The sequence below is a fragment of the Balaenoptera physalus genome (genome assembly GCF_965194825.1).
Source record: "Balaenoptera physalus genome assembly, chromosome: 13".
Lineage (NCBI taxonomy): Eukaryota > Metazoa > Chordata > Mammalia > Artiodactyla > Balaenopteridae > Balaenoptera > Balaenoptera physalus.
In genome coordinates, this window is record NC_138892.1 from 89,875,549 (window position 1) to 90,019,727 (window position 144,179).

Below are 144,179 nucleotides of genomic sequence, written 5' to 3' on the forward strand. Positions count from 1 at the left end.
CCAAAATGCAGATCAATTCTGTGATTCTCCACTTAATACCTTCCAGTATTTCCTAACATCCACGAGAAAAAAATCCTAAATGCAGACCACCAAGCTCTTCCCAACACAATTCCTGCTTTCTAGTCTTATCCACTACAGTGTCCTCAACGTACACACTCCGCTCCAGCCATGCCAGGCTGCTTGCTATTCCCAAAAAGGCCACTGAATGTGTCACACTCCCTTGCCTTGGCACAGATTGTTATTCCTGTCTGAAAACCCATTTTTATGCCTGGTTAACTCCTAATCTTGGTTTGTCTTAACTTAGACACTGAATTAAGACTCAGACCTAACACAGCTGACCTCACTTCACGCCTGAGTGTTCCCATAGCACCTTAACGCTATTACACTTAACTTATTGTGTTGAGATGATGTGTTTACAGGTCTATCTACAGCCCTGCCTCTAGCCCCCTTAGACTCAAATGGAAGACAACTGGAACTGTGCTGTACTTATTTAAGCTTTCCCAGAACTTAGCACAGTGGCCCGCAAGGCGTGGGTATGCAATAAAGATTGGCTGCCTTCTCCTCTGCAGCTATTTGTGGAAATCTGATCTCCAAAGTATAGAGTGGGTGGCCAGAGCTTTAATGAAGAAAAGAGATACCATTTGGGGCTGATTGGGTTGGGTATTTTTTAATGATACTTAGCCAGTGTTAGCAAGGATTCTCTCTTAAACTTCAGCGAGGAAGTACAAATGTGTTCAAGTCTTGCAGAAGTAAATACAACAAAATATATCAAACATATGTATATCATTAAACCCAGAATTCCACGTGTAGGAAGTGAAATTGACAATATGCACAAAAATCTTGATACAAGAATATTTGTCACTTGACAATATGCACAAAAATCTTGATACAAGAATATTTGTCACAGCAGTATTGATACAGTCTAAAAAAAAATCTGGGAACCCAAAATGTCCAGAATAGGAGCTTTAAAAAGCAAACTGTGGTATAACCATATGATGGAATTCTAGGCAGTCACTAAAAATTATATAACATGAATTTAAAGTTATTCTCTTGAAAAGCAAAAAACAAACGCTGGTTATAAAACAACTGTGGCCAACTTAATAGTGCATGCATGTGTGTGTGTGTGTGTGTGTGAGTGTGTGCACACGTGCATGCATGTGTTTGTTTCTATCATGGACTAATGCAATAGACTTATGTACATACATACACTTATACACAAACATAAGATACCCATGCATAGTGAAAGTTTGGGAAATATGTATAACCAAAATGAAAATAGGTTTATAAATAATGTAATTGTTGGCTCCTCTGTACTTTCTTTTCTTTTCCCCTGTATTTTATTTTATTTATTTATCTTTTAACATCCTTATTGGAGTATAATTGCTTTACAATGGTGTGTTAGTTTCTGTTGTATAACAAAGTGAACCAGCTATACATATTTCTCTGTACTTTCTGATTTTTCTCCAGTGAACAGGTATTGCCTTTAAAATAATAAGGGGAAAAATAAAGGTTTTGTTTTTTTTTTAAGAAAAGATGAAGAAGAAAGGAAAGGCGGTGGAGTCCCTGAGGCCATCAAGAGAGAACCTAGGAAGCTGGCCTGAATCTAAAAGAGCATCTGAATCTTAATAACACAAAGACCAATGGAGTTTCACAGAAGGTTAAGCCAATTGGTCATATGTGCCTTAGTGTCAAGTACTCAGATCAATATGTACTTGAGGTCAGTGTCAGTGAATGGAAATGATTTAAAGAGGAGGGAGCTAGAAAGAGGAGGTGATATCTGTCAATATTATGGGTCAGACTATTCACATAACCCTTCTTTCCTTGGTTGCCCCAGCTCACCCCTTCACTCGCCTCCATCCTTACTACAGGGACTTGGAGAATACTAGAAACTTCCTTTATTCGTGGAGAACAGGAGGGATATCTGTGGAAGTAGTGCACAAAGAATATCTAGGCCAAGTGTCTGCCCAGACTATCTGGATCTTCTTCACCAGACTTGGGCATCCCTCCCCTAACCCAGAGCTCAGTGGACAGAGCTTAGTGCTTGGAAATTTATTAAGTTTAGGTTTCATCAAAAATTTCATACTGTCTGATTTACAAAGAAAACCAATAGGGAAAATCTCCTGTCTCACTAGAATGGATATCAAATATTCATTTTGAAAATTCTTTTGTTCTGACAAAAAACCCCCACTAAAATCATACTAGATGAAAGAGGGAGTTGAAGGTTGTGATGGTTAATTTTATGTGTCAACCTGATTGTGTCAAGGGATACCTCGCTAGCTGGTTAAACATTATTTCTGGGGGTGTCTATGAGGGTGTTTCCAGAAGAGATTAGCATTTGGACTGGTGGACTGAGTAAACCAGATGGCCCACCCCAACGTGGATTGGCATCATCCAACCTATTGAGGGAGGCGAAGGAAGGGAAGCTGTGCTCTCAGCTTGACTGTTTGAGCTGGACCATCAATCTTTTCCTGCCCTCAGTGCTCCTGGTTCTCAGGCCTTCGGACCCAGGCTGGAAACTACACCATTGACTCTCCAGCTCTCAGTACTTTGAACTACACCATCGGCTTTCCTGGGTCTCCAGCTTGCAGACAGCAGACCATGGGACTTCTCAGCCATATGTATATATATACATCTCCTATTGGTTCTGTTTCTCTAGAGAAATCTAACTAATAGAAATATGTAGAAGTAGAGATAGCAAGAATACACTAATTTTAAAGAACTTTTTGGCTGTGAAGTCGAGAGAGAAGGGTGGAGGTGAAGAGAGGTATGCATTGTTATTTTGTTTGCTTTAAGGCAAGAAGAGATTTTTGTATTCTCATGTCTCATGAGGAAAGCTATTAGAGGGGAAATATTGAACATAAAGGAGAGGACACAGAGGGAGGCCCTGGGATTGAATGAGATAGAGAGCATCAGAGCATCTCTACTTCTGAGGTTGCAGAAAAGTAAGTTATGGGGATGCATAATATTTGAAGTTTTGAAGATGTAGTGTGGTGGGACTTCTTATTTGATTCTTTGTGAAATTAGAGGCAAGATCAACTGCTAGAGGGAAAGGAGTGTACAGGGGGTGGAATAGTGGTTTTAGGAGCATGATATATTTTTGGATAATGTTTTCTTGGAAAAGATACTTCATCACAGGTGGTGTTCTCTGGGAAGCAGACACTGGGACAGAGTTGGGGGTACAAAGGATCATTAGAAAGTAACCTGTGAAAGAGGAATTATGCCGTACCAGAAGCTCAGGGTTGTTCTCTATTGTTGGACATTCAGAGGAAGCAGATCCGATTTGGTAGGTAGGAATTCATGCTATTAAGCTCATACATCATAGCCTTCTTCACTGTTAATGTGGTCACATCATTTATGTGCCCATCGTGCTAGCCCTAGCGTGGCCACTGATATAGGCTGGCAACATCAAATGGCCAAGCCATTTTGACTACTTATTTGTTTAGTGCCTCTCCCATGGTGGATTCTATCTGGGGCATGGTTAATGTAAGAATGATCTTTACACATCATGTCCACTCCCATATATTCATCCATATGTCTCTTAGATCTTGTCACCAGTTTCCCGATCTTTTTTCCTTCTATCTCTGACCAGCTTGTCACTGCCGTTAGTCCTCATACAGTGTAACTTCCTTCCACACAAGGTGGATAGCCTAGTGTACCACCCACTGGGAATATTTTCCTTCACTGCAGTTTTTTCAAGACCACCCTGAGTGGAGCAGTAATTCAGCTGCTGCCCACATCAAGCTTACATCTACAAAACAAGCCAAACCGTCTATCAACCAAGCTGAGGATTTTCCGCCTTCCTTCAGGTGGTCCTACAGGCCCTCCCATGTGACCATAGGTGTGAACTGGATGCGGGGCAGTGGTGCAAATATGATGGATAGTGTAGGGGGTGGGTTATCTGCACATTCATTCTGCTTGAATCTTTTGGTCCTGCTCATACTTGGTCCAGATGTATTATTTCCAACCTATAATGGACTACCACTGAGCCCACCTGACTTTATAACCTGGTATGACCAACAGGATCCAGATCATGATGGCCATTTTAAGACACATGGTTACTTGGGGTCCCATGTTCAACTGTTCCATCTCTACTGGGGACCAGTAGCACACTAACAGCTATTTTTCAAAAGGCAATTAATTCTCTGCTGCAGAAGGCAAGACTTTACTCCCAAACCTCAAGGGGCCAGTTTGTGATTCTTCCACTGGGAGAAACTCATTGAATCTTTCTCTACCATTGACATCTCCAACACTGTAAGGTCTATGAAACCATACAGCCCAAGTGGCCGAGCTACTTACACCAAAGGCTCCATTTATTGCAGAGGTTACCAGTTCTAAGCCCCACTTGAATCTGGCAGCCTCCCATATCACTCACTATATGGGAGGAAGCAGTATTCTTAGGCGTGGAATGTGGTGCCTCTGGAATCCAAACAGACCTATTACGCATTGTGATTCCTTCTTCGTAGTCAAAAATGCACAATGTAGCATTTTCTCATTTCCTTTGGAGGGGACATCATACCATATTCTGACCACTGGACTCCTAGAAACTTTACTTAAGAGGTAGATCTATGAATCGTCTTAGGGCTTATCATGTATGTGTTTTACCAAGGCCTCCAGCACGCTAGCTACCCCCGACCCCGTTTATCTTGCCTCATCAGCAGAATGTCATTGCTGTAATGGATCAATATGATGTTCCAGGGGATGTCCAGATGGTCTAGATCTATTCGGACTATATTATGTCAGAGAATGAGAAAGTTAAACATTTCCTGGAATAAAATTACAAATATATATTGTTTTTCCTTCCGTGTAAATGAATACTCTCTCTGATCCCGGCATGGCTTAAGTGTGATTCATGTCAATCAGAGGCAACAAAGGACATCAGTCAGAAGTATCCATTTGCATCACAGAGCAATGGTCTTGAAAGCCCTCAAAGAAGAGAGGTGCAATGCAGTCACCCTGGGAGAACTGCCCAAGCCTAAGGAGTGCAGTAACCACCCTGGGTACCAGCAGAAGAAGGGCATGCAGAGTAAAGGATGCTAAAAACCACGCTCGCTGCCCTTGGGTGCTGTAGACCAGAGCCAGTACCATGGTCAAAACATACAGTAGAGAATCAATGCATGGGCCTACAGGTGGTTCAATCCCAGGAGTCAGCAGTAGACCATTGGTAACCCAGAACCCTAAACTCATTCTGGTCATACGTGAGTAAGAGTCATTTCAAAAGCAGCACATCAGAACTCTTCAGGCAGTGGTCTTGAATGACCCATTGATGTGCTGTAGCTGGCTGATAGCAGCTCATGAGAGCCAACTGTTAGCATCTCTTCCCAACTCCGCAATCAATGACATCATGTTAGTAGCCTGAAATTGGCCACGGTGAGAGTTTTTATACCATGGGAACAGGCAAACACTTCAGGGCTTTCTTGTGTGATAGCTGGTTGTTAAAGTGCTCTTAAAGGCCAAGCTACGTTGGAGACTGAAACTGTAGGAGCATCAACTAGCAAAATTGTGCCCCCCAGCAGGGCCAGCTCCAGAGGCAAGAGTGGGTGAGGCATATGGTTGGATATATCAAAGCCTAAGGATTGGTTAGACAATGATGGGAGAAAAACAGAGGTGGCCAGTAGGTGAGGATGCTGGTAGGAGGGCCTGAGGTGACACACCAGAGTCCAGGCTAGATAACAATGACAGGCCAGAAGAGGGATGTTTGGACAGAAAAGGAAGAGGTCCAAGTTCTGGAGGTTTTAATGAAGGAAGAGAAAAAGTAAGGTGGAAGAAAATGAAAATGAAAAAAGTTAGATGAATAGGAAAGTGTAGCCAAAGATTGGTATAACAGTTTTATATTTCTGTGGTGCATTTTCAGATGACGACCTAGGCACAGACTATGATCAACCAGATAGGACGCTGATATGAAATGGAAATGTTAAAATTTGAAGAGGGTAAAGAACTTCCAGCCTGGGTTGCTGGAGGGACCTTCTCAGGTACAGCTAAGCTGTCCGTGGTGATGACAGCAGTGGGGATGAGACAGGGCTGTGACTGAGACCCCAAAGCCCCTCGTGAGCAAGGAGGCCTGACCCGAAGAATAGAAAATGACAGTAAGAAGAACAAGTTGAGTATGGCATAGTTTGTGAACTTCACATTAGGCAAGTGTTTGCTGGAAAGAAACAGTAGTGGAAGGCTAAGAAAAAATCTACGGTGCTCCGGGCCCTAGACACACGGATTAAAGAAAGTGCGAGCAGCCTCTGCTCTGGGGACTCTAAGTGGTATCCTCAGGAGAGAAGCTGTTCTCAGTTCAGGCGAAGAAGAAAATACCTTGTGAAACAGTTCATGTTTTTATACGCTCTTTCCTTAAACCCCACCCCCTAACACACCCACACATACTACCTACTTGCCTTCCCTACTTACAACAGAAAAACCCTAAGATAGTCTGCGTTCCTGCCATCTGTTATCAGTCAGCTTGGGCTGCCATAACAAAACACCGGACTAAGTGCCTTAAACAATATTTATTCTCTCACAGTTCTAGAGGCTGGACATCCTTGATCAAGGTGCCAGTTGATTAGGTTTCTAATAAGAACTCTCTTCCTAGGTTGTAAACGCTGTGTGCTCACAAGCCCTTGCCTCAGCGCGTGAGCGCTTGAAGAGAGAGAGCAAGCTCTCTAGTGTCTCTTCTTATATGGACAGTAATCCTATCGGATCGGGGCCCCAGCCTTAAGAATTCATTTAACCTGAATTACTTCCTTAGAGGCCCCATTTCCATGCTGGGGGTTAGGACTTCAACATATTAATTTGGGGGAACACATTCAGCCCACAAAACCATCCAAAAGCCAGGCAAAAATGACCCTTATTTGGCAAGAACCTACATAATATTTCAGAGATAAAAGACTCAAAGAAGTGAAACTCAAAGCCTGAGACCTCCAAAGACAAGGTGCCTCCCTGCAGTAGCCAGTGTTCAGATAAGGTGAAGCTACCAGGAGAGTCAGCCCACGTACCAGCTGCGTGACTCAGCAGTTTAAGGAGGGGGCACAGCAAAGGAAGGGCAGGGATGTGCCAAAGTGCAGAAGAGTCCCAATTTCTATATGAATCTTTTCAAAAGTATTTTGGTTACTGTATTCTAGCATTTTAGAACTAGAAGGGACTCTAGCGGTAATCTTATTTAATCTGCTCATTTTACAAATGAGAAAATGAAGCCCACAAGGCTCCTGGTCATTCCTGGGAGTTCCTGCCACCCGAACAGGAGGATCTTTCTACTATGGTGACACTTTACCTCTAGTTTCTGGCTGTCTCCAAAAAGATGTTCTGAGTTGACAAGGAAAAAGAACAGAAACTAAACTCCACTCAACCTATACAAAGACTGGTGCTATTAGCAACCCCCTCTAAGCTTTCATTTTTTTTATTGCAAAAGATAAATGAGCTGCTGTTGACAACACAGTATCAGGTAACATGAAGACAAAGGAAAAGAACGCTGCTCCTCTAACCTAGGAAGGAAACTCACTGGCAAATGTAGCCAAGGGGTTACTTTTCTTTCTTGTTGATTTTTCTTTTTAGACCATTTCAAAGCTGGAACTCAGAAATCTTTTTTAGCAGGATTGCTTTAAGTTGTTAGGGATGTCATGAAGACAGCCTTTTACAAGGCACCTACACAGCCTTCTGCTTCCATGTGAAAAAAAAAAAGAATAACTGCAAGAAGCACAATAAAATTTTAAATTCTTTTCAAAGTGTTACAAAGAGGAAAAAAGAGAACAGTTTGAGTTAGATTTGTAAAATGTGGTGAGATTAAAAAGGCAATCCTTTATCAACTAATTACTAAATATATATAGTTTTTAATAAAAGGGACTAAATCATTTTCAACTATTAAGATTCACAATACAGAGACCTCCCTGGTGGCGCAGTGGTTAAGAATCCCCTGCCAGTGCAGGGGACACGGGTTCAATCCCTGGTCCCGGAAGATCCCACATGGCACGGAGCAACTAACCCCCTGTGCCACAACTCCTGAAGCCCGCGCGCCTAGAGCCCGTGCTCCACCACAAGAGAAGCCACCGCAAGAAGCCCGCGCACTGCAACGAAGAGTAGCCCCCGCTCGCCACAACTAGAGAAAGCTCGCACACAGCAACAAAGACCCAACGCAGCCAAATAACTAAATATTTATTAAAAAAAAAAAAAGATTCACAATACAAAGAGTTGAGAAAACCAGTGAGAGAAATTGCAGTAGAAACCAGAATGTTTGATTCATAATCTTGTGTTGAATTAAAATAGTACAGTAAAAATACCTGATATGTCAGAGTAGTTTTAGGTTGATTCCTCTTTTGTGATATTCTGGTTGGGTTAAGGGAGCACAGGAGATAGTCCAATGCAACTGCCAAATCTTCAGTAAAAAGTAGATTGTTGCCTGCATAACAAGTTATTAATGATGGCCACTTTAAAAAATAAAGTTCTGGTATAAATCAATCATGTTTGGCTTGGGTTTTATTGACACTTATGCAATATTATGAGAAAAACAATTACAGATTCTGACTGAAACTCATCTAGAGAGAAAAAAATCTTTCACTGCTTGTTTTAATGTTATGGACACACATTTTAAAAAATATACACTGGTTGAGGGGGCTTGAAAAGCTGCTGGGATGCTAGATTCTAAGAACACTGAATTCTGGTCATCTCCAGGAAATCAACAACAGTTAACAAAATATCCACAAACTTTTCCAAATTTGGGCTCAACTAAATTAACATCAAGCCATGCAGAAGTATATGTAAAAAAGTAGAATGGATTTCTAACTTCCAAAGTAGTGAAGTACAGCTTCCCTAATGAAATCACTTTTCAGGTATCACACCAACTCAGGAAAAGTTATTCTGGATAGCCATTTCCAAGGCTCATCTCTCTCCAAGATCAAATACTGCCTTTTGATTTCGTTTTTTGCTCGATTGGAAATATTTCCTAATTATTCAATACTTTGATTCATTCATTTAACAAACATAAAGTGAAGTCCCATTACATAACTAGCACTAGGTAAGGTTATGATACCATAAAGATAAATAAAGCTCATGTTGTGAAGGCTCATAAAGTATACCTGGGGAGGCAAAGTTATAGCCAGACAATTATGGATAAGTTCACTGATAAGAGGTGTTCCTGGGCACTGCAGTGAAGCAGAGGGAAGGGCCAGAAGGGACAGCAGCGCAAACACGGAGATGGCTTTCTGGAAGCGATACTTCCAAAGTAGTTGGCACAAAGTTTTTAAAAGCTTTAACAAAGTCAAGAATTAACCTGGTCAAGAGGATAAGAAGCATGGAAAAAAGCAGAGAGTTCTGAACAAGATTGACATGTCCCAGAACTATAAGTAGATGGGTGTAGCTCTATCTGAAAGTGTAAGGCAGTAGGTGAGAAGAATCTGAAGCTGAAGAGAAGAGCTGAGACCAAACCAAGGCAGGGAAGTCTTCTGTGCTTGGAGAGCCATTTTCAACAGTGAAATCATCAACAAAAAGCACAAAAATGGGAAAAATGTGGTACTAAATACATAATGAAAAGAACATTTACAGTATGAGAGCTAAAACAAACGGCAGAACCTCAGCTTGTTCAACCTCAGCTGGGAATTCACGTGTCAAGGGACTCAAATTTTTCACCACTCTGCACAGGCACAAGTCCACAAATGACCACAAAAGTGCCCCCAAAATTGACTTTGGAGTTATAAGTAAATTTTAGCAGGTAGGCGAATTCACAAATATGGAATCCATGGATAATGAAGATAAACTGTGTGTGTACTCACACATAAATATATACATGTATAACACCACACACTGACAATAGAGAATATGCCTTCTTCAAGAACACAGATTAACAGTGCCCAAAGTGAATCATATATTAGGTCAAAACATCAATAATTACCATAAAGTAGAAATAACAACACTCTCTGATCACAATGGAATAAATCAAGATATTAAGAACAAAACCAAAATTAAAAAGGTTCTTCCACCTAGAAATTAAACAACTTGGGTAAAAAGGAAAATATATACAAATAACACAATTTCTGAATATTAATTAAAACACTGCAAGTTAGAATATATGGTTTTTGTTGAAGGTGGTAATTAGAGAAAATTTCAGGACCTTTAACATCTATGCCAATTTACAGTATTAGTTAAATTCCCAACTGAAAAAGCTACATTAGAGAGGTTCCACATTGAATGATGGAGGAATATCTCCTATTGGACCAAAGTTCTCACAGATAACTATAAAATTGGGATATAAAACTACCTAAAAGCACTAGGAAGCAATCAATAGCAAAAGAAACCAGATCAGAATTTACATTTAGAAAAAGAGAATGGCACTGAGTTTCCCATTTTATTAACCTGAGGGCAAGCCACAAGTCAGAGGTTTGTGGGGCACCTAAAACTCAAAAAACCTGCAGTCTTTACTTGAAGAGCCAGAGGACAAAGTTCAAAGCAACCGCAACAGCTGGAAAGTATGGAAAGAAATTCCGAGAAAGACCCAGAGATGACACTAAAATCTGCATACAGACCGACCAAATCTCTGGCTGACTTCTAAACTACACAGGTGTGGGGCACATTCCAAGCAGCCCAACTAAATCTAAAAAAACAAAACAAAACAAAAACTGATCAAAAATTTTAGCTGCTGTCCACCAAGGAGAGCCAGAGTTTGAGTACAGCCAAGTTACATGCCTGCTAAAACAAACAAAATCAATACTTTTCAGAGGATCATAACAGAATCAAGAGTCTCTACAACATATCAATCACAAGTCCAGGAAACAAATCAAAATTACTAGGCATACAAAGAAACAGGAAGATACGAACCATACTCAAAAGAAACCAAATCAACAGATGGTCCCTGGGATGATCTATTGTTGAAATTCGTGGACAAGGATTTTAAAGCAACTATGCTCAAGGATGCAAAGACTATACTTATATTGAACAAATAGAAAATTTAAAGAAAAATAGAAACTCTAAAAAACAATGAAATGGAAATTATAGAACTGAAAATAATATCCAAAATTTAAAAAGTCACTGAATGGACATAACAGCAGTTTGGAAATTAGAAGGGAGGAAAGAAGTCTACGAAGTATGAAGACAGATCAACAGAATAATCCAATCTGGAAAACAGAGAAAACAGACATTGGAAAAATAATGAACAGAGCATTAGTGACCTGCTGAACAACTTCAGTCTAACTATGTGTAATTAGGGACCCAGAAAGGGAAGAATGAGTCTGAATATAATACTTGAAGAAATAATGGCTGAAACTTCCCCAATTTGGTAAAAGACATAAACTTACAGATTCAAAACGGTCAAAATTCAAGCAGAATCATAAATACAAAGGAAATCACATCTAAATACATCATAATCAAATTGCTAAAAACCAATTAAACACAGGTCTTGCAAGCAGCCAAAAAACAAACAAAAACCCCAAAACACCACACTACAGAGGACATTCATTTGAATGATCACCAACTCATCAGAGGTCAAAACAGTGTTCTTAGGAAATACAAGTATTGAAATATTAAGGGGTAAAGAAGATTTATGTGTGTAAATTGCTCAAGTAATTCACAAAAAGAAATGGAGAGAAAATGGTAAAGCAAAGGAAGTAAAATATTACTGGGGGAATCTGGAAGAGGATATATGGGAGTGCATTGAAGCATTCTTCTGACTTTTCTAGTATTTCCTAATTCTGTCAACTGATGGAATTTAGAAGCAGTAACTCTCAACAATGAACAATTAAGGCACCCAGGCCTTAATTTCTAAATATTCTCTTAAAAAAAAAAAAAAAAGTCAGGGATCCGTGAAGAAATAGCTGAATTGAGGGTTGGTGCAGGGAAAGTACAAACCTAGCCTGGAACACCTTATGTTGCCAGAAAAGGAAGTGCTCTAAAAATGAGGTGGGCAATGTTGAAAGAATACAGCAGCCAACTTGAAGGAGCTCTCAATCACCAAGCTGGAACAAACTGAGCGACAGAATGACTGTAATAGAATTATAGCCCACAGAATATCCTTGTGTCCTTACTGGTTGGATAAATAAATAAAGGTAAATAATAAAGGTACAGCTCTTCCTTACAGTAAAATTCCAATTTATGAATGTAGAAGGAAAGAGAGAAATAGAAAATCAACATCATGCAAACATCACAATATTGTTGCAGGAAAAAACTGCCAATGGATGCTAAAATTAATAGCAAAGAAACCGCACAACTTCCAAGTATCCTCTTCCACAAGCTAATTACCAATTAAAAGTAAAACGTGGGGAGAGAAACCTGGCAGACACTCCAATTAAGTAACTAAGGTTAAAACCACTAGTAACAAAAAACAAACAAACAAAAAAACCACTAGTAACATATGTATTAACATCTTACACCTCATATGATACACTGAAAAGGGCCTATTTCTATGGTAGTCTTGACAAAAATACATATCTATATTATCAGAGTAAGGAAATAGGAAAAACAAATATGAAATGGTAGAGGCAAGGAAGAACTCTGGAAAGCTGAATCAGAAATTGGAGGTGTCAGTATGGACTCAATTTCTAAAACATACATGAATATGAGCATGTGTGCATGTGCGCGCGCACACACACACACACACACACACACACACACGTGCATGCGCACGTGCGTTCCCTTGCTCTGCCAGCTAAAAGGGCCTAAGATCAGTGATATCGCAGGAGCAATGAGCATCCCTAGTTCTCAGATCTGAATTTCTAAATACTAACCCCCCCAAAGGGAACCAGGCTCCTTGGAGAAAATGCCTGATTCCAGGGGTCAGGAAGGGAAGTACAAAATTAGTTACCACAGGGAAAACAACTATACAGTGACGACATAGAACAATACTTTGACCAGGTGATCAAAATTAACATCAACATCGATTTCCTCAGATGTGATACTCTAACAAGGACAAATCACTTCTGTAGTATTTTGGCTGGGATACATAACCTCAATCTAATCATTAGAAAACACCAGACAAACCCAAATTGGAAGGCATTCTAAAACAACACACAAACACACACACACTGCTGACTATTTTCATTATGGAAAATTGATCTTCATGATAAACATTATCTGAAGGTAGAAATCATATCTTATCTTTGTATCTCCACCATCTATTACACTACCTGAAAATTAGAAACTGAGCTTAACAAACATTAGTTGAATGGATAGTCCCTGCCTAGACTGTAAGATGCTAAATCCCAAACAGTGTCTTTATTCCTGCTTCCAGCCCCAAGCACAGTGAAAACACAAAGTATAGTGGCTAGAATAATGAATTTTTAAACTAGGTAGACAAAATTTGTTCATAATTTATACAATATTCTACATTCTCATCTCAACCAAATTTTCAAAAGTAAACTTTTTTCAAAACTTTTAAACACTGTATTAAAAAACCAGAGATTAGAAATTTAAAGACTCCAAATATACAAATAGTTATACACGAACATTTAAAAGCTTTTTCTACAATAGGAAAACCACAAAAGTAAGTTGAAGTAACAAGATTTATGGATACAAGCAGTTAGAACTCAACTTTATTGTTACAACCAATTTTTATTTACAGAATATAAATCTCTTCAAAAAGATACATTCCTTCATTTAATCAATGTTGTAAAAGGCCTTATTGAACAGAAATAAAGCCTAAACATCACTTATATTTAAACAGAAATACAGATTCATTAAAAGTTTATGAACACATAGCAAAAATGCATTTTTATTTAAGCAGTTACATGAATGAGGCTGTTTTTAATTTTCTTCACTGGTAACCCCATTTTAACCAGAGAACAAATTTTACTTAAATTAACAGTAGTAAAAATGTAAAAATTAAATTTTAAACATGAAAAGAAGCAACAAAAAACAGGAAGTATCTTCATTACCAAACAGATTAACAAGTTCCCAGACACTCAGATACTTTCTGAGGCATATCAAAACACCTACATCAAACGTTGCATTCATTTGAGAGGTATCAATACATTTTCAGTGCTGAGACTATTTGTAGCACTTACAGTATTTACAGAGCAGCATTATACTACTATGGTTCACATTTGAGAAACATAAATTTAACCTTTATGCCACAATTTCCCAATTCAACATACAGCTAATGCAATGACAATTATTCATTTTGTTTTTTTCTTCTGAAACTGATAAGGACATTGTCATTTAACAACATGGAATAATGCCAGGTCTTCTTTCTTAAAATAATGGTATATTTTAAAATCCAAATAATTCAAATCATGGAAACTTCACCCAGCTATACAAAGGCTCCTAAATACAGTAGAGTTTAAAAGTTTCCTTTTTGCAGATTCTACCAATTTATAATGACTTTAGTACATGTAAGTAACAGGAAACTTCTTCAGATTGTTGCACAATAAAAATTACAGGGTGTCACTACATAATTTAAGTAGCAGCACAGCACAACCATGCAAGCGCTCTCATTTCCTCCACTGCTTTTGGGGGGTCTTTTCCAGTTCACAGGAGCTAGTTTACACGGATACCATCAGGTCTTAATCTCTCTGTTAAAGTTCCTTTTGAAATTTAACTAATGGAACAATTCAAATCAGCCAGCTTTTTCTTACCCTTCACTAACTCGTTCAAATATAACATGTAATGTTTTCAATTTGTATAAACACCTTGTGTTTTGTTAAAATGATTAATGGTATTAATACCATTAATGGGCAAGGTGTAGACAAAAATATGCCTACATTTAGGGATTAAGAGTATTTTACAGAGCATTTTTTCATAACTAGAAAGCCATAGGATGCGTAATGAACACAGATTTTATTTTAACTTGCTGTTTGATAACATCAGTAGCATAGTAAGTGCATTAAGTATAGGAAAGAAGAGAAAGCAGATTTCAGGACAGAAACCTACTAAAAACTTGAATTCTGAATGCCTCAAAGTCAAAAGGGTACTTTCTATAAGCACTGTATTATTTTTTCTATTCAAATAGTTTAAATCTGTCCATTTCAAATTATGATCCAGAAAGGAAAAATTTAGTGTTAAAAACTGTTCAGAAAAGTCTAATTCATTGTGTAATATATCTTATTAATTTCAGTTTTCAAGTATTCAAGTAATGCAAACTCAAGCATTTTCTTTTATAGCAATACATTTACGGACTAAACCTCAAAGATGGGGAAAAATTCATTTAAAATAATCGTTACACTTTTCTGTCTGAAGACATCAAACCCAAGACATAACACTGTAATCTCACAAGTGGTATGTAGCAGAAAAAAGGTGGTTCCATATAACTAATGTCTTTCGTTAAAAAAAGAAACAAAAACAAAACAGATTGCCTTAATATGTAACTAAGTTTCCAGTCAAAGACATTCTAAAAATCTAATGAAGAAAATTCAGAGCAAATCAATTTTGAAATAAAGATAAAGCTGCTTTACCACATACTTATAATTCACTTTCCTTTGTGCATAAAAAACTACTAGCATTTGCCTTTTGTGTAAAGTAGTGCAAGTTGCTGCCAATAACAAAACTCTCCTCCTAGCATAAAGCATTGTTAACTTTGTCTATCAACTGAATGACTGACTAATATTAAAAGCTTAAGTCTATATCACTTTGGAATGTAGTATAAAATGCTTATTAAAAGCAATTTAAAGCAGAAAATCAAACTGATAGTTTTCTCATTTACATTATGAAGGAATTCAAAAATGGTACAGAAAGCTTTGTGTAATGTAAAAAAGAAATATCTATATAACTTTAAAAGTGGAGGTTTTTAACTTTTAATTGAGAGTGTTTGGGGGGAATTTTTCCTTTAAATCTGGAAGGTTTCATAATAAATATATTTATGAAGTTAAATACTTTTAGTTCAGCAAAAATGGAATTAGCAGTCATTAAAAGAACACATACCTCTTCTGTGTTTTACAATCCCATAATGAACAGCTTTATACTTAGAGAAGCCAACTGAGACATGCTTAAGTTGAACTAGGAGCTATTACTTATCATCTCCCTTGTATATGTGGGACTTAAGATTCACACTGAGATATATAAAAACTCAGGTTTTTTTTGTAGAAAAAGGTTAACAGCATTGAAAACAGAAAAGGATAACACTTCAGTCTGCAATCATAAAATTATATTTTTAATTTGCTTTAGCTTAGAATCATGACTCAAATAATGGAATTCTAACAATGTATTAATTTACTGCTTGCAGGAATCTAACCTCCAAAAACTAGTGGTCAACTAAAGATTGAAAAAAAGTCATATTAGGCACTGAGAGGCTAAATAAATAAGTACTGACATTAACAAAAACTGACAAACCCTATTTCCAGTTCCTCTTGTTACCCCACTGTGCAGCCCGATTTGTTGGCTATTTCCAGTCTAAAACCAAAGAGCTGGATCATTACCTTACAGAAAAATGTCTGCAAAAGGGAAAAGAATGCAAAACAATACACAATCTCATATGCAACATACAACTCACACTAATTTACAAATTTTTATTTACACTGTTTTATATACATTCCAGGCAGACCTAGTTGATGAGTTTTGTGCTCATATTGATCTCAAATGATCATGTATGTGAACAGTATGATTTACTACCACATCTCTTTAATTCCCAGAAAGTGGTGGTAGCATGGGGTCAGGAGGGAAAAAAATCAAGTATTACTGGTCAGGTAAGATCATACAAGTATGTACGGAACAAAGGGAAAACAAATTGTGGAATTTCGCTTGCTAAAGCATCCAGGCCACTATGGTCTATTGACTAACAGTGAGTATACATGAATGCCACTTCTCTAACAACCATTTTCATATTTACAAAATGAGCTTACTATCAGTTGAGTTATTAGGTAAGGCATTCAAGTTCCTTAGCTTAACATAAAAAGGCAAAAGACATCTCAGCAAGCCACAGGACAAAGTTTAGAGGGATGTTTTCCCTTTAGACTCCCTTAAATGGTCAATTAAAAGGGAAGCAAATTTTGAACCCTATTATTAGGCTGAAGCATGATCCCAAAAACCTGTACAGGAAGTGGGAACATCATAATACCCAAAATCTAGCCTAAAAGTGGGGGAAATACCTTATTTTGTTCCCAAGATTCATTGCCTAGGGCTAAAGTGAGAGCCTTTATTCCCCTCTACATTCACTTCTATATGAATCTCTCTGAACCACTTACAAGAGTATCACAGCTAGCAGCTATGCACAATCTACCAGCAATGGCTCAGTGAATCTCTATTCAAAATAGTTTGAAGAATATGGAGTAAGGTAGAAAAATGATCTTCTCTCTTCCCACAGTTCTCCAAGATATATTTGCACTTTTAAGAAGTCAGAAAGCAAAAAAATCAAGAGTACTACATATTCTTCATTGTTCTAAGAAAATGTTCCAGCCCCAGATGAAAATTCCATGAAAAACAATTTTTCAAGTTCACTCTAACATTATATAAAAAGCTATTCATTGTTTAATTGGTTCCTTTCATTTAGTTAATTAGGTAAAATTCTATTGATCCTACAGTAATATGGTTTATAAAAACAGAAGTGAACATTTGTAACATTGGGGAGGTAGAAAACAAATCTTGATCTAATACTGTTATATAGACACAAAACAGATTTTAAGATTCTATTCATGTAACTAGAATTTACCATTTTAAATGGCCTGTAAGTGTTTCTACTTACTTTATTAGCTTTAAACATCTTGAGATAATCCAAGTATTTTAAAGCACTTATCTGAGAATACAAGTCACTTGGAATAATACATCAGACTCCCCAGAAGATTTCTCAGAGGATAAATTTGTAGTTGCATATTCTGAATATGCAGATCCATTAAGCCAACTTTGTACATGGGCACTTATGTGACCAAAGTGCAAAGCTTGTCAGACTAATTTTCTAAGCAAAGTTAACCATGACTGATCAACTCTACACAGCAGTCTTCAAAACTGGATGCTTGCTTATCTATCCCAAAGATCTAAGTTCCTTCCAAATAATAACTGCCGTCCTCTCGCTCTCAAACAGACAAAAACAAACAAACAAAATCAAAAGAAATCAAACCAAACAGAAGCCCTCCTACCATGAGTATTTTTGCTTAATTCACATTGTTATATCAGATTTTAAGTGTACAAGATCTATGTTCTAAATGTTCCTTATTTAATTCTTTTAACCACCTCAACTTATTTCTCTGAAACTATTGATACATTTATCAAGTAATCATTTGCTATCATTCTAAAGACATGGAGCCATACTAAAACATTAAAACCACAGTGTAAGGAATGAATCTGAAGAAGTAAAAAAGAATTAATCTAAATGACATTTTCTTGTTCCCAAGTATGATAAGCATTCTGTCTTTGTTTCAAAAATTAGCAATTGCTGTACTAGCTACTATTTAATAACAGACAAAATATACAACATCTCAATAAGTAAAACAAAATTTTGGTTAGAAACAATTTGATATAGTAAAATTTTAAAAACAAACTGTAACTTAAATGACCATATATAGTATATGAAAACATTATTTAATACAGATTTTGGTAACATAAAAATCATATATCTATTCCAGGATTATATGGTAAATATTAATATTTATACTGCCAGACTATATAGCAAGAGGGGAATTTAATTCTAAGATGTCCCCCCCCCCAAAAAATGCTTTTCAATACTCCAGAAAGATGTACCACTAGCATAGACAGTGAATGTACTTCAATCTCCTAAACAGATATTTTTCTATGAACATCTTAAGTTATCTAAACCAGTGTCTGGCATTCCAAGAGTAAATGATTCATTTAACTAACAGTGTGTCAAAATAAAAAGGTTACACTAAACACCTAAAATGTTTACTAAAATTAATCTTAATAAAGTAAAACTTAAAAAAATTTTCTCTGGAAAATTTTCGTTGCTTACACTCAACAAACAGATGAAACAGATGAAAACAGTCACAGAATCCATGTTAAATTTATAATAAATAATTCACATATAACATAGATTAAATTACCAAAGGATTAAACTGACATCTTTATACCTTTTTGCTGATTTAACAAACTTCTTACCCACCACATACTGAGAGCAGTAGGTGTATTTCTTGACATCATTCAGACTTTTTAAAAAATAAATTGGTTGTTTAGAAGCATAATTTGTAAAGCAAGATAACCAAATTAAAATAATTTTAACATATATTGGCTTTTTGGAATTTCTTAAAATATCCACAAGCATTGTTCAGCTACTTAAGAATAATTAAATGTCTTCTTTACTCAGGCACCTTTAATGCAGTAACCTCAGGCTTCATTTTAAAGTATTGGTTAAAACGAACAATTGCATACCTATTGAGAAAAGAGAGTAACAACATAATTAGAGCTAAAAACCTTAATCCTTCGTTTATTTCCACCCACCCTTTCTAAACTGATTTTTTTTTTAAGTTTTTAAATTTTCAAGGGACATATTTTTAGTTTATTGCACCACCTACTGGACACTTTTCTAATACTGAGATCATTTAACAGATTATACCAGATTTCCTTGCAGACCAACTATTAAATGTATGCAACCTCTGCAGCATTTGACTAAAAATAATAACTACAATGTCCCCTATAAATTCTACATGTAAATCCCAAAAGAGTAGAGACAAATGTAATGCATACAGTAAAATTAAACTTACCCAAGGAAATCAAACTCAATAGTGGAGTATTTGGCTTGAATCAAAGCCCACAATCCCCAAAAGAAATGTGAAGCCTAAGAAAAGGGAAGAAAAATCAAGAATTATGACAATGCATTTCTTTGTAAAACAAATATTAAATTGTAAGTTTTCTCCTTTTTCATCAACTCCATGAACAATACTTTCTTGATGCTTCTTTACCACAAAGTGTCTAAAACACAGGTAATACTGAAGTGTACAGTTATCTGGATGGCTATAGACCACTTCTGTCCACAAAAGAGGTTATAATAAATTATAATCACTAAAAAAGAAATAGAGCCCAGTTCCTGTACCATGCTTTGTGTGGGCAAAATTGTTTTTGTGTGGTCATCAGCACTGATACATGTTGTTAGCTAAGTGTTTTTAATGGGTCATAATCGCTAACAGGATTTCCTATAAAATACATTAAAAAAGGACTTTGTTTCTTAAAATATATACAAAAAGGAAAATCCAAATCTCAAAAACAAAACATATACTGAAACCTGAAGATGTTCAGGGGGTGACAAATTTCTGAAATCAATTTTTATTGACCCAACAATTCTGCGCAATCAACGATGATATAAAGTTACACAACTTGACTTATGCTGTAGAAAAATGAGTCGTAGGACTTAAAGAGTAAACAGATGACTGCATAATTAGGAGTTGCACAATAATTTTGTATGTGTGCTTTACAATCTATTTTCATTTAAACACGATATTTTAAGATTCTGAGGGAGGAACCAAGATAGCGGAGTAGAAGGACGAGCTCTCACTCCCTCTTATGAGAACACCAGAATCACAACTAGCTGCTGGACAATCATCGACAGGAAGACACAGTAACTCACCAAAAAAGATACCCCATATCCAAAGACAAAGGAGAAGCCACAATGAGACGGTAGGAGGGGCGCAATTACAGTAAAATCAAATCCCATAACTGCTGGGTGGGTGACTCACAAACTGGAGAACACTTATAACACAGGAGTCCACCCACTGGAGTGAAGGTTCTGAGCCCCACGTCAGGCTTCCCAACCTGAGAGTCTGGCAACGGGAGGAGGAATTCTTAGAGAATCAGACTTTAGAAGGCTAGAGGGATTTGATTGCAGGACTTCGACAGGACTGGGGGAAACAGAGACTCCACTCTTGGAGGGCACACACAAAGTAGTGTGCGCATCGGGACCCAGGGGAAGGAGCAGTGACCCCATAGGAGACTGAACCAGACCTACCTGCTAGTGTTGGAGGGTCTCCTGCAGAGGTGGGGTGTGTCTCTGTTTCACCGAGGGGATGGGGACACTGGCAGCAGAAGTTCTGGGAAGTACTCCTTGGCGTGAACCCTCCCAGAGTCTGTCATTAGCCCCACCAAAGAGCTCAGGTAGGCTCCAGTGTTGGGTTGCCTCAGGCCAAACAACCAACAGGGAGGGAATCCGGCCCCACCCATCAGCAGTCAAGTGGATTAAAGTTGTACTGAGCTCGGCCCACCAGAGCAAGAGTCAGCTCTACCCACCACCAGTCGCTCCCATCAGGAAACTTACACAAGCCTCTCAGATAGCCTCATCCACCAGAGGGCAGACAGCAGAAGCAAGAAGAACTACAATCCTGCAGCCTGTGGAACAAAAACCACATTCACAGAAAGACAGACAAGATGAAAAGGCACAGGGCTATGTACCAGACGAAGGAACAAGATAAAACCCCAGAAAAACAACTAAATGAAGTGGAGATAGGCAACCTTCCAGAAAAAGAATTCAGAATAATGACAGTGAAGATGATCCAGGACCTCGGAAAAAGAATGGAGGCAAAGATCGAGAAGATGCAAGAAGTGTTTAACAAAGACCTAGAAGAATTAAAGAACAAACAAACAAAGATGAACAATACAACAACTGAAATGAAAACTACACTAGAAGGAATCAATAGCAGAATAACTGAGGCAGAAGAACGGATAAGTGACCTGGAAGACAGAATGGTGGAATTCACTGCTGCAGAACAGAATAAAGGAAAAAGAATGAAAAGAAATGAAGACAGCCTAAGAGACCCCTGGGACAACATTAAACACAACGTTTGCATTATAGGGGTCCCAGAAGGAGAAGAGAGAAAGGACCCAACAAAATATTTGAACAGATTATAGTCGAAAACTTCCCTAACATGGGAAAAGAAATAGCCACCCAAGACCAGGAAGCGCAGCGAGTCCCATATAGGATAAACCCAAGTAGAAACACGCCAAGACACATAGTAATCAATTTAGCAAAAATTAAAGACAAAGAAAAATTATTGAAAGCAGCAAAGGAAAAACGACAAATAACATACAAGGGAACTCCCATAACGTTACAGCTGATTTCTCAGCAGAAACTCTACAAGCCAGAAAGGAGTGGCATGATATACTTAAAGTGAGGAAAGGGAAGAACCTACAATCAAGATTACTCTACCTGGCAAGGATCTCATTCAGATTCGACAGAGAAATCAAAAGTTTTACAGACAAGCAAAGGCTAAGAGAATTCAGCACCACCAAACCAGCTCTACAACAAATGCTAAAGGAACTTCTCTAAGTGGGAAACACAAGAAAAGAAAAGGACCTACAAAAACAAACCCAAGGGCTTCCCTGGTGGCGCAGTGGTTGAGAGTCTGCCTGCCAATGCAGGGGACGCGGGTTCGAGCCCTGGTCTGGGAAGACCCCACATGCCACGGAGCAACTAAGCCCGTAAGCCACAATTGCTGAGCCCGCGCGTCTGGAGCTTGTGCTCCGCAACAAGAGAGGCCGCGATAGTGAGAGGCCCACGCACCGCGATGAAGAGTGGCCCCCACTTGCCGTAACTAGAGAAAGCCCTCGCACAGAAACGAAGACACAACACAGCCATAAATAAATAAATGAATGGATCATCACATTAAAAAAAAAAAAATTTAAAACAGAAACCAAAAAACAAAAAACAAAAAAAAAAACAAACCCAAAACGATTAAGAAAATGGCCACAGGAACATATATATCGATAATTACCTTAAACGTGAATGGATTAAATGCTCCAACCAAAAGACACAGGCTTGCTGAATGGACACAAAAACAAGACCCATATATATGCTGTCTACAAGAGACCCACTTCAAACCTAGGGACACATTCAGACTGAAAGTGAGGGCATGGAAAAAGATATTCCATGCAAATGGAAATCAAAAGAAAGCTGGAGAAGCAATTCTCATATCAGACAAAATAGACATTAAAACAAAGACTATTACAACAGGCAAAGAAGGAAACTACATAATGATCAAGGGATCAATCCAAGGAGAAGATATAACAATTATAACTATATATGCACCCAACAAAGGAGCACCTCAATACATAAGGCAACTGCTCACAGCTATAAAAGAGGAAATCGACAGTAACACAATAATAGTGGGGGACTTTAACACCTCACTTACACCAATGCCCAGATCATCCAAAATGAAAATGAATAAGGAAACAGAAGCTTTAAATGACAGAATAGACCAGATAGATTTAACTGATATTTATAGGACACTCCATCCAAAAACAGCAGATTACACTTTCTTCTCAAGTGCACATGGAACATTCTCCAGGATAGATCACATCTTGGGTCTCAAATCAAGCCTCAGTAAATTTAAGAAAATTGAAATCACATCAAGCATCTTTTCTGACCACAACGGTATGAGATTAGAAATCAATTACAGGGAAAAAAACGTAAAAAACACAAACACATGGAGGCTAAACAATACGTTACTAAATAACCAAGAGATCACTGAAGAAATCAAAGAGGAAATCAAAAAATACCTAGAGACAAATGACAATGAAAACACGATGATCCAAAACCTATGGGATGCAGCAAAAGCAGTTCTAAGAGGGAAGTTTATAGCTATACAATCCTACCTCAAGAAACAAGAAAAACCTCAAGTAAACAATCTAACCTTACACCTAAAGGAACTAGAGAAAGAAGAACAAACAAAACCCGACGGTAGCAGAAGGAAAGAAATCATACGGATCAGAGCAGAAATAAATGAAATGCAAACAAAGAAAACAACAGCAAAGATCAATACAACTAAAAGCTGGTTCTTTGAGAAGATAAACCAAATTGATAAACCATTAGCCAGATTCAACAAGAAAAAGAGGGAGAGGACTCAAATCAATAAAATTAGAAATGAAAAAGGAGGGCTTCCCTGGTGGCGCAGTAGTTGGGAATCCGCCTGCCAATGCAGGGGACACGGGTTCGAGCCCTGGTCTGGGACGATCCCACATGCCGCGGAGTAACTGGCCCCGTGAGCCACAACTACTGAGGCTTCACGTCTGGAGCCTGTGTTCCACAACAAGAGAGGCCGCGATAGTGAGAGGCCCGCGCACCACGATGAACAGTGGCCCCCCTCTTGCCGCAACTAGAGAAAGCCCTCACGCAGAAACGAAGACCCAACACAGCCAAAAATCAATCAATCAATCAATTAATTTTTAAAAAAGTGTTTTAACATAGATTAAAAACCATGTAAAAAAAAAAAGAAATGAAAAAGGAGAAGTTACAACAGACACTGCAGAAATACAAAGCATCCTAAGAGACTACTACAAGCAACTCTATGCCAATAAAATGGACGTGTAAGAAATGGACAAATTCTTACAAAGGTATAACCTTCCAAGACTGAACCAGGAAGAAATAGAAAATATGAACAGACCAATCACAAGTAATGAAATTGACACTGTGATTAAAAATCTTCCAACAAAGTCCAGGACCAGATGGCTTCACAGGTGAATTCTATCAAACATTTAGAGAAGAGCTAACACCCAGCCTTCTCAAACTCTTCCAAAAAATTACAGAGGATGGAACACTCCCAAACTCATTCTATGAGGCCACCAACACCCTGATACCAAAACCAGACAAGGATACTACACAAAAAGAAAATTACAGACCAATATCACTGATGAATATAGATGCAAAAATCCTCGACAAAATACTAGCAAACAGAATCCAACAACACATTAAAAGGATCATACACCATGATCAAGTGGAATTTATCCCAGCGATGCAAGGATTCTTCAATATACGCAAATCAATCAATGTGATACACCATATTAAGAAACTGAAGAATAAAAACGATATGATCATCTCAGTAGATGCAGAAAAAGCTTTTGGCAAAATTCAACACCCATTTATGATAAAAACTCTCCAGAAAGTGGGCATAGAGGGAACCTATCTCAACATAATCAAGGCCATATACGACAAACCCACAGCAAACATCATTCTCAATGGTGAAAAACTGAAAGCATTTCCTCTAAGATCAGGAACAAGGCAAGGATGTCCACTCTCACCACTATTATTCAACAGAGTTTTGGAAGTCCTAGCCTCGGCAATCAGAGACGAAAAAGAAAGAAAAGGAATACAAATTGGAAAAGAAGAAGTAAAACTGTCACTGTTTGCAGATGACACGATACTATACATAGAGAATCCTAAAGATGCCACCAGAAAACTACTAGAGCTAATCAATGAATTTGGTAAAGTTGCAGGATACAAAATTAATGCACAGAAATCTCTTGCATTCCTATACACTAATGATGAAAAATCTGAAAGAGAAATTAAGGAAACACTCCCATTTACCATTGCAACAAAAAGAATAAAATACCTAGGAATAAACCCACCTAGGGAGACAAAAGACCTCTTTGCAGAAAACTATAAGACACTGATGAAAGAAATTAAAGATGATACCAACAGATGGAGAGATATACCATGTTCTTGGATTGGAAGAATCAATATTGTGAAAATGACTATACTACCCAAAGCAATCTACAGATTCAATGCAATCCCTATCAAATTACCAATGGCATTTTTTACGGAACTAGAACAAATCATCTTAAGATTTGTATGGAGACACAAAAGACCCCGAATAGCCAAAGCAGTCTTGAGGGAAAAAAACGGAGCCGGAGGAATCAGGTTCCCTGACTTCAGACTATACTACAAAGCTACAGTAATCAAGACAATATGGTACTGGTACAAAAACAGAAACATAGATCAATGGAACAAGATAGAAAGCCCAGAGGTAAACCCATGCACCTATGGTCAACTAATCTATGACAAAGGAACCAAGGATATGCAATTGAGAAAAGACAGTCTCTTCAATAAGTGGTGCTGGGAAAGCTGGACAGCTACATGTAAAAGAATGAAATTAGAATACTCCCTAACAAAAGACACAAAAATAAACTCAAAATGGATTAGAGACCTAAATGTAAGACTGGACACTATAAAACTCTTAGAGGAAAACATAGGAAGAACACTCTTTGATATAAATCACAGAAAGATCTCTTTTGATCCAACTCCTAAAGTAATGGAAATAAAAACAAAAATAAACAAATGCGACCTAATGAAACTTCAAAGCTTTTGCACAGCAAAGGAAACCATAAACAAGACGAAAAGACAACCCTCAGAATGGGAGAAAATATTTGCAAAGGAATCAACAGACAAAGGATTAATCTCCAAAATATATAAACAGCTCATGCAGCTCCATATTAAAAAAACAAACAACCCAATCCAAAAATGGGCAGAAGACCTAAATAGACATTTCTCCAGAGAAGACATACAGATGGCCAAGAAGCACATGAAAAGCTGCTCAACAGCACTATTAGAGAAATGCAAATCAAAACTACAAAGAGGTATCACCTCATACCAGTTAGAATGGGTTTCAACAGAAAATCTACAAACAACAAATGCTGGGGAGGGTACGGAGAAAAGGGAACCCTCTTGCACTGTTGGTGGGAATGTAAACTGATACAGCCACTATGGAGAACAGTATGGAGGTTCCTTAAAAAACTAAAAATAGAATTACCATATATATGATCCAGCAATCCCACTACTGGGCATATACCCAGAGAAAATCACAATTCAAAAAGACACATGCACCCCAATGTTCATTGCAGCACTATTTACAGTAGCCAGGTCATGAAGCAACCTAAATGCCCATCGACAGGCGAATGGATAAAGAAGATGTGGTACATATATACAATGGAATATTACTCAGCCATAAAAAGGAACGAAATTGGGTCATCTGTTGAGACGTGGATGGATCTAGAGACTGTCATACAGAGTGAGGTAAGACAGAAAGAGAAAAACAAATATTGTATATTAACGCATATACATGGAACCTAGAAAAATGGTACAGATGAACCGGTTTTCAGGGCAGAAATTGAGACACAGCTGTAGAGAATAAACGTATGGACACCAAGGGGGGAAAGCGGCGGGTAGTGGGGGTGGTGGTGTGATGAACTGGGCGATTGGGATTGACATACATACACTGATGTGGATAAAATTGATGACTATTAAGAACCTGCTGTATAAAAAAATAAATTAAATAAAATTAAAAAAAAAAAGAAGCATACTCACAGATAAAAAGAACAAACTAGTGGTTACCACTTGTGGGGGTGGGCAATATAGGGGTGGGGGAAAAAAGGGTTATCATGGGGTTATATGAAGTCACGTGTGTGATACTTTTAGAAATTGTAAAGCACTATAAAATTTTTTAAATCTTTCATTCAATAAAAAATTATTACAATAAAAAAAATTGGCAGTGTTCTGGTCAGTTCAGTAAAGCTACACAGAAAAGATTGCCAAGCATATGCTGGCTCCTAGTTTTTATGCCTTCTGTGGTTCAGATGCATTTCTTTCATTCTGATTACTTAGGAATACTTATCTCCAGCTTGCTTTTTCCCATTAGTTTCTGTCTACTTTACTGTCTTCAATTTATCTTGTTTAATGACAGATTTTTAAAGCACTTGGTACTTTACTTTTTTAGTCATCATTCTTTTTATATCCCTACTTATTACATCTTATTAGAAAACATATTTTGTTCTGTGTTTCAGTTTTTTCTGCTACATATTTATGAGCCTTCCAATTGGCTTTCTCTTTGAAAGCATTAAACAGAATATTGGTATAAATTATATTGTACATACAAGCAAAAATAAAATAGTTGCATGTGTACTTTTTTAACACTTACATAGATTGATATTTAGCTTACATTTATCTCTACCTATGCATTTTTAGATTAGCTATAATCCACATCCAAATATTTAGACCATCTGTTCTCATATCTTGAAAATGGATTGATCTATATTTTTCCCTACTGGAATCCTACCTTACTATATATCCAGCTTTAATTTTCATATCTTTCTATAGTGGTCAGATTCTACTAAGTTTTACCATTGCACTGTACTCCTTAGCTTTTCTAGGCTGGGACTACACAACACTGCATTAAACAGAGTTAAATATTTGATAATCTAAAAAAAAAAAAAAGTTTCTGATAACACTAAGACTTTACTTCCCAAGAAATACTCTATTCTAACTAGAAATACTATAACTAGAAAAAAATTACTAGGTGTGTGGCTGTAAGCAACTTAATTAACCCCTCTGTACATTTGTTCCCTCATCTGTAAAATGCAAGTGAGATATTATAATTTATAATAAGATACAGACATTTGATCTTCATTCACTGTTCCTGGCTCATAGCTCCTTGGACTTTCCTAAGCATAGAGCAACTGGGAGCATCTTTTGTTATAATATTTGGTCTTTTGTCATTGGTTCCTGAAATAGTTCCACAGCCATAAATGTGAAAGGAATGTCTTTGTTATTCTTAACAAGCCCCTTTCAACCACATGTTAATGAGGTGTCTTTTAGAAAGCCCCTAAACTTGAGGGCTGGTTGCCAGGGAAACTAACCATGTGATTAGAAGGTTGGAACTTTCGGCCCCACCACCTCCAGACTTCCAGGGAGGGAAGAGGGACTGAAAACTGAGATGGCCAATGATTTAATCAATCTTGCTTTGGTAATGAAGCGTCCACTAAAACCTAAAAGGAAGGGGTTTGGAGAGCTTCCATATTTCGTGAACCAGAACCTACGCACATGCTGGGAGGGTGGTACACCTGAAACTCCACAGGAACGTAAGTTCCTACACCCAGGACACTTCCAGACCTCACAGTACTGTACCTCTTCATCCAACTGTTCTTCTGTATCCTTATAATATCCTTTATGATAAACTGGTAAACAAATGTAAACGTTTCTCTGAGTTCTGTGAGCCACTCTAGCAAATTAATAGGCCCCAAGGAGGGAGTTGTGGAAGCCTCCCATTTAAAGCCAGTGGACTTGTGAGTGGCATCTAAAGGGGTGAGGGGGCAGTCTTGTGGGACTGAACCTTTAACCTATGGAATCTGACACTATCTCCAGGTGGATAGTGTCAGACCTGAGTTAAATTTGTAGGACACCCAATCACTGCCTGCTGAGAACTAGAGAACTGATTGGTGTGTGGAAAAAAAACCACATCGGAGCAGCTGGCATACAACAAACATTCAATAAAATGTTAATTATTATAATTATATGAAACCAAAATGACAAAAATGATGGAAGATTTTTTTAAATGGTCTTCTTTCTGTCTAAGGCAGTGTCTCAGGTATTGAAAAGTGATTTATGAGATGAGATGCCTTCCTTCTTTTGAAAGTCTCAATCAGTGGTTCTCAAAGTGGTCCATGAATCCATGGAAGATTCTGAGGCCCAAAACTATTTTCATAATAATACTAATATGTTACTTGTCTTTTCGACTATGTTTACATTTGCAATGATGAAAACGCAATACTGGGTGAAGCTCCTGGTACCTTAACATAAGTCAAGGTAGTGGTACCAAACTGAATTAGTATAGTAGTCTTATTCTTCACCACCACCACACACTCACAGTACAAATCCAGTCTCACTAAAGAATGTCCTTTAATAGTTAAAGTCCTTTAACTATTAATTTTATTAAATCTCCACCCTTGAGTACATGATATTCTGATATTCTGTGGGATGATACAGGAAGTACAGATAAAGCATGGCTGATGCATACCCAAAGCATGAAGGCTGTCTCAAGGAAAACCACATATGACTGAGTTGTGAGCTAAATTCGCACATTTTTAATGGAACATCATTTTTACTTGAAGAACAACTGACATATGAACTAGAGTTATTAGACTTGGGTATTTGGCAGACATTTCTCAAATATAAAAAAGAGAACTTGTCATTTCAATGAGAATAACTGACAGTATTTGTTGCCAATAACAGACTTTGACTATTCAAACTAAAATTAGAACTTTGGAAAATTTGTATTCAACTCTGTGAGCTTATCAGCTTCTCAATAAAGTACCTAAAACTTTTCTGATACTGGTGGTGATATCAATAAATGTGATTTTTAAAATATCATATAATGAGATGTATCAACTTTTAGAAGTTCTATACAGCTCAATAAATCCATATTTTCCAAATGACTAATGAATGACATTCAAATTACAAAATCACGCATTGATAAAAGAACTATTCAAAGTGCAAGATAAACTAATGGAGATTAATGTAATAGAATACAGAAGTTAACTTATGTGTTCAGACTGAACATTACAGTTAACCTTTAAGAAACTATCACTTGCTGAGTTTTGGTGAAGCATCAAAAAAGAATATCCACAATTCTCTGAAAAGGCAAAATACTCCTCTATTCCAACAACCCTATGTGTGTGAAACAGGACTATCTTCATATACTTCAACCGAAACCATACATTGTAAGAGATGAAATGCAGAAGCAAATATGAGAATACAGCTTTTGTTATGCCAGACATTACAGAGGTTTATAAAAGTATAAAAAATTATGTCATCCTTCTCACTGAAGTGTTTTTTGATTTGGAAAATAGCTATTTTTCATTTTTAAAATGCTGTTTATGTTAATATGAGCTTTTTAAAAAAATATGTATTTAATAAATATTTTGAATTTGTTTTAATTTCCAAGATGGTAAATACTGATAATTAAACCATATAAACAAAATCTCGTAGAGGTCTTCAAAAAAGTTTTGGAAGCGTAAAATAAGGTACTGAGACCAAAAAGTTTGAGAACCATTAGTCTTAATCACCTCAGCATATTCTGATGATATAAAAATCATCTGCAAATGGTATCATAATCTCTACCTATTAGGTGGGTTCTGTAGTAGAAAAGACTAAAATCAGGGGACATTCTACACCTAAAAATAACATCAAAACAGCTCTCCCCACCATTTCAAGCAGTGCTGGCAAATGTATTTCTCAGTTTTTATTCATATAGTAATGTAAAATAACTAAATGATTCTATACTAGAGAAGCATTATACATAAAACTTCACTTTTTTGGTAGGTAACACCTTTTATAGGGTGAAAAATTAAAATTTTATATGTAACATTAGACTCATAAACGGATAAAAGGGGAAGTGAGGAAATAGCCCATTTGTCATTTTGCATTCCCAAAAATGGCAAAGAGAGAATATTTAAGTACAAATAATATAATAATCTGTGATTCTATGATTTACTAATTCTACTTCTCTCAGATTTGGAAGTTATGGCTATGTAAGTCTCTCTATCAAAGGGTATTTTAATTCCTAGGCTACCCACACCTGTTGCAAAGAAAAATTAAAAGCTTTATATGGTGAACAAATAACTAAATGAATCCTCAAACTGTTTCCTGAAAACCTCAATATAACTTTAATATTTTACTTAGAAAGAAACTGAAGTCTGCCAACAATGTGTCTAAAAACTCCTCAAAGCTTAAAAAAACCCCTGTATTCCCTATTTGGTTTTGTAATGCAAATACCTACTTTTGTTTGTCATCTCCGCAACATTAATTAATTATAGTAAACAATTAATTAGAAGTGAAATCTTTTAATATTGAGAAGTCTGATCATACCATTTACCAAACATTTATTTATTTAGAACATTACCAAACATTTACCAAACAATAAACATTTACCAAACATTATTTATTTAGAACAGCTACACCTCGATCTTATTCAAACCTCTTTTCTTCCCTTATCAAAACAGCTTTATAACTTATGTATGTGCTGTCTTCTTCATGACAAGTGATTAAGGAAAGAGGAGGAAACAGTATTTAAGACACATCCATAAGGAACAAGAGGAACTTGCCGGAGAATACAGGGAAAAGGGCATTCTAGGTAGAAAGGAATAATATATACAAAAGCATATAGGCTTAAAAACACCCTGGAGTGTTTAGAAAACAAGATGACTCTGCCAGAGAGGAGGTGGGAGGTGAGAAATTTAGTGGGAAATAAGACAATTTGTAGATGCTATCATTTGGATTTCATTCTGTTAAGTCATGGGGAGTCATAAAGTAGGAAAGTGACACAATCAGATTCATAAATTAGATTCTAGTTATTAGAAAGAGCGCTTTTAAAATATACAGTGTGAATTACAGACAGAAAAAACCTGGACATAGGTGAGAGACAAAGGCCTTAATCAAAGGTCATGCAATTAAGGAGAAAGGTTTGGAATTGACAGAATTTGAGAATAGAACCGGAAAAGAGAAAAAATGTGAGAAGAAGAGGAACACATGAAAAAAAATTCTTTCCTGGTTTCAGAATACAGCAACAGAATGGACAGCATTTTAATTAAGTCAAGACAGTACAATAAAGAATAAAGAATGGGACAGAGGATAGGATGCAGAAAATAAAATTCAAGTTTGGACACCTTGTGGTCAAATACTAATGGGACCCTGGATAGATACAGTCAGTACTGATCTGGAGCCTGTCAGTGGGATCATTAACAGAAAGGGCAATAAAAGCCATGGGACTAGATCACCCAATAAAAGTATATAAAGTGGGGAACTCTCCAGTAGTCCAGTGGTTAGGACTCCGTGTTCTCACTGCCGAGGGCCTGGGTTCAATCCCTGGTCAGGGAACTAAGATCCCACAAGCCGTGTGGCATGGCCAAAAATAAAAAAAGTACATAAAGTACATAAAATGAAAGGAGGGAGGCCCCAAATCCGAATATTAGGAAACACTAGCGTGTAAGAGGGTTGGAGGAAGAGTAAGAAGAAAGAGGAGCCAGAGAAGGAGACAAGCAGGAGGGCACAAAAGAGGAAAACCAAGGAAGAATGGGACCACAAAAATTAACGAAAAAAAAATTGGAATCAATGGAAAATAATGTCAAATGCTATGGACAGATCAAGTAAGATAAAGACTGAAGAGTTTTAACTGGATTTAGCAATTATGTCATTATTGTTAAGGAAACCCTATATTCTCTACTTTAAGATCATGCTTAAATAGAATAAATAGAAACAGCAGGCATCCTAGGACGAACTGGAGAGCATGTCATTAATTTAACCAACAGTTCTACTCAAAATAGACATCAGAACAGCAGGTAAAGAAGCCACCTTTCAGCACACCTCTTACTTAAGATGTATTCTGTATGGCTCTGGGGGAATGCTGCTCTTAAGACTATGGAAACAGTACACCTGTGAGCCACCAATAGGGTCTTTTTTGTGAAGACTACATAGCAAATATTCCCCATGTCAACTGCAGAGAATTATATTAAAACTAAAAAGAAGTAGTAGCTAAAATAACTTCAACCCAGTATTCAATTTAATTGTCTCAACACCTTAGCTGAAAGCTCATTCTAATGGCATCACGTCATTCTCAAAAGGTAATTTAAATGAACTAAAATTTGAAAGCGTAAATGCATTTAGAGTAAAGAGAAGTGGGTCTTGAAAATAATAAAGCATTACAATATCAAAGATGCAGGAAATAACTGCTTATCAAAAGAAGGTCAGTAAGACAAAATACTGGTGGTTATGAAAACATAATTCTACTAGTCCTTCCAATCTACTTTTATCGTGTTAACATGATATGTTAACATGTTCACATGTGATGATTAAATGTATTGTGGAAAAACCTTACTACCCATAAGTCTGTCCTTGATTATGTTTTTCATAACATAAAGAAAGAGAATTAGATATTAAAAAAAACTACTTCACACATTAATCCTAACTCTAACTAGAATCCATTCATTAAACAAATAATTTCACTGAGCACTTAACCATGTGGCTAGGCATTGTTGTTCTAGGGGCTGGGGATATAGCAGTGAATGAAACAAAATTTTTGTCCTCAAAAGCATTACAGTGGGGGAATTTTAAACAATCTCATTTTGTCATTATTTTAAACAAATAAGTTCACAAAACTCAAAATGGGGAACTGTTTAAAAAATGATGAAAATTTTTAGTTTTTAACATTATATCAAGAATCTTTCATTAATTGTTTAAATTTAAACTTACCAATGCAAACTGATTGACTTGAATGAAGAGTATTTCTACTTCCTTTTCAGTAACTTCAGACCCAAAACCCTTATATTCTTTGTAGGCTTCAAGGTAAGAACGCAGCCACTGGTCCTGCAGTTCTCTGTCTGGATAAAGACTATAGTCTACATCACTCACACCTAAAATAGAAAAGAAAGTACACTGAGATTTTTAAGAACATATTACACATCTTCTGCAAACTTTAATAATCCCTACCATCTACATATGTTTTCAGAAAAAAATTATTAAATGTTTCCATTTTGGGCTGAAATACTAGATATTATTAAGTAAATAGCATTTATTAGAATAATAAACCAATCATAATATATTCCAAATTAAATTCTAACGCACAGTACAGTTGATCACTATAATCAATTCTCATTGCCTCAGTTTTTCCTCAAAGTATGAAGCTTGCTTGAACCACCTGCATCAGAAGCCACAAATCTTCGATTTTAATAAGTACCTCAGGGGATTCTTATGAGATTCTTATGCACACTAATATCTAGAGCATTTCCTAGAACTGTGGCTCTAAAGCTTCTTTAACCATTTCTCACAGAGTAAGAAATACATTTTTATATTGAAACCTTATACACACACCTGATACTAAATTTCACAGAACAATATTTACCCTAACTACACCTTCCAATTCTGATACATTCTATTTCTTTTCCGTTCCTTGCTTTAATTACCCCACATATCTGATCTCATGATGTATAGTTTGAAAAATACTAATCTAGTTCATAGTATTTTGCCTAGCCTTCAAGGTTCTTCCTAAGTTGATCCAAACTTACTTCTCTGGTCTTATGACACTCTATTCTCCTTCATGGATTTTATATCCTACAGAAATAGGTATACTCATCTTGAAGATTTCTTCCTTCTTCCTGCAGTGGCCTCTCTTTCTCTTCTATCTGCACATCCAAACTCTACCTAACTTTTTCAATTTTTTTCTACACAAAATCATATTAAGATCACTCTTCTGTATCCACAGCAGTGACTATCCATATTACTAACATGGTGATATCTCATTATATGCACAACTGCTTTCCCTTCCTATAGATATTTATGTACAACATGTATGTGGGGATATGGCATGTATAGAGGCTTGGTGGAGGGAAATAACTGAAAACATGTAAACTAAAACTTTCTCCCACCTCTCTTTACCCAGTCTGATAACTTAGAAGTATATGAAAATACATGAATACGTAAATATATAAAAATACAAATTCAGCAATGAAAAGTTCCTGCTAGGTATAAACCATCCAGGGGAATTCCCTAATCTTCACTATTTTAGAGCATTTCATGTTTCTAAATATAGCCATAAAATGTATTTTAAATTAATTATACTTACATTAAAAAAACTTAAACTTTTATCTTTGATGGTAATAAAAGATTATTTTCAGGGGTAAAAATGACCAGGTTTTCAATTATTCATAGCCAATGAAAAAAAAAAAAAATTCTTGAGCTCTTTAGTTAAACAACATTCCAAAAGCCCAAGGACACAATAGAAACAGCAAAGGCTTTTAAATGATTAAAAAGTTGGTTTCAAATCTTAGTTCTTCGCATTTTACTGTGACCTTGGTGAGTTACTTTACTCATTTGTAAACTGGGAATATTACCCAACTTGTTGTGTAGAAAAAATCAGATGAGATGAGATTTACGAAGCAACTATGTCAATTCTTAACAAAAGTCACACACAAAAAAGCCACAATCATTATTTTCCTTAAGAAATTAAGGAAGAGGTCATCACCTCTTTCCTCCAATAATAAAGAAAAACCAAAAAGGTCAGGAAGAAAATAAAAATTGTTGCTCCTACCCCCAGTTGATCTTCTTTAAAGAAAAGGAAAAACAATTCGAAAAGCACCCTTTCAAAATTATATATGCTACTCCATTAGAGGAACATGTTCCTCTAGATTTTACCTGCAAATTCATTGAAATGATTTCCAATATCATATGCCAGGTAGTTGTATCCAGAATATTCATAATCAATGAACTGTACATCACCTATGTGAGACACAAAAACAGAGACATAAGAAATCACATATAGGATCAGAAAATCCCTATGCTATTTATAATTAAATAGCTTCCAATATTTTGTCTCATTGTACGTGCTTGGTTACATGCACTTCTGAGACAATACAGGGTAAGGCTGTGAATTTTATGGCAATGAGCTTTACAAAATTCAAATTATTTATGTGCGTCAACAGCTTCTTTGTGAACATTAATGTCCACTACACTAAAGAAAAGTCAAAATACAGTCATTCTCCAAGTTCAAACAAAAGCAAAATATGTCTTTAACCACATGGGGGCATCAGTTACTTAAAAATTCAAGTTTAGTTAGAAATGAAAACTATCTTTGGAAACTTAATATCTATGCAACTTTAACAAAAAATTAATCTATGATACTCCAACAGTGAATTGACAAGCTAATCTATATACGGAAATAAAATACAGACTTTCAAAGACTTGAATTCTGAGAACCCTGCACTTACGTTATAACACTTGCTGATCAGTGTAACAACATGCCTAATTTAAGAAGTTAGTTGCTATCAAACTCTTACATATTCCTGGAATGCTACATAATTAATGTTTCCAATAGCATATTTGAGCAGCCTTAAGGTGGTTGTTTTATCATTTAAAAAGAGCAAAGGTATAGTTGCTTTTAAATATTTTTTTAATTTGAGAAATTTTTACATAAACTAAAGAGATTCTTATTCTAAATTAGTGCTAAATATAGATACAGGTATGTGTATTTCATTATAATTCTCCAAAGACTATCCTGTTCCGCCTGTCCAAGGGACAAACTCCTGCTTAAGAATACTTCATTTTCGAGTACTGAGTATTAGAGAGGGTTTGACTCAACAGAGATATAGGTCCTATTTTTTAAAAGACGAGAAAAAGAGAGAGAGAAAGAGAGACAGAGAGAAACATTAGAAAAAAAAAAAAATCAAAATGGGTCACTGTCTACATCAAGGGATCACAAACTCAAAGGCTAACAGGGCTCAACAGTTAAAACAGATACATGAACAGAGATGGCTGTAAGAATAGTTTCTAAGCTGCTGATATTGAGAAAATGCAGAGCATATGTCTAGTTACATTATCTTTTAAAACATCAAGCTGAGGTAACAAAACAAACTTCTGGTTTATACACACTGGCTTTTCCCAGATAAAAGAGCTTTTGGACTGTCATGTGTCATACAGATTTATATGTTTAATCTGGGGATGTATGTTGATCATATTCAAACTCAGAAAAAGAGAATTATATGACGAAAAATGTAATGGCAAGTGGAGTATTTTAGACAAAAGCAAAAAAATTTAATGTAATTGTATTTAATATTTAATTCAAAATTTTTATAATAGTCAAGTCTAGAGTAAAATAAGTGAGATCATCAAAGTATAAAAGCCCAGTTACCAAAATCTATATGCATATTGACAAAATAATATAAGGTTTTTAAAAGTTGGTGACTACATAAACCACTGCAACTCAACCAGTTTAAATTCCTGAATTCACAAAAACTATTCCACAGAAAGTCTTAAAGTTAACCAAATCACTTCACTAAACTGCAGAATGGGAAGACAGAACAAGCTTTAACCAAATCACTTTACTAATAAGCTCCAAAATGAAAAGTCAGAACATATTTTAAAATTTTTTTCTAGGTACCCTTGGGAATGAGAGAGTAAAGACCACCATCATGACGAAATACTGTGCAGCCATGATAAAAATTTCATTTTCAAAAATTATTAAATGACCAGGAGAATTACAAATGTTATATGAAAAAAGACACAAAATAGTAAACACAGTGATCCAAATTATTAAAATATTATGCCTGAAGAGAGGAAAAAAGAAAAAAAAAACATAATGCACAGGGGGAAAAAGATGAATGGAAATAAAACCAAAACAAAATGTTTCTACTAGTTTCATTTCAGATGGTAGACAAGTGACCTTTTTTCCTTTCTTCTTTGCAATAAACATTACTTTTAGGAGGAAAAAAAAATGACAGTTTAAAAAGATTAAGATGAATAAGAGACTAAACACGATTTGGGAAATACCTAACCACCCAGCCTTCAAGAAATCAGGATTCCAGAGGATTTACTAAGTTGTATTACTGAGCCAACCAAACAGTTTTAATAAACAATGTTTTAAATTGCAGCTGTTGATTGCTTTAGCTCTTTTAAACACAAATTCTTGTAGAGCTCATATTAACGGTTACATGCCAATAAAAATACACAGCCCAGTCCTGAAGCTTACTTTTGCCACATAAACAAAAGCTTCAATTTCAATTTTCAAAATTATATTTAGAATTTGGCAAACATAAATAAAATGGCAGGTAAAACATGCCTGCTTATAAATACAATTTAAATAAAGCATAGATCATTTTAACAAAAGTTAAAATCTGTTTCAGTATGAAAATTTTAGCAATGACTTTTTGTAGTAGCATTAATTCATTAAAACTAGCCTTTATTTTTAAATGCTATGTTGAGTTTATAAATAATGAAATTTTAAAAATAAGAAAATGAAGCTAACAAGATACAGATGAGGCTGTTACCAGGCTCCGTGCATGTGAACAAGTGATGCGATAAACCTCCAGTCAGTGCGTTTAAGAAGCACGGGTGCGCCGCCACATGGCAGCAACAATGGCATACCTAATCTGTAGCAGATGAAGAAAATTTGGCAAACTCACATTTTACAAGACACAAAGCTTAAAAGGAAAAAAAATTTTTTTTAATCTGCATTAACTATTCTTTTCAAACAACTGCAAACAAAGTGGAACTCAACCTTAAATTTAATCTTCTGCAACAAAGTAAAATTAAAGAGGCCTGCTTCCCTTATTTCGGGTGCCAGAAAAATCAAATTACTGGAAAATGCTTTCCTACCAAAAAAATGCACTGAACATTTTTCTTCTACAAATTTAACTTCTGAATTCTAAAATTTCCAATTATTTAGAGGAACATCCACATCACTATTAATAATTAATAGCTCATATGGCATGACTATCTTGTTAATTCTTTAAGATATGAATTTTTAATTGGGGATTCAAGGGTGGAAAGAAAATGAGAATACTCCCGAAAACTTTACGCAAAATTTTATATAGGCAGATTCTGAGGGGATTCTCAATTTTCCAGATTCTCAAGGGATCCTTGACCTCTAAAAAGTAAAGCATTGCTTTAAGAGCTAAGACTATATTTTATCTGTATATAATTAGCACACTCACTAGCACACAATGGGTAAAGCATAAGATTACTGAATAAAACTATAATCTGAATTTTCAAAAGCTACATTTTTCTTTTTTTGTTTCGTACGCAGTAATGAAATCCACACTCTACTGAGTTAAATTGTTCAAATCTCAGGACAGTTTAAACAATATTTAAAGTACTTTAAAACCAAAAAAATTAGCTTATTAACTAAGGCTATATAATTCACATGATACATTCATTTGGACTCCTTTTATGTATTGTTGTTACGGAGAAAAGGATAAAGATGAAAAGCAAAATAACCAATATGAGAAACTGAAAATGTTTCCAACTCACTCTACTTGCTCTACAGTGTTATGTAAGGCAGAAAGAGAACAAGAGAGAAAAAGTAACCATGATTACACTAATGTTGGCAAAATGCTCTCTATTACACAGAAAAAGGAAGTATTCTGTTCTGGGAAACTTTCGCTTCATCCCTTACTCTAGCGTCCAGTAACTTTACCCTGGACGTGTACACCTTCACCACACAGCACTCATCATTCTGAATGTAAACTTCTGTATTGTGATCTGACTTGCCCACTACATGGCACATGGCTTCCTGGAGAGGCTGTAGGTCCCTTCCACTTCTCCTTATGCAATCCACAGAGCAAATCCTAGCACACAGGAAGTATTCAAATGCTAGTGAAATAAATGGAGGTTTTGCAGAAAATGCTCAGACACAATGATAACACGTTTAAATGGCAGCGGGGGAGAAGCATGAAATACTGAGGAACAAAATATGGCATTTCTGACATTCTTATTCCAGTATATGATTGAACATACAGTGGCACTGAATGTATGAGTAAAGAAAAAACACTGAACTAGTAACTATTTTAGGTAGCTCTTCCTTGATAGTTCAGGTTTTTACAGTGCATTTAAAGTTTTTTATTACCTGATTTAGGGTTATTTTATTTTATACTAAATAGTGATCCAGACTACAAGTTAAAACAAGGTTAAGATTATCCTTCATAAAAATTCCACCCTGGAAAATATAGGTTAGCAAATAAAAAAATAAATTTAAATTTTAAAATAAAACAAAAAACTCTTGTTAAAATATCAATAAAATAACCACAACCATATCAATGCCTTTTCATGAATAATAATAAAGTGGATAAGATTTAGAGTCAATCAAGTGACTAAGAATGGTGACTCACCCATTTTCTATTTATATCGTTTTATTTAAAACTCTAAAGAAAAACCTGGCTTACTCTGTAATTCCCAGAAAAGCTTCCTTTTTCTTCCACTCATTTGTATTTCCTTAAATAGCTGTAAATCAGCTTCTTGCATTTGCTGACAGAGAAAATAATCAATGGCAGCCATTTTAAGTAACATATTAGGTCTTCAAGTGAGCTTTTTATGAAGCTTTTATGAATGGGGGAAAAGGAGAAACAAAACAGCCACCAATAAACATTCTGACAGAGCACCAAGACATGAGACAACAAACTCAAAAGCTTTAGCAATTACTTCTAACATGTGAGCAGTTAAAGGATTAGCTGAAATTAAAATATTAGATTTGAAGTCAGTCAATAAGCAATACTGAAATTTGTTCTACTTAGTATAAATTCTTTTTAATTAATTGCTGATTAATTTAAAAGATGACTGATATAAGTCTTATCTTACAATTCTGGAGCGAGAACCACTGCTTTTGGTTTTACTATTATATAACAAATTCTATCATCATATCATTAAGTATACTTTTCTTACCTTTTTAAGATGTCATTTCACTGAAGCCAAGGAATGGGCTGCTGTCTTACCAACCACCTAATTCCTGGCACTGACTAACTTTTCAAAAATCTTGGCAGCTACCATCAGCTTCAGAAAGGAAGCTTACTCTTCTCCCATATTCCTGAGTCCTGTCAACTGACATGATGAAAACAAGTAGAAGCAGTATTTCTTCTGTGATGCCTACCAGTTCTGTAACATTCGCAGGTGAAAATGCCTATAAACTGCAGAGTGCTCACGGTCTGTGTGTGTGTATATATGAGTACGTATATACACATATACATATATACACTTTTAAACTTTAAATTAATCACTCAAGTTATAGTTAAGATAGAATCTGTAAATTGCACTTAAAGATAATCTGAATTGTCATCGCATACCAATGAGTCATAAATCCTCTGGCTTATACTGATAGTAACCATTTTCACTTTTTCAGAATCAGATACATTTTGTATAATGCTTCTCCTATAATCATGATACAGGGGTTGGCAAACAATGTGTTCTCAAGCCAAATCCAGCCCAGTGCCTGTTTCTGTAGACAAAGTTTCATTGGAACACAGCCACACATATTGGTTCATGAATTATATGAACAGTATATGGCTGTGTTTGTGCCACAACACAGATCTGAATAGTGGAAACAGAGACTATAACATGGGACGAAAAGTCTAAAGTATGTACTACATAGCCCCTTACAGAAAATGTTTGCCAACTCCTATCATGGTATAATAGCTGCAACGGAGAGCTGCTAAGCACCTAGTCTGGTGCTATTTACATTATATGCATCATCTAAAATCTTTCCAGGAACCATCTGAAGTAGATTTCATCTCCTAAGTTTCAAATAAAGCAAATAAAAGTTCTGGACTATCAACAGTATAAGCACTTCCTAGAAATCTGTTAAACATGCAGAGTCCTAAGTCCATCAATAGAAATTCTTGTTCAGATGGTCTTGGATGGAGCCCAGAAACCTACATTTTCCCCAAGTACCCTAGGTGATTCTGGTGCAGATAGTAAAGGATCAAATATAAACACTTAATGAAGAGATAAAATGACTTGTCTAATACCACCTACTTCCATATGTGATTAAGCAGGGATGTGAACACTAGTGTGCTTGGTTCCAAAATGTATATTCTTTTTGACTTCTCTTTTAAGTTACTTAAGAGTTTGATTACTCTTTTAAGAGTAATATATCTGCTTGTAAGAGTTACTTAGAGATTTTTAATCTAGTTACAACATATAAAAATCGAATTTACTACGTTTGAAAAGTACATGCAGAGACTTCAAGATGATCCAATATAAATTCATGAAGTTTAACTAAAATTTGTACTTCCAAGAAATTAAGGGTCTGAAACACACTATAGAGAGATACTGAGCTTGATGATGCAAAGGCTAGTCCCGTGGCTTTCATCTTGTTATTTTTATATATATCATAGGTGGATACAAAATGGTGAAGTCCTGACCTCAAATCACATGAATGATTTAACAAGTGATAACAAATCAAACACATCTGTGAACATAATATATAGCTTAATCATTTATTCTTTGTAGAAACCATTTTAATTTGAAAAGACTTAACACTTGGCTTTTAGATGCTATAACAAAGTAACAAGTTCAGGTAAAGAACTTTGCAGTGCACATTTCTAATTTTCATGATCCTCCTTGATATTGCAATTATAAGTACTAATACTATGCTACAGCTCAAATATATATATTTTCTGCTTATTAAACTTACTAAATTTACATAATTTACCTTGTATAAAGTATGAGGCATTGCTACTTCTCCTTGTAACTAAAGACAAATATGTCATAGTCACATTACTTCAAAACCATTAGCTCCTAATTTGAAACAGAGTAAGATAATAATAAAAAGAACAAGCTTCTTGCCACATGGTCATGAGTTTCAGATTTTACCTGAACAACATTCCAACCATGTTTTCTTAATGCTTATGTAGCAACTAATCACATAGGAATTGATTTTTTTAATGGATGCCACAAAGTCCAAAGTAGCCCTCCTAACGGACAGTATAAAGCCATTGGTAAGAAAAAAAGAACAGAATATCACCACAACTAACATACAAACATAACCACAAAGACAAGAAGAAACAAATGGTACATAACAGACTTCTATGAAGAAGGGCAAACTCTAAAAACTCTATCAACATATTTACACTTGTTGAACTGTGAGTTTTATTCTTCTGTGTAGGGAAGAAAACTTAGACACAAAAGTATGATTTAGGTAACTCGTGGTAAAGTAAACAATGACAACCTTGAACTCTTAAAGCCAGACGGAAGCATAACTATTTTATTTGAAAATATGAGAACTTTTCATATCACCAATCAGTAGTTTAGATAGGCAACTGGTTAAATAAAAAAAGCAAAAATTAATTTTTTTACCTAAGACATAGTAATCTGATTTTTTTGGTCCCTTATGTTTTAGATTATAAACAAGTTTGTTCAGTGAAATGAATATTCAAAAGAAACTTATAAAATAAAAATATGAAAAGTTAAAATTATATTCCAAAGGAAATAACAGATTCTCTTGATTAACTTGCAGTTAAAAATAAAGCTGAGTGTCCACTTCAAATGTAAGATGAAGACCCTCACTTGAAATTCCATTATATAAAATAATGTTATTAGATCTTGCACTGAACTTAAAAGCTAATATACATCACTTTAATGCATAACTAATACTCTAGTCTCACAAATGGCATTGAGATTTGGTTACTAGTATATAATGTAGTACATATATACTATGACAATTATATATAATAAATGGATAATAATAAATTAAAGGGCACTGTCAAGTACTTAATGTTTTGGGGTACACCTGAAGTTTTCAAAAAACGATTCCACACAGACTTCAAGACATTCAAAATAAAGATGTTAGCTCAGAAAATTTTTTAAAAATAGAATCTCTAATCAGATTAAAGCATCAAATATAAAAGGTACTTAAGTATGTTTTTGAAAATATGTGCTTCAGTCTACCACCCTTGACAGTGTTCTTTGGTTAGTTTTCTTCAAATTAAAGTCAGTTACAAATATTAAAAGCTTTTGCATTAGAACAGTCTCAGCTTACAATCTGATAAGAATGGTCATAAATAGTATTTAACATAATATGACCACTTAATCAGAATTCATTGGCTTCAATATCTTCACAACAGCACACTTTTAATTCAAAATAATCTTCCAAGTATGATACCTATCTTCAAAATTGGTTTCCTACAAAATGCAATAGCTTCAAAGTTTCAAACAGACTTTTTGAATTAATACTAATCTTTCAACCAAAATTGCGTTTTAAAAATGTCAATGTAGTACTGAAGGGCACCTACCGTTTTAGCAACCAAACCTCAAACCACTTTATCCAATAATATAATACAACCAAGTGTTTCTTAACTATAAAAACATAGAGAATTTGAATACAGCAAGATAGGAACAATCCCAAAAAACAATTCACCAAAAAGTTCACTGACCATCTCAAAAAATGTTAAAAACAATTTACTAAAGTGTCTTGATTATTACTTTAGTAGATAAAATTTCAGCAACTATAAATAAAATTTCCTCCATCTGTGGCTCTCTCCTTAGCATCAAAATATCTAACAAATCAGTATAATAAACAGGTAATGGGAAACCTGGAGACATATTTGCTTCTAATACTGCTGTCCCCCCTAACACTCAAAAAATTTCTATATTTATAAAACAGTGCAATGTCAGCTGGTTTTTCAATAACCCCCATTACAAGCAGGTGCATTTTCAAACCATTAACTACCAAATATTTACAATTAAATTCATAAACAAAGTAATTTTATCATTTTTCATTTAAAACTCTAACAGAAAAACCAAAAACTGTTTCTAATAAACCAATTCTAAGAAACATATTTTATACAACTATGCAGAGAATATATATTCCTAATTTAGCACAGTTACTGTGACTTTGTAACCAAAAGAAAATGTTGAAGACTGCACACGTTTTTAACCCTTGCGTTTGAATTAAATTTATTGACACAAAGATCAAAGGATTGTTAAGAACATGAAGAAAAAAACTTTACTCACTGCTAAAGTCAAACACCTACCTTGTTTCTCATTGTAGATTATATTCTTACACAACAGATCATTATGGCAAAGCACAACAGGTGAGCCCAGGTTAGAAAGAATCTTCTTCATCCAAGTCATTTCTTCCTGAAGAATCTGAGAGCTTGGGATATCACTTAGGAACCTTTCAGTTTTTTAAAAAAAAAAGAGTTATATCTTATTTATATTAATGGCAACATTTTTTAAAGTTTCATTAAGGAATAAAATCTTCTTTTCTTTTCTTTTTGGTCATATAGAACTTATTTTTTTCCTTCTAGTTTTATTAAGATATAATTGATACACACAGCACTGTGTAAGTTTAAGGTGTACAGCATGATTTGACTTACATACATCATGGAATGATTACTATGATAAGGTTAATGAGCCGCCATCATCTCACAAAGATACAAAATAAAAAGAAAAAAACTATTTTTTTCTTGTAATGAGAACTCATGATTTACTCTCTTAACAACTTTCATATATAATGTAGAGCAGTGTTAATTTATCATGTTTTATATTACATCCCTAAGTACTTATTTATTTTGTAACTAGAAGTTTGAACCTTTTGCCTACTTTCATCCAATTCCCCCTTCCCCATACCCCACCTCTGGTAACCACAGATCTGATCTCTTTTTCTCTGAGTTTTGTTTGTTTTTGAAATATAAATGACCTGCAGCACTATGTTACTTCCTGGTGCATGACACAGTAATTCTGTATTTCTATACATACCAAAGAAAATCTATTTTTAATAAGTTCTTTCCATTTAAATGCACAGACTTCTGAATTAAAACAAGCCAATTATTCTAAAGATTAGAATAAAGAAAAACCATTAAAAAGAACTTAAACATGAATAAAAAGAAACAGAGCAACAGTTAAAATGCAGGGCAGAAAAGTAAAAAATGTATCAGTACAAAATGGGATGAGGGAATAATATATATATCTAACAGCTAACAATTACTAACACTATTCTAAATGTCTTATATTTATCTCCATTTTATAGATGGGGGAAACCAAGACACAAAGAGTTTAATAAAAAGAAGTTTAAGTATATTATTTAAAATTACAAAGATAGTCCATTAAAGAACTAAAACATCTATTTCAAGCTTGGAAGGGTGAATATAGTACAAATCAGCTAAAGTCACATTTGAAAGTCAATAGATATTATCTACTATTGATAAATCAACTCATTATTTTATGATAATCATACAATCGTTAATCATATAAAATTATGATACTATCATATGGTAACCACATCATAGAATACTCATCTTTACAGAGAACTGCCTCAGTAGTCAGGCTGGGAAGGGTGAGAGTTGGTACGGCAAGAAGGATTAGTGATCATGGCTTTTTATCCTACACTCTTTTCTGTACTATTTATTGTGCTGTATTTGTAATAATTTGATAAAAATACAATGGAACAAAAATAGGGTGCTACTACTAATTCCTCAATAGCACCACCATCAGGCTTACAAAATAAGTTCTCTTCATTCTTTCTCTATATCATCTCTCAAATTACCCCTTACATTTCCATTTTATAACACAAAAAGGATTCTGTATCACTGAGTTTACTTTAATGAATTTGCCTATGGCAATAATAGGATTTCAAAGGATTATTAACATAATTACAATCATATACAGACAAAAAGGAATGGAAGAAAATATGAAACATATTTTTAATATTTTAACTGTTTTTAATGTTTTAGTTGTATATTTTCTGTTGGGGCAAGGTTCTTTCATTATTTTCCACACTGCCTCTCCAGCTTTACCCAAGTATCACTAACCTCAAGCATTTGAAGTAACCTTCTCTGAATAATAATAATAATAATAATTTTTAAAATAGCAGCTAACATTTATTTAGCACTTATATGGCCAAGCACGGTTCTAAGAAATTTGTATATGCCAACTCAATTAATCCTCACAGTACCCCTAAAAGGTAAATATACTACCTTTGTTATTTCTGTTTTATGGAAGAAGAAATAGGTAATCTGTCCAAGGTTACACAGCAGAACTGAGATTTGATCCCAGGCAGTCTGGCTCCAGTCTTGTACTCTTAATCCATACAGCACCATACTGCCTCTCAACTCTGCACCACTGCCATCTACTTATTTTAAAGTGATTTTTCCCAAAATTTTTCAATAAAATAGCTATTTCAAAAGAGAATTTTTTTTGTTTTTTATGTTATCACTTTCTGAATGTCCAGTACACCGGACAAACTTCCAGGTGTCTGCCTATCTCAGTTAAAGGGGTATAATATCCCTATCCATTCAAAGTTTGACAAACTACATGTAAATAAAGCACACACAGAGTGAGTCAAACTAATCTTTGAAATAATCAAGCTCAAAAGAATATAGCTATTTTCCACTAATGAATTATAAAAAATTAAAAGAAACGAGAAAAAAAAATCCACAGGTCCTGCTTACCTCCATTGTTCTTAAAACAAAGACTTCCTGAATACAAAAGCTGAAATCTTCATGTACGCTTTAGGTATAAAGACAAAATAAAATTTCCAATTTTGGTACTAGTATTAATCACACTATGTAAAAACACGTTGGGTGTAGTTTCTGAGGCCCGTGCCCCCGAGTATTTCAGAAGGTCCTAGCAGGACTGTGCTCTGGGTGTTTGTCCAGAGCGGCTGAGATGGTGGAGGAGGAGGAGGAGGAGGACTCTGAGCTCACCTGCTCCCACTGGCGCATCAAAATTACAAATACCTACAGAGCTACTTACTCGTGATGAGAAAGACCAGAAGACTGGCACAAAAGATTCTTTAAAGGTATAAAGAAGAAGCCACGGGCTTCCCTGGTGGTGCAGTGGTTGAGAATCTGCCTGCCAATGCAGGGGACACGGGTTCGAGCCCTGGTCTGGGAAGATCCCACATGCCGCGGAGCAGCTGGGCCCGTGAGCCACAATTACTGAGCCTGCGCGTCTGGAGCCTGTGCTCCGCAACAAGAGAGGCCGCGACAGTGAGAGGCCCGCGCACCGCGATGAAGAGTGGCCCCCGCTTGCCGCAACTAGAGAAAGCCCTCGCACAGAAACGAAGACCCAACACAGCCAAAAATAAAAAATAAAAAAATAAATAAAGAAGAAGCCACAAGAAGACGAGCAGAAGGGGCAGAGACGCAGCACAGTCAAGACCCATACCCCTGGGTGGGCGACCCACAAATGGGAGGATAATTACAATTGCAGAGGTTCTCCACAGGAGAGAGGACAAGCCCCACAGCAGGATCCCTAGCCTGGGGACTCCTGCACTGGGAAGACATTTGGCTTTTTAAGGGCACACTTTCAGGAGAACTAGAGGGCTGTGGGAAACAGAGACTCCACTCTTAAAGGGCATATACAAAATCTCACACACTCTGGCATCCAGGTCAGAAGCAGTAATTTGAAAGGAGCCTGAGTCAGACCCACTCGTTGATCTTCAAGAGCCTCCTGGAGAGGCAGGAGGCAAATGGAGCCCACCCTTGACTAAGAGACACTGGCCGCAGCCATTTGGGGGAGCTCATTCTACCAGGAGGACACTCGCCCTGGTAAGTGCCATTTTGGAATCCTCCCTCTAGCTTACTGGCACCAGGACCCAGGCCCGCCCTGGCAGGCCAAGTTTTAGGACCCCTTGGGCCCCTCAGGCAGCATCCAGGGATCTTGCCCCACCCACCAGCAAGCTGACACCAACTTCCAGGACATGCTGGACACCAAAGCCAGCTGTGCCAGGAACCAGCTCTGCCCACTGGGGGTCTAATACCAACTCTGGGGAACCCCAGGGCCCTGCAGCCAGAAACGCTGGGACCTGGCTCCACCCAGCAGCAGACCAGCACTAGGCCCAGGACCCTCTGGGATCTGGGCCCTTTCCATCAGCAGGCCAACACTACATCCGGGACCTCTGGTCCCACAACCTGCCCTCCAGACCCAGTTCTGCCCACCAGAAGGCCAGCACTAGCCCCCTTGACCCTGCTGCACGTTGTACATGAAAGTTGTTAAGAGAGTAAATCCTAAGGGTTCTCATCACAAGGAAAAATAATTTTTTCTACGTCTTTATTTATGATGGATGCTCACTAAACTTACTGCAGTAATCACTTCATAATGCATATAAGTCAAATCGTTATGCTGTACACAGACTTACACAGTGCTGTATGTCAATTATATCTCAATAAAACTGGAAAAAAAAAACATGTTTATACACTTTGGATTCTCAATACTGATTTACACATTTTTCTATATAGGAAATGAAATACCTTAGTCACTCTGAACCTGAAGTCCTACAAAAGCTGAGACTCCAGTAAATGAATTTTCAACCTCATGAGACTTAAATAGTCACAGGAAACTAAAACCCAAACTTTTTCACACTCCAATATTACTACACTGTCCCAGTATAGATCTCTAGGCCCCTTCAAAACAGGCTTCCTTTGGACAGAAGGAATTTTTTTAAAAAGGTCTCTATTGTCAACTCACACTACGAAAAATATACCCATTCATAGTAATCTTTATATTATGTTTACTGCCAAATAAACATTCCATATTTGTTTCTTGGCTCACCACTTCCCCACTTTTAGAGGGGATGATTATTTTTCTTCTTTTTTTTTTTTTTGAGTCAGCTGTGGGAAGGGAAGGAAATTTCTGTAGTGCCTTCTGAGAGCCAAATGAGTTAATGCTTATTTTACTTAAATGCAAAGAGATAAACCAAACCAGATTTTATACACAGAAACCTTACAGTTATCTTTGAAACCCTATATATGAGCAAAGCAATGTAAAACATAATTTAAAATGTAAAAGTAATTTTACCTTTTATTAATGTCTTCATCTGCAAATCCTGTGGGAATGAGAGAGAAATATTTTCCCATCTTTAGCCATAGGTTAGATTTGGGAATCCAGCCATTGTGTGCATGAATAGCATGGATTTTAGCAAGCTGACGTGCTATAAGCCTGTTTAAAAACAAAACAGCATAAAAAAGAAAGTGTTAAGCACCATACAGTTCATATCTACTCATAGGTAAACTAAAATAACTAAGGTGCCTTTATCTTATAACATGATTTATTTTTACCATATATAAGATTCAAACTAATATGGCAAGTCAACCCTCAAAAGGAGAGGCAAACAAATGTTTAAAGCATAAGTAGGAAGAAACACCTAAAATTAATACAGTAATTAAATACTGTGTCCAAAAGGGACTGAGTGTCTGGATATAGGCAGCCTATTTTGATTATACAATGTTTGCGACCAGCAGAACAATACACAACGATAAATGATTTCAAGGCACATATTAGATATTAATCACTGATGCATTTAAATTACACTGAGTCATTTTAATTTTGAGCTTTTGAAGTCACTGAAGTTAAAGGGCAAAAGGGACTAAAGTAAAAAGATAAATGGGCAGATAAATAGGTTCTATGAGTTAATTTCTGTAAGTGTGTTGTTAACAACAAATACTCTGAACAAACGTTAGGATTTTATGATGTAGAATAAATACTGATATAACAACAAAATAGTTTGAAGCTGTGTAGTATATTTGTGTCCACACCATCTTTGTATCTGCAGAACCTAGTACAGCAAATGCTAATGGAGGAATAAGCATACCAAATAGAAATAAGAACTAAATTACCATATAGTCCATAGAATAGTAGGTAGAAACATGACTTAACAATAATCTACAAATAAAAGAACTTAAAACTGGCAAATTTTCAAGATGCTAACAATCTAATGTAACGTTCCTCAAAGTACAATCCTAGGACCTACAACATAGCACCACCTAGGAATTTCTAAGGTTCCACCTCGGATCTACTGAATCATAATCTCTATGGGTAGGCCCCAGCACTGCATTTTAAACAAGATTTCCAGGTGATCCTAATTCACTGTATAATTTGAGAGGCACTGATATAATGCTCCAATTCTGCTTTTGAAGTCACTGAGGTTAAAGGGCAAAAGGGACTAAAGTAAAAAGGTAAGTGGGCAGATAAACAGGTTCAGTGAGTTAATTCCTATAACTGTGTTAACAAGTTCTCTGAACAAACATTAGCTTGGCTATGTACTAAAATCAATCTTTGGAAACTTAAAAAAAAAAAAAAAAGAAAGAAAAAATACAGAGGCCTGGGTATTACCCCGAGAAATTAATTGGTTTGGGGTGCAGTCAGGGCATCAAGATATTTTAAAAGCTTCCCAGATGACCAATACGCAAAAACCACTTAACTAAGTACACAGGGAATCTAGCATTGTAGTAATCCTTCACCAATCTGTGATTAAATAACACAGTTTTTATTATATTTTTATACTACAGTGAATATTCTCATCTATCTAGTTTTTAATAAGAGTCCTGACTTTCCTTTGGAGAAACTTCCATCCCCCTCACTTTTTCACGTGGTTCACTCAGAGCTCATCTCAATCCTAACTCCCTATCCCACCGGCACCACTAACTTTAGGAGTGAAGAGATGACACAGACTTGCCCAGAGCATTCCATCCTTCAGGCCAGAATGATTGGTTCAGGGCATATTACCCAAACTAGGCCAAAATGATTTGATCCCAAGACTTTGGTTGAAACTACTGACTTTGGTTGAGGCGATCAGAAAAGAAGGGACACACTCCCCACACTGCAAATTGATTAGATAAGCCTGTAACTGCTAAGAATCCTAATTGTCACTCCTTAGAAAAGTCTGCCAGAAAAAAAAAGGTAACTCACAACAAAACAGACAGTGATATTCCTAATGGCACTTTTAGAGCCCCTGGATCTACCCATGCTTGAACTTAGTATTCTCAGATATATGAATCAACAAATTCTTCCTTCTTTGAGTCAGTTTGAATTTTCAAATTATTATTCTCAATAAGTCCTAATGCATCTCAGAAGTGTTTAGGCATTACTGCAAGTGAGTTTCAGTTCTACTACAAGAAATATTTGATGTTTTGTTTGAAAGAACACAGCATTAAAGAACCAATAGATTGACTAATATTCTTCATCTTTCAGTTTGGATGACTGTAATTCAGCTGACCACATCTCGTTTGATGTTTGATGATCTGAAAAACATTTCACAGTAGGGGAAAATGCTCAATGCCTGTAAGGAGCAGAAAACTGTTATTGGTCTGACAGTACTTGATGCAATGAAAAGAGGTCTATAGGACATAGCCCTTGCAAATCTTTGATACCCAAAGCTGTAACTGAATTAGCTGTTACCCTACTGATTCTCTCATGTACTCAGGTACAGAAATTGGTGAGTTTCTCTTGTCTTCAGAGTACCACTGGATTTTATTACTGAATTTAAAATAAGTGATAAAATATTTGTAATGCTGTTCTTTAACCCACCTAAATTTTTAAAGAGAAACCTGCTTATATTGTTATTCTGAAGCTTAAAGTTTACATGTAGCTCACATTCAGCAAGCTCCTCAGCCTAAAACTGCTGCCAAGTGCAGTGTCTGATGCATTCAATATTTTCTCCTTGTTTTCTACTCTGGAAAATAAGTATGATGAGGTTTCACTGTAAGTGAGTAAAATTTGCTTTCGGCCTTTATTTTGATGATTAAGTTAGGGTTCTATGGATGCTGAAGTTATGTGAAAGGAGAGACATAGATATATCTGAGAATATCTTTCGCCTTTAAGGCATTGCATTCTTGTCTAAAGTGGAAAATTTGGCTGATTTGAGAATAAAATATAACTGAGTATGCAACCATGTGAAGAATAAATCTTATTTTTTGGGGAAAAAAGAATCTTAATGCATTACCAAAATATTAAAATCTTTTTAGGTATGTGTGTTTTGGTCCATACCTCTCAAATTACCAAATAAACATTTTTATATAAATTAAATAATTATTGCTTAAATGATCTTCCCCAAGACCATATACTCTACAAGAATATAGGAAAAAAATCTATTTTTATATCAATCTCTCATACAGTATTTGCATAAAAAGCTAGGCCCAAATGAACATGTACTACTTTAAGCATCAGGAACCTTCATGAAAAAACCAAGTGATAATAAAATCAAAACAAAGGAGAGTACAAATATACACATATATACACGCAAACACACATATACATACATAGATGTATGTGTGTGTGTGTGACACATATATATTTGAAGCCAGTAAAAACTGGTTTTAAAACTTCAAGGAGGGGAATTGGGACAAAAGGCCTGAAGAAAGGTAATCCATGTTACATAAAACTCAAGGGGCAATCTATATCAGCAGAACATTATGACCTAGAAATGCTTACTCAACAAATGAGACCAGTGATTCAGAAGAAGGGTCACATATTAGAACAGGCATTTAACACCAAAAAATTTTATTTGCTGTTTTAAAAATAAATAATAATGTCTATTTTTTATAGTTTTACCCCAGAGTTTGTATGAGACCCTGATTTGCAAAACACAAAATGTAGTCTCAGAAGTTGTCCAAATATAAGTTATTTAGCTAGGAGTGACTGGAATGACAATTCTAAGGCAAATACTTCAAAATGGCCACAACTCCAAGGGGTTCTTACACGTTAATGGAATCTGTTGAACATGAATAGCTGCTACAAGAAAAAGCACCTACTCATTTTGATTGTCTTCACTTTTCTGGCAGAAAGGTGGCTAACTGGAGCTGAGCCAGGATTTGAACTGATGATGTGATGCAAAGGCCAAGGCCTTTCCACTGTAATATACTGCAGTAACACTGCCCAGAATTAGTTGGGTTTTCTTCTGACTTTGCCCTTGTATTTTAAGTCTAAACTGAAGCAAATCATTTCATTTCTCTGAGTCTCAGATTTCTTACAAGGAAAATCAAATTACTGGCGTAATCTTAAAGCTCTCCTTCAAATCTAACATGATATGCCCCTGAATACCAGAAAAAAATTTACATAAACATTTACTCAATTTAGAGATTTAAGTTCAACAATGACAACCGGAATTTCACATTCATATTCATATACAAAGATCCTGTAGACTAACTTCCCATTTCATACCAATTTCCTACTAGGTATAATAGAAATGTTAAATATACATAAACTATGGAGTGAAAGGCAAATTTTCCAAATTTGATTTTGATTTTTATCAAAATTATCAAATATTTTCTCCTTTGAACAAATTTCTGAAATTACAAGTGAAATTATAAAAATTATTTTATATGCAATTTTAAAAATATTTCTGCATAACGTGATATATACCTACTCAAATGGAAAACAAACTAAAATATTAACAACCACCATACAATAGCAAAATTAGTATTTGTAAAAAAACTATAACAAAACTTAAGAGCTAATGATTAATATCTTCTAAAGTAAATTATAGATATATTTACCTTATCTACAGGCGCACTGTTAAAATAGAATTCGATTATATAAGGGACAAAGTTAATGTTAAATGATAACATCATGCTTACATAATAGGTAAAAATATATTCAGAATAGTGTTTAAAATATTTTGTAGCATTTTCCTATATAATTTAAAAAAATAGCAGCAAATAATAATAGTATAGTTGAGATTGCTTTATCAATACTACTGATAAATACTATCACTAAGTTATCATACAAGGGGCAAAGACCATGCCTTATTCTTCTATCCTAGCATTCAGCACTAAGAGGAGGTACTTAACAGATATTTGATGAATAAGAATCATCATCTTGGCAACAGACTCAGGATACATTTAGAAACTTACCATAGGATTCTACCACTATTAGAGTTTTTCTCTGGTGGATTAAAATTTATCCTGGATTTTTAAAAATCTCATATAATAAGAACTGTGCCAAAATTAATGCCTAGCCATAGAAAAACAAAATGACCATCCATTTGAAATACTGCCTGTTCTTTAACAAGACACATCTTGTATAAGCCTTTTTTGCAAAATCTAGGATTCAAGTCAATTTTTACAGGTCTCAGAACTACCAGTGTATCTTTTCTGTAGCAAAATTAACAAGGAAAGGAAGAAAATCTATTATACAAATATCCTCGTGGAAATAACAAGTATAGTTCAATTGCAAGCATAGCAGCTACATACTTAAAAACTAGGCTTTGCTAAGAGATTTTAAAAATTAAATAAGTCCTACTTACAAGTTCCATACTCATCTAAACTTTTTGATAAACTGGTGTTGAACAAAATACGCAATTTGTGAAGGATGGCTTTGTTAGGAAAATTTATGGTTTTTACTAGTAAATGAATTCACCAAAGTTGCAGAACACAAAACCAACACATAAAATACATTGCAGTTCTACATCATCAATGAACAATCCAAAAAGGAAATTAAGAAAACAATTCCACTTACAATAGCAACAAAAAGAATAAAATACTTAGAAATAAACTTAACCAATGAGGTAAAAGATTTCTATACTTAAAACTACAAAATGTTGCTGAAAAAAATTAAATACAGAAATAAATGGAAAGACATCCCATGTTTGTGGACTGGAAGACTTAACATTGCTAAGGTGTCAATACTACCCAAAGTGATCTTTAAATTCAATACAATCCCTATCAAAATCCCAATAGCATTTTTTGCATAAACAGAAAAAACTCCACCCTAAAATTCAAATGTAATTTTAAGGAAACCCAGATAGCTAAAACAAGCTGGAGAAAAAAGAATAAAGTTGGAGGTCTCACACTTCCTGATTTCAAAACTTATTACAAAGCTACAGTTATCAAAACAGAGTGGCACTGGCATAGCCTCAGACATACAGACCAATGGAATAGACAGCTCCAAAATAAACCCTCCAATTTATGATCAAATGATTTTTCAATAAGGATGCCAAAACCATTCAATGGCAAAGGACAGTCTTTTCAACAGCTGGTGCTGGAAAAACAGGATATCCACATGTAAAAGAAAGACGTTCCTTAATCCTTTCCTTAAATCATACATAAAAATTAACTCAAAGTGGATCAAAAATCTAAATGTAAGAGCTAAAACTATAAAACCCTTAGAAGAAAACATAGGAGAAAAGCTTCATGACACAGAACTTGGTAACAATTTCTTGGATATGACACCAATAGCACAGACAATAAAGAAAAAACATAAACTGGACTACATACATCAAAATTTAGAACTGTGCATCAACAGACAAAATCAACAGAGTAAAAAGGCAACGCATGGAATTAAGTATTTGTAAGTCATATATGTGATAAGGAGTTAATATCCAGAATACATAAAGTACTCTTACATCTAGACAACAACAAAAAAAATCCCATTAGAAAATTGGAAGAGGACTTGAATTGACATTTCCCCCAAGAAGATACACAAATGGTCAAGAAGCATAAGAAAAGATGCTAAACGTGACTAATCATTAGGGAAATAGAAATCAAACCCACAATGAGATACCACCTCCTTGCAATTAGGATGGCTACTATCAAAAAAACAAAATAATAAGTGTTGGCAAGGACTTGGAGAAACTGGAACCCTTGTGCATTGTTGGTGAGAATGTAAATTGGTGCAGCCACTATGGGAAACAGTAAGGCAGTTCCTAAAAATATTAAAAATAGAATGACCATATGATCCAGCAATTCCACTTCTGATTATATACCCAAAAGAACTGAAAACAGGGTCTCAAAAAGATATTTGCACACCCATGTTCATAACAGCATTATTCACAATAGTGAAAAAGTATCAACAGAAGTAACCCAAATGTCCATCCATGGATTAATGAGTAAACAAAATATGGCCTACATATACAATGGAATATTACTCAGCCTTAAAAAGGAAGGAAATTCTGACACACGCTACAACGTGGATGAACCCTGAAGACATTATGCTAAGTGAAATAAGCCAGTCACAAAAAGACAAAAAAGTACGATTCCACTTACATAAGGTACCTAGAGCAGTCAAATTCATGCAGACAGAAAGTAAGATGGTTGCCAAGGCTGGGGATAGGGGAGAATGGGAAGTTGTTTAATGGATACAAAATTTTAGGTTTGCAAGACGAAAAGAACTGTGGAGATTGGTTGCACAACAATGTGAATGTACTTAACACTATGGAACTGTATACTTAAAAAATGATTAAGATGGTAAATGTTGTTATGTGTATTTTATCACAATTAAAAATAAAAAATGTTAACTAAATTATTTAAATGGTCATAAGAGGGCTTCCCTGGTGGCGCAGTGGTTGAGAGTCTGCCTGCCAATGCAGGGGACACGAGTTCAAGCCCTGGTCTGGGAAGATCCCACATGCTGCGGAGCAACTGGGCCCGTGAGCCACAACTACTGAGCCTGCGCGTCTGGAGCCTGTGCTCCGCAACAAGAGAGGCCGCGATAGTGAGAGGCCCACGCACCGCGATGAAGAGTGGCCCCTGCTTGCCACAACTAGAGAAAGCCCTCACACAGAAACGAAGACCCAACACAGCCATAAATAAATAAATAAATAAATAAAAATTTTTAAAAATAAAAATAAAAATAATAAAATAAATGGTCATAAGAAAGAATACAGTTCTTAAAAAGACTTGATTAGAGCAATTCAATTGTTTTCTATTAGTAAATTTTATATACAACAGAGAAAAAACTAGGTAATAAAAAATTAAGATTTCTGATTTTCCCTATCATAGAGTGGTCCTTCTTCTTCCTAGTCTTAATAAGATAAGGTTTTACTGCACTAACATCAAGGCAAATGCACTTTAAATTCCATACTCAATAAAGCCAAATGTTTGAAAATCTCAAGGCTGCAGAGAATCTCCTCAAACACCCACTAATACTCACTAATTGCTCCTCTCTTGGAAGCTTTTAAAAAATTATAATAACAGGCATTTTTTTGAAACTGGAAAAAAAAAATCCCTAATCCTACCATCCCAGCAGAATTTATTTCTTTTTTACAAACTCCCTTTGAGTTTTCACATAAGCAAATTATTTCCTGACTGTAGTCACAGTTCAACTAGTAAGCTGATTTTTTTCCTTAGTCCTGCATCAGACATCTTGCATGTTTTAGACAATATTCAATAGTAACATAACACTTATTTGTGCTGATGTACCTTAGTTATATCTAAATATGAGTTGTTATGACGCAATCAAGCATATGCCTTTCTTTTATGACTTACTATATAATGCCCCATTGATTTCCGAAAGAGAACATTACCAATTTTACTTGCAACTCACAGTGTACCAGTTCCACTACAATACCCTCAGCACTGGAAGTTGGTGTTTTCTAGTTATGCTTCTTGATAAGTGAGCAATAATTCATTTTAAATTGCATTTCTCCCATTATGTCTGTTGCTGAGTGGCTTTAATTATACTTCAGCCAGTAAGTACTCCCAGCAAGAGACAAGTTTTAGAGAAATACTTGATGAGAAAATTCCTAAACACCTTAATTTGAATTAAAAAAAAATATTTAAAGGTCTCTGCAATACTTGATTGCTACACAAAAGTTCAAATAAAAAAGATCATTGGGCTTCCCTCGTGACGCAGTGGTTGAGAGTCTGCCTGCCAATGCAGGGGACACTGGTTCGAGCCCTGGTCTGGGAAGATCCCACATGCCGCGGAGCAACTGGGCCCGTGAGCCACAACTACTGAGCCTGCGCGTCTGGAGCCTGTGCTCTGCAACAGGAGAGGCCGCAATAGTGAGAGGCCTGCGCACCGCGATGAAGAGTGGCCCCCGCCTGCCACAACTAGAGAAAGCCCTCGCACAGAAACGAAGACCCAACACAGCCAAAAAAAAAGATCATGATAAACTTCCATAAGTTGAATTACTAGTTAAGCATTAGCCTGATGCTATTCGTCTTTACCTATTGTCTCCCTCAGACTCCTCCATGCTCTGCCTCATCCTTTAAAGTCCAATTCAAATGTTACCTCAGTTAAACACTGCCTTATTTCCCAACTATACCACAGTAAATTATTTGTACTTTTTTTGAAAATCTTTTCTGTTCCTCTGTGTATACTATTTAGCTTATTTTTACCCCAAGGTTATTGTCTGCCACAGACTGTAAATTACTAGTAGAGCAGCTGACTGAACCATTTTTCCTCCCCTAGACTACATTAAACATAAATATATTCCAATGCCTTTTATATTCAAAGTAGATACTCTCTATTATAATCATAATACAGGCAAGTAGCTACGTCTGAAGCCAAAGCAAGAGAATACTGTGGACTTTGATCTATGGCTCAAGACCCTTTCAGGAAGTTTGTGAGGTTAAAACTATTTATGAACTATTTTCATAAAGTATTATTTACCTTTTTCACTCTCATTTTCTAACAAGTGCACAGTACAGTTTTGAGAAGCTACATGAAGTGGTGTGATGATGTCATCATGTTGACCAACAGCTAAAAGAACGTGCGCTTGATAATCTTTCATTCTAAAAACTTTGTTCTAATTTCTAACATAGTAAACACTGATAAATATAATTCACATAAACAAAAGTTCTTTGGGTCCTCAATAACCTTTTAAGAGTTGTAAAAGGGTCTTGAGACTGAAATGTTTGAGAACTTTTGATTTAAACTATCAATGAACTTGCTGTTTTCAAATCAAGCCCAAAAGAAAATTTTAGCAATTTTAGAAAAATGATCGAGCATATGCAAGACATTATTCTTACAGAAAACATAATACTTTGAATTAAATAATTTTTAAGTTTAAAGAGTAACAAAGACGTGCTAACAGAATTAAGACTCATAGTAAGCAAGAACTCTGAACCTATGAGCAGCTGGGTAACGAAGCTTAGTAATAAGAAATGTGTAATGCTTTGATTCAAGCACTACTTAAAAAAATTGAGAAGCCCTGACCTTCTGCGACAGGCTAATCCAAAACCTCTCACAGTCCTTTCTTTTGCAAAGAGTTAACTATGAGAATTCAGAAAAAAGGAATGTTTTTTCTTTAGCAAAAATAAAACAAAACCCGAACAAAAGAAAGTTTCTAAATTAACCAAATAGTTGCCCAAAGAAAGAAAAGGCAGTTTTAAAAAACATTTCCTTGTGTACTTAATACTCTTATTTTTCAAAAGGACAAATTATTTAGGAAAAGAAATGTACCTGAAAATGGCAGGGTTGCAGACATGCTTTGGATCCAATGCTTCTCCCTGTATAAATTCATAGCACAGTCCATTATTGAAGGTACAGTAGAGTTGTGGTGCACAGCCGTGAGCCTGCAACACTCGGAAACTCTTCACTTCCTCATCTCGATCGACTAACAACTCAGTCTTATTGCCATAAATTCGCACCAGGACTACGTCCTCCATTGTATTACCCACATAACAGCCAATAAGTTTGTTTGTGATTCCATCTGTGAAAAGCTGCCCAAAAAAAAAGAAAAAATGGGGGAAAAACAATTATTTACTTTTAAGGAAGGAATAGGAGATAACTTGAAAATCATTAAATACTAATTGAAAGAAAATATCTACTTAATATAACTTTTGAATACAATTTTGCCTAACAGGTCTATAATTTTAATTCTAGATTTAAACAAAATGGAATACCACTGTTTACTATGTTGTGTTATACAATACACACATTCTCTCTCTCCTATATCTAATAGATTGGAAAGTCTCTGAAGACAGGGAAAGTGGCTCTCTTGCTAGCATAGTATATGATATAAAAGTTTTTAATAATGTTCATAAGTTTAAATATACAAATATAATATACCATAATTTATATTATGGTAAATTTCCAATTTATAAAAAACTCAACTTTAAATGTTATTTCCAAAGATTTACTTAACATAATATGCGTTAAAAATTGTTTTAAGTATTCGGGTTATAATAATTCAAACTTGAATGCTACAGCTAAAAAAAAAAAGAAGCACAACCTTAATTAGAGGAAGATAGATTTCTCAGGTATTTTCTAAAAGGGAGTTTGGGGACTCTTCAAGAGTTTTAAGTGCTTAAAGTCCTTTTTAAGATTTGAGTACAATGGTATATTAAAAAGTAAACAGATGATAAACAATATTAGTTCTCTAAGTCTATTCAAAATTGCAGCTTTCATTTTCCCCTACACTAATTTGACACTAAAACTAACTTTCTACTTACCCAATTATAACTCAGAGCTTTTGGAGGCTCTCAGTGGAATAAAGGGATAAAAGTTAAAAGTGAAAGTAAGCGTTAAGGACATTTTTCCAAAGACAACTGGGAAAGAACAGGAATAATGGACAAAGAATAAGTTTTAAATGTATACACATTTAACTAATGCCTGAGAAAGAAGGTAAACGTTTCTGTTTTGATAAGATTGTTGTAATGATAAATGACATCTGAAAAGGCTTTAGATCTTAAGCTGAAATTTGAAAGAAAGTATTTATGTATCCTTATTCACCTAATGCAGATAAATTTTATGAGCTAATGTGAAAAGATTTATTTTGAATATCTATGTTTTTTGGATATGCAGAGACATACAAGCTTTGCTTTCCACCTAGATTTCAAAAAGATGGTATGTAGGGAGACACTGACAAGAAGCATATGCCCTTAAACTAAACTCCAATCATCATTTTATTAAAATCTATGTTGAAAGCATGTTGTTTCCTATTAAAATGCCATAACAACTCACACATATTATTTTGTAACTCCTCCAGATGTCATGTAGAGATGAAGTATTTCAATTATTGTAATAAAGTTTGAGAAACATTCTGAAATGCTTGTAATGAAAGACATTCTACACTCCTCAAAAGCCAGGAGTGAAATCTGTTTTCTACATCCTCCTAACAAATAGTAAGGACTTAATACTTAAACACTAGCTTGTCTTCTTGATCTAGCTTATAACAAATTCATTCTTTCACTCTTGCCTATAATAATAAATTTCCTTAATTGTGCATGCTATTTTGAACATTTATGTGTACATGCAGAAACATACATATAAAGACATATGCACTTAAAAAGGCTAGAAATGGATAACATTACTGGATAAGATTATTGAATACTATATAGACGTTTATAAGTATAACATAGAGTCACAACTCCAATGACACTAACCCTAACATACTGTTGCACAAAACAGCCACATATTTGCAATGAAATGATAGTCACAATAAACCCCTGGAGCAAAAAAATAAATATATGAATAACTTCATTTACAAAAGTAGTTTATGTATAAATAAGGATAAAAATATCTGCAAAGATATCCAATAAAATATTAGGTAGTTTAAATCTTGTCTCCTGTTTTCTTATTTCTAAGTAGTTTAAACTTTTCTCGTTTGGCTTATATATGTTTTCTCACTTTTTTTTTCTTTTCCTGTAATCAATCTAGTTTACATGTGAAAAAATTAAAATAGTGAGAAAAACGAAAGGGGTTAGTAACTGACCTGGCACGTACAGAAAGGCCTGGAGATTCTGTCGAACATAAGCAATTTCATAGAACAGCAATATCAGATGAGGCCACTCTGTGACCATAATGCATCAAGACAAAAACAAAGTCACTCTGTAATCATGTCTGAACAAAGACAAAACTATGCATTTTTTCCAAACCACAAAAATGACCAAACACTCCCCTATTCTGGCTAATGTGAGGGACTGCCGTTCCTTTTCCAGGAACAGCTTTGGTCCTGCTTCGTTCCTCCAGTCCTCTAGGTAAGATACCTACACAGTCATAGACTTGCCCCACTTCCTTCCTGACAACACCCAAATCCAGAGGAAAGCCTTGCTTCCTTGAACCCTCTCCCAAATTCAAATCTTATACGAAGTCCTTTCTAACACCCACATACTCAGAGACCAACCATTCCCCATGGAATAAGTCTTCCTTAAGGAAGGAGTAATAAACCCAATTTCTTTGGCTTATCCTAATGATCTCTTGGAGATTTCTGACTTTAAAGATGTATGGATAATGCTTTTTGCTCTTGGATGGTTCCCACCTCATATATAAACCAACAATTAATTCAAGGTGCTTCAGCCTTCTGAAACACACATTTAAAAATATACTAGGTATATGCTAGGTATGTGTACTATACTAGATATATACTAGAAATATAAAATTCCACCTCAACGGAGGGGGGACAAAACTACTACAAATCTCATGGAGCTCCTTTTCACAGGGTTTATCCTGCACTGTTTGTCAAGTATTTAAGATAGTACCAGTTCAGAGGATGAGCTACAGAGCAAGACTGCTTGACTGTAAATTCTAGCTGAGTGACTTTAGGCAAGTCACTTACCTGTATGTGCTTCATTCATCTCATGTTTAATATCAGCACATTAGAATCTGCTTTATAGGTTTTTATGAAAATTAATTACTTAATATACACAAAAGCACTTAAAACAGTTCCTGACACAAACTAAGCTCTTACCAAATATGTAGATAACTAGGTATTTAAATTTGAACACAAGACAGCAAAATAATTCATGATGAGATCATAAAAGTTAATAATTAAGACAACAGCTATGTTATAGATTAGCCCTAGACTCTGCTGCTGCACTGGTACCACCTAGCAAATCTTGAAAGCAAGACCCAAAGATTCAAACTATTACCAAAGAACTACAAAAACTATCGACTGCCTAACAAGGTAAAATTCACAGTGTCTAATATCCAATTAAAGATTATTCAGCATGGGGAAATCCCTGGCGGTCCAGCAGTTAGGACTCTGCGCTCTCACTGCCAAGGGCGCAGTTTCAATCCCTGGTTGGGGAACTAAGATCTCACGAGCTGGGTGAGGTGGCCAAAAAGAAAAAGATTATCAGGCATGCAAAAAGGGCAGAAAAATACAACCCACAATGGGGGGTGAGAGGGGGGTCAATTAATTGAAACCAACCAGAACTGACACAGATGTTAGAATTAGCAGATGTTAAAACTGTATTCCAAAAAAAAAGTGTGTTGTATTCTTACAACAAAAAATTAAGCAGAGTCATTGAAGACATAAAAGAGACCCAAATCAAACTTCTCAAGATGTCTGAAGGGAGAACACACTTAGATGGGATTTAACACTAGGTTAGGTAGTGGAAAAAACAATTTCGCAAACTTGAAGACATAGGAATAGAAACTATGCAAAACAAAATACAGAGGAAAAAAAGAATTATCAAAGAGAGAGAGAGAAGAGCATCCATTAGCTGAGAGATTACATTTAAAATTTGAGTCCTCAAAGAAAGGAAAAAAAGAGAACAGAAACATTTTTAAAGAAATGACAGTCAAAAGTTTTCCAAATTTGATGAAAACCTATCAACTCAAGATCCAAGAAGCTAAACAAGCCCAAGCCAAAGAAACATGAAGAAAACTACACCAAGGCACCTCATAATAAAACTGCTTAAAACCAGAGATAAATCATTTAATGGTACCAATTCATTTTAATCTTCCATTCACTCAGGCATATTTCAGAGTCACCTTGACCCCTCCCTCTCCATCCCCCACACAAAATGTTTTCTTCCTAGGTAATTCTTAAATCCACTCCTGTTTCTCCATCCCCTTGTCAATCTCCTATTTGCAGTATTTTAATAACCTCATTGGTCTCTCTTATGCCAGTTTAACCACCTTCCCACCTTCCAAAAAAATTCACTCACCAACTGCCACCAAAATAATCCATCTAAAATACAAACATGAACATGATGACTGGCAATCTTCAACTGACTCCACACTGTTTAGGGGATAAAGTTTAAGTTCCTTAGGGCGTACAAGTTCCACAATACCTCCCAAGTTATCTAGTGATCTACCTGACAAATTCACCCTTCTTTTTCTTGACCTCACTAACTTCTAACTTCCTTCAAAATTCCAACACAGGAGTTATATCCTCCAGGAGACAATTCCTAAACTCAGATAAGACATAAATACTTCTCAGTGCTTGCGAGTGCCCTATATATAGCATTACTAAAATGCACTGTAGGGACCTCCCTGGCGGTCCAGTGGTTAAGACTCCACAGTCCTAATGCAGGGGGCATGGGTTCGATCCCTGGTCGGGAAACTAAGATCCCACGTGTCACACAGCACGGCCAAAAAAAAAGTACTGTAATGTATTATATTTGCCACTCCATATTTACTGTGAGTTCCTCTGAGACTTGGAACACACGGAAAGAAGAAAATATAAAGGTGAAAAACAGGAATATAAAAGATGAGTCAAAGAGGAAAAAAAAGTATGATAGTACAGTGAAAAACTCAACCATATAAGTAGTTACATTAAATATGAAAGAACTAAATAATCCAATTTAAAAACTAAGTATGAAAAAGAAAACTATATACTACTTTTTACAAGAGACACGTAAAAGAAAGCTGATGTAGCTACACCATATCAGACAAAATAGATCCTAATGATACATTCCAAGAGATAAAAAGGGATGTTTTATAATTATGAAAGGACTGAGCCACCAAGAACATACAAGAATTCTAAATTGAGTGCATGCAATAACATAACTTCAAAATACATATAGCAAAAACTGACATACTAAACAAATTCCACGATAATTGTCTGAAACTTGAGCATATCTCTAAGAGCTGATTTTTTAAAAACAGGGAAAAATCATTACATATACAAGAGAGCTAAGCAATAGAATTAAAAATCCAACTTAACTGACATACACAGAACACTGTACCCAACAAGAGAATATGCATCTTTTTCAAGTATATATAAAACATTACCAAAATTGACTATAGGCTTGATTATAAAGCAAGCCTCAATAAATATCAAAGGATTAAAATCATTCAGAGTATCTTCTCAAGCTACATTGAATATGAACTAGACATCAATAACACACCACACATACACGTATACACACCTCAAATAAAATGGTTAAGATAGTAAATTTTAGGTTGTTTTTTTTACCACAATAAAGAAAAAATAACTTAATATTCTCCCACTTATTTGAAGTGAAGCAATGCACATCTAAATAATCCACTGGATGAAGAAAAAACTACAATAACTAGAAAGCATTAGAAAGCATTCTAAACTGAACGATAATAAAGTCATATTAAAACCTGTGGGTGCTTACAGGGACATGTAAATACAAATATTAAAAATAAAAAAGGCAGAAAATTAGTGATCTAAGCTTCTAGCTCAAGAAGCTAGAAAAATAACAGCCAATTAACCTTCGATTAAAAAAAAGAATTAGGAAGAAAACAAAAGGGCAAAGTTATCAATAAAACAGAAAAACTCAACAGTCAAACACTGTTCTTCAGGGCTTCCCTGGCAGTCCAGTGGTTAAGACTCTGCGCTTCCAATGCGGGGGTGCGGGTTCGATCCCTGATGGGGAAACTAAGATCCCACAAGTCACAGTGGCACAGCCAAAAAAAAACAAACGAACAAAAAAAAAAAAAACTGTTCTTTGAAGATAAAGTTGATAACTTTCAAGCAAAATCATCAAGGAAAAAAGATACTAATTATCAATAAAGAAGTAAACTTTATTACAGTATAGACATATATTACTAGAAACAACTCTTCCAAAAACAGACAAAAAAGAAACAGATCCCAACTTGATACCAAAACTTGTCAAGGACATTACAAGGAAGGAAAATTACAGACCACTATCTCTCATAGTTGCAAAAATCCTAATCAAAATATTGGCAACCGATACAACGATATATAAAAAGGAGAATACATCACAACCAAATGGGGTTTACTCCAGGAACGCAGTGGTTCTTAACAAATTGTTTTAAAACGTCATTGTAATTGCGCTCAATAACAGGAAAATGGAGGCAAATCATGTAACCATCAAGAGTTGCAGAAAAGTACTTGATAAAATTCAACATTCATTCATGATGAAAATACTTAGCAAGCCAAGAATAAAATGAAACTTCCTTAATCTGACAGAGTATCCAAAGAAAACCTACAGCAAACATCATACCTAATAATAAACTATTGAAAATGTTCTCCTTCAGAATGGGAACAAGGCAGGGATGCCCACTATCACCTCTTATTGCAATATTGTGATGATGTCCTAGCCATTGTAGTAAGACAAAACAACAAGGGGCGGAGTCAAGATGGTGGACTAGGAGGATGCAGAATTCACATCTCTGAACAACTAGGGCAGCTACCAGGCACCAGTGGGTGACCACGGACACCTAAGGGGACAGGAGGAACCCCCAGCAACTGGGTGGACGTGGGGTGTAGGGGGGAATGAGGGGGGAGGAGAAATGGAGGTGGGACAGGACTGGCGCCCCTGAGGGGTGGCTGGGGGAGGCGAAGGGATCCCATGCCTGAAGGGGGAAATTGGGGGTCCACTGGGAGGACAGAGGGTCAAAAGGGAGCATGGCCAGGTTTCCCCTGCCCACTTTGGCCCCCAGGAGCCTGCTGAGATCCCAGGCCTGATCCTCTGCCCACCTAGGCCCCCTCCAGCCACGTGGGTCCTGAGGGAGTGGGAGGGAGGGAAGGGGAGCAAAAGTAAAGGCCGGACTTAGGGGACCCGCACCCCTGAGGGGTGGCTGGGGGAGGGGAGGAGTTCCTACACCCAGCAGGACCCTCCCATGGTTAGGGGTCCAGCAGGGACAGGGGAAACCCTCGGGGAGACCCAAGGGGAGGGGGGCATGGAGGAACGGAAAGGAATGCAGCCAGCGCTTTCCCTGTCCACATTCCACATAGGCACCAGGGACCCTGTTGGGCTCCTGGGCCTAATCCTCTGCCCTTGGAGCCTCCCTCCTGCCACGCAGAACCCAAGCCCCACCCCTACACCCCCACCCAGGGCCTCACCTCTACACTCGGAGACCCCCCTCTGAGACCCGTTCCAACCACGCTGGGCCTAAACCCCACCCACACACCCTGACCCAGGGCCTTACCTCCAAACTCCATAACTCCACACTCCAGAGGCCCCCCCTTTGGACGTGCTGCCTCTCCCCTTCCGTGCAGGTCCTAAGCAGAGGCCCCACCCCATGCTTGAATGTCACCCAGCCTAGGCTCCGCCCCCAAGGCCTCTTCCGGCTGCAGCTGCGTGGGTCCTGAGCCTAAGACACCCACCCCCACCCGCCACTAGGTCCTGCTCCACCCTAAACCCCACCCCTGCCTAAGTCCCACCCCCGCCTAAACTCCGCCCCCCATAGCCAAAGCTTTTTATTTTTTTTCCTCTTTTAGATTGGGGTTCTGTTTTACCTTGTCATTGATTCACTGTTGCTGATTCATTTATATTTCTATTGTTCTGCTCCTTTTGGCTTATCCCCCCCGCCTTTTTTTGTGTTGCGGTTTTGTTTTACCTTCATGCAGTTGTTTTAATTATACTTTTATTTTTCCTAATATATTTTTTATCTTTCTAACTTTATTTTGTTTTTTATTCTTTGTTATTGTACTGCTTCTTTTTTTTTCTTTTCTTTTCTTTTTTTTTTTGGCCACACAACGCAGCTTGCAGGATCTTGATTCCCAGGCCAGAGGTTGGTCCTGAGCTCCTGTGGTGGGAGCGCCGAGTCCAAACCACTGGACTAACAGAGAACCTCAGACCCCAGGGAATATTAATCAGAGTGAGGCTTCCCGGAGGTCCTCATCTCAGCACCAAGACCCGGCTCTATCCAACTGCCTGCAAACTCCAGTGCCAGACACCTCAGGCCCAACAAGAAGTAAAACAGGAATACAGTCCCACACGCCAAAAAAAAAAAAAATGAAACGGCAAAAAAAAAAAAAAATGTGACAGATGAAGGAGCAAGGCAAAAATCTACAAGACCAAATAAATGAAGATGAAATAAGCAACCTACCTGAAAAAAATTCAGAGTAATGGTAGTAAAGATGATCCAAAATCTCGGAAATAGAATGGAGAAAATAAAAGAAACATTTAAAAAGGATCTAGAAGAACTGAAGAGCAAAGAAACAGTGATGAGCAACATAACAAATGAAATTAAAAATACTCTAGAAGGAATCAATAGCAGAATTACTTGAGGCAGAGGAATACGTAAGTGAGCTGGAAGATAAAATGATGGAGCTAACTGCCAGGTAGCAGAATAAAGAAAAAAGAACAAAAAGAATTGAGGACAGTCTCAGAGACTTCTGGGACAACATTAAATGCACAAACATTCAAATTACAGGGCTCCCATAAGAAGAAGATAAAAAGAAAGGGTCTGAGAAAATATTTGAAGAGATTATAGTCGAAAACTTCCCTAACATGGGAAAGGAAATAGTCAATCAAGTCCAGGAAGCACAGAGAGTCCCATATAGGATAAATCCAAAGAGAAAAATATTAATCAAACTATCAAAAATTAAATACAAAGAAAAAATATTAAAAGCAGCAAGGGAAAAGCAACAAATAACACACAAGCGAATCCCCATAAGGTTAACAGCTGATCTTTCAGCAGAAACTTTGCAAGCCAGAAGGGAGTGGCAGAACACATTTAAAGTGATGAAAGGGAAAAACCTACAACCAAGATTACCCAGCAAAGATCTCATTCAGATTTGATGGAGAAATCAAAAGCTTTACAGACAAGTAAAAGCTATGAGAATTCAGCATCACCAAACCAGCTTTACAACAAATGCTAAAGGAACTTCTCTAAGTGGGAAACACAAGAGGAGAAAAAGACCCACAAAAACAAATCCAAATCAATTAAGAAAATGGTAATAGGAACATACATATTGATAAGCACCTTGAATGTAAATGGATTAAATGCTCCAACCAAAAGACATAGACTGGCTGAACGGATACAAAAACGAGACCTGTATATATGCCGTCTACAATAAACCCCCTTCAGACCTAGGGACACATACAGACTGAAAGTGAGGGGATGGAAAAAGATATTCCATGCAAATGGAAATCACAAGAAACCTGGAGTAGCAATACTCATATCAGATAAAATAGACTTTAAAATAAAGACAGTTACAAGAGATAAAGAAGGACACTACATAATGATCAAGGGATCAATCCAAGAAGAAAACATAACAATTATAAATATTTATGCACCCAACATAGGAGCACCTCAATATATAAGGCAAATGCTAACAGCCATAAAAGGAGATATCGACAGTAACACAGTAATAGTGGGGGACTTTAACACCTCACTTACATCAATAGACAGATCCATCCAAACAGAAAATAAATAAGGAAACACAAGCTTTAAATGACACAATAGACTAGATAGACTTAATTGATATTTTTAGGATATTCCACCCGAAAGCAAAAGTACAATTTCTTCTCAAGTGCACACAGTACATTCTCCAGAAGAGATCACATTTTGGGTCACAAATCAAGCCTTGGAAAATGTAAGAAAACTGAAATCGTATCAAGCATCTTTTCCGACCACAACGCTATGAGATTAGAAATCAATTACAGGAAATAAACAGTAAAAGCCACAAATACACGGAGGCTAAACAGTGCGCTGCTAAATAACCAAGATCACTGAAGAAATCAAAGAGGAAATCAAAAAATACCCATAAACAAATAACAATGAAAATACAACGATCCAAAACCTATGGGACATAGCAAAAGCAGTTCTAAGAGGGAAGTTCATAGCAATTCAAGCTCACTACAAAAAACAAGAAAAATCTCAAATAAACAATCTAACCTTACACCTAAAGGAACTAGAGAAAGAAGAACAAACAAAACCCAAAGTTAGTAGAAGGAAAGAAACCAAAAAGATCAGAGCAGAAATAAATGAAATAGAAACAAAGAAAACAATAGCAAGATCAATAAAACTAAAAGCTGGTTCCTTGAGAAGATAAATAAAATTGATAAACCTTTAGCCAGACTCATCAAGAAAAACAGAGAGAGGACTCAAGTCAATAAAATTAGAAATGAAAAAGGAGAGATTACAACTGACACCACAGAAATACAAAAGATCATAAGAGACTACTACAAGCAACTAAATGCCAATAAAATGGACAACCTAGAAGAAATGATCAAATTCTTGGAAAAGTACAAACTTACAAGACTGAACCAGGAGAAATTAGAAAATATAAACAGACCAATCACAGGTAATGAAATTGAAACTGTAATTTAAAATCTTCCAGCAAACAAAAGTGCAGGACCAGATGGCTTCACAGGCGAATTTTATCAAACATTTAGAGAAGAGTTAACCCCTATCCTTCTCAAGCTCTTGCAAAAAATTGCAGAGGGAGGAACACTCCCAAACTCATTCTATGAGGCCACCATCACCCTGATATCGAAACCAGACAAAGATATCACACACACAAAAAAAAATTACAGGCCAAAATCATTGATGAACCATAGACGTAAAAATCCTCAACAAAATACTAGCAAACAGAATCCAACAACACATTTAAAGGATCATGCACCATGATCAAGTGGGATTTATCCCAGGGATATAAGGATTCCTCCATATATGCAAAATAATCAATGTGATACACCATATTAACAAATTAAAGAATAAAAGCCATATGATCATCTCACTAGATGCAGAAAAAGCTTTTGACAAAATTCAACACCCATTTATGATAAAAACTCTCCAGAAAGTGGGCAGAGAGGGAACCTACCTCAACATAAAAAAAGCCATATGTGACAAATCCACAGCAAACATCATTCTCAATGGTGAAAAACTGAAAGCATTTCCTCTAAGATCAGGAACAAGACAAGGATGTCCACTCTTGCCACTATTATTCAACATAGTATTGGAAGTCTTAGCCACAGCAATCAGAGAAGAAAAAGAAATAAAAGGAATACAAATTGGAAAAGAAGAAGTAAAACTGTCACTGTTTGCTGATGACATGATACTATACACAGAAAATCCTAAAGATGCCACCAGAAAACTACTAGTACTAATCAATGAATTTGGTAAGGTTGCAGGATACAAAATTAATGCACAGAAATCTCTTGCATTCCTATACACTAACAATGAAAGATCAGAAAGAGAAATTAAGGAAACAATCCCATTTACCATCGCAACAAAAAAGAATAAAATACCTAAGAATAAACCTACCTAAGGAGGCAAAAGACCTGTACTCAGAAAACTATAAAACACTGATGAAAGAAATCAAAGATAACATAAACAGATGGAGAGATATAGCATGCTCCTGGACTGGAAGAATCAATATTGTGAAAATGACTATACTACCCAAAGCGATCTCCAGGTTCAATGCAATCCCTATCAAACTACCAATGTAATTTTTCACAGAACTAGAACAAGAAATTTTACAATTTGTATGGAAACACAAAAGATCCCGAATAGCCAAAGCAACCGTGAGAAAGAAAAACGGAGCTGGAGGAATCAGGCTCCCTGACTTCAGACTATACTACAAAGATACAGTAATCAAGACAGTATGGTACTGGCACAAAAAACAGAAATATAGATCAATGGAACACAATAGAAAGCCCAGAGATAAACCCATGCACATATGATCACCTTATCTTTGATAAAGGAGGCAAGAATATACAATGGAGAAAAGACAGCCTCTTCAATAAGTGGTGCTGGGAAAAATGGACAGCTACACGTAAAAGAATGAAATTAGAACACCCCCTAACACCATACATGACAATAAACTCAAAGTGGATTAAGGACCTAAATGTAAGGCCAGACACTATAAAACTCTTAGAGGAAAACACAGGCAGAACACTCTATGACATAAATCACAGCAAGATCCTTTTTGATCCACCTCCTAGAGTAAGGGAAATAAAAACAAAAATAAACAAATGGGACCTAATGAAACTTAAAAGCTTTTGCACAGCAAAGGAAAGCATAAACAAGTGAAAAGACAACCCTCAGAATGGGAGAAAATATTTGCAAACGCAGCAACTGACAAAGGATTAATCTCCAAAATATACAAGCAGCTCATGTAGCTCAATATCAAAAAAAAAACCCAATCCAAAAATGGGTGGAAGACCTAAATAGACATTTCTCCAAAGAAGACACACAGATGGCCAACAAATACATGAAAAGATGCTCAACATCACTAATCATTAGAGAAATGCAAATCAAAACTACAATGAGGTATCACCTCACACTGGTTAGAATGGCCATCATCAAAAAATCTACAAACAATAAATGCTGGAGAGGGTGTGGAGAAAAGGGAACCCTCCTGCACTGTTGGTGGGAATGTACATTGATACAGCCACTATGGAGAACAGTATGGAGGTCCCTTAAGAAACTAAAAATAGAACTACCATATGACCCAGCAATCCCACTACCGGGCATATACCCTGAGAAAACCATAATTCAAAAAGAGACATGTACCACAATATTCATTGCAGCACTATTTACAATACCCAGGACATGAAAACAACCTAGATGTCCATCAACAGATGAATGGATAAAGAAGATGTGGCACATATACACAATGGAATATCAGCCATAAAAAGGAACAAAATTGAGTTATTTGTAGTGAAGTGGATGGACCTACAATCTGTCATACAGAGTGAAGTAAGTCAGAAAGAGAAAACCGAATTATCGTATGCTAACGCATATATATGGAATTTAAAAAAGCAGTACTGATGAACCTAGTGGCAGGGCAGGAATAAAGAGGCAGACGTAGAGAAAGGACTTGAGGGCATAGCGAGGGGAAGGGGAAGCTGGGATGAAGCGAGAGAGTAGCACTGACATATACGCTACCAAATGTAAGGCTAGTGGGAAGCTGCTGCATAGCACAGGGAGATCAGCTTGGTGCTTTGCGACAATAGAGGGATGGGATAGGGAGGGTGGGAGGAAGGCTCAAGAAGGAGGGGATATGGGGATATATGTATACATATAGCTGATTCACTTTGTTGTACAGCAGAAACTAACACAACACTGTAAAGCATTTATACTCCAATAAAGACGTGGGGGAAAAAAAAGACATGACAACAACGACAACAACAGAAGTAGGAATAGGAAAGGAAAAAACAAAACTCATTATTTGCAGATACAGAGAAAATGCACAAAGTATCTAAATTTAAAAAAATAATTAGAACATGGGAAAAATTCAATGTATTAACATATCAATTGAATTTCTCTATACTAACAGCAAACCTTTTTTTTTAAATGATATTCTTTAAATAATATCAGAAAGCATCAAATTCCTGGAGGGAAAAATGAAATGAAAAATATAAGATCTCTACACTGAAAACTTCAAAAGTTTGAGAGAAACTAAATAAATAAATGGGATATACCATATTTATAGATTGTAAGACTCAATACTGTTAATGAATTCACTTCTCCTCAAATGTCTATAGATTCCACAAAAATGTCAATCAAAATGCCATCTAGTTTCTTTTGAGGAAATTGAAAAGCTGAGTCTACAATTTACATGGCAATTTAAAAAGCCAAGAACAGTCAAGGCAATTTTAAAGAAGAACAAAGCTAGTGTCTCATACCAAGGATTATAGTAACTATATCATACCAAGACCTAGAAGCAAAACTTGAGAGCAGTCCAGATACTGTGATACTGGTGCAGTAATAGACAAAACAGACTAAAGGAACAGAACAGAATTCATAAACAGACCCACATACAGTGCCACCTGGTTTATGACAAAGGTAACACTATAATGGTGAAAAAATGGTGGTTTCAGGTAACACTATAAAGGGGAGAAAATGGTCTTTTCTATAAGGGATACTGGATCACTGGATACTGATAGCCATTCGGAAGAAAAATGAGTCATGACCTCCTCCACCTTGCACCATAAACAATTTCAGATCAAAATGTAAAATAGCAAAACAATAAAGCTTCTATAAAACATAGAGGAATATCTTCAGGACTTTGGCATAGGAAGAGATCAAGACACAAAACATGCTACCCATAAAGAAAAAATTGAAAAACTGGTGTTAAAACTGTCAAAAGACACTATTAAGGGTGAAAACGCAAGCCACAAACTGGCAGAAAATATTTATAATACATTTCTTCAAAAAAAGGACTCGGGAATTCCCTGGCGGCCCAGTGGTTAGGACTCCACGCTTCCATGGCTGGGGGGCCTGGGTTCAATCCCTACTAAGATACTGCAAAGCCGCGCAGCGTGGCCAAAAAAAAGAAAAAAGGGCTCAAATATAGAATATGTAAAGAACATCTACAAATCATTAGGAAAAAAATAATTCAGGAGAAAAATTAGCCAAAAATCTTAACAGGTATCTCAAAATAGAAGACATTCAAATATCCGACCCACAGAAAAAAGATGCACTAGTTATTAAGAGAATGCAAATCAAACCCATAACAAAATACCCTTAATGCCTACGCGAATGATAAAAATGAAGACAGATAATAACAATTGTTGGTAAAGATGCAGCACCTCTGAAACTCTCATACAGTATTGCCATTAGGGGTATAAATCGACACAACCACTTTGGAAAACTTAAAGTATCTAGTAAAGCTAAAAATACATACCAGATGACCCAGCAAGTCTACTTCTAAGGATCCACCTAACAGAAATAGATATTCACACTCATCAAAAGATTTATACGGCTATGTTCACAGCAGCATAATTTGTAATAGCCAAAAACCGAAAACAACCCAAGTGTCCACCAACAGAAGATAAACTGAGGTATATTCTTACAATGAGAATAAGAAAGAACTAACTATATATACAGGAATAAATCTCTCATAACTTTAGCATATGCCAACCCCCCCAAAAAAAGTATATACCATACGATTCCATTAAAAAAAATTCATAGAGAGGGAAAACTACGATATAAAGTCAGGATAGGAGTAACACTTGCTTGAGGAGAGTTGATGGATAGTGACTCCAAAAGAGTATAAGCGAGGATTCTGGGGTACCATTTCCCAAATCTGTTTCCTGACTTGGATACTTATTACATGGGTGTGGCTGCTTTGTAGGAAAATTCATCAGGTTCTACACTTACGATTTGTGCACTTTTTATTATGTATATCACACATCAACAACAAATTTAACTAGAAAAGAGTTAATGTAATATTCAGATCAGAAAAAATGTACTGCCAGTTAATCTTTTGATTACCTTCAACTCACAGTAACCCTAGAGAAAATTTCCTAAAGCGATAAGGTTTTTAAAACTGAAAATAAATGCGTAGGTACTTTAGTACTTCGGTTTAAATTTAATTAATTTTAATTTACTATCTTAAAGAGGAGATACAGATACACATACAGATACATATCCTCTCATATACATATATAAAACGAAATAAAATTTCTTACATGTATTACAAACATTCTCAACAGAGATGATATCACCACCAAAGGAGCAAAAGTTGGTTACTGAGGGAAGAAAAAAATCTAGAGATATTACAATGGTTTGTGGCTCTCTAAAGCTCAACCTTACCTGCAAAATCCTATTTTTTAGTATTTAATTTCTCCTGTTAGGTAAAAATTAACATAATTTAACCTTCTCTTTAGAGAGTAATTATTAAAAACGTTGAGAAAGAGTGGAACATAGAACATAGAGATATTCAATAAATGTTTGCTTTTATATAGACTGAATGATCGATTTGTAGAATGAGAAAACTATGACCTAGGTAAGTTCTCATATTTTTCCAAAGTCATACAATGGCAAAACAGGATAAAAACCTGATGTCATGACTCTTAATGTTTCAGGGATACACCTTCAAGTTTATGGGTTCGCTAGCATGACCCTAGACTCACTGTAATATTCTTAAGTATTATCTGAGGAAAAGAATAAGGAAGGCGCAGAGGATGATCAATCCCTGATGCCTGGGTGTTTGCCAGATCATCCACAGTATGAAACGGCAGGCATGATGTCATCTATTACAAGAGGTAAAAGTAAGTGAAACCTAAAAATGATAGCTCCAACCCCAGAAGAGTTGTCCCTGAATCCACAATAAAGTGCAAAATAATGAGAAATAGGCTAAATGTGTGATTCCTTGGCTGCTGTTAGCCATACTACCTACGACAGAAAGATAAAGACTGTTTTAGGGTAGATCTTGATGTTGCACCAACCCAGGTTCCAGATGGTCCAATACAACATCAGGCTGCTAAGCACAGAACTGTCACAAAAGAGAATGTGTGCTCCACAGCAGATAACTCTTCTTTGACCTCTGTAACTCATCCTCTGTTTACCAAAATGATTCCGGTGGGAAGGGGACAAAATAAGGAAACTACTGAAACCAGAGGATATAGTGTAAAGTTGTCTCATCATCAGAATGGTTAAGTTAGGAGCAGTCTATGGTTTGAAGTCCATGGCATGTTTAGGCTAATGCAGGACCCACAGCTTACTATTGAACAGTCTTGAATGGCTGCAACTAACCCAAACATACAGCAATCTAATCCCAACAAGACTGCTAGACTGGAAGAATGGATAGAAGTAGTTACTAAGTTTGTTTCCTGAGAAGGGGAATTGTGCGGTCCCTCCTCTGCATGCAAAGTGGATCACTCCAGATGAAGTGGCTGATATACTGCATATGCAGGCCATAAAAGACTGGCCTTACAGTGACCAGGATATTCAACCACTTAATATGCCCCACCCCCAGGTCACGGTGAATATCATGATAAAAGTTTCTCCTTCTACATGGGTCCCCCATGTAACTCTCCTGTTACCAACATAAACTGTTCAGGATGCTGGATCCGATTTGCTGTCTCAAGCTTCCCTTTTCGGGTCTTAGGGATGATAGTAAGAAAACTAAATTAAAAGTAAGCGGAAAAGATAAGGGAGATGGCAAATGACTTGTCCCAACAGAGTGAAAGTTTTTCATGGTTATCAAAAAACTGGATGAATAAAGCAGACATTGATGGGGTTGAAGCAAAACTTTTTAATGAAGCATTATCAGATTGGATGGACTGATGGGACCTGCTAGTGGTCTCCCAGCATTGAGTGCCCCGAACAAATCCACCATATTTACTTGAGCTTGGGAGATTTTAAAAAGCCAGGGTACAAAGATGATATTAAGAGTCTGCCACCAATTCGGGAATAAGCAAATTGACTGTGAGGCCAAGATCTTAGCCCAGCCCTCAGCAGCTGGGAACCCAAGGCCAAATTCACATAAGTGGGTAAAATGGCCTAGAGGGAGAGAAGAAACCTTTTGACAGGGAAGCCCAATGCACTGAATCCAAAACCTATGTGAGAGACTCTTAAAGGAGCAACAGTTACTCTGCGAGGACATGAGGATGCCACTGTTGACGGTGAAAATTTGTATGCCAAGTGGAGTACTGGAACAGGTATTATGAGAGGTGGTTCTGTCTCCTTCGCCAGAATGTAATACTGAGATAAATATGTTTTATAGTAACACTTTCCCTATTTTAGTACTGTAACAGAAGACATAAATTCACCCTTCAGCCAGGACTAACTGACCGTATCAATTAGGAACTTAAAGAATTGCCCAAACCTGCACAGGTTGCTCTTTGAAGCAATATAGAATACCCGGTGGACAAAAAGAAATTACAGTCTTAATGATATCTTAGAAGTTAAAGCGATTATTAGTGAACTTGAAGGTCACCTTGAGACCCCCAAAACATAATCCAATACCTTCTTTCAGTACGTGACACTGCCCTGCAACTACAAACCCTGAGATGATAAAAATATTAAACTCTACCTTAGCTACTATGAAATTTCTTTAGTCCTTAAAGATGACTAAGATACCAAGCAGGGTTTTGATATTTATTTATGGTCTAAAATGACCGATTAACTACTGAATTCAAATGAATGAGCTTCCACAGGCCAATACAACGGGAAAGACAAGCTTCAATTATTCTTTAAGACAATGGCTACTGGACGAGCCCAGAAGCCTAGAAAGATGGAATTAATGCATGTCAGTTAACTGTTTTGTGGAAGTAACTATTGGATTCCACCATCTTTGAAAATAGCACAATTAAAAGTAATGTAAAAACAAAACAAAATACCATTTTCATGTATTCAACCGGCAAAAAATTTTTTAATTTAATATCAGAGGTCGGACAAAGTATAGAGAAAAGGATACTTTCCAACACTGTTTTGAGGAGTATAAATTATATAAAAGTGAGAAATAGCATAACAGTTTTGTGTCTTGGATTAGCTATAATACCCAGTTATTCAATCAAACACTAATTTAGATGCAGCTCTGAAGGTATTTTGCAGACATATTAACCAGATAACTTCAAGTAAAAGGGATTATTCCCCATGAATGAGCCTCATTCAATCAGGTGAAGAGCTGTAAAAGCAAAACTTAGGTTTTCCTGAACATGTGCCCCCTTAAGACTACAATATCAACTCCTGCCTGAGAGCTTCCAGCTTACCAGAGAATGCCCTACAAATTTCAGATTTACCAGCCTCCACACTTGTGTGAGCCAATTCCTTGAAGATCATAATTTTTTTTTTTTTTTTACTTTTAACCTTTTAATTCCACTAATAAGAATTTACTCTATGGATATACTTAGAAAAGTTATCCAAAATATATGTATAAAAGCAGATCACTGCAATACTTTTTTTAATACCTAAAAAATAAAAACGACAATTTTTTTTAAAAACATGGGGCAGATTATATATACTGACATGGAGATGTCTAAGATATATTATTTTTAAAAGCAAGATACAGAATAACTTACTTATATACACAAAAAAGAATATAGTTATATTTACTACATTTGTAAACATAGGTAGATAATGTACACTGGTAAATCTATAATTTGATAATTTTTTATAAGTTCAAAAGAAGTTGTTCACAAAATTACCTTTGGGGAGAATGACTTGGTGTTGGGGGGGCTAGATTTTTTACTTTTCATTTTATAGCCTTGTTTTTTTTTTGTTTTCTTTATTAATTAATTTTTTTTTATGGCTGTGTTGCGTCTTCGTTTCTGTGCGAGGGCTTTCTCTAGTTGCGGCAAGCGGGGGCCACTCTTCATCGCGGTGCGCGGGTCTCTCACTATCGCGGCCCCTCTTGCTGTGGAGCACAGGCTCCAGACGTGCAGGCTCAGTAATTGTGGCTCACGGGACCAGCTGCTCCGCGGCATGTGGGATCTTCTCAGACCAGGGCTCGAACCCATATTCCCTGCATTGGCAGGCAGATTCTCAACCACTGCGCCACCAGGGAAGCCCCTATAGCCTTGTTTTTTAAGGGCATGTATCATTTGTATTTTTTAAACAAAATCAACAAGGTTAGACAAGAATATAAGCCTTTTCTAATTTTCCTCTTTATACTCTTTACAATTTTAAAACCTCACTTTAAAAGTAATTAAGTCACATGATGTTTAACATGACCAAATATTATGTCTGTAGCTATCAAAAATTGTGGTCAATACCATACCAACATGGGAAAATATTTATGAAAAAATGGAATACAAATTGTACATACAGATGGCCAAACAAACACATGAAAAGAAGCTCAACATCACTAATTATTAGAGAAATGCAAATCAAAACTACAAATCACCTCACACCCGTCAGAATGGCCATCATCAAAAAATCTACAAACAATAAATGCTGAAGAGGGTGTGGAGAAAAGGGAACAATCTCACACTGTTGGTGGGAATGTAAATTGATGCAGCCACTATGGAAAACAATATGGAAGTTCCTTAAAAAACTAAAAATAGAACTACCATATGACCCAGAATACTGGGCATATACCCAGAGAAATCCATAATTCAAAAAGACACATGGGGCTTCCCTGGTGGTGCAGCTGTTAAGAATCTGCCTGCCGATGCCAGGGACATGGGTTTGATCCCTGGTCCGGGAAGATCCCACATGCAGCAGAGCAACTAAGCCTGTGCACCACAACTACTGAGCCTGCGCTCTAGAGTCCATGAGCCACAACTACTGAGGCTGTGTGCCACACTACTGAAGCCCCGCGCACCTAGCGCCCGTGCTCCACAACAAGAGAAGCCACCACAATAAGAAACCTGTGCACCGCAACGAAGAGTAGCCCCGCTCACCGCAAGTATGGAAAGCTCGCACGCAACAAAGACCCAACGCAGCCAAAAATAAATAAATAAATTTATTTAAAAAAAGACACGCACTCCAATGTTCATAGCAGCACTATTTACAATAGCCAGGGCATGGAAAACAACCTAAATGTCCATCAACAGAGGAATGGATAATGAAAATGTGGTACATATATACAATGGAATATTATTCAGCCATAAAAGGAACGAAATTGGGTCATCTGTAGAGATGTGGATGGACCTAGAGAGTGTTATACAGTGAAGTAAGTCCAGAAAGAGAAAAACAAATATCGTATATTAACGCATATACGTGGAATCTAGAAAAATGGTATAGATGACCCTATTTGCCAAGCAGAAATAGAAACACAGACATAGAGAACAAATGTATGGATACCAAGCGAGAAAGGGGTGGGGTGGAAGGAACTGGGAGATTGGGATTGACACATATACCCTATTGATACTGTGTATAAAATAGACAACTGATGGGAACATACTGTATAGCACAGGGAACTCTACTTAATGCACTGTGGTGACCTAAATGGGAGGGAAATCCAAAAGGGAGGGGATATATGTATATGTATGGTTGATTCACTTTGCTGTGCAGTAGAAGCTAACCCAACATTGTAAAGCAACTATACTCCAATAAAAATTAATTTTTAAAAATTGTACATAAGGTTCAATAACAACTATGTAAAATATTTAAGGGAGAAGTAGAAGGTAATAAACAAAATGAAACAGTTGATTTTTTAATAAACTATGAATAGGAAGTGGGTTTTTTTCTACTCAAAGTTTTAATATTGTGGTACATCTTTTCAGTAAAACTAAATTACTTCATGATCATATAGTCTCTTATTTAAAAAATTCATACGCAGTATATTTTCTCAGAGTACTGGAAAAATTGACTAATTCAAAATATTCTGTTTGTTAACAATTTTTTTTTAAACTGCTATTGTGATTACCACTAGAGGGAGGGAAAAGTTAGGAGCAGGAAGAGAAAAGGGAGATATTCTGTGTTGCTGGTAATATTTTCTCTTTCCCTGGGCTGGGGCTACGAAGGTATTTATTCTACAACAATTTATGTTTCATTCATTTTTCTGTTTGTTTGTTGCATCTCACAGTTTTTAAAAGGGTGATAAAAATTTACCTATTTATAGCCCATCAGATATATCAGAGCAAAATAACTCCTTATAAGACAAAATCCTGGGGACTTCCCTGGCAGTCCAGTGATTAAGACTCTGTGTTTCCACTGCAGGGGGCGCGAGTTCAACCCCTGGTCAGCGAACTAAGATCCCACGTTGCAAGCAGCGTGGCCAAAAGATTAAAAAAAAAAAAAAAGATAAAATCCTGAAAAATACAACCTGATTCCTTAAATATACACTTTTCATTACTTCCTTCATTTTTGTCACCCACAAAAAAAAAAAAAAAAACAAAAAAACCTTAAGCTTCCCACTTCCTCCCTCACCTGCAAGCAATTAACAAGTCCTGCACATTTATTTTCTGAAATGTCAAATCTGTCCCTTATTTCCATCTTCAAGGCCACTGTCCTAATTTGGATCCCAGCACCGCTTGTCTGTACTAACATAACAGTCTCTCCTAGGTTGTCTTTCACAAACATTTTTTAATGCAATACACAGAAAGAAATATATTTATCCTCTAATTCAGTACATATATACTTTTATATAAAACTAAAAGCTTCACAAGATAATACTTACCTTATTACTTGCAATGCTCTCTGATCTATCCTATCACATCTTATTTTAACTCATCTTTTTAAACTGTAGTGGTTTCAACCCACTACACTGATTTAGCATCCTCTTAGTGTGCAATAACCACCAGTTTCAAAACCAATGTCCTTTGTAAGTGATCACTTACTCCCCAATTCAAAACATTTCCTTCAATGAATGCTGCCTAAATTGTAATCTGCCACTTCTCTAAAAAATATATGATATAACTTACCTGCTTAAAAACATTCACCAGCTTCCCATCATGTCCTAGATAATAAAATACCACCTCCTTAAAGAGGCATAAAACCTTCGTATCTAACCACTCCCTTATTTGAAAATCACTCCCACTTCTTTTCTTGTTCATACACCATTCTGCCCAAGATACTCATAGTCTAGCTTTTGTGAAAGCAGTTTTTCTTTGCCCAGAAATACTTCCCCATTCCATCTCCTATCTTTCCTTCCAAGCTCAGTTCAGGTACCCCGTCTTCTATGAAGCCTTCCTTCCTCCATTCTCCCATGCCTACCTTCTGCTACAAGGAATGCTGCTGAAAAGTAGCATTATGCCAATACAAAAAAATACATGTCAAAATTATTGAATTTTAGGAGCTTACAATTCTTTCATAACAACTTTCCACTTACAAATGGTGGGGGGAGAGCCTGGGGGAAGCTGGAGTACTAAAACATACTATGTATAATTTTACGTATTTCATTTAATTCTCCTGATACTCTACTCTTAGTAGTAAAGTAGTAAAATTAGTACTAGTAGTAAAATGACTATGAGTACTATAGTAGTTAAATTCTACTATTTTCTACTATGCTACTATTTTCCAAGGTAGAGAGTAAGTCCTTTTTACAGAGGCTTTTAAATTTGCCAAAGGTGACAAAAGGCTGGAATCAGGATTCAAAAACCATCCTCTTTCCACTACACTATGCTGAGGCCCCAAAGAGAGGTGAAGTGGTTTGCTAAGTCCGAGTCACACAGCTATCAATACCTGAAAATAAACTAGTACAGTAGGCTCCTGACTTTTTGGTCACATGTTATCAACATATATGGGAACCTATCAAACAACACATCTCTCTTAGCCATAGTCAAATAGTCTTAGGTCCTACCACCCACTCAAATACTTTACTATTAGATAGTAACTATCTTAAAAGAAAGCTGAAGTGAATCCCGTTTCCAAAATAATGTCACATGTGGAAAAGTAATGCAAATTTCTGTTTAAGGAACTTAAAGCAAAATCTTTCTATGAGCCAAAGATTTAATTTTTAAGAAATTACTAACTTCACACAGAAATGGCTTCCCTGTCTTAATCATAATATACAAACATAAACTTTTCTCAAAGAGCAATAATTCATAAGATGAGTTCTCATCCCAGATCTGCCATTACAAACTCCAAGCTCACTTTCGTTTAACTATAAAATACATATTAACAGTCTACATCTATCTCACAGGGTCATTGGGAGAATGTACGTGAAAGTGCTTTCTTTATAAATAGTAAAATATTATTAAATAAAAAACACTGTGACTGGTATTGTTTTAGAACTACTCTGCCTATTCTAAGATACTACACTCCACAAAGCTCACCACTCCTTTTATATTGTATTCTTTTAATTTTGTACAGATAGGGAAAAAATAATTAAACTTTTTAAGACTCTATCTAAAATGAGATATATTATTCCCTGTGTCCGTAAGTTGTGAGCAAAGACTGGGCCCTCTATTATTCTGAATGCATTGAAGTCTTTTTTTGTTTACTTCTGGATTTTCCAACATGCTCTCAATAGTTCAGCTGTCAAGAGTTAGTGCCAGGTAAAATAAGTATTACTAGAGTAAGCGTCTAAGGTATGTTTAAAGCATTTTTATATCACATAAGAATTTTAGAAAAAATCTTTTTAAAATATGGGCTGTATTACTGATACCTGTTTTAATCTGTTGACTATTATGTTAGGTATGATTTTTATCTTTATACCTCAAAGGAAATAAAAGCAAATCTCAAAAGAAAATATTCCCATTGATATTTACTAAAGAAATCCTGAAGCATCATAAAAGCAGAGTTTATAATGACCTAGAATGTGGGAGTCAGATCTACCATATTGAGAGATGAATAACCATCAACTCTGCTTAGCAGTTGTTCCAGCTTCTGGATCAATAGCTTTGCTTGCAAATGGAGGGATTATATTTCTAAATAACAATCATCCTAAGGGCCAAAAAACATGGTAGTATTTACCTTCACTTACAAATAAGTATATTAGAAGTTTGGATAATGAGTCCAAAGGTCTTAAAGTCAAAAGCTGCTACATGGGTATCAGATTAAGATTCAATCCCAAGTACAACAATCAAAAAACAGTTTGATGTTAGCATATTTTATCCTTTTTTTTTTTTTTTAAACCGATATCCTGGCTTTACTTCACTGAGTTTCACCTGAAAAAAAAAGATAGTACCTATCTAAAATGGTTGTTCGGGGGATTAAATGATTAAAAAAACACCTAATGTACCTCTGGGTAGCTATTCCTGCTGTTCTACAGACAAACACATCAACTGAAATTCCAGTCTTCAAAGCTTCAAACTCTTAAGTCTCTGCTTAAAAAGTAATATGGTTTGCCAGTACCAGAGTTTACCACGAAGTAGCAATGTTTTTAATTAATATCTGTTTAATTTATACTTGACTGCCAGAATATAACTCATTTTAATAAATATAAAAATCTTCTATAATAAACTACAAATAAGTTAATGGATAATAAACTAAAGAAGTCTAGAGTTTCAAATTGGAAGTTTCAATTAAACTAATTTTCCTTAAAGAAAATATATCATACTATTTTTTTTTAATTACACATGAAAATCATTTTGGATTCACTATGTCCTACATACTTGGCTAACAAACATTCCCTTAAATTTTCAAAATTTTTGTTTTAACTTTTTTCCAAAACATATGGGTCCTTCTAATCTGCTCCAAACTCTTCTAGGCAGTAAGAACTGAAACCAACATTCATGAAAGCTGAAGTGTTGAGAACTGTTCTGGGCCCTAGGGCACTGTTCATGTTTTATTCATTTTTGTATAGGTGACTACTTTACCAAAGAATCTGAGATACTGTTAAGTCAATTAACATTGCTGAAACAAATCAGTCAACAAAATAAGGCAGATGATGTGGCTACTTCAAATGAATACTCTTACATTATTGCTCAGATTTGAAACAAACCTAAAATATGCCAGCCTTTAAAATTACTTTGTGTTTGCAAGGGAAAAGGAGGTTCATTTTCGTATATAGTACCTGAAACTCCAAGAGTTAAATACAAATTACTATTCAAAATAAATTTCATGTATGCTTAATCGTAACTTATTAGAAATAAGCTATTAAAAAATGCATAGGCTCTTAAGGACTTTTTCTCCCAATTTTTGTCTATCTACGAATACAGTGGCTCAGGAAAAAGAAATATTCACAAGCCACTGACCCTTCTAACATCAGATATTGTTAGTTTCACTAACATGACTAAAACATTTTCAGAAGTACCGATACAAATAAAATAACGTGTGCAGGGCTACCGAAGAACCCATGAGGACCACGGTCACTACTTTGGAATCGAGTACTGCCGCCAATCCCAGGACTTGAGAAGGTAAGACGCAGGGTGAGCATCAGTGGGAGCACACCGACGGGGGAGGGGAGGGAAGGGAAATGAGAAGATCAGAGAAGATTAATTAGCACATTATTTGTGAAAGGGGAGGAGATGGTGGCTTGGGCCGACGGGCGAGGACGCCTCGCAAGGGAGTGGAAAAGGTTCTTTTCGCAGTTAGAAGGGACAGGGGAGTGGGAGGAGGGGCAACGATCAACAGGAACCTTCCCGAGGTGGAAGGGGTGCGTCACGAACGTAGCCGCCTCGGGAAAGAGAAAATCTGCCCCCAGGACGACCTCAGTAAGCAATGGTGAAGGAAGGGGGAGTGACCTTCCTAGGTGTGACGGAGAAAATACAGGATCACTTCCCAAAGAACGGAGGGAGACGACGTTCCCGTAGGTCCTCCCGGGTCACCGGGGACTAGAAGGGATGGTGAGATCGCCCCCGCCCCCCGGCCCTCCCGGGGCCGCGTCAAGGTCGGGTGAGACCCGGGGCTGAGGTGTGGGCGTTACCTGCAGGGTCACCTCCTGAGGGTCCCAGTGCGGCCGCAGGTGTTGCAGGAGGCTCAGGGCCCCCTCCCGGCAGCGCTGCTCCTCCTGATCCTGCACCGTGACGTCCAGCTTGGGGACCTCCGGGGAGCCGGGCGGGACGTGGATGTAATTGGCCATGGCCCAGGCTACGGCAGAGACTACCACAACGACGACGGCGACGGCGACCACGAGAACGGCGGGCGCCGACAGGCTGCTGGATCCTTCCGTCCCGGGGCGCCCTCGCGGGAGGGCTGGGGGCGTTCAGACTGACGGCAGAGCGGTAGGAGAACAGCTGGTGGCGGCACTCTCGCCGACCCAGGTCTGGATAGCGGCTGAACTGACCAGAGACTGCTCACGGTGAATATCCTTCTCGTCTGCGCTCGGCCGCCGGCGGGCGCGGAGCATGCCGGGACTGGCCTGACGCTGGCGTCACGCGCGGGGCGGGGCCTCGGCTGTGTTAGGATCAAGGCGGAGTTTCTAGCCGCGAGCACAATGGGCCTAGTGCCTGGAGCTCGGTTCCTCGACCGTTATCGGACAGTGCGGCGCGTGCTGCTAGTCTTTAAAACGTGGCGCTCCCGCTTGGAATGAGCCTGACCCCTGCCAAGCCCCGAACGAAAAGCACTGAGGCTTTAGCTCACCTGATCGGGAGGGTCTTGGGGTCTGGGTTTGAGGTAGGGCTGAGTTTTTCTGGGAAGCGAGGGAAGTGTCCTGAAATAACTCCAGGATCAGCCTCTGAATTTGGCCTGAGTCTGGGCAAGCTGGGTTAACTGCGTCGCCTTGATCTCGGAGCCACTGTGTACTGAGGACTAACCACATAGTTGGGTTGGCAACTAAATTCCCATCAGCAGTATACGGAGATCATGGTATTTGGGACAGTTAAGATATTTGGGTAAGAAAGCGACTGCACTTCAAGATGTGTTTTTAAGGTCTGATGTTTGATCATACCGAGAGTTATTCAGAGTCGGCAAAAACAGGTTATAGTGTAGGATGAAGATGGAAGGAAAGGAGTTTTGGGCTCAGCCTCTAGATGCCTGTTTCAGGGTATCCCTGAGGGCCTTGAAAGAGCTACCTTCAAACTTTTAGTCTGATTGTCTTATAGCAGCTAATTCCTCTGCTAGGGGAATACTGGAAACTGGGTAATCCACAAGTAATTTATTGGGACCTCCTAATTTTCCCTATGATTTGAGGAAAATGGGTTGAGATTTGACCTCTTAATCTGTCTTGCCTGCAGCATTTGGTAAATGGTGAATACGTTTGTTAGTGGTAAATTAAATCGCTAACTGGACTCAGCTTAATTAACAGTCAAAATGTTTATCTCATTAGCATCAGTTTACATTCTGATTGTTCAGAAAGAACCTACCTACCTTTGTAAATCACAAAATAAATAGCTATCAATAAAGGTAAACTTCATAAATTAAAAAGGAGAAGAGAGTTTTATAGACAGCAAGACAGTTGATTCAACATTTTCCAGACTTAGTCCTTTTTTTTTTAAATCGTATACTAGGAGAAACTCTAAATTATGCATTCCTTTCAATTTGGGGAGAAATAATCAATATACTAATTTCACATTTCAGGTAGTATCTGTTGTTGTTGGGTTTTTTTGGTTTTTTTTTTTTTTGGGTGGCGCCACTCAGGGTGCTGGATCCTAGCTCCCCATCCAACCAGGCCCTCGGCAGTGAAAGCGTGAAGTCCTAACCACTGGATCGCCAGGGAATTCCCTCTATTGTATCTTTGTATAATTTGTATTTTTTATTATTAAACAGTTGGCATTTTAAGAACTTTGAAGCTATGATTTGAATTGTGAAATGATTTAATAGCAAATTACAAAAATTATTTGGGGTATCATACAAGTTTGTAATTTTAATGAAGCATCCATTAATAACTAGAAGGACCTAAAAAAAAAAAAAAACCTATTAGGTACCTAAGAATAAAACTAACAAAAGATGTGTAAGACCCTTATGGATGAAATTATATTAATGGAGAAATGAACCATATCCATGAATAAGAAAAGATACTTATTAAAAAGATCTGTTTTCACTGAACAAATCAATAAGTATAGTGCAGTTACAATTAGATCTCAACTGCGTATTTCACACAACTTGTTAAAGTGGCATTAAAATTCACACCAAAACTTAAGGTCGAAGAGAAGCTGCTATAATTCTTTGTGGGGGAGGGAGGGTTAGAGAATAAGTTGGGAGAACACATCCTACCAGGATTTATGATATAACGGTTTAAGAATGGGCAAATAGACCAGTGGAGCATGGTAAAGATTCCAGAAAAAGACCTACACACGTGTGAGATCTTTGAATATGATAAAAGTGGCATTGAAAATTAGTGAGGAAAGGATGGAGAAACTACTGGAATAACTGCTAATTGTATGGGAAAATTTTTTTGATCCCATTGTTACTCAAAAACTGGGTTTGCCTCTTCATGGGTGTCAAGCCAAAAGACACAACCAAGGCAAAGACCTGGAGAAGGTAGTATTTATTACTTGCAGCAAGTGAGAACACCAGGGATCTTTCCCAAAGCAATGTCTCCTCGAACAGCAGAATTGGAGAAGTTTTAAGCTAAGGGAACATGCATATTCATGAATATGCTTGAGTTAAGGAGAATTCAGCAAATTATTGGGGCAAAGGTCAACAGAGTCCAAGCTTTAGTCTTGGACTAAAGGGGGGGGGGGCTTATTCCTGCAGAACAACTCAAAGATATGTATCAGATTATGTATATCCATTGAGGAGGAACTAGGACTGTTTTATAGCTGAACTGCTGCTGCTTGACTGCTTTTCCACTGTTGCTACATTCTTTTGTTCCCTTAAGATCATTAATTACTGAGACCTGTTCAAGGGCAAACATTGCAGCCAAGCTTAGATCACAAAATGGCTTAGGCCAAAAATGGCTTCTCTTATGTCAAGAAAGCCATGCCTGGTTTTCTTTCTCTGGGGACCCCCTAGCCTATCTGCTTACAGACTTAATTAAAATTTAAAACTTCTGCTCTGTGAAAAACTTCTCTGTGTTAAGAGAATGCAAATCCAAGACACAGACTGGGAGAAAATATTTGCAACAACAGATATCTGATGAAAGATTTGTATCTGAAATATGCAAATAACTCTGAAAACGTAACAATTGGAAAGAACCCAGTTTAAAAATGGGCAAAGGATCAGAACAGCCACCTCACCCCAAGATGAAATACAGACAGCAAACAAGCATATGGAAACATGTTCAACATCATGTCATTAGGGAATTGCAACTTAAAACTACGAGGTAACACTACACACCTATTAGAACGGCTGAAATCCAAAATACAACAAATGCTGGTGAAGATGTACAGAACAGGACCTCTCATTCATCACTGGTGGGATGCAAAATGGTACAGCCACTTTGGAAGAGAGTCTGGAAGATTCTTACAAAGCTAAACATAGTCTTACCATGTGATCCATAATCATTCTCCTTGATATTTACCCAAATGAGTTGAAAACGTACATCCACACAAAAAACCTGCACATGAATATTTATAGAATCTTCATTCATAATTGCCAAAACTTGGAAGCAACCAAGATATTCGTGAATAGGTGAGTAGAATAAAAAAAAACAAAAACAACAACAACAAAAAAACTACCGGTACATCTATTCAATGGAATATTATTCAGCAATAATAAGGAATGAGGGATCAATCCACCAAAAAAAAAAAGGAACCTTAAATGCATATTGTTAAGTCAAGGCAGCCAATCTGAAAAGGCTATAAAATGATTCCAACTGTATTACATTCTGGAAAAAGCAAAACAACATTAGACACAGTAAAAAGATCAGTGGTTGCCAAGTGTCCAGCCAGAGGGAAGGAAGGATGAATAGATGGGGTACAGGGAATTTTAGAGCTGTGAAACTACTCTGTATGATACTATAATGGTGGATAGATGACATGAACTTTACAAAACCCATAGAACTGTACAACACAAAGAGTGAACCCTAATGTAAACTAGAGGCTTTAGTTCATACTTATGTCTTTGACAAGGCAGTAGTTATTTTTAAAATGTGAATGAATGAATGAATGAAAAAAAGTGTATAAGAAAATATAGGATCGGTTGGCCTTGTTCTCCGCTTTTCTGTTTTTCTTTTTGCAGACGCCGCCCTGCTCTCATCAGCCCCTGGCCCGCCATCTCCTTGAGTCCTAACACCATGCCTTCAATTAAGTTGCAGAGTTCTGATGGAGAGATATTTGAAGTTGATGTTGAAATTGCGAAACAATCTGTGACTATTAAGACCATGTTGGAAGATTTGGGAATGGATGATGCAGGAGATGTTGATCCAGTCCCCTTGCCAAATGTTAATGCAGCAATATTAAAAAAGGTCATTGAGTGGTGCACCCAGGGACAGATGACATCCCTGTTTGAGATCAAGAATTCCTGAAAGTTGACCAAGGAACACTTTTTGAGCTTATATTGGCATCAAACTACTTAGACATCAAAGGTTTGCTTGATGTTACCTGCAAGACTGTTGCCAATATGATCAAGGGGAAAACTCCTGAGGAGATTCGAAAGACATTCACTATCAAAAATGATTTTACTGAAGAAGAGGAAGCCCAGGTACGCAAAGAGAACCAGTGGTGTGAGGAGAAGTGAAATTTTGTGTCTGATGCTGTAACACTGTAAGGATTGTTCCAAATACTAGTCGCACTGCTTTGTTTATAATTGTTAATATGAAAAAAATGGTCCACAAATGCAGCAGCAAATCAGTTGTATTAGCAGAATGTTGTCCTCATTGCATGTGTAGTTTCAGTACAGATTCCAAACTTATGGCTCCGTTTCTTCTAGTATGATCAAAAGTTCTTTTTTCTTTGCTCTGAATAAAATTGAACTGTGGGTTTTCTATAGAAAGTAGCATTTTGGGCTCTCCCTCTTTTTGTAAAGCAATTTCTGCCTAGTTTATTGTCCAGTTAACTTTAGTTTAGTGACTTTTAAAAGTTGGCATTGTAAGTAAAACAACTTGCAAAAAATTTTCTGAAATAGAATTAACAACGTATTATCTTTATTCATGAGTTGGAAACTGGAAAAAGGCTACTTGAGGTAAATGTTATCAGAGTGGGGTTATCAGAATGTCTTCCAGCTTCCTGGAGTCAGAGCACCACTGGTATTGATTAGCCTGTATGTAGCAGGGCTCCCTTAATTGGATCTGAGGACTTGTTTTTGCATTTTTAATCCTCTCAGCTTTGAATATGTTGGCTAGAGGCTCAGTTACTACTCAGTTTGTGTTTTGGGAGGAAACAGAATTAGACAGTTTGCTGGCTTTTCAATTAAAAAAGACACTTAACCCATGTGGTGTGTCATCTTTTTATAATCAGTAATCCTATGTAGGGAAAACCATAAACACTACTTGCATGTAAAAAATAATTTAACCTTTAATGTTAAAATGTATGGCATAACCCAGAAAGCATCAGTCACGAATGCAAGATACTTTCAATAAAAAGTAAGTTACATAAAAAAAAAAAGAAAAAGAAAATATAGGATCCAGTCTTCATGACTGCAAGTTAAGGAAAGATTTTCTAAAGAAGAATCATAAAGCAAGCACCCTGAAGGAAAAGGACTGACAAATTTGAAAACATTGAAATTTAAAACTTCATGAAATTAATTGTCATAAAAAAGATAAAAGGTAATTGTGACATATATGATGAAAAAAGGATTAGTATTCAGAATACCACTAATCAATAAGAAAGCCAAACCACCCAAGAGAAAAATGGGAAAAGAATATTAATTTTCGGAAGAAATCCAAACAGCAAGTAAGCTTACGAAAATAATACTTCTATAACTTATAATCAAGGCAATGCAAATTAAAACAACAACGAGACACCATTTTATATCCATCCATTAGATTGGAAAAATTTTTGAATTCTGACAGTGCCAAGTGTACATTACTGGTGGGAAGATACATTTATTTTAAAAAAAAACAAAACACTATGGAGAGCAATTTTGCAGTATTTAATCAAGTTGAAGATAGGCATTCTTTACCATCCACCAATTTCAATTCCAGGTATATACAAAAATCCCACATATGTACACGAGGAAGTGTGTACAAGAATGTACACTGCAGTATTAGTCATAAAGGCTTATAACTGGCAACAATCCAGCTGTCCTTCAGTAAGCAAATAATTAGATAGATGATTGATAGATAATACATAGATGGATAAATAGATAAGAAATATCCTACAACAGACTAACGATGGCAGGTGGAATACATCTATCTACTTATACATACATTCAGGAGACAACAGGGGCCCTAAAAGTCAGAAATCAAACAGTAGCTTTGAGGACCCAACAGCAACCGTACCTCTGGTTAGTTTGCAAATAGCTGACTTCTCTGTCTCTTCTCTCTCCACCTGTTTTTGTCTCCATCTCTGCTTCTTGAAATCGCACTCACTCTTCAGAGCTTAACCTCCAGCAATCATCTTCACGGAGCTTATCTGGATTTTCCTGATCTAAATTTACTTCTTTTATGCATCTGTTAGAACACCTAAAAACTTCTGCCTTGTGCCACCCACACTGTAGATTTAAATCATGAAGATTGTGCCACATATAAAAGACTAGTAAAATGTTTATAACTTGCTACATAATAAGCATTTTGTATGAGGGAATAAAAGGATCACTGAATATACATCCAAAGGCTCGGGTCATAAATATTTTAATGACAATGGAGTTAACTTTAGTTAGCAGAGTAATAACGCAAAGAATTTGCAGAAGAAAATATTATGTGAAACGAGATTATACGGACATGTCTAATAGCTAGATCATCCCCCAAACTGAACACATGTTTAAAATGAAATCACTCTTATATGCCTAACAGAGAATCAGGGTTACTTAATGTCATTGTAGACTGAACTGAAGATTCAGAAATCCAAAACACCTGTGATCCCTGGTGTTCAAGGATGTGCATGTTCCGCTCCACTGCTCCCCCTCGAGAAAGAAAAAGAAAAAGAAAGAGCCTCTAGGTGTTTGGATTTTCAGATGTTAAATAAAAATGAAGCTACACGTGTTCTGTTCTTCACAACTTTAAGAGAGCCTAAGGGAGTTGGCCATCTATAAAGCTACTACAACAAACACATGTATGCTCAGCTATATTAATAAGAGCTAATAAATATTTAACTCTATAAAACATGTCTATCAGTGCTTGTTCTAGCTTGCCTCTTTTTCATGTTCCTAGAATCAGATTATAACTCTATTTCATACAATAGACTAATTCCTTAATAGCAAGAATTCTATCATTTTTCTCTTAATAGCCCCCATGGTCTCAAGACAGTATCTTGCATATTGTAAATTACAATTGTGGATTTAGTAGAACAGAGAAATATTTCAAATGATTCCTAATTATAAGAATCTAAAATATGTAAGGGGAAAAAATGTTTTTAAAGATATATGGGTAATGAGAGGGAATACACCTTACCAAATATTGAATCATATTATAAAGGCATAAGTTGAGAGGCTGGCACAGAAATAAACAGATCCCAAAAAAGAAAAATCCATGTATAAATGGGTATTTTATACGTAATAAAGATTAATAGTTTAAATCACTGAGGAAAAGCAGATTAATTAAAAAATAATGTTGAAATCATATTTTTCACAGTATTTGTTAAAATTGATTTAGCAGTTTTTATTATTGTTATTTATTTTTTTCCTATCTTTTTTGGTGTTCTTTTTTTTTTTTTTTTTGGCCATGCAGTGCAGCGGCTTGCAGGATTTTAGTTCCCTGACCAGGGATTGAACCCGGGCCCTCAGCAGTGAAAGCATGGAGTCCTAACCACTGGACAGCCAGGGAATTCCTTATTATTGTTATTTAAGTGGTATTAATTAAAAGTTCACAAGTGCTGATCAATATTTCATCTTAATTCTATATAAATCAGTGGCAAAAAACATCATTTTAAAAATGAAGAAACAGGGAATTCCCCGGTGGTCCAGTGTTTCACTGCCATGGGTCCAGGTTCAATCCCTGGTCAGGGAACTAAGATCTCACAAGCCATGTGACATGGCCAAAAAAAAAAAAAAAAAAACCTGTGTTTTTTTTAAATCCATTTTTCCAGGACTTAGCTGATGATTGTCATTTAATAGGCACTTAATAATTATTTGTTGACTAATAAAATGGGTGACAGGCTAAATATGTTCTGCATTATACTTTAAAGCAATTTTTTCAGACTCCTAATGTATACTTAATCACTCTATATTGTTTTACTACCATTCCAACTTTCTCCCAAATGTACCCAATAGCTTAAACACCAATTCACAAGTTAAACATTTAATATCTCTATTCTCATTCCTATTCGGTCCTCCATAAGAAGTGTTTGAAACTGTATTTTGATAGTTGGAAGTAAGGATTTCAGAGCAACTGTGTATGCACACAAACTACAAAGGGCTAATGCCTACTACTTGTGTGCCTACAGCCCATGAAAAATACACAACAATAAGGGCCACTTTCTCCAACTTCAGATTCTATTCTACCTTGTTCCAAAGGATGAAACTTTACTTTCTAGCTCATTAAAGCATATTATACAGAGACCGGAGAGATAATGAAGGGGATGAAAAGAATTTGAGCTTTGTAAGTAGACAATCCTGCTGTAGAATTTGAGCAATTTATGTAATCTCCTTTAACCTCAGTTTCCCCATCTGCAGAATAGTGATAATAACAGGGCTGCGGAGAAGATTTAATAGATGATTATCAAATCTTCAGGATAATGCCTGGTCCTAGTAAGGGCTCAAATATTATTATTAAGTTTTCAGCTGAATTAAATGAAATGGTACATAATAATTAACTATTATTAAATGAGATGGTGCTATTATTATTAGATAATAAAAGGTAAAAGTCTTTCTCAACTTCGTCCAGGGGTATTGTTCCAATGCTTAAACCTTAGTTCAGCAAAGGGATTTCAAAATCTAGAACTAGGTTATGGTTTGGGGGTCTGCGTAACAAAGGAAGCTTCTCTCTTCTTTCCTTGGGAGAGGTGTATCAGAGACTAGAGGAGAATATTCTGGGGGAAGGGTAAGGAGACTATCAGGGACCTACTTTCTCTGGCCTTTTGTGATCCACTAGGTCAGCTCATGTTACTCTCCTTTTCTTCCCTTTGTATATTTTAAAGCTGCTCTGAGTAACACGACCCGGAAAGAGAGCACAATAGCAGGGAATGAGGAATGAGGCAGTAACTGGCAGCTCAGTGATAATGTCTGCAAGGTACCTAAAACCAGAGCAGATGCGAGGAGACAGGCCATTATTTTGGAGGATTGACTGATAATGAAAACTCTGAAGATTGCTAAAGAGTTAAATGAAATACTAGTTTTTCAAGGAAGATGGGCAGAATGTCACCCTATTAATCATAAACTGGTGAGATAAACCAGGATTACCTAGGTAACTACTATATACTGTAACAGATAATTAAGCCATCCAATAGTAACCATCCAGAAGAGGTTTAAGTACAGTAAGGCAAAATTCTGATGGTTTAAAGAGAACAAAGCCTACTGTACTAATTAATTAACTTTTATGATGGTGTCAGGCCATTAGCGATAATGAGAAAACATCGGATTTCATGTGTTTGGACTTTGGTGAGATGTGATTCTTCTTGTCAACACATTAGGACCATATGGCCTAGGATCCAGTATTATAAATTAGAAAGAAAACTGACTGAATATCTTATCCAAATGGTTAAAAGTACCATGGATGCCGAAGTGTGCCAGATGGGTTTACTTAAGGATCAGTTCTAGGGTTTTTTAATATACTTATATGTGACAAGTATGAGACATTGTAGAAAACCAGCAGGAGTTTCTACCCACTCCAACACCCTTGAGTCAGTGCTTAGCGATAATAATAGCCCAACCAAGGTACACATTCTTGACCCAAGACCATATGTCTGGAACAAATATGTAAGAGGTGGCTAATACACAGACCTTCATATGGAAAAAATAAAAAGTTGGGTTGAGGAGAAAAGAGGAAGAGGCAGAGTGGTAAAAAAAAAAAAGTTCAAATAATGTAAAGTATTCTAATTAGCCATAAAAAGAAATACAAAACTTATGTATTTCTATAGATACAAATTATCCTTTTAATATTAATTGTATCTTGATCACAAAATAATAAATATTAAAACAGGACACATGCCGGAATTCCCTGGCAGCACAGTCAAAAAAAAAAAAAAAAAAAAGAAATAGAAAAAAATTAAAACAAAACAACAGGACACATGACAAATCATACAAAAGCAAAATTATTAACCTGATGTTAAAAAGAAGAGCACAACATTAAGAGGCAAATGAATATTCCTTTTCTTTTAGAAATTTTCAGGGGTGATAGAAATGCTCTGTTTTTTTAATAAATTTATTTATTTATTTACTTATTTTTGGCTGCGTTGTGTCTTCGTTGCTGCGTGCGGGCTTTCTCTAGTTGCGGCGAGCGGGGGCTACTCTTCGTTGTGGTGCACGGACTTCTCATTGTGGTGGCTTCTCTTTGTTGCGGAGCACGGGCTCTAGGAGCACGGGCTTCAGTAGTTGTAGCACGCAGGCTCAGTAGTTGTGGCTTGTGGACCTAGTTGCTCCATGGCATGTGGGATCTTCCCGGACCAGGTCTCAAACCTGTGTCCCCTGCATTGGCAGGCGAATTCCTAACCACTGTGCCACCAGGGAAGATCAAATGAATATTCTTCTAAATAAAAACTAAGGCAAAAAGGAAATTAAAAATACAGTAAAAATATTTGGTAAATAATTGATATGAAAACAGTATCACAAGATAGGCCTCTGCTAAATCAGAACTCACACTTGTAGGTTAATTTATGATTTTGTGTTTATCATCAAAATTAAAAAAGACAAAATAAGCTCTGTATTTTTCATTGAAAAAAATTACCCCAAGGAGGGGAAAGGGGGTGGTGGGCACAAGCCCCATAAAATTAATCTCTCTTTCAGCTTAGCCAAGGCTATCTTAGCTGTAATAGAATATGCAAACATAAATGGGATTCTTATGCACTGCCAATAACTAGTTTGGGAGAAAAAAATTGTTTTAATTGTATTGGCAATTGCAGCCAAAAGAATAAATTACCCAGGAATAGAGATGTGTAGAATGTTTCTCCTATAGTACACACTCATTTTTTTAAACTATAAAATATTAACATGTATAAAGAAAAATCCTGTAATTTTTTTTTTTTTTTTTTTTTACTCAGCAATAATTATCAATAACATTAGCTCCAGATGATTTGGTTAAAAGTAATTTAATCACCATAGCAAATGAGGAATTCCCTGGTGGTCCAGTAGTTAGGACTCGATGCTTTCACTACTGAGGGCCAGGGTTCAATCCCTGGTCGGGGAACTAAGATCCCACAAGCCAAGCAACCAGGAAAAAAACCCAAAAAACTGCAAGTGAGCAAAATGACAAAGTGGTCAAAACATATTTCCAGTAATTTTAAATTTCACACACATGACGCCCTGTTTAGCAATTTCTTCATACATCGTTTAAAATTTTTGTCTGTTTCAGAATTTTTTCAGATTACTTTTGCTTTTCTTCACAAGTATTTACAGCTGCTCTGAGCTATTTAAAATAGTGAAGTTTGAAAGTAATCTAAATATTCAAAACTAGATGATTTGTGATACGCCTGTGTAGCATAAATTTATGCAATCAATAAATTAAAATGTGGTTTCGAAATTGTACGTTTTGAAATGAAAACAAAATAAAATGTATATAATGTCTTTTCAATTTAAAACATTGTGTGTGTGCGTCTTTGTGGGAGCAGAAAAGGAATTAGGAAGATAGATGCCATTGCCTTAACAGAGGTCATGATTGCTTTTTCTTTCTTTCCCTGTCTTTCTTTCTTTCTTCCTTTCTTCCTTCCTTCCTTCCTTCCTTTCTTTCTTTCTTTCTTTCTTTCTTTCTTTCTTTCTTTCTTTCTTTCCTTTTTTCAAAATATTTATTTATTTATTTGGCCATGCTGGGTCTTAGTTGTGGCATGTGGGATCTTTTAGTTCCCCACATCTTTACCAACACTTTTCTTTTTATAATGGCCATACTAACAAGTGTAAGATGATATCTCGTTGTAGTTTTGATGGCATTTCCTTGATGATTAGTGATGCTGAACATATTTTTATATACCCATTGGCCATTTGTATGTCCTCTTTAAAGAAATATCTATGTATTAAGTCCTTAACCCATTTTTAAGTTGGATTATTTGGATTTTTGCTATTGAGCTATAGGAGTTTCTTCTATATTTTAGATATTATTTCTTTTTCAGATATATGGTTTGCAAATATTTTCTCTCAGTCCATAGGTTGTGTTTCACTCTGTTGATTGTTTGCTGCACAGAAGCTTTTTAGTTTGATATACTCCCATTAGTCTATTTTTCCTTTCATTGTCTGTGCTTTGGTGCCATATGCAAGAAATCATTGCCAAGACCAATGTTATGAAGTTTTTCCCCTAAGTTTTCTTCCAGGAATTTTACTTAGTTTCAGGTCTTATGCTTAAGTCTTTAATCCATTTTGTGTTGATCTTTGTGTTGGTGTAAGAGACCAGTTGCATTTTTTTGCATGTGGATATTCAGTTTTCCAATCATCATTTTTTGAAAAGACTATCCTTTCCCCATTGTATACAATACGTCTTGGCACCCCTGTCAAAGATCATTTCAATGTATATGTATGGGTTTATTTCTGGGTTCTCTATTCTATTCAATTGGTCTATATGCCTGTGTTTACACCAGTACCATGCTGTTTTGATTACTGTAGCTTTGTAATATGTTTTGAAATCAGGAAGTGTGGGGTCTCCAGCTTTATTCTTCTTTATCAAGATTGTTTTGGCAATATAGAGTCCTTTATGGTTCCATGTGAATTTTGATTTTTTTCAATTTTACTAAATAAATTGAATTTTTTGAGTCTAAAAAGAAGGACTATTTGGGTCTCCCTAAATGAAAGAAACAAAATATAATTACAGCACATGCTATTTTGTGTAATTTTCTCACCTCACTAAACCTGTGGCAAAGATTTTTAAAATTAATTTCTATTGAAATATAATAGACAAATAAAATTGTAAAATATTTTAAGGGTACAACATGATGATTTGATACAGCCATTGACATTTTGATAAGGACTACACTGAATCTGTAGCTTGCTTTGGGTAGTATGGACATTTTAACAGTATTCATTCTTCCAATCCATGAACACAGGATGTCTTTTGATTTATTTGTGTCTAATTTGTTTCAGCAGTGTGTCATAATTCATTGAATCATTCTATTTTGGTAGATATTTTGTTTTTCCCAATTGTCCTCTATTATAATTAACATTTTGAGTAACATCTTTGTGCATGTATCTTTACTTTCATTTCTGATTATTTCCTTATGATAGATTCAAAAAATAAGATGACTGTTCCAAAGGCTATAGCTACGTTTAAGATTTGATTCATGATGTCATATTGCTTTCCCAAAAGTCTTTTTCAAACTAACTTTCTATAAGCCAAGTGCATGCCCATCTGCCCTTATTGTTTAAGCCATGGAGATCTGGGGGACTGTATGTTAGCTGCAGTAAAACCCAGTGTATCCTGAATGTTACTTATGACTTTAAAAGGTTTAGATTACAGCACCAAAATGATTAAGGTTTGGGAAGATTTTATAAGTTTTTTGAAACTTCACAGCATAAGATAAAATCTAAATTGAATCAAAAGCTTTGTATTGGGGAACTAGCAGAAATTTTATAATGATTTAAAATGTCTATTGGGAACTCTGAAATGGAAAGTCAAGAGACATTTTGTGAAGCAGATGAAATGAAATTGGTTATGTCAAATAATATCACTGAGTGTTAAATTCTGCCAAGTAACTGGTAGGGAGAATTTACATGAGAAATGTTCCTTTGAATCCCATTTGAAATTCTAGAGCCTGAAGTAAAGATGATTCTGACCATTTTGGTATAGGTAATATAACTTAGTTGTTAATAATAGGTCCTTTACTAAAATTCTTAAAACCCAAAGTCTCTAAAAACCAAATAAATAAATAAATAAATAAATAAATATTTTTTACATTTGGCCCAAACTAGTTGGGTACCAAATTCAGACCTGAAGTGAAATCAAACTACGTAGAGTCCTCATTTGTTCCACTCCACATGAATTAACAAGTTTAAGTCAGATATATTCATTTCTTTGCTTATGGGGAGGTTCCCAGACTCTGCTGAAAATGTTATACAAATTTTGGTAAATGCTCTCATTTACTTTTGTAAAATCTGAAGAATTCTGAATTCCGAAACATATCAAACCTCATGGTTTTCTGGTAAGGGATTACATACTTGTAATCGTTAAGATTTTTTTATAATGTGTACTGTGTGCCAGATTATTCTAAGGGTTGTATTTATTTTACCTTAATTTATCTTACAAAACTTATGAGAAAGATATAGTGGTTATTTCCAATTTACAGATGAGAAAACTGACATACAAAAAGGTGAAGTAACTTACAAGGGGTGGAGCCTAAATTCATATCATGGCTCCAATCAGACAGCTGGACTACCTCAGCTGGCTTTTGAATCAGAGTACAAGGCTAACTTAGCAGTAAAATGAGGCTAGTTTAATGACCACTCACACTCAGTTTTCTCATTGTAAAATGAGAATAATATGATTAGCTAGCTTACCTGATTACTATGCAGATTAAATAAAACAAGTAAATCACTTAACACAGCGGCACATAGTACCTACTCAATATATGTGTGCTGTTGTTATAAATGTTGGTCACTTTAAGTCAACCTGAAGTGTCAGTCTCAATGGGGACCTTGAAATACTTAGAAGCAACTTAGAATTTGCATCAATAAAAAAGTAAAATATCTGTTTGGACTACCTAGGAAGACACCTTAAAAAAATATGAAATCAAATGAAATCCAAATGAAACCAAAAGTTTTGCTTGTGCTATGGTTTGACCTGTAGAACAGTATTTAACACAGAGTGCGTAATCAATAAATATTTCTTGAATGAACAGGGTTGTAAAGTTATAAAGAGGCAGCCACATGCTTCAAATTGTGAAATGATGATATACGATGGTAGATAATAAAAATGTTAATGGGTTCATTGGCTTCCTATAAACAAACAGTAGAGTCCACAGTCTATATTTCATTAGACTTGTGCTGAAGATCCTGCCATACTTGTCTGGCAAGACATCTAACAAAGAATAAAAGAACAGAGCTTTGCTTTCCATTTCAGTCCCTCAGGCTACAAACTGGCCAAGACGGGGGGAAGAGGGGCACTTGGGTGAGCAGAAGTGGGTCAAATGAGGCTGAATTTTAAATAATTGAATATGATTGGAAAGCTCTGGGGTCTGCCTGGGATGTCCTTAAGAGATGAGGCAGGGGGATTTGATGTGAGTTCAAGTCATTTAGAAAAATATAAGCTTTATGTTTATACTATATTGAGGGGAAACTAAAACTAGTTATGTATATTTTTCTGACAAAAGGGCTTTGAAAAACTTTGAGCCTGTAAAGAGTTTAAGAACCCATAAGATACTTCAGAAGAAAATAATTTATAATATATATGAATCACCTGGTGGTAACATTAGTAACAAATACATAGTGTACCAGAACTGTTACATTATTTGTTTCACTTAATTTTATCATGCTAGAAATACCACTTGTGAATTATGATTAATGATTTATAATAAAAACAGTAGAGCTTTCTCTCCCCGAGAGCAACTCACCCACCAAGGCCACATCGATCACTTAATCACTGCTGGGTGATTTAGTGGGAGCAAATAAATAGCCTGTTTTGGAAAAAAAAAAGCCAAAAACAGCAGAACACTCGAAGTATGTCCCTCCAGTTTGTGCCTGAAAAAAGCTCCTACTTATACTTCAAGACCAGTACAGTTCAACAAAATGAAAAGGCAACTTACGGAATGGGAGAAAATATTTGCAAACCAAATATCTGACAAGTGATTACTATTCAAAATATGTAAGGAACTCATACAACTTAATAGCAAAACAAGAAATAATCTGGTTTTAAAATGGGCAAAGGACCTGAATAGACATTTTTCCAAAGAAGACATACACATGGTCAACAGTACAAGAAAAGGTACTCAGCATCATGAATCACCCAGGAAAATGCAAATCAAAACCACAATGAGGGGCTTCCCTGGTGGCGCAGAGGTTAAGAATCTGCCTGCCAATGCAGGGGACACGGGTTCGAGACCTGGTCCAGGAAGATCCCACATGCCGCAGAGCAAGTAAGCCCATGCGCTACAACTACTGAGCCCGTGCGCCACAACTACTGAAGCCCGCGTGCCTAGAGCCCGTGCTCCACAACAATAGAAACCACCAAAATGAGAAGCCCGCGCACCGCAACAAAGAGTAGCCCCTGCACAGCAACGAAGAACCAATGCGGCAAAAAAATAAATAAATTTTATTAAAAAAAAACACACACACACTGAGCTATCACCTCACACCTGTTAGAGTCACTATTATCAAAAAGACAAGTGACAAATAAGTGCTAGTGAGTGTGTGGAGAAAAGGGAACACTTGTGCCCTGGTGGCGGAAATGTAAATTGGTGCAGCTACTATGGAAAACAGTATGGAGGGGGGGGGTCTCAAAAATTAAAAACAAAACTACCATATGATCCAGCCATGCCACTTCTGGGTATTTATCTGAACAAAATGAAAACACTAACTCAAAAAGAGATATGCATCCCCATGTTTATTGCAGCATTACTTACAGTAGCCAAGATATGGAAATAATCTAAGTGCCCATTGATGGATGCATGGGTAAAGAAAATTTGGTGTGTGTGTGTGTGTGTATATATATATATATATATATATATATATATATATACACACACACACACACACACACATTTATATATCATATACCATAAAAAAAGAAACAAATCATGTCATTTGCTACAATGTGAATGAGGCCGGAGGGCATTATGCTAAGTGAAATAAGTCAAAGACAAATATTGTATGACCTCACTTAAATGTGGAATCTAAAAAAAACCAAACTCATAGAAACAGAGCAGATTGGTTGTGGGGGGTTGGTGAGAGAAAGGAGTGAGTGAAGATAGTCAAAGAGTACAAGCTTCCAGTTATAAGTTCTGGGGATCTAATGTACAGCATGGTGCGTATAGTGAACAGTACTGTACTGTATACTTGAAAGTTGCTGAAAGTGAAACCTAAAAATTCATATCACACACACAAAAATGGTAACTGTGTGAGGTGATGGTTGGGTTAATTAACTTCATTTCACAATATATACTTACGTCAAATCATCATATTGTACATCTTAAACTTACATAGTGTTATATGTCAATTATATCTCAATAAAGCTAAAAACAGAAAAGAAACAATTGTTTTGGAACTAGATAGAGATGGGGGTTGTGCATTTACACATTACATTACATTACATTGTGAATGTACTGAATGCCACTGAACTGTTCAGTTTTAAAGGGTTAATTTTATGTTATGTCAATTTCATGTCAATAAAAAAAAAGAAAGAAAAAGACCAGTAAAAATGTTACCTTTGGAAAAGTTATAACTAATATGCCTTCATAGCATATTGTATTACAATTATCTGTTTATGTTTCTACTTCCCTAACTGGATTATGTTCTTAAGGAGAGGAACTGCATTTTATTTGTTTTGTATTCCTTACCTAGCCCCCTGCCTCAAATAGTAGGCATTTAAGAAATGACTGAGGTAATTACTGAATTGAGTAAGTCACATGTATTTCTCATCATTGAAAAGTTGAAGTTAAATTTTGGATAGCTAGCACATTTTGGGAAAGTCATTGATGTTTGTGATCATGAAATGCTGAATGTGCTAGGTTATTGAGACCTTTTTTCATAAGATTACAGGAGATTTACCTAACAGAGCTGACAATTGACTTTATCACTACCAAATTGCTGACACTAACACAGCTGCTAAAATTATAAAAAACTTCTAAGTTGTGTTGGCTTTTTAAAGATTGCTCTGTTTACTTCGGGCTGTGACGAACTTATTACTAAGTCAACGAACAGTTCTAAGAGATCTTAATTTCCCAGTAACGTGAGAGTGAGCTCGATGGTGGAATATGACCTAAGGCTTGCAATTCTACACGAGTGTTTAACTTCTTCAAGTAACTCATTAACTATTTGCCTTGCAAATAGAAAGGGCATGATGATTCTGAAAGAACTAAGCAGACTAATAAACGTTCCTGGAAATGGGAAATCCTTCACAATTTTACACTGTTATAGTGCTACACAGCTTGAGTTGTCTTTCATTCACTGAGATATTCCCTCAAATTTTTCACTGTGTGTGTAACTATCCCTGCTTCAAATGTGGTGCAGTTAGGGTTGCAATGGCTTCATCTGAACTTTGTTTTGTGACTCATTTCTCATAACAAGGAACTTTCAACTTGGCACATACTCAAATATGTGCACGGAAATAATTCTTCAAAGAAATAAACATGGTGACACAGTGATGAATTTAAAAAACATTCTATTAAAAAAGCTAATTTAATATTGTTTTGTGCAGATTCTTATATATGGTTGTATATCTTTTAGATTCTAACTAAAAGTGACATTGATATTAATATGGCTATTATCTCAGTTTTACAAGTCTGGCTAAAGGTATCTTCATATCTGTTGACTTGGGTAACGTGTCTAATGTAAATATAAAATTTTCTCAAATAAAGGAGAAATATTTTCGAAGCAGTACTAAGTGAAAACCAAGCTTAGCAACAATCTAGACATTTATTCCTGTCTTGTTCACCTTTTGTTTTTCTGTCAAAAAAAAAAAACCAAAAAAAAAACCCCTGAATTAATTATTTTACAATTTAAGAGTACTTAAACTGAGCTGCAATTAAAGGATTTTCCTTCTTTTTGGTACATAACTGTGTTTTCCGCACATAGATGGGTATCTTGAACAAGGAAAGTAATAGTTCCACTGAACTGAGTGCAAATCAGACTTTTATAGGATTGTTATTAATTTATAATGCCATTAAAATAGAGACAAAAGAATAATACTCTTTTAATGAGTATGTGGATAAACATAACCAGAACATCTAGGCTGATTATATCTGTGCTCCCTGGGAGCTAAAGTAATAACGGTAGTTACTAACATAGAACTAACATTTATTGACCATTACTCCATGCCAACCAGCGGTCTGTACACTTTGTGAATATCATTAACCTTCACAAACACTATGAAAGAGAGCCATGATGAGACATGGGTTCTGAGGGGAACAGGTGTAGGACAAGAAAGGGAATAAAGTTTTCGACAGAGAGGTTAGTCATAAACTTAGCAGGAGAGCTCAGTTTTAGGTGGACTCGGTTTCAATTCTGTTTCTGTGCATCTGTCCTAGTGAAATGTTCAATAATAAAGAAGCAGTGAGGCTCCCCTGGTGGCATAGTGGTTAGGAATCTGCCTGCCAATGCAGGGGACATGGGTTCGAGCCCTGGTCTGGGAAGATCCCACATGCCGCGGAGCAACTAAGCCCGTGAGCCACAACTACTGAGCCTGCGCGTCTGGAGCCTGTGCTCCACAACGGGAGAGAGCGCGGCAGTGAGAGGCCCGCGCACCACGATGAAGAGCGGCCCCCGCTCACCGCAACTGGAGAAAGCCCTCGCACAGAAATGAAGACCCAACACAGCCAAAAATAAATAAATAAATAAATTTATTTAAAAAAAAAAAAAGAAGCAGTGAGAACCAATATATTCATCATAGTGGTTTTTAAATAGTAGAAAAATAGAAATAATATCAATCCAACTGTAGAATAATGATGCATTAACCACAGTATATTCATTGGATAGAACCTTATGCTGTCATCAAAAACATGTTTCAAATAATGTGTACCAGTATAGAAAAATGTTTGTTGATAAAGGGAAACACTCTCAAAGAAATATAGTTCAAGTAGCCAAATATTTTTTAAGGAATTCTAATAATTTACTTGCCTCTCCTCTAAAATTGTTAATAACTTCCCTTTGATACACCCCAGTAACACTTCCTATATCTCTTTTTCTCTCCTTTTCAATTTGCTGTAAACCCATATTACTCTGGAGCCTCTTATTTACAAGCCACACTCCAATACACTTCCCCTTTTCTCAACTGTTTTGCGTTTCTGTTCATGCCTCTTTGTCACCTTTTTGTTTTTGTTTTTGTTTTTGTTTTTGGCTGCATTGGGTCTTGTTGCTGCTTGCGGGCTTTCTCTAGTTGCGGCGAGTGGGGGCTACACTTCGTTGCGGTGTGCAGCCTTCTCATTGCGGTGGCTTCTCTTGTTGCGGAGCACAGGCTCTAGGTGAGTGGGCTTCAGTAGTTGTGGCACGAGGGCTCAGTAGTTACGGCTTGCAGGCTCTAGAGCGCAGGCTCAGCGGTTGTGGTGCACGGGCTTAGTTGCTCTGCAGCATGTGGGATCTTCCTAGACCAGGGCTCAAACCCGTGTCCCCTGCATTGGCAGGCATATTCCCAACCACTGCACCACCAGGGAAGTCCCTGTCACTTATTTGAAAATTACCCTACATCAATTAGCTTTTCTCTTCTTCCCACCCCTTACTAATCTTGAACTGTGCATCTCAAAAGTCCATCAAACCAGCCTGGCAGAGTGACCTTTTCTCTGGAGGAAAAGAAGGGGGGCTAGGACAAAACAAAACAAAATAAAAACAAAGTCAGCATTTTCTTTTTTAGCAGAGGGAGTGTCATTTCCACATTAAGAATTTTTTTTATCCTGTTCAATTATGAACATACTAACAGAATTTAAGATATCAAATATTGAAACTTGTTATCAAGTTCCAAATATTGAAACTTGGTATTCAATATGATTATCAAACTGTTTTTTTTTGTTTAAATGTATCAACTTATAAATACTTGCACCAGAAATCCATCGTATAAGCCTTTATCAACATTGGGTATTTTACTTCTTTGTCTCTTTTTTCATGTGAAACTAGGAAAAATTATTTTAAAATACTGATAAATACAGTTACAAGAATAGTAGCATAAACGGAAGAACTAAAATATAAAGCACTAGAAAGTTCTCCCGGCCAGAAGGGCAAGGATTTTGTGGTACAAATGAAAACTTTTATTGAAACTATGTCCTAGGAGCCTGCCAATCCCTTGCCTAGTCACATAAGTATGATTTACATACATCCTAGGTACACTGAGGGGTCAGAGTGCTGAGAAGTAGCCAGTTGTTAATAGGGAATATGTCAAGAGGAAGTAAAACAGAAGTAGGGGCTTAAAAATACTTTAAATGGCTTCCTTGTTTTTGATTTTTTTTTAAAATTTCCATTTCTAAACATAATTGATATCACTAGAGCCCTGCTGCTCTCTTTGATTAAATGAGAAAAGATTAATTGCTGCACTTGGCACCACACTAGATACTTCCTGTAATATCCTGTTTTCTGTTAACTACTCAATCAATAATTCAATTAAAACTCAGGAGAATTGTAAGTAGGTGGGATGAAGTCTCATGAGGTCTTGGATTTACTTTAAAATACTTCAGTCATAAAAAGAAAGAAAGAAAGGGAGGGTGGACAAAGCCAGGATGGCTAATACTGGTAAGTTTTAAAATCTCTGTGTTGCATATATTAGGGTTCATTATACTAGCTGCTCCACCTTTGTGAGTGTCTGTAATTTTTCATAATAAGATTAAAATCAGTAGTTACATTGAAAGCAATTTCAAGCTCTTAGCTTTAAAGAATAAGATTTCACATTCTATCGATGAAGATTTTTTTGATTTATGCAGAATAGCATTGAAAATTTCTTATATCTGAAAATGTTGTAACCATCCAAGGATGAGAAAACAGCCACGTATACCATAAATATCAGATTTAAGATATTTTGACATTAACAGTAACACCAATGCATTTCTTATTACAAGTGAAAAATCAAACTGCTCCTTGATTCCAAGATTCTTCACTAGCTCTCTCCCACTTCCCACATCACCCCTCTTCTTGCTCTAGTACCTCTGGAAATTTAGCTCTCAATTATTTTTTTACACCATACCTCTACTTTCTTAGGAAAATCACCTGTGTATAAAATAGTGTTGCTTGTATTTTAAAATTAAAGGAAATTAACTTAGAGCAGTTACAGTGGACAAAGCAAGAGGTATTTAAATCCATACCGCCTGTCCACAGCCACAGATTTCCTCATCCTAAACCCTGACTTAATTCCAACCTTGCTTCCTTATCTGAATAGTTCTGAATAGTTCTCAGTCTTGATTTCCCCCGCAAGTCCCATTTTTGCCTTGAAATTTCACCAAGCATCTCCTTTCACAGAGATGTGTTTCTGCCTCCAAATTACTATCACATTTACCACTTAGGTTCATACTGTTCTCTATTGTTATATTTAAGTACCTGAACTGAAATGGAACTTTTCTGAGAGCAGTGACTGCTTTCTAGGTCTCTCTGAACTCTCAAGGGGCTGAATGTGATGTTTTATACGTAGGCTGAACATTAGACTAAAACTCTGCTTTGGTCAGAACACATGCGTTCTTCCCTTACCCCTCTTTGGTTCCTTTTAGCTTAGTAACCGGCACGGACAATCGAATGTGAATCTTAGGGCTGTTATTGGTTTACCTAGCAACCAGGAGGGTTCCCAAGGATACAAACTCTGAAGACATACCCTTTTGATATGGTAATGAATGAAACAAAGGAGGTAGTCCTAAAACAGAGTACAGTTCCAACAAATTGGAATCATATGTCAATATTAGAACTACTGTATAATGAACCGTGGCTTTCTGGTCACAGGAGGAGCCATTATTGCCCTCTCTATAATCAAACATTTTATTTCAGTCACATCAAGCAAACATCTCTAACATTTTAAAAATGAAATAATGAGGACATACAGAGGAGTACCAAGAACGATATTACAACCAACCATGTTCACATAAGCCAGATTTAGCAAACATTAGCACTTAGCCATTTTTCCTAAGAAATAAAAATTATTGAGTTGAAGCCCTCTTACCTGGTTTTCTTTCCTCTTTCCCCGGAAGAACAGCTCTCCTGAAGTTGAAATGTATATTCTTCTTATACATGTTTTTATATTTTTTAGCGTATGTATATATCCATTATATACTATGTAGTATTATTCTGCATGTTTACAAATGCACAAATGTTACACAAATATTATATAATACATTGTACCCTGCAAACTGTTTTTTCATTAAAAATTATGCACGGGTTTCCCCCGCTGTCTGAAAGTTTATAGAGCGTTCCTGTGAAACCTTTCCTAAGTCAAAATTCTGTAAAGCGAAGAAGCAATTTCCTTAGGACACATCCTGCTAACGGGATACACAAAATAAGTCGAGATAAAGCACGATACTCACACAGTTCAAAGCTATGACGGCTTGATGCTGAGTGTAATTCCCAGGGAAGGAGCTTGGCGTGCCATTCTCACTGCTCTGGCGCACACTGCCTCTATAATCGTTGGCTGCAAAACAAATGCTGAAGGCGATTTTCACTTTTTGCCATTTTCCTAAAGATAAAAGTCCTCTTTGGATTTCATTAGATTAGCGTAAACACATGCTAACGTAGGTCTTTGGTGAAAGGGAAGTGGCATAAAGCAAACGTTTGGAAAGCGGGGCATACCTGTATTTGAGATTGATGCCTGCAGATCTATTTAATAGATTCGTTTTAATTGCTGCATAGGATTCCATAGAGTGAATAACATACAGTTTGCTTACTTATCGAAACGCATTTATATCATTTCCAATTTTTTGGAAATTATACCAAAAGAAGCCACAGTGAATAACTTTTACATGAGGACATGTGTGAGAATCCCTTTAGTGTATACATTTGAACATGAAAAAAATGTTAATATGATAAATTGTTACAGATTTTCTGGGGTTGAACCATGCTTATATTCATGGAATAAACCTTATTTGAGCATAACTTCTTTTCGATTACTAGATTAGAAACACATTTTCTTTATAATCTTTGGCTCTAGTTCATATGTGAGGTTTGTCTAGATGTTATTTTCTTGTAGAACACTTAATTAATTTTGGTACCAAGGTTACACATTTTACACAGTTAAAATGATTTGGGGACTTCCCTGGTGGCGCAGTGGTTGAGAATCTGCCTGCCAATGCAGGGCACACGGGTTCGAGCCCTGGTCTGGGAAGATCCCACATGCCACGGAGCAACTAGGCCCGTGAGCCACAGCTACTGAGCCTGCGTGACTGGAGCCTGTGCTCCGCAACAAGAGAGGCCGTGATAGTGAGAGACCTGCGCACCGCGATGAAGAGAGTGGCCCCCGCTTGCCACAACTAGAGAAAGCCCTCGCACAGAAACGAAGACCCAACACAGCCAATAAATAAATAAATAAATAAATAAATAATAAAGGTTTTAAAAAAAAAAAAAAAAAGAATCCGCCTGCCAATGCAGGGCACATGGGTTCGAGCCCTGGTCTAGGAAGATCCCACATGTTGCGCAGCAACTAAGCCCACGCACCACAACTACTGAGCCTGCGCTCTAGAGCCTGTTAGCCACAACTACTGAGCCCTCAAGCCACAACTACTGAAGCCCACTCACCTAGAGGCCATGCTCCGTAACAAGAGAAGCCACCGCAATGAGAAGCCCGCGCACCACAACAAAGAGTAGCCCCCACTCGCCGCAACTAGAGAAAGCCCTCTCGCAGCAACGAAGATGCAATGCAGCCAAAAATAAATAAATAAATTAATTAATTTTAAAAAATGTTTTGGGCAACTTCCCTTCTATCACTATTTCTAAAACAGTTTGATTACAACAGAACTTATTTCACATTTTAAAATCACTGGAGTATCTTTGTTTTGTTGATATGTTTTGAATACTTTCTCAATAAATATTGGGAAGTTAGCTTTTCCAGAACATTATCCATTTAACAATATTTTTATATTTATTGATGAGGTGATTCACAATATTTTTCTTATAGTTTTAACAGTCTAAACTGTATCTATAGTTATATTCTCTTTTCATCCAAATATTATTTATTTATGGTTTCTATTTTTTACTTTTGCTAGAGGCATACTATTTTATTAATTTCTTCAAAGAATAAGCTTCTCCATATACTTATTGTCTCTTTTTTCTCATTATTTTCTACTCATTATTATTTCTATTTTCTTTGTCATTGCTTTATTATTCTTTTTGTAAGTATTCCATGTGTGCTTTAAAATATACATTTCCCTGATTATTGTGTGTAGGTCTATTAAAAAATGAATCAAACTCGTTCACTTGTATTACTCAAATGTTCTATAGCCTTTAGAATTACATTTGTTTGATTCATCAGTTTCCAATAGCATTGACAGTTTTTTCTTGAAATGTATTGCTAGGAATACATATACCAATATCTTCATTATTATAACTTTTAATGTGTCAATTCTTTCTTATGATGCAGCATTCATTTGTAACAGTATTAAATTTTTTGCCTTAAGTTTTTGTCTGCTGTTAATATTTCTGTATCAACTGTCTTTTGCATAGTATTTTCCTTGCTTAATTTTTCCTTGTTTAACTTTTTCCATCATTTTATTTTCAGCCTTTTCATGTTGTTTTGTTATCAGTATATCTTTTATAAGCAGCATATAACTTTATTTCTATGAATTTCTATTTTGAAATTATTTTGGACTTGCAAAAAGTTGAAAATCTAGTACAAAGAATTTTTATATACCCTTCACAAAACCCTCAGCTGTTTACATTTTGAAAAATCACAATACAATTATCAAAATCAGAGCTTTAACCCTGACACAATACTACTAACTAAGCAGTAGAATTTATTTAAATTTTGCCAATTACCCACTGTCATTTTTAAGCCCAGGATCAATCTAGAACATTAACTTTCTTTAGTTCCAAAAATTTTTCAGTTTTTCTGGTATTTCATCACCTTGACACTTTTGAGGAGTACTGTACAGTTGTTTCATAGAATGTTCTCAATTTGGATCTCATTTTTCCTCATGATGACATTCAGGTTATGTATTTTTGACAAGAATACAACATAAGTGATGTTTTGTCCATCTCAGTGCATCCTATCAGGAAGTGCATAATATTGATATCTCACTAGTGATGTTGATTGTAATCACTAGGTTAAGATAATGTCTGCTAGCTTTCTCCACTGTAAAATTTCTATTTTTCCTTTTGTAATTAATATGTGTCTTACGGAAAGATACTCTAAGACTGTAAATGTCCTGTTTCTCAACATACATTTGCCTACATCCATCGATGACACTTGTCTAAAACAATTATTACCATGGTGTTTGCCACGTGGTTATTTTCTATTTGCACTATTTTTTCTACATTTGTTAATTAAAGTTCTCCTGTAAAGAAGAGCTTTCCCTCTCCACTTGTGGAATAAGAAGAAAGGTATTTGTTCTTTGTCCCCAGTTCCTGGCACAGCGCACCTAAAACCCCTGGAATTTCCTCAGTGATAAGGGTGTTGTGAGCGTCTTTTGTTCTAATACACTGAGTTATGGCAGGCCCATAGATAGTTTCAGGATGACAGCTGGTCCTCAGAAAGACCAAACTTTGATTAGAAGCTTGGAATGTTCAGCCCCACCCATCACTAACCTCAGGTGAGACAAGAGGGGCTAAAGACTGAGTTAGTCACCAGTGGCCAAAATCATGCCTACACAGTGAAACTTCCATTAAATCTCCCAAATGACAGGGCCCAGGGAGCTCCCAAGTTGGTGAATATATCCACGTGCCAGGAGGATGGCGCACCCCAGCTCCACAGTCTCCTGAGTTCAGGACCCTTCTGGACCTTGTCTTATGTACTTCTTCATCTAGCTACTTATTTGTATCCTTTATAATAAACTATAATAGTAAGTATAGCAATTTCTTGAGTTCTGCAAGTTGTTCTAGCAAATTATTGAAACTGAGGGAAGGTTTGAAGAAACTGACTTTGTGGCCAAATTGGACAGAACTGTGGATAACCTGGGTATAACTTGGGACTGACATCTGCAGTGAGGGCAGTCTTGTGGGACTGAGCCCTTAAATCTGAGGAGTCTAATATTAGTACTAGGTAGTTACTGTCCAAACTGAATTGTTGAATTGTAGCCACCTGGCTGATGTTGTAGAGTTGGACAAGTGATGATGCGAAAGACACCATGTATTTGCCATCATTGTGGATTTGTATTTTATTTTAAAGGTTATAATTAGTGGTGTGCTGGAGCCAATTTATACTGGCTCAGAAGAGCCATTTGTTAACTTCTATGAAATTTGTCTGCTGGTTGTTAAATACAATTACACACACACATACTACACAAATGGTAGCATTTTTATGTACTATTTTGACCTTGACTTTTCATTAATGATATATCTTGGAGATTGTTCTATGTTAACAGAACTTTTTTTTTTACAGACACATTGAATTTCTTTTTTACTTTTAAGATGATCTAAGTTTGCTTTCATTATGGTTGGTCTAGGTGTAGATTATTTTATTTTATAATATTTTATTTTGGACTTTGGTATACTCCCTGATTTTCAAGATTTATGGCTTTCTTTAAGTCTGGAGTATCTTATTTATTATCTCTTCAAATACTAGTTCCCACCATGCCATCTCTTTTTTTGAAACTCCTCTTATTGCTTACTTATTATGTCATTTAATCACATAGATATCAAAATTGCAGAAGTATCATTTCAGTTAGTAGCAAAACCTATGCCCTGTGTTTTTCTTAAGGTAAGCTTTTGTTAAAAAAAAAAAAAAAAGACACCCCAACATACAGTGGCTTTAAAATGTCATTATTTAGTGCCCTCATATGTAAAAACCCTGGGGTGATTGGGCCACGTTTTCTGGCCGGTTCTGCTCCACAACAAGTCATTAAATGAACCTGTTTCCCTCAGCCTGCATCTCCACCATTGCCTAGGGTGAGAGTTCTTAATCATTTTTGTGCCGTGAACTCCTTTGGCACTCTATTCAAGCATATGGACTTTCTCTCAGAATAATGTTTTTTGTTTTGGTTCATTTGTTTTCTTTTGTTTTTTATTTCTTGGCCAGCCGCAAGGCACGCAGGATCTTAGTTCCTCAACCAGATATCGAACCTGCACCCCCTGCAGTGGAGGGGTGGAGTCTTAACCACTGGACCTCCAGGGAAGTCCCAGAATAATGTTTTTTAGTGTGTAAAATGAAATACACTTGGATTCAAAGGAAACCAATTATACTGGATTACGGTTAACAAAATAGTGTCCTAAATTGTGATACAATAAAACATACTTTTCTTCTTCTTTTTTTTTTTTTTTGGCTACGCGGCTTGCAGGATCTTAGTTTCCCAACCAGGGATTGAACACAGGTCCTCAGCAGTGAAAGCGCAGAGCCCTAATCCCCGGACCACCAGGGAATTTCCAAAAACATATACTTGTTAATTCATTAACCCAACATAATCAATGGGTCTAATCACAACCGTAACTCTGAAGTAGGACTGAGTTATGATATTTAAATGCTATTTAGAGAAATCTGAAAAAATGATAATGTGATATGAAAATATTCTTTTGGGTGGCAAATTCATAGGAATCAATATCACACTGTGGTGTGTGGTCTATACTCATAATTGAAAATATTAATTTTAGCTAATGGCTAGTTAAGACAAGGATGTAATATCTTCCCATTCATGTTCATGAACCTAAGATGAAGAACCCCTGCTCTAGGGTGTCTCTTTGGCTTGAAGCTGAGTCCTAGGCAGCTCAGTGTTGTCACTTACAGAAAGGGGAAGAGTACGAATAAGTAAGTGCACACTCAGTGTTTTAAAGTTCTACTCTGGAAGTGGCATATATTACTTCTGCTCAAAAGGACTTAGTCAGTGGCCACATTTAGCTACAACAGAAGGTAGGAAATGTCTTTAGCTGGGTAGCTGCATGTCCAAATATAACTATGTTACACGAATTTTAGTAAGCAACTAGCAATCTCCTCCACGCTCTTGTAAGAAAAAATAGTTTCTACAAATTTTTACTTATAGAACAGATAAATGAGAAAGTGGGTTTAGCTGATCATTCCTTTGATGCATAAACTTCATAAGTATTTTTGTATAGTTTAGTTAGATGAAGTATAGTTTCACATCACAAACCTATAGCAAATAACCTAAGTTATGGTAGAACCAGGGAATTAGCTCACCACAAAGTTGTGAATTAGGTAAGATTTATTTCAGTCATGAGAACGTTCTCATTCTTATCCATTTTTTTCAAATACCCTCTCCACTTCTCTCCCATTTTATGAATCTCATCTTTCAATCTTAATTTCCGATATTTTATTTTGAAAATTTTCAAACATACAGAAAAGTTGAAAAAATAGTGCAAATGAATACCTGTATACCCTCCATTAGATTCAATAATTGTTAATTGTTAATATTTTCCTTATCCTTCTTTCTTTATTTAATATTATATATATATATATATTATATATATATTTTTTCTAAACAAATTGAATGTTAGTCACAGATGTCTGGGAGGAAGAAATTTTCCTCTGCCCTTCTAAGTTCTTCTGCCTGGTCCAAGAATTAAATTGCCATGGGACAGATTAACAGGAGAAAATCAAACTAAAATTTAATAGCATGCATAAATGGGAGAGACCCAGGAAAACTGAGTAACTCACAAAAATGGCTGAAATCCTCACCTGAAATCCCATTTTCAGCTAAAGATGAAAGAGGATGTTGGGGGTAGTGGTTTGGGACTTCAAAGAGGAGGAAGGCAACTGACATGGAGATGGAAAGGCAAATGCTCCAGGTTGCAGGTTGGGTGCAGGTGTACTCTATGTGTTTCTACAGCAGCTACCTAGGTCAAATCACCAAAGCACAAGAAGACAAGACAAACTATGAGCACACATAAAGCATGTGCTCACTTAATTTCCTATCATATTATATTCTGTTGGTCAAAGCAAATCACATGGCCAAGTTCCAAATCAGTGGAGCAGGAAAATAGAGTCCACTCCAAGTTAGAAGAGGGGTAGAGTTAATATTTGTGAAACATTTATTTTATCTATTACACTAAGATTTCCAGGAATATGGACACAGAAGAGGGTAGAAAGGATAGGCTTCAAAGGGCAGGACACAGAGAAGCTTAGCTCTGGCCACGACTGGTGTCGGGGAGGGGGAAATTTACCCTTTTACCCTTCTTGGGCTCTAGTGGCTGAGCCCAATTTAAGAGTAAAATTGACAAGAGTCAGATTAACAGGAGTAAAAGGAACAAATGTTAATTCACAGAGGTCTCATAGAAATGTGACCTAAGAAGTGGACAGAGGAGGCAGCTTTTATACTTTTTAGACAAAGAAACAGTAAAACTGTGAGGAATCGACAAGACAAAGAAACTTAGGTTTGGGGTGCTTAATTGGTGAAGAATCTAAATAGAGTTTAGTCTTGGGGTAATTAATTAAATAAGTAACAAGGTTTTCAATTATATCTCAATAGAACTGGAATAATTTTTTTTTTTTTTTTTATTGTTTTGAGACATGGTCCCAGGTCTTTTTTTTTTTTTTTTTTTAAGAAATTCACGTTCTTTTATTTATTTATTTATGGCTGTGTTGGGTCTTCGTTTCTGTGCGAGGGCCTTCTCTAGCTGTGGCAAGTGGGGACCACTCTTCATCGCGGTGCGCGGGCCTCTCACCATCACAGCCTCTCTTGTTGCAGAGCACAGGCTCCAGACGCGCAGGCTCAGTAATTGTGGCTCACGGGCCCAGTTGCTCCGCGGCACGTGGGATCTTCCCAGACCAGGGCTCGAACCCGTGTCCCCTGCATTGGCAGGCAGATTCTCAACCACTGCGCCACCAGGGAAGCCCTGGAATAATTTAAAAAAGGAAAAAAAGTAGTAACAAGGTCGGTTTATAGAGGATTTTCAGCCTAAATTTCCTCCTCCAGAGGCAGGGAATGTACCTTGCACATGAGACATTTATTTCTTGCTTGACAAAAAGGAGGGTCAGGGTTTCCCTCTTTCATTGGCAGTTTGTTAAGAAACTTTAATTTAAAATAATCAATATGCCATTGAGACATATTTTGGGACAGCCTACTCTGGGTCCCAACATTGGAGATGGAAAAGGAGAAACAGCTCCCCAGACACCAAATATCAAGAATTAATGTGGAGGACCTATGATGTTGCGTATGATGATAATAGTGATGAAATGATGATGATGCTACAGGTATCCCAAAAAAATCATAGACACTGATGCTGGGGAGAGAGGGGAAGAATCCAGAAATAAGAGGGAAAAAATAAAATTTTATTTTTGATTGAATATGATGAATTATAGCTATTTGTGTGAGCTGCTTAGCCTTTATGATTCACAATCCTTATGTACAATAACTATCACAAACATCATTGAATATGTTAAATTGTGTTATTTTAGTTATAGTAGAAAATTTATAGAATGAGTATTTATATTTTTTTAGCATGCAATCTGATTTTTTGCTCATAATTAGAGGTATGCATGATCTAAACTAGGATAGAAACTAAGAGAATAGAAATTGTAAAATATATTTTAAACTATTTAACATGAACTAAGATAGTCAATAATTGGATTAGGTTTAAAGGAGATGGAAGAATGTAAGATACTTATGTACACAAGCCTATGTGACTTCTTGAATAGTACAGTCAACAAAAGCAAGTAAGTTGTGAGGGGTTTGAGAGATAATCTCCAAAAATGACTGCCAGCAATTCCTGTCTATCCTGTACAACACGTGCTGCTCCTCTCATTCAGACCGCCTTATGACTTGTTTTGACCAATGAAATATGGCAAAAGGTATATTGTACAGTTTTACCGGGCAGTTATGGGCCTTTCCTTCAAGGAGTGATCTTGAACTTTTCAGCCCTAGCTGAGCTCCCAGCTGGCTGTAGCTATAAGTGTAACCCTAGTCAACACCAGGTTGGCAGAGTTACCATTCAGTTGAACCTAGCGGAGTCACAGAATCATGAGAAATTATAGTTATTGTTTTAAGGCATTAAGTTTTGGGATAGTTTGGTACTCAGTAATAGATAACTCAAAGAGAAATTGGTACTGGGCATGGAGTCCAGTCACAACAAAAACCTTAAAATACACAGCATTGGCTTTGGGATTGGGTGGTGGGCAGAGAAGGGAAGGATGCAAGGAGACTCTTGGGGGAGGCTGGAGAATCAGGGAAGAAGCTGTCAATAAAGGCTGGAGAAATTGCAAGAATAACACTTCGTGGAGACTGGAGAGGCAATGAGGAAATTACTATTGGGGACTAGGAAAGAGGAAGTCAAAGTACGTGGTGGCAGAACAATTAGCAAAGCTGATAGCTGTAGTAACTTGGAAGAGAAAAAGTACTCAGTGAACCTATAAGTTTCTTTATGGAGTTTTCCCGGCAGAACATTGAAAGTGCCAATTGGTTTCTACTGGCAACAACATATGATAAGGTATTACAAGAGAAAAGTGAGAGTTAAAAAAGGGGATTGTTCTGTTTTCAAGCAGAATTTAGAGGACATATAAAGGGCCCAGGATGGTCTTTCCACTAAGCAAACAATTCTCAAAGCTAAGAAATATCCTCAGAGCAAAGTTAAAATTCAGAGTTCTGCCAGTAAAACACAGTCAAGAGCAAGTCAAGGGTGCAGCTGTAAGACCCTTTGTTAAGACCTCAGAATGATTAAGGAAGTGTCTTGTGGATCCTAAGAGTTACACAGAAGGGCTTCTAAGAATCATAAGGGCATCTGACCATGGCAGCCTAATATGCCCCAAATAGAAACACATGCCCCAAAATTCTAATGGTAGAAAGCAGGCTACGAGAATGACTTACGGAAAAGGAATGATAACATAGGTGAAGCAAAGATCCCACAGAGGCTAAACCAAGAATCAATTAGACAATGAATTTGGAAAACTCCCAGGGATCAGAACTGGGACCCATCCATGGGGTCTGAGGACTGGGTCACAAGCTGATTTCAGATTGCTATGGACCAGTGACTTACATGTATCTTTCATTTCCTTTTTTAGAACATGAGTTCCTCTTGCAGTTATCTTATCCTTTTCTCACCAGTGTATACTGGTATGTTGGGGAGTAGAGAGTGGGGATGGGTAGACAGGTATTTTTAACTCACAGATCTCCAGGTAAAGAGGAAATGAACCCGAGGAATCTCATCCACATCTCTACCTAAAAGAGATGACAAGATCTTGGACTTTATGCTAGCAGCATAATGGGATGAGATTTGGGGGAGAGGGAGAGATGAATGTATTTTGCATATGGATAAAAGGTAAATTGTGTTGCTGGAGGATAGACTGTGGTAGATTGTTTCTCAAGATAGCTATCTTAAGAAACAACTGAGCCCACAATTCCTCCCATCTCTGCATGTGCATGTTACTTCACCAATCCAAAGGTAGATTCTAATTTCCCTCCCCCAGAATTTGGGCTGGATTGTAATTTACATGGACCTATAGAATGTATTAGAAGTGAGGTTCTAAGTTATTAGAGAAATGCAGATCAAAAGCACAATGAGGTGTCACCTCACACCTGTCAGAATGGCCATCATAAAAAAGTCTACAAATAATAAATGCTGGAGAGGATGTGGAGAAAAGGGAACCCTCCTGCACTGTTGGTGGGAATGTAAATTGGTGCAGCCACTGTGGAAAACAGTATGGAGTTTCCTTTAAAAACTAAAAATAGGACTACCATATGATCTAGCAATTCCACTCCTGGGTATATATCCAGAAAAAACAAAAACACTAATTCAAAAAGATACATGTACAGCAGCGCTATTTAAAATAGCCAAGACATGGAAGCAACCCAAGTGTCCATCAACAGACGATTGGTTTAAGAAGATGTGGAATATATATACAATGAAATATTACTCATTCATAAAAAAGAATGAAATAATGCCATTTTCAGCAACATGGATGGACCTAAAGAACATACTAAGTGAAGTAAGTCAGCGAAAGACAAATATATGATATCACTTATATGTGGAATCTAAAAAATAATACAAATGAATCTATATACAAAACAGAAACAGACTCACAGACATAGAAAACAAACTTGTGGTTACCAAAGGGGAAATAGAGGGAGAGGAAGGATAAATTGGGAGTATAGGATTAACAGATACAAACTACTATACATAAAATAGATAAGCAATACTCATTTACTTTGTAGCACAGGGAATTATACTCAATATCTTGTAATAAACTATAAAGGAAAATAATCTGAAATATATATATATATATATAATTGAATCACTTTACTGTATACCTGAAACTAACACAATATTGTAATTCAAATATACTTAAAAAAAAAAAAGAACTGAGATTCTAGAACATCCAAGCACAGGCGGCCTTAAGAGGTTTCTACTTTTAAATTATAGTACAGATATGGATTTTAGGCCTCAAATCTCTGCTCTTTGTCCTTTGTATATTTTTATTGTCATTATTATTGTGACAAGCCAAAGTTGAGCACCTGTTCTTGTGTTCAGTATTGTTTTTGGGCCTTTGAGACTACCTTCATGAATACATTGGTGTAGACTTAATCACTCAATGTCCCTTTTTAATGTAATAGTTTAACTACCACACACATAGCTATTTCAGTAAACCCCTTTATCTGAGAAATATGGTTAAGTGGTTATGGTCTTAAGGTAAGAGTAATGAATATCTGCTACTGTTTTCTTCCCAGAATCTACCCTATTCAACTGGCAACAGTATCTGAAATTTTCTTAGGGGAAATGAATCCTTTATAAATCGACAGTGTGGTTACTGTGGGACGTGACCCTGCCCAGGTTTGATGCATCACACTTTCCCTGGTTCTGAGGTTGGTGCATGAACCGGATCAGGCAAATTAGTCAACGTATTGGAACCCTTTAAAAAGAGAAGCTGTTTGTCTCAGAGTTACTGCTGGTAGGATTTAAACTTAGAGCTGCTGAATGCCACTTTTATTACCACATGTGTGGAGAGTCTGCATGAAAGTGAATCCTAGAGGGAATAGAGCCAAACCGAGGGATGGAGGGAGGCAGAATCCTGATAGCATCATCTGAGTCTTGGAATCTAGCCATGCTTGGGCTTTTCAGTTATGTGTATCAGTCAGTAACAATCCTTTTTCTTGATACATTATTAGTTCTTGATTATTATTTTCATTGTTATATATTATATCATTATTAAGTCTTAATAAATAAAAATTGTTCTTCAGCCTATTTTTTGGGGTTTTTTTGAGTTTTTTAATTGAAGTATAGTTGATTTACAATGTTGTGTTAGTTTCAGGTGCACAGCAAAGTGATATATATATATATAGGTTATTACAAAATGTTGAGTATAGTTCCCTGTGCTGCACTGTTAAGTCCTTGTTAGTTATCTAGTTTATGTATAGTAGTGTGTATATGTTCCAGCCTATTTGAATTGAGTTGTAATTAATGACTGAAGAAGTCTGACTAGAACTTGTTTGCAGAGCAAAGGTAGAGTCACAGATGTGGAGGGCAAACTTGTGGTTGCTAGTGGGGAGGGGCGGGGAAGGGGCAGTGGGGGGAGATGGATTGGGAGATTGGGATTGACATATACATACTACTGTATGTAAGGGTAGATAACTAATAGGGACCTGCTGTGTAGCTCGGGGAGCTCTTCTCAATACTCTATAATGACCTGTATGGGAGGGGAATGTAAAGAAGTGTAGATATATGTGTATGTGTGACCAATTCACTTTGCTGTACAGTAGAAACTAACACAACATTGTGGATGAACTATACTCCAATAAAAATTAAAAAAAAAAAAAAAAAAAGGAAAAGAAGCCTGACTAATACAATAGCATATAAAATCATCGATTCTAGAACTTGGAATTTCAGATCATTCTGATCTTACCCCAGTGTCTTTCCAAACTGAATATTGGCTAAGACTGGGCCATACTAATGAATAACACTTTCTCCTTATCTAGAAGTGAGTTGTAACAACCACTGCAATTATGCTGTTCCATACACATGCATGCTTATCCCACAGTTCCCACACAATATTTTTTTCTTTCCAAAGACATGGAGAATGTTGTAGTATAATAGAGGAAATAAACAGAGCATTCTCAAGTGACTGGTTTATTCATTTTAGGAGAGAGTATGTATAACGAAATGCAGTTTTGCTCAGAAAGGAAAAGGGTCCTCTTTGCTATTGTCAAACTTGTTTTTATAAACTCCTATCTTATATTTTATTTTGGTTTATCAATCTTGAGTACTTTATTGTCAGGTCTTCATTGGTAAACCCCTTCCCTATGACAGTACAATGTGTACTCAATTTTGGAGCATGGAAAATACATGTACTTGTTTTGGACCTGTAGTTTGGATATATAATTGACAGCTTTGTGCTTTGGTGTTTCAAAAATTTTAAGGCTATAATGAGGAGTCACATTTACAATCATCAATATATTCTCTACAATGAATATGCTCCCTTAATTAAATCATGATGCTGGAAAAACACACACACAAACACACACATACACACAAAGAGGCTTCTACTTTTTTGGGATCCAGCAGCAATATAAATAAGCTTGGGCTAGACCACTGAATAGTGAGAGACCATGGACTTCAAAAGAAAAGCCCTGGCTTCCAGTGCTCCCTGCTAAGGCCCCAGACTTATAAGGGAAGTCGTCCTGGGTATTTCCATCCAGCTTAGCTCTTAGATGCATGAATGACTTCAGCTGGCACTATATGAAACAGAGATAAACCATTGCCACTGAGCCCTGCTCAAACTGCAGAATCATGAACAAATAAGTGATCGTTTTTAAAAGCCACTAAATTATTGGACTGATTTGTTATGCAACAATAAATAACTAAAACATGGTGCCTAAGAACATTTTTGGGGATGGTGGAACACATTTAGGGAAACAATGGTTTAATAATTAGGGATTCAAATATGTTGAATTTGAGATCAGAGTGGGATATATAAACAGAAATGTTCTGCTGTCAAATTTATAACACCTTAAAGAAGAATAAAACAGGATTATATATTTATAAAATAATTTAAGTATTGATTGGTTTAACAACTATTTACTGATATCTATTATGTTCCAGGCATTCTGCTAGGGGTTGAAAGACCATGTAAATATTTCAAGATGTCTTAAGTTAACTTAGCCAGTTAGCAATTTTGAGAATATTTTTGTATGTATTTGTAGCTTCTAGCAAAGGTAGACAGGTCTATTTCTCTATTCTCTCTCCATTCCCAACAGCCTTGATATCAGTAGTATCTTACAAGAAAGATAAGCCATAGGCCAAATTCTGACAGATGTACTAAGATTTATTAGAATATCATTTTAATATATATAAAAATTATGGCCCTTCCATGATGAGAAAGCAGGATTCTAGTTAAGAAACGCATATTAAAGTGTTGAAGGGAACCAAAATTACAGTATTAATATTTTCATGGTAGGTTTGAGAATAAGTTGTTTGTCATTGGTATATTTTAATGGTTTATGTTTTGCTGCTTTGAGGAGTATGGCATATTTAATATTTTACAGATTATCTTTATGATTCCAATATAAAAATTTCATTGATTTATGTTTGCAGTTTCAAGTTGAAAGGCATAAGACAAAGTTATTAGGCTTTATAAATAGCATTATAACTTTTAAAATAACTTAAGATTCAATATAAATTCATATACATATTTAATTTTCTATATTTAGGAGTTATTTAAATACTTGGGGAGTTTTGCTGATCGGACAATTGAACTATTTAACTGAAACTATAAATGTGACCAAATATTAATCAAAAGCCTCTTAAAAGTAATTGTTAAATTTTTTCAGGTTTATAAATTAATAATTTGGTAAGTGAAATTAAAAGCTTAAGAACAAATAAGCTTTTTAACTTATAACTTTAATAAATCAAACATTAATTTTATTAACCTCAAGTAATCTTTTGGAGTCATTGTCAAGGACACCAAAATATTCTCATTGACATAATGTAGATCGAGGGTTCATCAATGTTAGGTGCAGTTCTTGTTGAAAAGGAATAAATGCTACCATGTATGTGTGTTCTTTTGCTTTGTTTTTCTATTTGTTTAATGGCTAAAATTTACATTTCTAAAATTTAGTTGGAATGTTTAAGTATTTCAAGTAATAAACTGCTAAGAAAGGGATTTTTATTTTCTTTTTTGAGTACTACACTGTGAGGAGCAGAATTGTTTAAAAATGGCCCAGAGAACTCACTGCAGTTTTCCCAGACAAAAAGCATTTATCTCCCAGGAGGTGGGGCTGCCGTTGACCTCAGCTATCCACCAGCTGGTGGCTTCTTCTACCTAGCAGGAGGGTTACAATTTTCCATGGGTCGAAATATCTCCAGAAAGGGTTGGATCTAGGATTTGTGGGGCCTGAAGTTTACAGTCTCCTTTTGCTAACTTTCATTTTTATTTCCCCAGTAAATCTTACTCCTTAACCGTATCACGTGACACTGTGGAATTCACTTTGACCCTCTTCTTAAGTTCTGCTGTTTGTGTGCTGATTCAGTGCTATTACTTTACATCTCTTTCACATGCAGCAATGGAAGAAATTAATTTGAAATTTTATCCTGCTCAAATACAAAGGAAGTGTAAGATACAGCCCTGCAGTCACAATTACGTGCAAATGGAATGTAAGAAAGCTTAGAAAGACACTTGAAATAATTAAATTAGAAAGTGTCATTCCTATGAGCAAATTACAACAGATGTGAAAAATGTTTTAGGAATAAAAGTGGATATTGCTGTAAATTATGTGTTTTTGCACTATACAACCTTTTTCATCTATGCGGTTAACGTGCCTTTTTTAGTAAATACAAAATCTTCAAGAGAAAACCTATCTTGAAAGATAAAAAGCCTATCTTCAAGAAAAAAACATCTAAGTATATGGGCTTTGGTTTCTGCACATGCTCCTGAGTGATAAGTAGTTTTAGAAAGAAGACTCTAGAGATTGGGGTTTTGGTCCTGGCTCTGCTCTGCCTTTTTCCTGCCATGTGACTTCACTTGAGATCTCAGGTGAAGCAGAGATCATACAGCTTACTCTGCCAACCTGACAAAGTTGTTTGTCGTTTAGCCAAGTGGACGTGAAAGGATCTTTAAAGTTCAGAAGAGAGGTGCTATTGTACCCATCACTTAGTCATTACTCCATAATCATGAGCACACAGCCTGCCCCGTGCCTGGAATACACTGCCCTCCCCTCTTGCGTATTGGAAGGGCACTTCCCCTTTAAGTCCATGTTCAAGAGCTATCACCTCCTAGAGCTTTCATGTGGGTGTTCAACTTCATCTGAAGTCTTCTTTAGTCTGAAAGCATTCACTGATCATAGGATTATTTAACTCATACTTTTTGTTATTTCCTTGAATTATTGTTTTTGTTTTTGTTTTTAATTTGGCCATGCTGTGTGGCTTGTGGGATATTAGTTCCTGTACCAGGGATTGAACCGGCACCCTCGGCAGTGGAAGTGTGGAGTCCTAACCACTGGACGGCCAGGGAATTTCCAACTGTATTTTTCTAATGGAGTGTAGTGTCACGTATTGAAGGTAGGAAGCGTACAGTATTCAACTTCACAGGCTGAGCGGATGTCTACCTATTTTTTGCTAGGCAATGTGGGGATTCTAAGGTGAACATTCTTCCTGTTTCTAGGAGTATCATAATGCAGTAGTAGAGATGAGACATTTTGCTTATTAAATATTCATATTTATTACCACTGAACACTATAAAATCATTAACATCTAGATGGTATCTGAAGCCCTAGGAGTAAAGGAGCTTGATCTGAAAAGATTTTAGAGAGAAGAGAGCCTAGGGGAGAGCATCAGAGATTCAATATCTAAGAGATCAGGCGAGGATACTGAGAGTCCAGGGAAGGCTGTGAGCCTAAAACTGCTCTTTCAAAAAGTCTATTTTTAAAAAACGAACACCGAAAAAAAAAATTACTCAGTGTCATAAGTCATGAGGGAAATACAAATTAAAACCACAGTAAGACACCGCTCCCCATCCGCTAGAGTGGTTAAAATTTATTTTTTTATTTTGATCTCCGTTGGGTCTTCGTTGCTGCGCACGGGCTTTCTCTAGTTGCGGTGAGCTCGGGCTACTCTTCGTTGCGGTGCCCGGGCTTCTCCCTGCGGTGGCTTCTCTCGTTGCAGAGCACAGGTTCTAGGCACGCAGGCTTCAGTAGTTGTGGCTCACAGGCTCTAGAGCGCACGCTCAGTAGTTGTGGCGCACGGATTTAGTTGCTCCGCGGCATGTGGGATCTTCCGGGACCAGGGATCAAACCTGTGTCCCTTGCATTGGCAGGCGGATTCTTAACCATTGCGCCACCAGGGAAGTCCCTTTTGTGGGGTTTTAATTTGTATTTTCCTGGTGATTAATGATATTGAACTTCTTTTCATGGACTTATTTGACACCTCTAGGTCTTCTTGTGAAGTATGCATTTGTACACAATTATGAATATTAGTATACAAAACCAATTTTTGCTCCACAGATTTCTTAATTTGTTGGGATCATTGTTTTTACCGTGATGCTGTAATTCATCAGGACTTTGTATTTGAAAAATCTTTGCAAAAATTAAGTTTCAATGCTGATATCTTTAAATAGAATTTACAGTAACCTTCACAATCATGTTAGATGTTTAGATGTTTTACCTTAAACAGAATGATTTTCAAAAACTTAATTTTGATTGCATGAATTGTATTAAACAGTTATTGAAATGAACTGATTTTTTAATTTGAAGCATCTGATAACACTGACATAAAAACAGGCACCATTTAACTATTTGCAAAGCTCTTATTCTGCTAATGGAGCCAACACATTAGCAGCTCTTGCTCCACTTTTCATAAGAGCACAAGAAAACGTTCAATAAAAGATGAGTGAAATTAATGGAAACAGTCATTTGACCTAATGCATCACAAAGTGATATGTTAATGGGTTTTCTACACCTGCACATGTTAAATTTTTGGTCTTTGGGCATAGTCTTTTTAAAATAAGTACTTACTTCTCAAGTATAAACCAATGCTTCTTCCATTGATTTGTGTCTTCTGGATTTTTAGCAGTCATATAGTAGTTATTACTGTTGTCCCCATGGTAGATATAAATAGTGGCAAATATATTGTGCAAGTAACACTTCTATCATCAATGTTCTTAAGAAATGGGAACACAGTACTTAATTTTTCATTAAACATGCATGTTATGGGTTGAATTGTGTTGTTCTCCTTAAAATTCATATATGTTGACATCCTAATTCCCTGTATGACTGTATTGGAGATAAGGCCTTTATGGAGCTATAAGATCATGAGACCAATGAGATCATAAGGGTGGGGCTCTGATCCAGTAGGATTAGTGTCCTTATAAGAAGAAATGCCAGAGAGCATGCTTACTTTCTCTTCAACATGTGAGGACACAATGAGAAGGTAGCTGTCACCAAAGAGCTCTCACCAGAACCCAGTTATGTTGGCACCCTGATCTTGGACTTCTGGTCTCCAGAATTGTGAAAAAAATAAATTTCTGTTAAGTTACCCCAACTATAGTATTTTGTTAAGATTGCCCAAGCTAACACAGATAGGAGGACAGTAGAAGGTTTTGAGACAAGGAGTGACATAATCTGACCTTTTACAGGGACTATTCTGGCTGCTATGTTGAGAAAACCTAGACAACCATAGGTAGCTAAGGGAAGAAAAAGGAAGACCAGTTAGAAATGTGGTGGAATAATACAAATGAGATATGATATCATTGAACCATTTGGATAGTAGCTAGCAGATGGTGAGAAATGGTAAGAATCTGGTTTCTGAAGCTACAAAGTGTGCTGACAAATTAAATGTGATGTACAAAAGAAAGAGGGAATCAAGGATGGCTCAAAAATTTTTTGCCTGAGCAAGTGGGCAGATGATGAGAACAATTAATGAGATAGGGAAGAATGCAAGCAGTAATTTAGGGGAAGACTTACTAGTAAGATCAGGAATTCTATCTGAGAATGTTAAGTTTGAAATACCTATACACATCCAATCTGCAGGAGAATGATTCAGGCTGTAGACATAAATTTAGGAGTTGTGAGCATTTAAATAATTTTTAAAGTCATGATGTAACATAGAAGAACAAATCTGACTCCATATTGAATCTATTGCTTGAGTTCTAACCCTTGTGCTCTGTTACCTGTGCTTGTCATGCTGGCTCTGCACCTTTTGTAAAAGAATGTTGCCTATAGCCTGAAATATGCAGGATAGCCTATCCTTAAGGCTCTGACCTTGAAAGGTATAACAATTTTTCATATAGATATAAAAGGTTGCAGAACAGAGAATAATATTTGTCTTGTTGGAGGTTTGTAAGAACGTTGTGACCAGACCTATGTGGACAACTGCAAAAACAAAGGATTCCAGCACCAAGAAGTTTGCAACAACCAACCACACTTCTTCCTGTTTTAGTATAAAAGAAGCCTGAATTCTAACTCGGGTAAGATGGTTCTTTGAGACATTAATCCGCCATCTTCTCGTTCTGCAGCGTTTCCGAATAAAGTCGCTATTCCTTGTCCCAACAACTAGTCTCTCAATTTATTGGCCTATCGTGCGGCAAGCAGTATGAGCTTAGACTTGGTAACTCTTCAACCAAAACAACATAATTCCAAAGGATTGAGTAAGAAGCAGAAATCAGAATCCAGCTGGCTCCTATTAAACTAGACAAACTAGACCAGGAATGGGAAAACTTTTTCTGTAAAAGTCCAGATAGTTAATATTTTAGGATTTGCAGACCATATGGTCTCTGTCACAAAAATGCAACTCTTCCATTGTAGGGGAAAGCTGCCATAAACAGTATGAAAGTGAATGAGCATGGCTATGTTCCAATAAATTTGTATTTACAAAAATAGGCAGTGGGCTGAATTTGGCTCATAGGCCATAGTTTGTGGACTTCTGGACCTCTAAACTGGACAGTAAAGAGATTTTTAAAAGTGTAAAACAATGTCAGTTTTCTCACTAATTTGTTTTGAAGAATACAGTTTTGTTTCATTTTTTTTTTCATTAAAAACATGCCCTTGTACACTGTTGATGGGAATGTAAATTGGTGCAGTCACTACGGAAAACAGTATGATGTGATCCAGCAATACCACTTCTGGGTATTTACCTGAAGAAAATGAAAACATTAACTTGAAGGCCAATGTACCACCATGTTTATTGCCACATTATCTATAATAGCCAAGACAAGGAAACAACCTAAGTGTCCACTGACAGACAAATGAATAATGAAGATGTGATACACACACAGACACACACACACACACACACACACACACACACACACACACACACACACAGTGGAATATTATTCAGCCATAAAAAAGAAGAAAATCTTTCCAATATGAACGGCCCTTGAGGGCATTATGTTAAGTGAAATAAGTCAGATAAAGAAAGACAAATACTATATAATCTCACATATATGTGGAATCTTAAAAAAAAAAAGAGCTCATAGATACAGAGAATAGATTGATGGTTGCCAGACGCAGGGGGTGGAGGTTGGTGAAATGAGTGAAGGGGGGAAAGGTACAAACCTCTAGTCGTAAAATACATGTCATGGGGATGTAACGTACAGCATGGCAACTATAGTTAATAATACAGTATTGCATATTTCAAAGTTGCTAAGGCAGTAGATTCTTAAAAGTTCTTATCACAAGAAAAGAATTCTTGTAACTATGTGAGGTTACATACCTAGTAACTAGACTTATTGTGGTGATCGTTTTGCAATATATACAAATATTAAATGATTATGTTGTACACCTGAAACTAATAAATGTCAATTATACCTCAATAAAAATTTTTAATAAAAATAATTTTTAAGTATTTATGTTAACATGTAATGGGTTTTTAATTATCATTTTTAAATGAATTAATAGATTTTCTAAGTCTCGGCTTTAATTTTTAATGGAGTAAATATTAATAGATATAAGCCACGTAACCAAAAGCTCTTTGAGGTTCTCAATAATTTCGAAGAGTATAAAGGGAGTCCACAGTGTCTGACTAAAGTACTGGTTTAGAAGTTGGGGCCTTGAGTAGGAACCAGAAGATGGGACCAAAGAAGACCAGCTCATGAGGAAAGAGGAAAACCAGAAATGTGAAGTCCTGGAAACCAAGTGAAGAAATTGTTTCAAGGAGGAGGGTGAGGGTAATTGTGCCAACTGATTGTCAAAATTCTAAGATAAGGACCCAATAGACAAGGAACTGTGGAGCTTCAAGGGAAAGGAGGGCCAATTATTTGTGGTAGAACACTGAAGAAGAAGAAGGTGATGGCATCCAGAGCACTGGTTGAAGAATTTGCCTTAAATGAGTGAAAAGTCCCCACTTCTACAGAAACAAGAGGTAGTAAATGAAGGATGAGGGCAACTACTGGCAAATTTGTAGATGCAGGAGCAGGAAACTGAGGGAGTGCCAATCGAAGGGCTTCTATTTTCACCGAGAGGTTAGAAGTGAGACATCTTTTAGGATGAGAGTGTGATGTGTTTGGAGGCTTAGAGAGTGGAAAAAGTGAAAGGTGAGAAGAGAGCTGACTAGAGAAATGAGAAGGCTAAGCAGGTAATGTTGAGTTTCCACGCGGGGTTAGAGATATGAATGCATCATCTAATTCACCAATTGATGTAATTGATGGATTTTCGCTAGCAAATATTTAACAGCTCAGGTGTTGGGACAGAGAAGACAGACAACAGAATGGCTGCACCAGTGATAGGTAAACTTTTTCTGTAAAGAGCCTGATAGTACATATTTTAGGAGTTTGGGTCATATGGTCTCCGTCACAGCTATTCAACTCTGTCTTTGTATTGTGAAATCTGTCATAGACAATATATAAATGAATAAGCATTGTTGTGTTCCAATAAAACTATTTATGGACACTAAAATTTGAATTTAATATAGGTTTCTTTGGTATTTATTTATTTAAGCTGGTTAAAAAAATTTTTTTTTTTTTGCCACACCATGTGGCATGTGGGATCTTAGTTCCCTGACCAGGGATCGAACCTGCACCCCCTGCAGTGGAAGTACAGAGTCTGAACCATTGGACCACCAGTGAAGTCCCTAAATTAGTTTTTATATATTGCAAACTATTATTCTTCTTTTGATTTTTTTCAACTGCTTTAAACTGTACAAGTAAATATTAGCTTGTGGGTCATACAAAAACAGGCAACAAGTGGATTTGGTCTGTAGGGACCAGAGTTTGTGAGCCTCTACACTAGACAATGTGACAGATTAGAAAAAAGTTGCACCCTTGAAGAAGAACTGCCCCAGAACTTTGAGTAGAGCCGGGGTTGGCTTCCATTTGTAGGGTGCACTTGTACAGTACACAAATGCACCTATGTATGTGATGGTGCTCACAGAGTTAGAGTCTATCCAGTGACATGACAACAGGAAACAAAGCATGGGAATTGAGGATATCAGTACAACAATGGCTGAAGTGATGTGTCACTGCAGTGTAAGCTGGATAGGAATGGAAGTGAAGGTGGAAAGGGGCTGATAGACACCCAGGCAAGTGGGTCAAGGGCCCTTAAGTCTTGATGAACCCAAGGAACTGATGTAGTAGGAATGGTGACAGAAGAGTTGGAAGGAAGATGAAAGTCCTAGAGTGGTGTGTTCGAGTTCAAGATTTTAGAGTGAAAGGTTTTCACCTAATAACAGGATGTATGTGGCTCATCCAGGGGTCAAAGTCTGTGCTGAGAAAGAAGGAACGACCAAGTTGTCAATAAGTGAATGTACAAACAAAGGTTAGAGGTTGCTACAGCTGATGACGTGAGCCATAAAGGAATAGTGAGGGTGAAAGTGTAATGACCTAAAAATGGTTCAGAGCCAGAGGGAAATCCATCAGTTGCTCTATCGTATGCCTGATAGTCCCTGATCATCTCCCTTCCAAAAATTAGCTCCCAACTTTTTGTTCCAACATCCCAAGGAATTAAGTCCTCCGAGATCCATTTCTTTCCTCCCCAAGAATTGGTCTGGCAGAAAAACAGCAGTGAAGAAACTTAGAGGCTAAAAGGTGAGGGAGTGGGAAAGCTGGGTAACATTTTTTGCTTCATTATATTCATATATTTCAATTCCTACCGGTGCTCCAGCTGAAAATATCAGAGGCTTCTTAAACTAAGTATATGCCCAAACAGAATTTAATGTTCTCCTTGACACAGTCTCCCAGCTCCACCTACCTACAATTTGCCTCCCCTTGAGTATACTCTATTAGTGAAAGGCATCACCAACCCTCCCATGCCACAGCTCCTTTCTTGGTCCTCCTTAATCCCCAACTGTGTTGAGATCCATTGCTACTCTTCTGCTTTAGGCTCTCATCATCTCTTACCTGGATGATGACAACATCCTTTCAATGATCTCCCTAATAACTCTGCCTTTATTTAAAATTTTCATATATTGTTCATCATGGATTTTTTGCATTGTTTTTGATTTTTGAAAATATTGCATTAAAATATCATTGATCTTGTTGACTGAGTTTTTGGGGGGTCTCCTTAAATGGTGCACACAAAGCAAGTGCTTCACTCACTTCACCCTTGTCCCAGCCCTACTTAGTGTCTCTGTTCTTGTCTCCCACAATCTGTTTTCCATTTAGCGAGGGCAGCCAACTAAAATACATATGTAATCATGTCACATTTCTGCTAAAAGTTCTTCAAGGGATTCCTCTCAGGCTAATTCGACAAGACCTCAGTAAGCTCAGTCTTTTTCCAATTCCCGCTTACTATTTTAGCCTCTTTTCTAGATTTCCTCCTCCTCCTTTTCTCATCATCACGATGGCTAACATTATGTCTCAGTACAGAATGAACAAGTTGTTCTTAAAGCTTTCTATGTATTATCTCACTCTATATGATGAGGTAGGGTAAATACTATTATATTATATTATTTATTTATATATTATATTGTACCCAAAGACACTGAGCTATAAACTTCCACACCTCCCTTCCTCTAGGTTTTTTTAAGCCTTTCCCACATGTTTCCACTGCCTGGAAGGCTCTCCAATCTCCTTTTATGGTTACTTCCTGTGGTAGACTTAATAATGACCTCCCAAAGACATCCACAGCCCAACCCCCAGAACCTGTTACTTGACATGGCAAAAGACACTCTGAAGGACTTCCTTGGTGGTGCAGTGGTTAAGAATCTGCCTGCTGGGCTTCCCTGGTGGCGTAGTGGTTAAGAATCCGCCTGCCAATGCAGGAGACACGGGTTCGATCCCTGGTCCGGGAAGATCCCACATGCCGCGGAGCAACTAAGCCCGTGCGCCACAACTACTGAGCCTGTGCTCTAGAGCCCGTGAGCCAAAACTAATGAGCCCACGTGCCACAACTACTGAAGCCCACGTGCCCAGAGCCCATGCTCTGTGACAAGACAAGCCACTGCAATGAGAAGCCCATGCACCGCAACAAAGAGTAGCCCCTGCTCGCCACAACTAGCAAATGCCTGCACGCAGCAAGAGAGCCAATGCAGCCAAAAATAAATAAATAAAATAAATTTTAAAAAAAAAGAAAAGACACTCTGAGGATGTGACTATATTAAGAATTTTGAGGTGGGGAAATTATCCTGGATTATCTGGGTGGCTCCAATGGAATCACAAATGCCTTTACAAGAAGGAGGCAGGAGGATCAGAGTGGGAGAGAATGTGACATAGAAGTAGAGGTCAAAGTGATGCCATTGCTAGAAGGGGGACGTGAGCCAAGCAATGCAGGTAGGCTACAGATATAGGAAAGGACAAGGAACCAATTCTCCCCTAGAGCATCCAGAAGGAAGCCCTGCTGACACCTTGACTTTGGACCTCCAATGTCCAGAACTGCAAGATAATAAAATCATGGGTTTTGAAAACTGAGATGTAATTGACATAGAACATTGTATTAGTTTCAGGTGTACAATAAAGAAGATGTGGTATATTTATACAATGGACTATTATTCAGCCATTAAAAAGAAGGAAATAATGCCATTTGTAAAAACATGGATGCATCTAGAGATTATCATATTAAGTGAAGCAAGTCAGAAAGAGGAAGACAAATATCATATGATACTGCTTGTATGTGGAATCTAAAAAAAGTGATACAAATGAAATTATATACAAAACACAAATAGACCCACAGACATAGAAAACAAACTTATGGTTACCAAAGGGGAAAGTGGGAGAGGGATAAATTAGGAATTTGGGATTAACATATACACACTACTATATGTAAAATAGATAACCAATAAGGACCTACTGTAGAGCACAGGGAATTCCACTCAATATTTTGTAATAACCTTTAAAGGAAAAGGATCTGAAAAAGAATAGACATATATGTATAACTGAACCACTTTGCTGTACACCAAAAACTAACACAACATTGTAAATCAACTATACTCCAGTAAAAAAAAAAAATATATATATATATATATATATAATGATTCAATATTTGTATATAATGCAAAATGATCCACAATAAGTCTAGTTAACATCCATCACCACACGTTACGATCTTTTTTCTTGTGATGAGAACTTCTAAGATTTATTTTCTTAACAATTTCCAAATATGCAATACAGTATCATTAACTATTGTTGCCATGCTGTACAAATGTGTATGGTTTTAAGGTACTAAGTTTGTGGCAACTTGTTACAGCAGCAATAGGAAACACTTCCACAGGGAAGCCTTTTTTGATGCCCCCAAACTGAGTTAGATGTTCCTCCTCAATGTTCTCTCCCCTCCCTGGCCCTGCCTTCCTCATAGTACTTGCCTTGCTGCATTGCATTTCTGGGCTAGGAGTATAGAGGAGCAAGGCTTGCTAACCACAAATGTCTCTTTGGCATGAAAACCATCAAGGCCCACAAGACTCAGGAAGAAACTTTGACCTTCCCCCAACTGCCTAAAAGAATTAGATAGAGAACCCGTTTCAGGAAGGGAGCTATCGGCATAGATAACTATGGTATGAACTAGTTGTGTAGACAGAGAGGAACGTAGCAAAGTCTGTTTGTTAAAATTTCTCTCTGGGTCTCATTGTCTCTGCATGACCCAGCAAACATTTGTTTACCAAACATTTGCTTTTCCATCTCCATGTAAATTGCCTTCCTCCACTTCGAGGTCCCAAACCACTCCCCACAACATCCTCTATTGTCTTTAGCTGAAGATGACATTTCAGATGAGGGTTTCAGCCATTTGGGTGGGTTACTCTGTTTTCCTGGGTTTCACCCTCATATACATGTTATTAAACTTTTGTTTGATTTTTCTCCTGTTAATCTGTCTCATGTCAATTTAATTCTTGGACCAGCGAGAAGAACCTAGAAGAGTAGATGAAAATTTTCTTCCTCCCCCACAGGGGACCATCTCTAACTCTAGACTGTAAATTCCTTCAAAAGAGATCATGCCACTCCTTTGTATCCCCAGAGCCTAACTTACAGAAACACAACTGCAGCTCAAGAGATTTGTTGAATGAATGAATGAATGTGACTTCTCAATCAAAGAGGGCTGAGATTACGTGTCAACTGAAATAAAAACACACACCACTGGATAAACAACAAGGTCCTACTGTATAGCACAGGGAACTATGTTCAATATCCTGTGATAAAACATAATGGAAAAGAATATGGAATATATGTATGTATATATGTATGTATATGTATATATGTATAACTGAATCACTTTGCTGTACAGCAGAAATTAACACAACATTGTAAATCAACTATACTTCAAGAAAATAAAATAAAATAAAACATAAAAATTGTGAGTTAAGCTTTATTTGGGGAACTTACTGAAGACAACAGCCTGGGAGACAGCCTCTCAGAGAGCTAAAGTGAAGCAAAGTGTTCTTCACCCAAAGTGAAGAACCTGATAAGAGCTCAATGAGAGATGAGCAAAAGCTCTATGTAGGCTCTTTCTCAGCTCAAGTCAGCTGAGTTTCTAGATTTCACAGAGTGGGTAAATTATCTATTCATGCTTTGGAATTTGTGCATTGTTTAGAAGATTAGAAATCCAAAGATTTCCCAAAGTTTCCTTTATCTTATGCAGAGAACCAGGATTTTTAAGCAAAACCATTGTGACTTTTGTGACCACGTGATAGAGAACGATATAAAAAAAATTGTAAAGCACCGAAAGAGCAAGGTACCTATTTTCTCCTAGATACTGTTTCTGTGGTTTCAGTTACCATCACCATGTGATGAGCCCATAAATGTATTCTTCTCTGTGGATAGCCTACACTCGAGGCGAGAAGAGACGAGAGCTGAAATGAGCCTTTGATTCAGTTAATTATGATTGCTACTGTAAAAAGTATTTAAAAGAACTATTAAGTTTTAGCTTGTTACTTAATGAAACATCTAAACAAAAGCATCATATTCTAACATTGACATCCATCTCTAACTTATTTATTTAATTTGACCCCAAGCAAAAATTTTCCAGGCAAGTTCCAGATGCTGTTCACCAGCTATTTTCTCCTCACATCTTCGTTATTAAATCCTCATGCCTCATTACTCCAAGCCTGTAATAATTGAGGTCATTGGCGAAGGTGTCCTCACTCTGCTAATCCCCGCTTATTTTTTCCCAAATTACTAATCTTCAGGGAATATCTCAAACCATCATTTCTATTTCTGAGTCAGAAAAACAAAAAGTGGAGAAAGATATGGATGACAAGGACTCTTGGAACATTAGACTTTAACGTGGGCCGTGTGACAATCTCTCCTTTACCTGGAAAGAGATAGATTTGATACACTGTCATTGGAAATTCAAGGTGCCCCAAAGCTAGGATTATTTTATTCTCAATACATAACTTTTAAAAACTAAAACAAGATCTAAGGAAAGAGTATGAAGGATGTTTTTGTCTTTGTATCTTTCTCTTTGTTATGTGAATTTTTGTGTACATGTGTTGAGGAGGGGGAAATTTCCCCCTCTACCCTTTTTGCATTCTTGTGGCTGGACTAATAATAAAATTGATACAAGACTGGTTAATAGGAGAAAAGGAAACAAAATTTAATTCATGCATATGGCAGACCCATAGAAATGGGACCTAAGAAGTGACCAAAGGAGGCAGCTTTTATATTTGTTAGACAAAGAAACAATAAATTTGTGAGGAATTGACTGGACAAAGAAACTTAGGTTTGGGGTACCCAATTAGTAATCTAAACAGAATTTGGGCTGGGGGTAGTAAGTTAAAGAAGTTGCCAGGTTTGTTTATATAGGCTTCTCAGCCCCAATTCCCTGTCTCTGGTGATAAGGGTGTCCTTCTGCCTCCAGATGAAAAGACGGCACCTTTCACATAAGCCATTTATTTCCTGCTTTCAGGGAGACAGAGAGGAGGGTCAGAGTGGCCCTATTGCATTGGTTGTTTCTTTTTTTTTTTTTTAATTAATTAATTTATTTATTTATTTTTGGCTGTGTTGGGTCTTCGTTTCTGTGTGAGGGCTTTCTCCAGTTGCGGCGAGCGGGGGCCACTCTTCATCGCGGTGCGCGGGCCTCTCACTATCGTGGCCTCTCTTGTTGCGGAGCACAGGCTCCAGACGCGCAGGCTCAGTAATTGTGGCTCACGGGCCCAGCTGCTCCGCGGCATGTGGGATCCTCCCAGACCAGGGCTCGAACCCGTGTCCCCTGCATTGGCAGGCGGATTCTCAACCACTGCACCACCAGGGAAGCCCCTGGCTGTTTCTTAAGTAACTTTAATTCAAAATAAGCAATATGCCATTGAGGTACATTTTGGGGCGGCCTACTCTGAACCCCAACACATGTAAAGCTTCAGTTAAAAGAAGCCTGCCTTTCAAGGCCCTAAATATAAAAAAATAAAATGTTTTAATTTGGTGTCACTTTAGGCATCAAGGTCACTTTACAAGGAAAGAGGTAACTAGGTCATGACAATGGGTCCTGACCGTAGATGGACTTTTCAAACTTTGGAGACAATTAAGGCAAGAAATTTCAGCAGCAGGTAGCTTTTGCCCTACTGGAATTCTGCCTGAGACTACCATGTTAGAGCTAATCTAACCCGCCATAGGATGGCAGGCCATCTCAGGAGACCTGAGACCTGTCGCTGACAGCCAGTGCCAAACTGCCCGTCTTGTAAGGCCACATTCCCCCCCTGGCCAACCTATATGCAGCTACGTGAGTGGGCCCAGCAAAACTGACAGAGGAGCCATCCAACCAACACCCAGAACTGGCATAAGAAATCCTGGTTAAGTCACCAAGTTTTGGGGTGGTCAAAACAGATTGGAACAGTTGAGGAAGACATCATGAAACTCAACTAAAAAGAAACAACAGGCCCCAAATGGAGTCATTTATGCTAAGTCCACATCACCAAACCAAGACTTAATACCTAACCTAATTGCTATCTCAACCCCCTCAGAATGTGACCTTTAACCAGTCAACCTGGAATTGCCTGTCAGCACTAATCGAGGTAATTTGCCCAATAGGTACTTTCTTTCCCCTTAGGAAGGTGACCCTGCCTGAAACTGCAGTCTTTGTTAATAATTTTCTGATTCTGACCCCCTTTTTGCCTTTAATAACCTTTCCTTTTCTGTAACTCAAGGGAGCTTCTATCTATTTGCTAGGAGGATGCTGGCTGATTACGAACTGTTTAATAAAGCCAATTTGATCCTTAAATTGACTCCACTGAATTTTTGTTGTTTAACAACATGTACAAAACTAGACTCAATTTTCTTGACTTTCAGAGTCCACTTTTTCTAGTAATAGTGGCTTCATTTCTATTCCATTGTGTCTTGAAACAGAGGCATGATTTTTCCTTCATTTTCTTTATTTCCCTCTCTAATGTACAGTGTGTAAGTCTCATCAATTCTTCCTTAATAATTTCCTTCTCCATTTTCCCTTCTTTTAACACTGTTACCATGTTTATGTTAATTTAATAACTAAAGCACAGCAATGATTCTTTGTTTTTGATCTTTAGCAGTTCAGTTTATCCTGAATCCTCATGGAGCTGTCACTGTAGTAAAATATTGCTCTAATTATGCTTCTTTCCTCCAAAAATTCCTTAAATGGCTTCCTTTGCTAACACAACACCGTTCTTGCTCCTTCGCTTTATTGATTGAATCACCTCCCTCCCAATTCTGGTTGCCATGTGTAGTTCTGGGCATAACCTATCTTTCTTCCAAGCTATCACTTTTCTCCAAAACCCCCAATTCCGGCCCAATAACACTAGCTATTATTTCTACACTATTCCATAAGCATTCTTTCTTCAATACTTTTGCTCTTCCCTGACCATTCTCAGATTCTTTTTTAACTCCTTTAATATTTTGTCCAAACCATGCAATTAACACCCACTATATAGTCATTTATTATAGTTACATTTTTCATATGTAATAAATGTTCTATCCACACACCTAAACTGCAAACTTCTGGAGATCAAGGTGCATACCTCAGACCTTGTATAAGGACAAAGTGTTGTCAGGGTAAAGAGTGATCAGTAAAGAGTGACTGATACTGAAGGAAGCAGTCAGATTTGGGTAGGTGGGCAGAGAAAGGGCATTCGAGAGGAACAAGAGAAAATGCACTGCTTGTTCCAGAGACTGGAAATATGATATCAAATAAAGGGTCAATTTAATTCCTTAACAACAACAACAAAAGCAGGGCTCAGCTATTCTTCTTCCCCTTGCTTACTTTTCTCCAAGGCACAAGGGTGGTCATTTTTGCGTCAGAACTTTTGCACTTTTACACTTGTTGTGGAAAATATAATCACCAAAATAGAATTTTAAAATTACTTTGTTGTTTGCAAGAGCCGTGTTACAGGAAGGAAAGAGGGGGAGGGTTCACTAACTGTAGGCAAATTACCACCGTACCCCAGTTCCTTAACATATAAAATTACAGGATCTATTTTATCCAACCCGCCCCCGCCCCCGCCATCCCCCAGAGTTGCCTTGTGGTTAGCGGGAGGGGGGGGGGGAATGCCTCCTACACCCAGCAGGGTGGAGGAAGGGAGGGCCCTGTAGTCAAAAGTTCCTGAGAGCTCTTTAAAACGGGCACTGTTTGCATACATTTGCGGGTTTTTTTAATTTTTAATTTTTAAAAAATTTAAAATTTTTTGGCCACGCTGTGCAGCATGAGGGATCCTAGTTCCCCAACCAGGGATCCAACCCATGCCCCCTGCAGTGGAAGGGCAGGGTCCTAACTGCTGGACCTCCAGGGAAGTCCCTATCTGCATATATTCGAGAGGGTCACACAGTTGGTCCAGTAAAACACTCAGGAACCACCATTTACACAAGCCCTTAACTTCTCTGACAACTGATACATAGTGCTGTAACCATTCAACAAACTCATTTATTCAACAAATATTCTCTGAGTTCTAGAGAATATTTGAGATAAACACTGTTCTAGAGGAAACATGTCTCACAATAAACAATATACAAAAATCATATACGCAGAAGTTTTATGAAAGAGTAGGGAAATATACATACCATGAGAATACTGACCAAAAGAAAGCTGGTCTAGCAATATTAATATAAATGAAATACACTTTCATGCAAAAAAATATTACTAGCAGTTCACTTTGTAATGTTGAAATGATCATCAGGAAGGCATCACAATTTTATCTCTGTATCCTCTGAAAAACAGCCTCAATACATATAAAGCAAAAAAGTTGACCGAACTGTAATGGAAAATAAATAAATCCACAATCTTAATAGATTATTGGGGAGAAGCTAATTTCTTTACCATCCCTTCTCTCCCTACATCTTGGCATTGCGTATTCCTCTCCTTTTTACCTGATATTATCTTCTTAGAGAGCTAGTTTCAAGTTATTCTATTTAAAATAATGCCTCCCTATTATTTTTTTCATTAAATTATTATATAATTTAGACAGTAAATATGGTCTATTTTTGCTTCTTTCCAATAGAATACATTTGATCACATTTTTTTTTAATACAGCAGGTTCTTAATAGTCATCCATTTTATACACATCAGTGTATACATGTCAATCCCAATCTCCCAATTCATCACTTCACCACCCCTAACCCCCTGCGGCTTTCCCCCCTTGGTGTCCATACATTTGTTCTCTACATCTGTGTCTCAATTTCTGCCCTGCAAACCGGTTCATCTGTACCATTTTTCTAGGTTCCACGTATATGCGTTAATACACGATATTTGTTTTTCTCTTTCTGACTTACCTCACTCTGTATGACAGTCTCTAGGTCCATCCACGTCTCAACAAATGACCCAATTTCGTTCCTTTTTATGGCTGAGTAATATTCCATTGTATATAAGTACCACATCTTCTTTATCCATTCATCTGTCGATGGGCATTTAAGTTGCTTCCATGACCTGGCTGTTGTAAATAGTGCTGCAATGAACATTGGGGGGCATGTGTCTATTGGAATTGTGGTTTTCTCTGGGTATATGCCCAGTAATGGGATTGCTGGATCATATATATGGTAATTCAATTTTTAGTTTTTTAAGGAACCTCCATACTGTTCTCCATAGTGGCTGTATCAATTTACATTCCCACCAACAGTGCAGGAGGGTTCCCTTTTCTCCATACCCTCCCCAGCATTTGTTGTTTGTAGATTTTCTGATGAAGCTCATTCTAACTGGTGTGAGGTGATACCTCATTGTAGTTTTTTTTTTTTTAATTAATTTATTTTTATTTATGGCTGTGTTGGGTCTTCGTTTCTGTGTGAGGGCTTTCTCTAGTTGTGGCAAGCGGGGGCCACTCTTCATCGCGGTGCGCGGGCCTCTCACTATCGTGGCCTCTCTCATTGCGGAGCACAGGCTCCAGACGCGCAGGCTCAGCAATTGTGGCTCACGGGACCAGCTGCTCCGTGGCATGTGGGATCTTCCCAGACTAGGGCTCAAACCCGTGTCCCCTGCATTGGCAGGCAGATTCTCAACCACTGCGCCACCAGGGAAGCCCTCATTGTAGTTTTGATTTGCATTTCTCTAATAATTAGTGATGTTGAGCAGCTTTTCATGTGCTTCGTGGCCGTCTGTATGTCTTCTTTGGAGAAATGTCTATTTAGGTCTTCTGCCCATTTTTGGATTGGGTTGTTTGTTTTTTTAATATCAGCTGCATGAGCTGTTTATACACTTTGGAGATTAATCCTTTGTCTGTTGATTCGTTTGCAAATATTTTCTCCCATTCTGAGGGTTGTCTTTTCGTCTTGTTTATGGTTTCCTTTGTTATGCAAAAGCTTTGACGTTTCATTAGGTCCCATTTGTTTATTTTTGTTTTTATTTCCATTACTCTAGGAGGTGCATCTAAAAAGATCTTGCTGTGATTTATGTCAAAGGGTGTTCTTCCTATGTTTTCCTCTAAGACTTTTATAGCGTCCTGTCTTACGTTTAGGTCTCTAATCCATTTTGAGTTTATTTTTGTGTATGGCGTTGGGGAATGTTCTAATTTCATTCTTCTACACGTAGCTGTCCAGTTTTCCCAGCACCACTTATTGAAGAGACTGCCTTTTCTCCATTGCATATCCTTGCCTCCTTTGTCATAGAAGAGTTGACCATAGGTGCACGGGTTTACCTCTGGGCTTTCTATCGTGTTCCATTGATCTATGTTTCTGTTTCTGTGCCACTACCATATTGTCTTGATTACTGTAGCTTTGTAGTATAGTCTGAAGTCAGGGAATCTGATTCCTCTGGCTCCGTTTTTTTCCCTCAAGACTGCTTTGGCTATTTGGGGTCTTTTGGGTCTCCATACAAATTTTAAGATTTTTTTGTTCTAGTTCTGTAAAAAATGCCATTGGTAATTTGATAGGAATTGCATTGAATCTGTGGATTGCTTTGGGTAGTATAGTCATTTTCACAATGTTGATTCTTCCAATCCAAGAACATGGTATATCTCTTCAACTGTTTGTTTTGTCTTTGATTTCTTTCATCAGCATATTATAGTTTTCTGAGTACAGGTCTTTTACCTCTTTAGGTAGGCTTATTCCTAGGTATTTTATTCTTTTTGTTGCAATGGTAAAGGGAGTGTTTCCTTAATCTCTCTTTCAGATTTTTCATCATTAGTGTATAGGAATGCAAGTGATTTCTGTGCATTAATTTTGTATCCTGCAACTTTACCAAATTCATTGATTAGCTCTGGTAGTTTTCTGGTGGCATCTTTAGGATTCTCTATGTATAGTATCATGTCATCTGCAAACAGTGATAGTTTTACTTCTCTTTTCCAACTTGTATTCCTTTTATTTCTTTTTCTTCTCTAATTGCCGAGGCTAGGACTTCCAAAACTATGTTGAATAATAGCAGTGAGAGTGGACATCCTTGTCTCATTCCTGATCTTAGAGGAAATGCTTTCAGTTTTTCACCATTGAGAATGATGTTTGCTGTTGGTTTGTCGTATATGGGCTTGATTATGTTGAGGTAGGTTCCCTCTAGGCCCACTTTCTGGAGAGTTTTTACCATAAATGGGTGTTGAATTTTGTCAAAAGCTTTTTCTGCATCTAGTGAGATGATCATATGGTTTTTATTCTTCAGTTTGTTAATATGGTGGATCACATTGATTGATTTGTGTATATTGAAGAATTCTTGCATCCCTGGGATAAATCCCACTTGATCATGGTGTATGATCCTTTTAATGTGCTGTTGGATTCTGTTTGCTAGTATTTTGTTGAGGATTTTTGCATCTATGTTCATCAGTGATATTGGCCTGTAGTTTTCTTTCTTTGTGACATCTGTGTCTGGTTTTGGTATCAGGGTGATGGTGGCCTCATAGAATGAGTTTGGGAGTGTTCCTTCCTCTGCAATTTTTTGGAAGAGTTTGAGAAGGCTGGGTGTTAGCTCTTCTCTAAATGTTTGATAGAATTCACCTGTGAAGCCATCTGGTCCTGGACTTTTGCTTGTTGGAAGATTTTTAGTCACAGTTTCAATTTCATTACTTGTGATTGGTCTGTTCATATTTTCTATTTCTTCCTGGTTCAGTCTTGGAAGGATGTACCTTTGTAAGAATTTGTCCATTTCTTCCAGGTTGCCCATTTTATTGGCATAGAGTTGCTTGTAGTAGTCTCTTAGGATGCTTTGTATTTCTGCAGTGTCTGTTGTAACTTCTCCTTTTTCATTTCTAATTTTATTGATTTGAGTCCTCTCCCTCTTTTTCTTGATGAGTCTGGTTAATGGTTTATCAATTTTGTTTATCTTCTCAAAGAACAAGCTTTTAGTTTTATTGATCTTGCTATTGTTTCTTTGTTTGTATTTCATTTATTTCTGCTCTGATCTTTATGATTTCTTTCCTTCTGCTAACTTTGGGTTTTGTTTGTTCTTCTTTCTCTAGTTCCTTTAGGTGTAAGGTTAGATTATATATTTGAGATTCTTCTTGTTTCTTGAGGTAGGCTTGTATAGCTATAAACTTCCCTCTTAGAACTGCTTTTGCTGCACCCCATAGGTTTTGGATCATCGTGTTTTCATTGTCATTTGTCTCTAGGTATTTTTTGATTTCCTCTTTGATTTCTTCAGTGATCTCTTGATTATTTAGTAACGTAGTGTTTAGCCTCCATGTGTTTGTGTTTTTTACGTTTTTTTCCCTGTAATTCATTCCTAATCTCATAGGGTTGTGGTCAGAAAAGATGCTTGATATGATTTCAATTTTCTTAAATTTACTGAGGCTTGATTTGCGACCCAGGATGTGATCTATCCTG

At 36.6% G+C, this 144,179-nt stretch overlaps 1 protein-coding gene and 1 pseudogene across 2 annotated transcripts; one reads left to right on the forward strand and one right to left on the reverse strand.

The window, feature by feature from the left end:
* Positions 1-13,460: 13,460 nt before the first annotated feature.
* On the reverse strand, positions 13,461-88,042 carry ETNK1 (ethanolamine kinase 1). Its single transcript, XM_082419851.1, has 8 exons — positions 85,887-88,042; positions 59,522-59,781; positions 49,418-49,558; positions 44,650-44,792; positions 35,549-35,632; positions 33,611-33,771; positions 19,536-19,609; positions 13,461-19,203 (listed from the first exon to the last, which is right to left on the reverse strand). Exons 1-8 carry the CDS (start codon positions 86,040-86,042, stop codon positions 19,131-19,133), a joined length of 1,092 nt encoding a protein of 363 aa, XP_082275977.1. The 5' UTR covers positions 86,043-88,042; the 3' UTR covers positions 13,461-19,130.
* Positions 88,043-89,958: 1,916 nt separating this feature from the next.
* LOC309640694 (S-phase kinase-associated protein 1 pseudogene) lies at positions 89,959-103,243 on the forward strand (annotated as a pseudogene). The gene has a single exon. The product of its transcript is annotated as an S-phase kinase-associated protein 1 pseudogene (transcript).
* Positions 103,244-144,179: the final 40,936 nt, after the last annotated feature.

What these genes read in the sequence shown, in the direction of transcription:
- ETNK1 (XM_082419851.1), bottom strand. Translation starts at nt 86,042, where the DNA reads ATGGCCAATTACATCCACGTCCCGCCCGGCTCCCCGGAGGTCCCCAAG. An exon ending in TGCAACCCTGCCATTTTCAG is followed by an intron (nt 49,559 to 59,521) that starts GTACATTTCTTT and finishes GTTTTTAAACAG; the next exon opens with GCTTATAGCACGTCAGCTTG. An exon ending in GATGAAGACATTAATAAAAG is followed by an intron (nt 44,793 to 49,417) that starts GTAAAATTACTT and finishes AAAAACTGAAAG; the next exon opens with GTTCCTAAGTGATATCCCAA.